Source organism: Populus alba, chromosome 15 (assembly GCF_005239225.2).
Source record: "Populus alba chromosome 15, ASM523922v2, whole genome shotgun sequence".
Taxonomy (NCBI): Eukaryota; Viridiplantae; Streptophyta; class Magnoliopsida; order Malpighiales; family Salicaceae; genus Populus; species Populus alba.
In genome coordinates, this window is record NC_133298.1 from 2,595,470 (window position 1) to 2,735,804 (window position 140,335).

The window sequence follows — 140,335 nt, forward strand, 5'->3', positions numbered from 1 at the left end:
AATTTTGCTCTTATAATGTTTTAATATTTCAAGAAGTTTATCTCTGCTCCCCATCAAATATATATAGAAATAATTTGTGAAATCATCTATAAAATAATATAATAATTTGCTGTCTGTACAGCCTTAAAAATGTACAAACACACTACATTTTAAATTTATGATTACATAATCGAAGTTTCTTTCCCACCTTTTTTTTTTTATGGAGCGCTTTTCTAAGATTCTTTGCTGGAACATGACTTTAGGTGCTGCTACCGCTTTTATCGTCTTTTTTTTCCTCTCATTTTGAATCATCGACATTGGTTGGTCAAACGGTGCTTAGCTGTTAGAATTGAACTACCTGTTAAAACTATCCATGTTTGAGAAAATGAGGAAGAATGCTTGTTTGAGCAAGCTGGAACTTCGTTTTGAGGTCTTGAAGGCTATTATTTAAATTCAATATTGGCTTCTTCATGCATGTATGTGAAAAGAAATTATGAGGGGGCTACCAGCGTATTGCTCCTCTAACCACATAAATATGGGTCTATGGAAAACATGGTATGAAGATGCCAGAACCCTTGTCAGAAACTCATGGTTAAATCTCAATTTTACCCAGGGATGGAAAATTATGGATGAAGGCATCTCTATTAGGTTAGCCATCCTCTACAGCAGGCTATCCATGTTCAGTAATAAAAATTTGAGATCAAGAATTTTTTTTTTTTTTATGGTTTTATATTCGAATCTTGTGATTATTAATATTAATAACTATTAGATGCTTAACTGATTATTAATTTCAAGATTCATGAAAATTAATTGAAATATTTGCAAATTAACATGAACACCTTACATTAATAAAAAAAAAAATCCAGAAGAGCTGTATAATGTCATTAGGGAATTCTCCCCTTCAATGATGAAGAATAATTGGGGAACAAATTGAAAGAAAAGAGCTGTAAGCGCCCTGTTTCATAGGAATGTTGACTTGTGTCTTGTCTTCAATACCGAATGAGTGGAACAATAAAGAATTTCATCTTCTAATATCTATAATCGTTGAAGATAAATTTTCTATATGTTATTAAAATAAATGTTCTAATTTTAATCAATCCCTTTATCTAATTTTAAGAGGTTGGGGTGTGATTAGCATAGGTCCCAAATTAATTTTCTTACAAGAAGAAGGAAAAGGAGAATAGATTGAATTGATAGGCTGGTAAAAGCTGTTTCAACAATCCACTCTTGATGATGAAGTAAGTGTTTTGGCTTCCAGATAATTCCTTGCTACTTGGAGTTTTGTCGTGGGTTCCCCGCAGTTGTCATACGTTTGCTTTAATCTGTGCTGTTCTTCGCTGCTAACTTGCTGTGATTGATTCTGACTGAAGTGGAACTTGAGATTACTGTCATTATGACTACCGTGTTTTGTCTACTCGTGCTTGCATTTGAATTTGCACGCCATTAAAACTTGCAAACGGCAATTAATTAGTTGATCGAATAAATTTTTTTGGTTATAATTTATATTATTTTTTAATATTTTTTTTAAATAAAAGTTTTTAGACTTAAAACTTGCACGAGTGAATATTATTTTATGCTTGATTTTTTTATCAAATAAATAAAGATAATAAAATTTAAATTCATAATTGTTTGGTCATTAAAACTCTGATACCATGTTAAAAAACTATCTCAACTTAATAATAAAAATTATTAGAAAAGATATCAAGATATAATTTATATTATTTTCTAATAAAAAAAAACAGTTATATTTTTCCTTGGCTTGACAATATACTAAAGTCATTCTTTTTATGGTTTGAGATCTATTATTTCGATCATCTATATCCTTCTGATGCTACTTATACTTTGATTTCAATATTATGATTTGAAATTAAGTTGTTATTTTCTTCTCAGTTAAGTTGATTGGAATCTCATGCTCCATCTGAAGATGGAGTTTACACATTAGAGGTAGCTAATTTTTGTTTTTCACTTGATGATCAGGGCAGATTGAAGAAAGAAAAAGGGGGTACTGTTGCGTTCTGTTGTGTCTCATAATTAAAAAAAAAAAAAAAAAAAAAAAAAAAACTTAATGAAAGAAAAACCGAATATACATATGCCCTTACATGGAAGTTATAATCGAGAACTATACCCTCATAAATGCATAATTTTTAGCTAGTTTTAGCCTAGTTTAGTGCAATCATATCGAATAGACATGCGCCCTTACATGTAAGTTAATGTTTTTTAGATGGGATTCTCTAAGTTGATTGTATCCTATATATTATTCCTTCTATTGTTGCATAATATCTATCCTGATAGTGTCGAATCCCTCCGATTCTTTATACACTCTTACGACCACATGGCATTCAAAACGACATGATTTTCCCAAAGGATCATATGCTCTCTCTCTCTCTCAAAAGACGGGTGGTTCTTGCTGGTTAGAGAGAGGTTCAATGCCATCTTGATCCTAGTCAGCATCAACAGGTTTTTTTGGTTGGTTACTTGATGACCCGGAAAACGTTGAGGAAAGTGAAGGAGGTGGCTTCACTTTCAAATAGCATAGATCTGTGAATAAAAATCGAACACATGATTGCTGAAGCCCCGTTCATTTCGAGATACCTTGCTTGTTTCTAATTGCCATGGGCATCATGGAGAGTTGAGATGCGTGCTTTTGGGACTTTATGGAAACCTGCAAGTCGCTATGATGATTAATAATCTAATATTAGGACACACACACACACACACACACACGTGACGTGTAAGGTTATTATAAGGTCACTAAGGGTGTGGAAATGGGTGACTTTGGAGAAGGGAAAGTAGAGCACTTGAGAAAGTGAAAATGAAAAGAAGGGAGAAGGTCCACAAGGTTAAGAGGTGGTTGCTTCTTGAGAAGGAAACAGAGTTCTTGGTTCTCACACACATTACGCTTTTTAAGTTTGTTCTGTTGACTGAAAACTGCGCTAATGCAATTACATATCTTCGCGCCGACTCTCAAGTAACATACCCAGGCTTGTTTGTTTTGGTTGATGAAAATTTATTTTTTCAAATTTTTTTTATTTATTATTAGAAAAATTATTTAATAAAAAACACAGTGAATAAAAGATTTAGAGTGATTTTCATGAATTTTTTTTTTAGACGAAAAACACTTTCCTATAAAAATTTTTATAATATCTTGTTATTTGTTGATTATCTCAAATTGGCTCTTAATCTTTTGATTACTATATATCTTGGTTTTTTTTTTCAATTTAATCCTTTAAAATTTAATTTTTATATAAACCTTGATCCTTATTCTTTTTATTGTTATTTGTTCTTTTCTTATCATTTTTTTAATTTAATTTTTTATTTATCATATTTAGTCTGTATTTTTCTTATTGTTATTTATTTTTATTTGAAATAATTTGTGAAATTATATATTTTTTTTAATCTTCTCATGACTAATTTTTCATTGTAATTATTATCTTTTCCTCGTTAAGAATATAAAACATAACATGTATTAGTCTCAATAACTCTAATTAATATCTAATTTTATTAGAATATCAATTAAGAATATTTAAGAACAATATTTTGATGCAATAAAAATTTCATAATCATAATCAATTTATAATCTTACTTGCAAAATATTTTTATTCTTAAATTTTTTTATTATCAAACATAAATAAATATTAAAAATAAATAATATACTTATTGATAATAAATATATTTTTACATAAATCTCGCACAACCAAATGTTTAGCTGTATTACATATACTCTAATACCATTTACCTAGGACCTTTTTTTTTTTTTTTTTTTTTAAATGAATGTCTCAAAGTCTCAGCAGGAACCAATAGCTAAATTCTGTCTTGTTGGTATCTTAGGCCCCACTATCGCTGAAAGCCTTAGTCACCTCCGTTGAACGATAAAAGAAAACGATGCTAATTTTAATTAAAATGGGAAAATATATGCTCAATATCTCCAGTGGAATCTAAAGACCATTTGCTTGGGTCCACAAAGCGGTGCTTCGATGCACTGAGAGTAGAAAATGGAACCTTAGAGTGAGTTGAATAATTATGTCTCTGTCTCCCCGCAAGTATTCTTCTTTTCTTTCCTGTATTGTGGCCCCTTTCCATATCACGCAATAGAAATTAGAAAGCCTGCCAACAACACTAGAACAAAATAGGAAAAAATAAATAAGAGGAAAATTCAAGAGGATTACAGTGATCACAGAATCCCACAACCTCCACTCTGAGAAATTCTTTGTGGCCTCATTCGGCGTCGCTGCCTGCCTGCCAGGAGGGAAAAAGATTTGATGACGGCGGAGTGCGCTTGCGATGGTGGTAATGGAAAATCTAGGAGAAGTGGTGGCTACTGATATTTACTTTGGAGAGACGTAGGCATACATGCAAGTGATTGATGGGGGAAAGGAGTTCCCATGCTACACAGTACTCACCCCAACTGCACCAGTTTTGAACAATAGTAAAAGCATTGATTACTTTAATGAACTCTCCAACCAATTCCATCCCCTTAGTCAACAAACCATTATCTCCCAGAGAAAAAGAAAAAAAAAAAAAAAGATGGTACCAAAGAAAAGAAAAGGCGATGAACAAGAAAAGGAAGAGAAAAAGAAAGAATTCCCATCAACACTCTTGTCTTTGCTTTCCATGTAAGCCTCTTTCCCTGCTTTTCCAACCTCACTCTTCTGTGGTATCCGAAATTTTAATCACTTGAACTCTCTCTGTGCTTGCTGTTCTGTCTTCTCCTAACCTGGATAATACAACATCAGTTCATAATATCTTGCTCATATGCATCTCATCATCATTAATAAGAAACACTCCAGCCATCCTTTCCAAATACACTTATAAGGTAATCTCTCTTTTATCTTTCATCTTCTTCTTCTTCTTTTCGCAGCAAATCAATATCATTGGTTTTATGAAATTATTTCTTCTTCTTCCACCAAGTTGCGAAGAAGATTTTGTTTTTTTTTTCAGGCTCTCCTGTTTAAAGGTCCAACACAAATATGGCCCAAATGATTTTCTTCTCGCATTTCTAGCATAATTCTAGGTGTTAGAATGTATGCATCATGTCAGAAATGCTAATAGTTTAGGGTCATATAGTTTGTAAAGCTTGCCATGGCATCTCTAGACGCCCCCCAAACTTGGATTCCACACGTGAACATTAAAGACTGTTCTCAAGGATTCTGTAGCTTGTACTGCCCACAATGGTGTTACATCATCTCCCCTCCTCCGCCTCCCTTTGAGTTCCCTGATGACGATTCGAGTCCAATTTTTTCTCCTCTTGTAATTGCCATTATAGGCATACTGGCCAGTGCTTTCCTTCTAGTATGTTACTACACCATCATATCTAAATATTGTGGAAACGATGTTTCGGCAAGGAGAAGGGATCAAAATCATGGACAAAATGAGGAATTTGAGGGCGATCACAACTCATCTCTCCACGAGCCTTGGCATGCAGCAACAACTGGCGTAGATGAGGCTCTTATAAGGTCCATCACAGTATGCAAGTACAAAAAGGGTGATGGTTTGATTGAAGGGACAGATTGCTCAGTTTGTCTAAGTGAGTTTGAAGAAGATGAGAACATAAGGCTTTTGCCAAAGTGTAGCCATGCTTTCCATGTCCCTTGCATTGATACATGGCTTCGCTCTCACTCGAATTGCCCACTATGCCGTGCCAACATAGTCTTCTTTAGTGCTTCCCTGCCTCAATTGCCTCCTCCAGTGACAGAAACTCCTCAAGGCAATGAATCTTTGCAAGAAAGCCAACGAGCTAATGACAATGTGTCTGTTACACAAGACACAGAAAGGGTTGCTAGAGATGAGCAAGCGACACAGAATCTTGCAGGGGCTCCAAAGACTCCGTCACAAGTGTTTAGTGATTCGGGGAACTTGGAAGAGAGAGATATCATAATTGAGATGCGAGATATTGATAGATATCAACGCCTTAGGAGATCATTTTCAATGGATCATCCATGTCAAAGCCACACTTCCATCGCTGAAATTATTCGGATGAATCAGGATGAAGTTGTTCCAGTAGAAGGCTGTTCGGGAGATGTTGGATCATCGAAACATTCAGCAGAAATCAGCAAATGCGTGTCTAGCAGCAGCAGAAGAGTCTTTCATTGTGTACCCAGTCCTGTTACCATGAAGAGATCATTTTCTAGTGGAAGATTCTTTTTCACCGGGCATGGAAGAATGCGTGACACCACAAGTCTTGTTTAAACAGAAACTCTGTTTTTTTTTTTTTTTTTTTTTTTTTTCCCTATTGATGGTTATATTTTCCATTAATCAATGTTATGATAAAGTTCTGTAAGCGTGAGAATTGTGTTCCAATGTATAAAATTGACGAGGGACATATCTATATGTCTTGCAAATCTTGTTTGTTCTCTATGGTTCATTGGTTTGCTAACAGCTACGATGCAACCAGTTCCCATTTTTTCCTGTTTTTAACTCGTTGCTCGAAGCTCAATTATGCTACATCTGCCATTGAAAGTATGGTTTGGATAACGGTGAGTGAGATATCGGCATGCAGTATCAACTAGATCATTGTATTTAGATTAATTAATAGAAATAATGCATAAGCTTTAAATCCATTAATTCAAAAGAAATTTGTCTATAAACTTATGCTCAGAACATCAGTACTTCCACAAATCTATGAACTCCACCTCAAGTCTTGAAGAAAGATAGTTATCGTCACGATGATTTTCTCAAGTTCTCTCAACATAGCCAAATTAACTGAAACACTAACCATCTTTATATGTAAGATCTCGATGTAGATAAACTACTATTAGCCTGGAAAGAAAGAATTAAAATGCCGTGGCATTTTTCTCTCCCAGTTCGGTAAACGATGGTGGAAGAAGAGAGAAGGTAGGGATGGGAGGCTGGCCTCAGCGGATCAAGGCCCGCTAGACATTATTACCTCGGTGCCTTTAATTATAGTGTTGACGAAAGGTGGCTGCAGAAGTCAAAAAACACTTGAACAGTTTCACATGAAACTAGTGAATCATCTTAGCAGTGTGGAATATTTTGACAAAGGATAAAAATAAAATGCCACGCTTTAGAACAAAGGACGCCAGCCTTCTTTTCCCTCTGGTCTTGGTTCCATGTGCCTAATGCATAAACCTAATTAGAATTAGAACAATGAAACTAGATTTCGAAGTGAGATTTGGGAGGAGTTTGGGTTTAGAGTATGTTATCCCTCTACTATAATTGTGATAAAAAAAAAGGCTCCAAAAAAATTTGTGAGCCTTGGATCATGATTTTAATATTTAAACTCGTGTCGTTTAAAGGTTTTTTTTTTTTCCTTAACGTTTAGTGCCATGAATTTAAAATTCAAGTGGGATAAAAAAAAGAAAAAAGAAAAAAAAAGAAAAAAAAGGGGAAACCATGCTCATAAATAGACATGCGAGGCTGGGGTATGGTTCTGAATGGGTCACTGGGAATGAGATGGCATGTCTATCAATAAAACCGCAACTTGCTTATTTTAGTTATTGGGGGCCCAATGGGTTCATTCGGTCCTATATAAATGGGCTGTACTGAATCTGTCTCAAGGGCTTTACCGTCGATGTGGACCTTATATTAGTTAGAACATGTATTCTTTCATTCCCTTTTAGATCAGTGTTATCTAACCGGGCCCATATAATGAGTTGGCTTGCAGCCTCACCTGTGTTAAGTTTAAAAGGATAAATTCAGTTGACCCATCTAACCCAATTTTATAGAGGTAACTAAACTGTGAAAAAAAACTGATTAAATTTTGAAAAAACCGAACCGAACTGAAAAAAATCGAAAACAAAACGGAGTCAAATCGGAAAAAAATGAGCCAAACCGATTTGAATTTTTTCTCTAAAAACAAACTGAACCGAACCGGCCAGTTCGAACCGGTTTTGGTTCGGTTTTGGTTTTTTTTTCTAAAAAAAAAAAATTCGGTTTAGTTACTTTTTTTGATAAAATCCAAACCGAACCGAATTTGCTCACCCCTACAATTTCATATAAATTTAATAGGGTCACACTTTGTTTATATATATGAAAATAACGCTGTTATAGTTTTTCGTTAAAAAAAAAAATGAATTGACTTATGAGTGGATGTCCCATTTATTTAAGCTCTTTATAATTTATATCTCTTATTTGAGTATGATAATTATATTTAAATTTATCAAAAAAATAATAAAAACTATCTAACATCTTAAAATTTTTAAATTAATATAATTTTTTAATATAATATCAAAGATTTTCTAATCAAGTAGGTTAGAAGCTATAATCTCTCTTATTAAATTAATAAATCCATGCGAAACAAAAACATTTTGGATAGAGTTTTTTTTTTTTTTTGACAAGATAATACAGAAAGATAGCTCCATTTTGTTTTTGCTTTCAAAGGACTACTTGATAAGGTAACTTTTCTATTTTTCTATTAATGAAATTAGAGTTATTCAACTGCAATCTACTTCAATAGAAAAAAGAAAAAAGAAGGAAAAAACCTACGAATACTCAATTGTTAGAAAAACTTGCATGTGTAGGTATTCGTGTATGGTGTTAGCGATTGGTTTGATTTGATTGGAATATCAAGTAATTCTGTAAATTAATTTAGAATATATATAAATATCATAATTAACGAGCTAGGGAATAGGAAAACAAACAAAACAAAATTGCTCAGATGGTATATTTACAGAATAAAACTATCAACTTCAAGGGTAATATTTGTTGAAACTAGAGCTGCTAGAAAGCCCAAGGTAATGCAAGAATTAGCAAAACCAATTAAATGCTATCCATATTAGGGCAAACTCCTGATATAAATCTCAACAACTTAACTTATCAGCTATCTAGTAAAGAGTCTTGCGATTCATGAAGATTACACAGAGCATAAAATTGGACCACGTTCGTGACTGTACCTAAGTGATAAGATCCCATTTCTCTCTTTTCTCTATGAATCATACGTTAGGGTCAGCCATGTCTCTGTCTTGCTACACTAGAAGACATGTGTTTTAATTAGAATTCAGATTTATCCTCCACAAAGAACAAAAATGGGAGCTAAGAATCAATGAATAAGGTAAAATGCATCGATCCCACAAAAACTTTTTACTTCTCAGGTCTGAACTACAAAAACTCATCACCTTTTCCAAGACCCACCACCACCTTGTACAATGTCAACCTTCCATTTATCTTTTTACGAAGAAAGAAAAAGCCATAGCGCGTTTGTGGTTATAACGTTCTTAATTAATTATTAAGGGCTTATTTACATGATGAAGCAACTAATTATATATGGATTTAATAAAAAAAAAAATCTATGATGACGTTGATCTGGAATCAACATTTGCAAGATTTAGTTCATTATGAATATCAGCGTAATTATATAATTTATGCTGTCCTGCTTGATAGTTTCCATCTCTAGCAACTGCATAAGAGATCCGTTGCTCTTGAACAAAAGGGTTATCGTTGCGTTGTTACCCCATGAATGCGTACAATTTTCGTCCTCTTGCATGATTTTGCTCACATAGTAAGGCGGAATTGACGCCTATAAATAAATATTAATTATTAGTAATCTAGAGAGCTAACCATTAAACATTTTTTTGCTGCTCTTAATTTCTGCTATCATGTTATGTTTCATTGAGAGAGGATCATGATCTTTTCTTTTTCCCGCTAACATTGAAGCTGATCATTCGATCACCCAAGTATAAGTAGAAGATTAATTAATGAGAATCACAAGATCATGGCAATTCATGATAAGAAGATATAAAAGGAAGGCAGCAAGATGAAACCTATATATATCTAGCTTAACCGATCCTGTAGTGCATGGTTTTCTAAAAGGTGTTGTTGGAGAGGTCACAAATAGGCCTCATAATTACTTGATATTGTCGGACATCCAAAACAATCTTGTGTTTTTCTGTTCTTGGTAAAAGGTAAAAGGTAAAAGCCATGCAAATTCGGTTAATCTAGCGCAATCTAATGGAAGAAGTACCCTGGCCAATCAGGTAGAGATCGAGATCTCACATGCAAATCCAGAGAATCAGGTTAAAAGAAAGAAGTTGTACAAAGAACCAAAAAGGTTAAGAGAAGAAAATGCACTCTTATCCATATAATTCACATTTAATTTTCAGTGCTCTTTGAAACAGATACCTTCGCATGCCAGATCCTTACCATCATGGCCAGGCTGCCCAAATCCCATTATAGCCCCCATCGTCCCATTTCATTTCTGTTTGAAAACACCATTATTACAACTTAGAAATTACAGGTCAACAGCTATGTCCAGGAGGAACCAAACACAACTACACTAAAAACACTTTGAAAGACCTAAGAAAGAAGACCAGAAACTTCATTGCAGTAGGGAAAAGTGGGTGGCATTATGGTGGTTGTGTTCTAAATCAATGGGCATTTTGGATAGATGATGACTAATTGATTAACATATGGCAGCTTCTTGCTCAATTATTCTAAGCATGTGGTGGACTGCTCCTGCTAAGTCATCTACTGATGTGAGTTGGCATCCTTCTTCGAGCTGCATTAAGAATGTTCCAAATTTAGTCGAGAACTGATTCATTTTGTGCAGAACAGGCAAAAGAGACATGCATTTCTAAACTTAGGAAACCCCGAAAATACTAGAAACTATCCTCGCCCTGCCCATTCTACTCCACACGACAATAATTGAAGACCGTAGCTTATGAAATGGCTACAGATTTCCTCGCCATCAATTTCATTACTGCGGGGTCATTTGCTAGTTCATGCTTTCAGAATGAAATACACGACCCATCATTGATCAATGTAACATGTTCAATAATATTTAATCGGTGGAAGTGACTACATTTTTCTGAACATGATATACAATCTCCTTTGAATAAAAATGCTATATACTGATAGAGATGGCACCCAAAGGGACAAAAGGAATATATTGGTAGGATTCGAATTTTCTTATTCCTTTATGCAAGGGCCCAGAAAAAAAGTGAAGAAAGACTTAAATGCGCAAAATTGTGCAAACAATAGTACAAGTTATATTGACTGTACATACCTTGGCACTGATTGAGTAGAGAACCAATGGGTCCATGGTGGTCACATTGATGTGGAGGACAGTGAGGTAAAGCGTGTGAAATCCAGAAACTAACTTTGAAAGCTGTCTAGGGCTTCTTCTTGAGAGAATTCGTAGATTTGCATGAGTTTCAATCAAAGTGGCCTCAATATCGGCTATGGATGCCGCAGTCTTTGACGTAAACTTGCTAGGAATTTGAGACCAAGTGTACTGAGGACACACGAAAAATTGGGAAAAGGGTGGCGGTGGAAACTCTGAGGTTGTAATGGCATTTTCAGTGCTGTAATTAGGTCCTGTTAATCCTTGCTTTAGTTTGAGCTTCTTAGCTTCAAGGGATTGCAGAAGGTGCTCCAACTCCTTCACGAACTCAATGGCACCACCCACTATAGAAGCCTGGTCACCCTGCACTTTAAGAAAGTTTTTAGCAAACGTGATGAGTACATGCAGGCAGGTAGCAAGGAAAATAAAAGAGATAAAATTTTAACCTTGCATATCAAATAAATCCAGATTAATCACCAGCAGCACCACGGATGAACACTTGCTCTAGAGTTTCTATAATATTGCTTTTTCTCAAGTGAAAATAAAAGATTGATGTAAGAAAAAAAGGAGCAAAATGCAGTGGTGGAGCCAGTATTTTCAGATACATGTGACTGGGTTCTGAGTGCTGCTTTACGGTCTCTTTCATCCGACTAGTCTCAAATTTTCAAAAAACAAAATCCAATTGTTCCTAAAATTAACACCGACGTCTAAACTAAAATTCACCTAATTAACAATTGCAACTGTTTTTTCTTAAAATGTATATGCTTGAATATGAGATATCCATAGACCCCAAGCTGCAAAGTTATCCATAGATATTCATGTGCCTAGTACTGTCCACTAAGGTCTAGGGAGAGTTACCAAATTTCTACAACAAAAAGTTGGCAAAAACAATAATATTCAGAACAACTTCTTCATGAATGATCACTAATTAATTAATGTATCTGCATGCCATTATAGAAAAGGAGCAAGAGAACAGATGGGTGGTAGTTGCAGGAAACAATTAGAAACAAACCCTTTGAACATAAGATTCAGGCATGAGAGATCTCAAAACGGCAAGATGCTCATTCATCAGTTTCCTCCTATTCCTCTCCACAGCAATGTGTGTCATCCTTTGTGTCTCAGCATCTTCCCTGTTCTTACAAACTCTTGGCTTTCTCCTTCTTTTCTTCTTTCCTTGCGCAGCTAATAAATTATGCCTCCTATTGACGGCTTCTCGTCCCATCGAGCATCTCTGTCCAGTCATCAGGGAGGAGCTATTTACAGAAACACCATGGTCTTGAGGTTTCAAATTCTCTAACAATAAACTTGTTGTCTCTAGCGAGGCATGGCTGCTACATGGGGTAGCAGAGACAGTGTCATAGAGTATGAAGTTCAAGAACTCATTAGAAGATAGTGCTTGTAGAGCCATTTCCCTTTAACTGCTAGCTAAACTAACTACCTTCACCTCTCTAAATGCAACTTAAGAAATATCACAGTGTTGCGTTCCAATGACAGCCACCACTTATTCTTATAGCTTTTTTTATATAGCAGCATATAGTATGTGTTTTGTACACCGAGGAAGGGGTAAATTGTTGGATTTTTTTGGAGGTGAATTTATGCTGAGAGGGTAATATAGAGAAAGAGAAGGATATGGTGCACGTGAGATGGGCAGGAAAAAAAAAACAAGGAGAGGAGCTCTCTTTTTCATCCTTGTTCCAGTAACCTTCCCAATGCTCATAGGTGCTATCAACACTGCTGGCAAAGTTTCTGCATAGGAGAGAGAAGAGAGGAAGGAGGTGGAGGGGGGACCCAAATCCATATAGAAATATGCATACAGACAACACAAGCAGCTGTGTAAAACCTACTCCTCACGTTCAATTCTGAGTTGGATTTTGCAGTAAATATTGACTGGGCTCACGTACAGTAGATTCTCAAGGGGGAGATTACTATTTTAGACCCAATATAAGCGTTTTAGCTTGTGCTCTTCACAACCCATAGCATACCATACACATTCCACTCAACGTTTATTTCTACCCTGCAAAATGATAATCTCTGTTATCTGGGCCGTTCATCATGCGGCTGATCAATTGCAATGGCTAGCCAGTGGCTGGATATGTGATAATGACGACTGCTGCTATATGTGTGTGAACATATCACGCCTTGATGATGCTGCAGTTAAAATGTTATTACAGCACTAACCTTCATGGTCGGAACACACAACAGGGTGATTAACAGCTTGTTGTAATTAAATCGTCAATACTTGAGCAAGCTCGGTTGCTACATACATGCATCTTGTCATTCAAATTTCCCAAAGCCTTCAAACAATTCGTCCCCTCATCTGGAGTTACAAGGGTACTGTGATTGCTAAAGTCTTCGAGGGTACAGTTATGCAATAGCTTAATTTGAGCATCATCATCCTAATACCATCTACATTCTTAGAATGGAGAATGTTTTTGGCTGTTGATGTGGCCTCATCTCGAGGTGATGCTTGGTGTACGATAAAGCATGTACTAGCTTCTGTACGGTCATTAGAAGGCGGGAAGTTCTTCACATTCAAAGTCAGCCCACTCCCAGGCAGCACCCTTGAATAAACATCCAACAGATATAATTGGTATTTAGCCTTTGGGTAGCAGTTCTTTCATGCAGTAATTAATATTCAGCAGAGGCACGAATGCATCCAAAGACATACATTACTAATTAACCTTACCTATGTATATATCAAATAAAATCTCTTCTCGTAACTAGCTTTATTAGTAGAGTGTAAGAGCTACTTAATTTCTGGAGATTCATTAATTTTTCCTCTTTAGTGTTGTAAAACGGAGGAGTTGACTTTTAATTTATTTTTATACTATTTTTAAAGATTTAATTTCACTTAACATTCAATTCTTGACACTCAAAATAATTTTAAACATGAGATTTTATTAAAAAAAAAATTAATTTAATTTAAAGAGTTCCAGACATGTTGTAGATCTTCAATCACATGTAACTTGTTCGGTCTCAATTATAGTGCACAAATATTGATCCAAGTAGAAAATGTGCATGCAAAGTGAGAAGATATATCATTGATGGAGGTGGTTCTCATCATCAGTAGTGTGGATACCTTTATATTTTTATTGGGATATTTATGAATCTATGAAATAAAATTAAACCCCAAAAAAAGTCTCAATTGTGCGGAGTAATTTATCATGAGCTCGAATCCAAAGCCTCAATTCTATAAAAGGGTTGACTAGCTATAATTGGCTGAGATCTAATTAAAAAGGCCTTCAAATTAAACCAAGAAGGTGTTATCCAGCCTATTTTTGTTATTTCTTTTAATTTTTTAATTTTCTGATGTGTTTAGGATTTTTATTGTTATGTTTCTTCTTTTAATTTCAAGTTTTTTAAGATAATTTGATCAATTTTTTTAGTTTATTTAAAAAGTTATATATCGTTTAGAGTGAGATGCTACACTTGAAGAGATACTCTCACAAAACTTCGAATAAAAAGTTTTATGTAGTAATTTTATTTGGTACTATTATGTTTTTGGTATTGTTTTCTTTTACGTAAATAATACATATTGACATTGGGACAAAAAAATTTGCTTTTTTTTTGTTTTAAATTCAAGTTCTGTAATTATTAATATAATAGTTATTGAAGACTTGTATAATCCTTAACTTCAAGATTCGCGGCATTAGTTAAAATACACACAAGCTGACCCGAACACCCATGTTAATTAAATAATAATAGTAATAATACATGTGAAAGCAATCTATCTATTACAAGCAGTGGGAAATGTAGCCTTACCCAGTTATGAGGACTCGGGTTTGGGTGGTCTGGCCTTGTAACATGGTCTAAGCTGACAGGCTCTGCAGAGAATCCATGTGACCATGAACTTCCAAAGTTGCTGTATTCTAGCAATTGTCCATATTTAACTTTCAGCTTTTTTTTGGAGTCAAAACTATTTAGAAATATAATCATACTTTATTTTTCTAAAAAAATTGAGTCAAAACACGAAAAATTTATATTATTTATGTAAATGTAATATTTCTCTATTTAAAACCTGAAAACTAATTTTCTTAATTTTTAGATTTATATTTACATTGAGTTTGAAAAACACATTTTAAAAATTATCTAAAGTTTTTTTTTTTTTTTTTTTTACAAAATTCTCCTCTTTTTTCAAATAAAAAGAAACAATACAATTTTTTTCTCTTTTATATACAAGAACCTTTTAGCAATGTAGAAAATTAAAATTATTTTTTTATATTTTCATATTTAATTAATGTTATAAATTTAGGTTTTATTATAAATATAATATAATTTTCTAGTCAACAATATAACTTTTTCTTGATAATTTTTAATTTAAATAAAATAAAATAAATATTTTATGATTAGAATGACACTAATAAAAGATATTAATATAACTGTTCGAAATTAAGGTTTAATTTAGTTATAATCTTAACATATTTCTTATTTTCTTTTCAGTGGAAAAATACGTCTTCTTTTTCAACAAGTAAACACTATTTTCAATTTTTCATTGGAAAAGGAAAAGAAAAATGGGAAGGAGAAGGGAAATAGTTTTATGTTACTCACACACCATTAGCTCCATCATCAGTTTCCATTATCTTGATGGAATATGTGATGTTGGTAATGGCATCTTCTAGCAAATGTACTTACAGCATAAAAAAAACACAAACAATAAAAAATAAAATAAAATAAAAAAACCAGAGAGAGAGAGAGAGAGAGAAATAGTGAGAAAGCTTGACAGTATGCATTGCAATTTTGATGAGAATTGGGTCTAGCTGCAACAACCCATGGCCTTCAACCAAATTTTTTTTTCTATACAGAAACCAAAATCTCTACCAAAATTTCAATTTGACACCATAAAAATCAGCAATACCAGTTATGATTGATAAACAATACGCATAAGCAAGCAAGATAACTAGGGCTGAGAGCGATGGGGTAAACAGAGTATCCACATACAAGTTTACCAGTCCAGTAAGCAAGTTTGCCTGCAATGTACGAAAGAAAACTCAGCAAATCATTCATGCAAGCTCGCCTGGGAGGGAGGATTAAATTGAAAGCTTTTCAGAACATCAAATTCAGTTCAGAATCCTTCATTTACCAGAAGAAATGTGCCCAGCAGATTCCGGTTCAACGCTTCTTCAAGTGCTGACATTTTACTTCCAGCAGTGAAATCAGAAAGCATTAGTATCGCTAAAACCTGAAGAATAATAGAAGCTTTCAGCTGGCATAAGAGGGAATAGGAAAGAGCAACACCACTGTAGTACAGACTAAATTGGGTTTTGTGGCATGCGGTATTTGACATTATGTAAGAACCCATGGATTGGGAGGTTGAGGGACTTGGTGGGGGCATACTAAGTTGTTGAGCCGCATCAAATAATAACAACAAACAAACGAATGAATCTCTCTTTTAACCAGGAAAAAAAATCATTTCTGCAAACAATGCTTGAAATTGCATCACGAAACCTAAACTAACAATTACGTGAAATCAGTGTCGCATTGAATCTCAAATACGGTTAAAACAGGAAGAATATGGGAAGCACCTGAAGGTTTTGAGCCAATACCAGAGTAACATAAGCCAGATTGCACTGCAAAATGAGTTTTTATGGGTTTTCATCAGCAATGTTACCAAAACAATTTCACTCATTAGTTAATCAAACAGAGCACCACATCCTACCATCCTACGTGAAACTCTTTCAACATGCCTGTCTAAAAGAACAGTTACTAACCTGCAATACAATCAGCAGAGGGAAATAAGTTGGAGACTTTAGAATAATCAATTTTTATTTGAACGTATGCTGACAATAAAAAAAATATTTTGCCACAGTAGACCATACCAAAACACCAGGGAAATAAATGAGACCCGGACCCTTGCCCACTTAATGGTTCTCAATGCAGTAGTGGGACGATTTCCAAAGAATAGATAATAACCCAATTGGACACCAACAAGGTACAGACCCCAATACCCTGAGAACGATAACAAATTATCATTTTGAAAACTCTAGTCAGAAATAGCAACAAGAAAACTACACTAAAAGCATATGCTGATTGGTAGATAATAAACTATCTTTTAGTCTTTGGATGATACAACAACTTTTTCAATTATTGTAATTGAGTAGTATGGATATCATACAATCAACAGATCAGAGGTAAGACTAAGTTCTTAGCAGTCCCCCCCTCCCTCTCCTCTTTTAGCCCCTATGTTCATATCCAAAAGGCTATCCACAACCTATCATAGTTTTGGTCAATTGTACCCAAAATTTCAAAAATGTGCCTAGATACACCAATTGAAGACAATTCCAATTTAAGATCACATGCAAGACATGTGAATTCAACTTACCATACCGTTTTTTCTCTCTTTTTAACATCATTTATCAGTTGATTTATTTTAGAATTAAAGGCATGTTATCAGTAAGGGGGGTGGACCGACCCAAATTTAAGCAATTCTGGATGCAGTTGACCAAAATCAAAATACAGGGCGTGAATTGACTTTTTGATGCATATAGGGGGGTATTTTCTAATGGTTTAAAAGTAAAGATTTGAGTTGGTGCTGACAAGATCAAAACTCATGGAAGAATTAAGAGGCATAACCGGAGACATAAATGCAGCTTATCATTCCTAAAATGAACAGGTATTAACTACATCATAAAGCTCAATAGAGAAAATTATACATTAGAGAAGAACTGGATAGCATAAGTACAAATTAAAGAATATTACTCTGCTACAAACATTACTTTAAATACCATAAATCATTAAATGATCAGCTCAGATGATATTATCCTTACCTAGTATACTAAATATCCCCTCCTTATTTTTGCTCAAGATATCTGTACCCCTTTCATCAGAAAGGAGGTACACATTTAATCCATGACTCAACCAATATTGAAAACCTGAAGAATCGAAGTTAAAAAGGCTAATAAAAAAATCTTCAGTGAACCCAATTAATGCATATCCAGGAAAAAAATTTACCAATGAGAATTGCTACACCAAAAATTCCTGAATATTGTGGCGGAATGTTAATTATGGATGTAAGGATTGATACAGCTGCTAGAGTGAAAAAGAAATTCCAGTGTACTCCATATTCCCCTGTATGAACCTGCATAAAAAGAAATAAATAAGACATATTTCTTACAATAACAATAATAACATGACAAGACATGAATCTTTTGAAAAGCAATATAAAGCATGACATGCAATAACATATTATGTGAAAAAGAGAACAAAGCTTTGTTACTGCTTAACTGTACTAAAATTCTGTATTTCAGCAAGGAAATTCTACATGAACCCACGTCTATAATTAAAGGTTTACCAACACTGATTTCACCAGTGTCTAATGAGAATTGAAGCAGCATTGAAACACACATAACAACTAGCTTTGATCTATTGTTCCCTTCTAGTGAATAAGGGAAAGGTCAGGGCATAGAAACTTGTACCAGTACAAATAGAAGTCCACTAGATCTCCAATATATCTATGATCCAGGAAGGAATTACATATTTTTGTACAATGGATTAGTTGATATATGAAAGGTTTAAAAATGTAACATGGTAAGCTTGTTCAAGTAGAGATCAATTCATCATTTTTTTCAAAGATAAGACATACCAAAGCAGGGCCAACACATAGAATACTTGTGAGGAGACCATCCCCCCCCAAAAAAAAAAAAAAAAAAACAACTAATTCATCAACCCTCCACCTCTGTCGAAGGATATTTGGAAAGAGTTTTGATAATCAATGTGCTACCTTTTCATTTTCAGTTTGAGCTATAGTTTCAAAGAGCTGAAGTTAATTATATGCACAGTGTTTCTCATTATCAGCAGCAGCTGTGTGCCTGAGCCAGTCCGCCACCATAAAAGCATTTGAGCCATGATTTCTTAGTGAAGGATAGAAGAACAAAAGCAATCAGAATGCCTTATATGAAAAAATGAAAGCATCTTTACACGCAGTTAGAAAACAGCATTCCTAGACCAATAAGATAAGCAAATATAATCCACCTGATAGTCTACACTTCTTGTAGTAAGAAGCCGAGCAAACCCTAGCAGTAGCAGAGGGCTCGTGGATTGGACGGCAGCCTTCCAATTCCTAAATAGCATCAGCAAACAAAAAATAAACCACTGTCACCCCCATTATTAATGTACAGTACATAAGAATGACAGAGAACAAGAAAGAAAAGATGTGATTTTAAAACAAGTTCAAGAATATATCATCAACATAAAAAATGTAATGAATGAAAGAATTCAAAATATAAACAGATTATAAAAAAAGAACTTGTCGCATCACACAAACTGGCCAATAGCAATTTGTTATATTTACTAATTACAGAAATGCCAATCTTGCCATAAATCCATCTATGTCTGGACTGCTTTAAATCAAATAGGGAAACCTAGGATAATAATGTAACTCCCTGGCACAAGTAGAAAACAAAGGGATGAGAGAGAAGAGAATACAACACTCTAGCGTAACATAAAACTTCCAGGGCATTATTCCTTGAAGATGATCCATCAGAAATCATAGTAAGCTTTCAATTGTGGCACACAAGAGCACCATAAGGAGCTAATATGCTTTTCATTCTTCACCACCTTGAAAGCATAAAACCTTGCGGTGGAGTAAACATTGAGACTCAAGCTCACTCTAAATTCAAGCAAGACTTAGGATGGGGCAGCAAGAACCAATGAATTTGATCAAGCCATCAGCTAGACCTAACACACAATTCATTACAAATTACTCGATTAAAAACTTATTAGCATACCATTATAAGGGTGTGTTTGGTTTTGAGTTAGAGGGGGTTAAATGTTAAAGGATTAACATTTATCCCCTTATAACCTTGTTTAAAAGTTTTTATGGGGATAGGGGAAAGGTTTAGGAGGGTTAACACTTAAAGACCTGTTTGGGAGTACGGTAGAAGTTGCTTTTCAAAGTGCTTTCGCTTGAAAATATATTAAAATAATGTTTTTTCATTTTTAAAACTCATTTTTTACATCACCACATCAAAACGATCCAAAAACACAAAAAAAAATAATTTGAAGCTAAAAAAGTATTTCAAAATTTTTTAAAAGCATGGTTGGACCGCAATGCCAAACAGGACTTTAATCTCCAAATAGGGTTTAAATGTTAACCAATAAGGGTGGGGTAACAAAATTTTGGAGAGGGCAAAGAATTTTTAAGTTTGTGCTTTTTTTTCAAATTCAAATTCCGATCTCTTTTTTATACACAACTAACAAATGGGTCCCACCATTTTATAGTATTTTTTATTATATTAATTTTAATTTTGATTTGAAAATGATTGGATCCCACCATTACAAATAATTCTTACACCTACCAGACATCCTTAATACTTTACCCTTTAACCATTTTTTTACACCCTTAACACTTAACCCTTTAACATTTAGAACCAATTTTTAACCCCAAACCAAACACAACCAAATAGTAAGTCTCCAAAACTTGAAAGCAGCTGATTGAATCCCTACTTGAGAGAGCTGATTTTTATCATTTTCTTTTCTCTAAATATTCTCTTCCATTGGCCTTTCAGTATATCTCTATCAATTTGTTATATTGACATCTTTGAAGTTGAGGTGAACTTGTCTCTAAAACTAACAGGCAAACTAAATAAAGTAAACTCCCGCACTATAAACCTATATAAATGCATGTCTCCATCTAACTAATGGCAATTAAGGATCTGTAGCTGTAAAATGCTACCAGCCTAGAGAGCCTTGCTCCTATTCTATGACAACCATCAAAAACTGCTGATGGTTGATCAGTGATCAATCCTTTTTATCTAAATTATTCTTCAATTCCACTATTAGCTCTGCAAGTGATCTTTAAGCTTTCCTTTTTGAGCAATTTATAATTATGTCTCTTGATTGCTACTAGGTAGATAAAATAGATAAGAGGAAAGAAGCACCACTCACTTTTTACAAATTGTTAAAGTGTGGAAAAATACAAAAAACTTTTATATTGTTAAGCCAAAGCCAGCAAGTACAGAACTTCAAAGCAATGAAAGACTCACACTAATGAGACACTCCGTGCTTGCCGTGAAACTAGTGCATTCGCAAGAATAAAGGAGCCCACCCCGAGATCCATCTGATATAATCACAGAAATAAAAATTTGGGTGCTGACCAGAGCAATGAAATTTACAAAGGGAGGAGAGAGTATAGTGCTTCTTGGTATACAGCTAAATCTCAACTGAACACAAAAAATACAACTTAAAAGTTCTAAAGTCAGAGCACAGCTGCTAATCTTGACACCAGAAACTCTTCATAACAACAATTTGACAGGGGACATTATTTGTAAAACCAATTTAGTCTAAAACTAGTGCATCCTTGAATGCTATGAAAATTTTTTGTGTGGTGTTAGTTATGGTTCAGTTTGATGTGGACAAAATTGCAAAGACTGATGAAGTGGTTTCAGTATAAACTGGGGCTAAAATTGAATATTAAATGCCAAGGTTAAGCCACAATTGAGCTATAATAACTAAGAATTCCACCCTCAGCAATTATAGATGATGAATAAAACTCAATTAAGAAATAACTTTTCACATAATTAGAGTGGGTTGAAAAATCAATTCAAAGTTAAATACCATAGGATTCAAGGATATCGATAATTAATTAATTAATTAATTGCCGCGCTAAGGAAACAAGGACATATAAATTGCTCTCTCAAACATCGGTGAGCAGAAGTAGCAAGACAAATAAAGCCAAGAATAGCAATCATAACCCAGCTGAAAACAAGAGCAAGGAAAAGAAGCACTAAATACCCAGACACAGCTTGAAAATCTTACCAAACCAGTACCGTAGGTCTCAGTCTTGGCATGTCTTCTTGGAAAAATTTTGAAGTCAACAGCCAAGATACACAAGAACGTTATGGTCATCTGCAGTAATCAAAATCTCATATGTCCCAAAATTAAAAATAAAACAAAACAAGTGTCCATCCAAAATTAGTGTCTACATAAAAGCAATGGAAATGTAAAGTTAGATTTAGTACCACAAGAACCCTGTACGAGGAAACATTTGTCCTAAGAGAGAGTGACCCTCCTGAATAATTCGAAGCATCAACCCTTCATCAAAGTTCAAATAATTGACAGTCAACATGTTACTAATTAGAGGATTAATAATGCAGCACTTAAAAACGAGCATTCCATAACCCCGGAAAACAAAAGAACATAACAAAAAGTGAAAAAAATAATAATGTGTGTGTGTGTATGACTTACTAGTTCTACCTTTTAGCTGCTACAACAGAGAAAACCAATACCATCATTGGGATCGCAAATATATAAACCCAATCTGCTAGAACCTATCATCAGTAACCAATCTACGATTCAATATAAAGCTCATTGATTTTTTTTTAAAGAAAATAAAAACTAAATATTAAAAGCGAATATAGCAATCTCTTGATTGAGAAAACTTACAGTGAAAATTAAAAGCATAGGAAGAACAGTGAAGAGAAAATCCACGGTCAGAGTAGCCATGTAATTTCCCAGTTTCTTAGAACCCAAAACGGCATTGTCATGGTCGTTTTTCTTCGTTGGTGTCACTGTAGCATCAGAGATAAACGAAATTAGTTTTTGATAAATAAATAAATAAATCGCAAATGTGAGGAGTGAAATGATCACCGCTCTGGTAGCTGGAGAAGATTGAGTGTCGCAAAACAAAGAGAAGCTGCGATGAGAAAAAGAGAAATTAGGAGGGAGGGAGAGAAGAGGAGTGAATGATGGGAGAGTATGTTACATACAGGGACAACAGTGGACATTACGGCGATTTCGAGCATGGAAGATCCACTCAAATTGCTTACGAATCTGATCATTGAGAAAATTGTGAATTTTGAATATCATTAGAGAAAACGAGAAAAGGGATAGAGAAGAGAGAGAGAGAGGTGTTACTGTTCTTTGAGATGCTTGTTGGGATTGAGAGAACCATCCATGATTTGGGAGAATTCAAGTTGTTTGTTAATAATAATAAGATGTGCTTCAGAAAGAGCAAAGTCAAATCTGCAGTGTTTTACGAGAGGGCTTCGGATTTTAGGAGAGCGCGAATGGGTTGCAAATTACAACCTTAAGGGTGCTGATTTCGTTAAGGAATCTTATCAAAATGTGGTTTTCAATTTACGGAGCTGTAATTACGAACTTACAGAACTTTCTATTTATCTCTCCGACATTTTGTTCGCCATTGACGATAATGGTAGGAAGCTTGATTTAAAATTAAAGAAAGAAAAGGAAGGGAAATTAAGATAAAGAAGTTTGTTAAAATTACATATTTTTTCCATAGGGGTTGGTCAGCTTGTACCATCTCTCTTCCTTTTTTTCCCTAAAGAAATTAATTTTTTTAAAAAAAATTAATAGGCTCAGCCTTTAGATCAATAAACATTGCATCGTATATTGGAATAATATAACATTATTTTTCTCTTCTAAAATAAATAATGAACTATTTATTAAAGATAATATGATTTTTTAATGGTTTTTTGGTTATTTTTAGATTAATAGAAAATAAACTAGTCTTTTTCTTTTTTAAAAAAATATAATAAAATAATAAAATTATCTTTATAAGCAAAATTTATTTAACAAGAAACCATGAGTTTTTTTTTTGTTTTTTTTTATTTTTTCAAACATAATAAAATAATTAAATTACTCTTAAAAGTCAAGTTTTTTAAACAAACATTCAAAGCTTTTTCATAGTTTCATCCTTTTTTTTTGTTATAATTAAATTGATTAAAGGGTAATTTGATATTTTAACAAATATAAAATATTATTTAAGAAACAAAAGTAATGCATAAGGCATCTCCGACAACTAAACATTGTTTTTTGCAATGGTATTGATATTTTAAAAAATATAAAATATTATTTAAGAAACAAAAGTGATGCATGAGGCATCTCCGACAACTAAACATTGTATTTTGCAATGGTATTGGAAGCGTCTTAACATCTTTTTTAAAGTGATCAGGTATATATACACAACAAAGCATTTATTAAACTTCGGTGAATTTTTTTTCTTTTCCCCCTCTTTTATCTCTTCTCATCTCGGGTTCGTATCTACCCTTTTAAAAATTAAATATGTTCTATCAATTTGTATTTATATTAATTTTTATTTTTATTTTTTTATTACTATTTGTTTTGCTTTTAATGTTTTTTAAAGTTTATTTTATTTTTTAACTTCATTCATCAACATTTAATTTCATTTAAATTTTTTTCATTCAATTTGATTTTCATTCATTTAATTGTTATTTTATGTTTTTTAAAATCATTTTCTTGATTTATTTTATTCTTCAATTCCATCCCTCGTTGTTTTATTCATTGAACTTTTATATCAAATATGATCATCATTCTTTTAATTGCTATTTATTTTGTATTTTAATTCTTTTTTTATTGATTTTTTTTCTCAATTTCATCTCTTGATATTTGGATAATTGAGATTTTTTCTTCATAATTTTTCATATTTGCTTTCTTTAAGGTAATCTCGGTCTCATGACTTGGGTCACGGGTTTCAAAGATTAGCCAATTTGATTTTGGTTTTTTTAAAATTAATTTTTTTTCCAATTTCAACCTTTTTTTGTATAAGGTTATCATAATCTCGTGTCTAGGATAGTAAATTAATTGAGTTAACCCGAGTTTACTCATGTTTTTTTTAATTTGATTTTTTTCTCAATTTTGTCTTTCATTATTTAGTTTGCTTGAGAGTAGACCATCATTGTTTTATTCAATTATTTTGTATAGGCTTATCTTGATCTCACAACTAGACCATGAATTTAGCATGCTAACTCGAGTTAGGTTTTTTTTTGTTTTTTTCAAAAGGTTTTTTACTGTTTGATTTGCTAGTGATTAAGCGTCATATTTTTTAGTTCTCCACTTTACATGGTTATGTCAATCTCATTTAATTTTTATTTTTATTATCAAATAAAATTGCTAAGACTTTTTAAGTATATTTAGAAAGTATCTATTTATAGTATTTGCAAGCATTTATTTTTATTATTAGTTATTGTTATTTTTTTATTGTTAATTTGTTTTTATAACTTTATTATTAAATTAATCAAATTTATTCAAATTAATAATCCAGATCTCATAGTTTTTTTATTTTAAAAAAAACTTTATCATTGTTTGAATAATTTTTTTATTAAAACAAATTGACCTAAATTACAACTTAGCGTGAATTACCTAAGTTATTAAATAACAAAGACGGGCACGTGATATCTTGTCCTAGTAAAAAAAAAGTTTATATATATAAACAGAGATGGGATGTATTCTAGTGGGACCCGTTTATGAGCCATCTTTTGCTTATTGTTATAAAAATTATTTTCTAGTAAGCTGGAATTATTGTACTTTCGTGACTACGGTAGAAATTATTTTTTAAATTAGTTTTTATTTAAAAATATATTGAAATAATATTTTTTATTTTTAAAATTTTTTTACTGTTCATAAAATAAAAAGACATTTTAATATTTTTATAAAGGCATTTTAATATTTTGACTGTTCATAAAATAAAAAGACTTTATTACCCCCATCTACCGAGCTAAATGTTAACTGTTTAGTAAAGTTACAGTGCACAGTAAAAGGAAAATGATGCTACAGCGAAGACAGTGTTTAGCCCCTCTTTACCTGTAGTATTCTTGTTGTCTTTAGTCCATTCTCTACAGTATCAAGAAAAATCAGTGAAACTTAGCCCAAACTGCTCAAAGCTTTATAAGCTTATTTTAGAGTGTGGTTATGATTGTTTTTTAAATAATTTTTTATATTAAAAATATATATGAATAATAATTTTTTATTTTTTAAAAATTATTTTTATATCAACATATTAAAATAATTTTTAAAATATTAAAAATATATTAATTTAAAATTAATAAAATATAAAAAAAAATTAAATTTTTTTTAAAATAATTTTAAAATATAAAAACAAATAAACCACGATATAAATACAACATAACTAGAAAGCACAGAAAGCATGAACCTGGACAGTACAAGAAGCTACTGTGAAGCTAGACAGGCAACCTCTTTTTTTTTATGGAATGACCTAGACAGACAGTGAACATAGACAGTAAATAAGGAAAGATCCAATGAGCCTTTTGTTGATGACTTAGGAATTGATGGTTAACCATGTTTCAGAAAAGATACACTGCAAAACGGTGCGAAGAACTAAAGAAACAGGCTCCTGGTCCTTGGTAAATCAGAAACTGTTCTTGACATTTTCCATGCAACGAACTCAGTCACTGTTGATATTCTTAGAAAACAAAGTTGCTCATGTATAAATGCAAACTACAACGACCACGCTGTACCTAGAATTGTGCTTTACTTGTTGATCCTATACACATTCTATGAATTCAACCATGGCATCTTTTTTTTTTTTTTTTTTAGTTTAACGTGGGTGTCCGGGTCAGCTTGCACGTACCTCGACTAATCTCACGGGCCCTGGTAAGCCTCCAGTGACCATCATATAAGCAACTTATGACTCGAGCCTAAGACCACATAGAGAGCAAACCCAACCATGACATCTTTACTTGTTTAGAATAGTGCTTGGTATTGTTGTCGATGCTTATTACTCTTCTCTAATTAATGCTCGAATCAATATTATTTCAATCTTCCCCTTTTTTTAATAGAAAAATACCTTTCTAATTACAACTTCCAAATTCTCATTTGTTAAATTAATTCCAAAGTTGGAAAAAAAAAACTAAAAAAAACACAGCTAGCTATTTCTACTTTGACCCTTCAGCCACGGCATCGTTCTTCAACTTGTGTTTTCCTTGGTTAAAATCCAAAGAAAGTCGCAGCGCAGATATGTCCACGCAACCAGACAGTTCTCATGATCATCCTTCCGACACAAAAGATATTCAATGTAAGAGAATATCAGATGAGAACAGCGACAGAATGAGGACAGCTAATTATGAGACATTAATGGTAAGAGCATCACGTGAAAGCACTCATTTGCCGGTTGCTAAAGGAGAGAGGCCTGAAGTAGGGCATACTTTCAGCTGGGCGGAGAAATATCAGCCCAAGGCTTTGAAGGACTTCATCTGTCACAGGGAGAAGGCTGAATCCAATCGGAGTACGGTATGCTCTTATGTACATTTACATGATTTTTTTTTGTTTGGGTGAGAAGTACACAAGGCCATTTTCAATTTAGGTTACTTGGTCCGGTCCCTTGCAGTACGGAAGTGGGTTCTCATGAAAGAAAATTTGTCTTTTTTATGTTTTAAGGCTGTTTGCGACTGTGTGCAACCGTGTTTCATGATTTTTTTAATTGTTTTTTATTTTAAATTAATTTTTTATATATTTTTTGAATTCTTTTTGAAATACGCAAGAAGGCAGCTGAGGCAACCGTTGCTCCTATTACGATAATGCTTCCGCGATAATGGAACTGTGATTTTTGCTAGGGAGTTAATTTGGGTTTTTTGATGACTGTCGTCGACCAACTTTGTAAACGTACATAGTTTTTTTACACTAAATGGGCTTTTTGGTGAATTCTTAGGCATGCAATGGACATTATAATCATTGTTTATTTGAAGGACCTCCAGGGGTAGGAAAGAGAACGATGGCTCTAGCAATGCTTAGAGAGTGTGCTGGAATGGATATAAATGAGGTACTTCAGTGATTTCCTTGTTCTTGTATTAATTTTCCCTTGGTGTTTAAGGCCTTTTAATGGTTGCTTACCTTCTTTTTACAGACAAAGGAGGAAATCAGAGAATTCGATCCGGTAAGCACTGTTAAATGTGCATCTTGGTTGTCTTCAATTCTAGTTTTGTCGTTTATGAGATGCTATTTTCTTACATCTATTTTATAAATCCTAGGTTTAAATGTGGTTGGTTGAACTCTGTTTTAATTTCTGTTCGTGTGGTTTTTTATTTTAAAAATGTTCTTAAAAAATTAAAAACATAATTTTTTTACTATAGATTAATTATTTTTTTATAATTTTTAGATTGTTTTGATCATTTTGATACTCTAATGTTTTTAAAAAATAAAAAAAATATTATTTCAATATATTTCTAAATAAAAAACACTTTAAAAAATAACCGTTACTACAATATCAAAAAATTATAAATGTGCTGTCTTGGTTCATCAATGTTCTAGCTTTAAGAATCTTCCCCCTCGTTTCTTCAAAATGCACCCTCAGCTACCCTGAATTTCGTAATTATGTTATCTCAGAGTGGAAGCGGGCCAATTTCTAACATTCCTGTCAATTGGTTATAGTTTTCATCTATAAAAAAAATAAAACGATATTAACATTCATGTAAAGAACATCAATTATTGTAAACGAGGCAGAGCGTCTCTCTAAGGATTGCCCAACTCAGAATCAAAAGCTTCCTACAGACTTATAGAGGGCACTGCAAAGTCATCTTCTGCTGCTATGATATTTCCAGGCTCCACGATCTCAGTCCCCTCTGCATGGTTATTCCACTCCTTCCACCTTCAGATGAACAGGTAAATGTTTGCTTCAGATTTCCTTGAGATAAAATCTCAATTCTTCAACATTTGATAGTTCCACTGCCTTTTCTCTTTTCGGTCGAGGACTGTGATTTGTTCCTTCTGTTCTTTAGATTGTTGAAGTATTGCATTTCATTGCTAACAAACAAGACATTGAATTACCTGACCAGTTAGCCAACAGCATAGCAGAGAAGTCCAAACGTTGCCTTCAGCAAGCCATTCGTTCATTTGAGGCCACCTGGCATTCGAAGTACGCAAGACTAAGCCCGCAGTTGCCTGCATTTATCCTTAATCAACTAATTATAAACACAACACAAGTCAACAAATGAATATATGCTTGCTCCTTTTGTTTTCTTACTCTGTCTAGCTTTGACATATTTCCTGCGTGTTACAGTTATCCCTTCAAAGAAGACCAACTGGTTTTGACTGGCTGGGACAAAGAAATTGCAGACATTGCTACAAGTATAATTGAAGAGCAAAGCTCTAAACGGTTAGGAGCTTTTGCAGTGATAGGATCATTTAAATCAAAGACTATAGTGACTAGAACTTTTGAGACATGAAGGGAATCTCGGTCAAAGCCAATTTGTCCAATCGAACCTTCTGTTAATACTCATGAAGAGAAAATGTATTTGGAAGATGAGGATATAACTAAGGAAGCATACCTGGCTTCTTGCTTCTACTCATTGATCTTTCTTCTGTATGCAGGTTGTTTCTTTCCAGACAAAAGCTTCAAATTCTGTTGCAGCACAATTTGTGTCCCCAATTTGTTTTTTTTGTAAGGCACTCTCATCAAGATGCGTTCGAATTCAAGCAATTTTCTTGATTGTTTTGCAGACATTAGTGGAAGAACTAAAGAGGCATTTGGATGACCGAATTCAAATGCAAATCGGAGTCTTTTCCCAGACATACAACGATGATGTATGAATGACAGCCGAGTAATTGAGCTAATCTTTTTAGTATGGTGCATGTCAGTGATTTCACTGTCATTTATGTGCTATCTTCATGAAGCAGAATGAAGACCTCTGTATTGGAAGAAAGAAGATGTGAAACCAAGATGAGTTATTTTGTGGGCAAATGAGAACAAGGGTTGCCGGGTTTGTGAGGATAGAAGGTGAGTAATTGAGAGCTTCTTGGTTGCTGCGTATAATTCACACGTGATATGAGTGCAGGCCCCTCACTTTCCTTCCAATATCACCCGCAAGATCATCAAATTGGATGCTAATACCTTACATTTCCAATTATAAAATTGGCTTACTCTAACAAAGTACCTCTTCTTGTCAGAATTTGTAGCTAAGTTCATGAGCTTTTACAAGCACAACGGGATAAAACAAGGTTGAACGTGAGAAAGGTGAGACAGATAGTACCTGCCTATTCAGAAAGCCGGAACATTTAAAATGCTTCTTCAGAATTTCACTCCTGAGTCTGGTGTGTTTGAATCGTACAACAGTACGAGGTCATGTCATCATGGAATAAGACCGCATTGAAACATTGTTAGTATTGACAAATAGGCACAACAAGGCAGTTCCTTTTGATTCTTCTTCTCATCATTTTCTTCTCTTTTCCATCAAGAATATTAAGCAAGGAATTCCGTGCAATTTCCTTTTTCCCATGTTTGTAAATTTGAGCACGTCCCAGTTTCACAACATCAAGCTACTTCGAATCACAATGATATTTGTAGTGTTCGCGAGGTAGCTAGGAATCATCCATCTCATCGCATCGGTTGGTCTGCCATACAAATCTTAAAGCCTTTTTGATAATCTCGGTTTGATAATTGAATGGAATGTGCAATTGATTCAAACTATATGGAGGATTTTAAAAACCTCTGGCTTAGAAGTATGATCAGGGTTAGTTACCATAACAACAAAATAAGGGACTAACCTGGCTACCCCATTCTAATACCATTAATTGGGAATATGTTCCAATCACTTAATGATCTTCAGTGCAGTCTAAAACTTTGTTGTATAGTCTTTCAGCAACGAGGAATTTGCTTCTATAGGAGAAAGCACTCATAAAATCTCAGTTTTAAAAGTTTCAACCATGTCATATTGCATAAGAGGAAATATTTAACTATATACAACAAGAGAGAAAGCTAAGTACTACCTCAATCCAAATTTAACTGGGAATCTATAAGCTCATTTCTATGCATTGTTCCGAGGTCTCGACTAGACAGAAAATGGCAAGCCGATTTTGAATAGGTTCTGTATAGTTTTTAAGACTGATCAAGAAATTTCAAATAAGGTAATCAAAATATAGTGCAAGAAAAGAAAAGAAAAGAAAGAAAGAAAGACGAGCATAATAGAAGCGTTATTCTCTTTTGATGCCCCATGGGACCACCCTGAGAACTCTCCATAGCCATCATTCATAAAGCTTTAGTAGTCCCCAAATGTAATACAACTTCCTGTTGCACAATGTCCCCTAGTAATTTTTACCTTCACATGTTCCATCAATCGCAAAGTATATCTATTCTCTTCTTCTCCAGTTACAACTATCGAGTGCCCTGTCGAGTGTGACCTGGACAATCCCAACATTTTTTTATGCTCCTCGTTTTGTCTGTCCGCATCATGAGTCGATCCTACTTCGTCATTTCCCTCTCTACCTTCCTCGCCACTATCTTCTCCAATATGAATGCTAATGGCATGCTCTAGCAACGCATTTGTTACATTAGCATCATGCACATTAATGTCCGCTCTGTGGTCTCGTATCCGAGTTTTTTCCAATGTTTCCTTGGGCAAGTCAAGATCTCTACGACAAACCGGACATGTCTTGTGAGCTTCAAGCCAAAGATCAATACATTCTTGGTGGAAAACATGGTAGCAAACCGTTAAAAGGCGCAGTAGATCATCATAAGAAAACTCTGCCAAGCAAATAGCACATTCAAGTACATATTGCTCGCGTCGATAATCTTTGACGTTTGAATACGTAAATGTTGGAAAAAATTGTATTTGTGAAGAATCAAGTCCAGGATTTTCTTTTGAACTGGCCAGGTTTACAAGTCCACGTGAATTCTGCCTGAGATGCCAATTGTGCATGATGCCTTCCATGAAACATCTGTAAAAGCATATAGAGAAGAAACCTATAAAAAAGACCACAACAAGAATTACGGTTACAAGTAGGGTTATTAGAGGAGAACCAATAGATAGAGTTGCTGAGGATGATGAAGAATTAGATGACATCGATTAGAAATTTAATTAGCCTAAATGGCTGGCCGGAGCTTGGAATTTTGCAAACCTCAGGTTTTTGCATGGATGAAGGGAAACTTAACCAAAAGAAAACGAATCTAAAAGGTGGGGAAAAAAAGAAAGAAAGAAAAGAGTATTTTTGTTTTGTTTGTTCAATGTGGTTGGGAATATTTAAGAAGGTGGCATAATTTTGAATGGTGATGTAGAGTGATCAGTTTCCTGTCCTTGGTTGTGGAGAGATTGGTTTGTTGCCCTTGACACAGAATAGATCATGGCCACTGAGCGAGTCTTTGTGAGAAGGATGGGGAGTTTTGTCTGAAAAGTAGCGATTTTGGCTCAGCTAATTTCTCTCTTTGTATTGTGACAAAACAAGGACACTTTTCTTTTTTTAGGTCTTTTGTCCTATTTTCATATAATCACCAAACTCAAAAAATCCCACTCAAACCGACCAGATTCAGATCATTTGTGCCTATCACATGAAATCACAATATGGATACACAAAAAAGATTGGATCTTGAGTGATGTTATCGCCAAACTGGTGCTTGCTTTGGTTATGTGGTTGGCAGTTTGGGGTTATGATGCAACACTATTTTGGTAAGTAAAATAAATAAAATACCCTAAAACAAAATACAATCTAGGGTTTTTTAAACACTTTGATTGCATAATGAAATGATTATATTGCTCTTAAAACTAATATCCAAAAGCTTTTTTATATTTTTATCATGATTTTTTAGATATTATCAATTTGAATAAGAGGAAATTAAGTATTTTAACAAATATAAATATAATCACAAAATAAAAGTTGTTGGTGCGTACAGTTTCTCCCGATTGTTAAACACCGCCTTCCACAACAATATTGGAAGTGTCGTGTCTTTTTCTTCATGTTGGTCAGGCGTATGTGCACGACGGAGCAACGTTTGTACTCTAGTTGACATTCTTTCTTTTCTCTCTCATGACCTCATATTTTGCGTCGGCCTTCCAAAAGTTAAATGTGCTCTATCAATTTGTGTTTGTATCGATTTTGGTTTTTTTTTTATTACTATTTGTCTTGCTTTTAACATTTTTTTAAAAAAAATTCTCAATTTTGTCCCTCAGTATTTTATTTCATATATTTTTTTTATATAATTTGATCAGCATTCATTGATTGTTATTTTTTTTTTGTCATTTTCTTGATTTTTTTTTTAATTTTATCTCTTAACATTTTTTTTCATTTAATTTTTATATCATATTTAGTTCTTAATCTTTTAATTGTTATTTTTTCATCCTTTTCTTGATTTATTTTATTTCTCAATTTAATCCTTCATTATTTTTCTTTCATTTAATTTTTATATCAGATTTGGTCTCTATTGTTTTGATTATTATTTGTTTTGTTTTTCAATTTTGGATGATTATGAATTATGCTTCATGATTTTTTTATTATTTGCCTTTTATAAGATAATCTCAGTCTTATGACCCGAGTCATGGATTTCGAAGATTAGCCATACTTTTTTAGGTCTTTTTTTAATTAATTTTTTTTATTAATTTTATCATTCAACATTAAATTTACTAGACCTTGAGTTTCGTGATTCTTTTTTCCGATTCCTTTCAATAGAGTTATCTCGATCGCAAATCTCATGTCACATGTTAGTCAACTACACTTGAGTTTACTCGAGGGTTTGTTTTCAATTTTTTTTTAAAAAACTAGTCTTTCTTGTTAATTTCTTCTTTCATCGTATAATTTGCTTAAGAGTTAGAACTTCATTTTTATATTTAACTTTTTATATTCGGTGTTATCTCAATCTTACGATAAGACCGTGAATTTTACATATTAACTCAAGTCAGGTTTTTTTTGTTCTTTTTTTATTTTTATTTTTATTTTTATTTTTTTCAATTAGTTTTTCAATATTTAGAGCTTCGAATTTCTTTTATTTTTCTCTTTAAATACCTACATGTAATTCTATGTCAGCAAAACAGTCCAAATTATTATTATTATTATAATCATGTTGTCCTACAAATAATAATTTTTTTTGGGATTCTCATGATTTTCCTCATTAAACCATGATGAATCCTTACTTGAGGATTAGTATAGAAAAAAGCTTATTCAGAGACAAAATTAGCTGCCTAGTGCAGGCAGTGGAAAAGCTTCTATTCTCCAACCACAAGGCATCTGCAATTCTGGGTACTTTCGAGTTTCCACTGTGGGGGTGACTAAAAATAATGTCCTCACCCACATATCCAGAACACTTTTGATCAAAAAACCGTACTCCAACAACAAATGGCTAATGGAAAACATATGAATCTCCACCAAAAACAATGGCCACATACAAAAGCATAAATTTTGCACAGCAAAGGTTGAGGGTAATGTCTCACAACATTGGTAGAATTCATGGTCTATGCATTTAAATATAATCTCAAAATCGACCCAGCTAATTCAGTTTCAAATTTCTGTTTACCTAGCAATTACAACCTTGTAGAGCATAAAAAACTGGGCACATCCGGATACCTAATGGATCGTGACTCTCCTTCTAGCATAGTGAGTTAAAAATGAAAACTGCTGCCCATGGTCAAATAAAAGTCGAGGCTATCACCTTTATTTGAGCCCCATTGCAATCAGTTGAGGCAAACAGATGCTTAAGCAGCCAGGGGCAATAGAGAGCAGAGTTAGACTAGAGGAGAGGCAAATTAATACCTGATGAATTTCATTAGAGAAATCAATCTATGAAACAAATACATAAAACAAATGATCCACAAAACAAAAACTAGCACTGACATACCTCAGAATGTGCAAATTCATGAATAATGTTGATGGATCACTTGCTGACCTGCACATTCTAACTAAAACAGCAATGATTTGAGAGAGACAGAGAGAGCTAAATACTAAATTGGAAAATTAATCCAAAGTGGTACGACTACAACGATAGCAGTTTTCCTTGGATGTGATACATCCAGTTGTCATGCTTGATTACAAGGATCTACACTACAAATGTAGTGAAAGCTTCAAATTTCCACCAGAAACTAAAATTCATGCATAAACGCTACAGGCCTGATATTCCATCGAGCAAGGTAACATCCAGAAACTTGAAGCCAGTAAGCATGGACCTCTTCAACCTAAGAGCTGAAGCTTCCCAATATCTTCATGCCTTAAGAAAACAAACTCTGCACTTGGGCATTTAGCCTTCCTGCACAAGTCTTTGAACATTTTCAATTCTATCAGAATGCTACACAGAAAAGAATTCTGATTCTATTCAATGTCATCGATCCAGTCACCATATATCCTACTGATTTTGTCTGGACCCTTCCATTTCTCATGAGTTCTTTGTCCTGGTCTCTGAATCAGAATAGATGATCTCTGTGATGAAACTCCTAGGTGATAAACATCTGAATGAGGCACTGAAGTAACTGATGCGACCACAGTCTCTGGTGGAGTTTTTGAAGGCATTCCTCCCTGCTTTGATTCAACAGGGACAGAAGAAGAATCTTTAGCTTCTGTATCCACAAGCCCCCCACCATATCGGTGCAACTCTGCAACCAGACAATTCAAATCCTAAGTTAACATAAAAAATACTTCAATCACATCAAGAAAAACAGAGAAAGAAAGGGGAGAAAAAAAGGGCAGCTCTATCATCATGTTAGCAATCTGAAACCAACATTAATCTAATACAGAGAGAACATCAACTAGCAATCCTCTTTAAACAAATAGCTCATAGAGTTTCATGTTATTATCCATGCAGAGAGAAATGAAAGGATAAAACCAGCAATCCTCAGATGGTCATAAACTTGACCACAAGACATCTAACATACCTACAACAGAAAACATGAACATCTAAGGTGTTTATAAGAGAAGAATGGCATTTCAACTCTCATTTGAAAAACCAACTTATTTAAAGCAACATACATCAACCACAGCTTACCAGACCAGAAGTAATGGGGGAATGAAATCTAACTGATTTTTCTAATACAAGGAAAGAAAAAATTACTTTTTACCTTAAATTTAATTGGGAAAAAAAGAAAGCTATCTTTTGATAGTTATTTAGAGGAAACAACAGCAATATAGCTCATTTTGAGCATTCATATCAGCACCAACTAATGTAACGAAACTCGAACGAAGTCCCAGGTTAGCTGGAAAATCATCATACACCTTGTGTTATGAAGTAATTGCAGCTAATTACTTTCCAATAGAAGGTTCAAAACTGCCCTCAAAACAGAAGCATTTTCAGGTCATGAACACAGACAAATATCTATTTTATTCAGAAACTGAGACATGTGAACATCTTAAGCCATTAAACTAGAAATATAAGTCCTTCAATGAGTAGCTCAAGCCAGCTAATACTTCTATAAAGATAGGCATATCTATTATATGTGAAGCAGCCACATACCCAAAAAGATCCCAGAAACCACAATTCATCTATTTGTCTACCATTAAAATCAATCAAACATGTTCAACTTTCTTAAACTGGAGCGCTCTCAAATAACATATGCAACCAAACAACTGTTTCTAAATGATCAAAGTCACCATCTTTTACATTTATTCAGTCCCAAATAATCAACAGAAAATGTCTCCAGCTGATAATCCTAGCCCCTACCAAAAACCGAAATCATCAATGGTACAAAATTCACAATTCATAAGGCATACCTCCTACTCCATGAGCAAAATGGCACTTATTCCCAAATGGGCAATATCCAGTAAGTTCCCACTTGTTACAAATTCTAGTCTTCCAATTTGATGGCTTCACATTAACTGCATTGCTACCTGCATTTCCTCCTCCTCCTCCTCCAACTCCAACTCCAACTCCAACTCCAACTCCCACTCCAACTCCAACTTCAACTCCTGCTCCACTGCCACCTCCACTGCCTCCTCCATAACCTCCAGGCCCCAAACTTATTGCCACGCTCTCCCTATTCTTTGACTGCTCATCGTGCAAAAACGTGCAATTATCTCCATAAGGACACCCTTCTTCCGTATAAAACTTCTTACAATGCCTCCCTTTATAAGACCTCTGTGTCTCCGCTCCAAATCCCACTATAGATGGGATTTGAAATTCCTCTCTGACATCCACGGTGTTCCCTTTCTCTTCCTCATGGGCAGCCACTATATCCTGCCAGTTTGGAGGGGGACGCCGAAGCTCCTCTATGCTGTGTGCAAAGTTGCAGTTTGTGATGTAAGGGCACGTGCCGGCACGGAACTTACAGCAAAGTTTGGTCTTGAAAAACATTTTCCCAATCGACTTCTTCGAATTCAATTCCTGGGAATTGTTTTTTGATTTCTTGTTTGGCGGTTCGCTACCGGATCGTGTTGAGGATTGGTAGTTGGAATTGGACGAAGCGTTGTCATTAAGGATATCAGAATTGTTCCAATCACGGTAATCATCTTCTGTAGCCCAAACAGAATTGGAATCAGAGGAATTTAGAATCCAATTCTCTGGACCTGATATTGGAATTACATGGACAACATTTCCACCAGAAAAATCCCTATTGCAATCCATTTTATTACTTCAAACCCACTAACCAAATAATATCAAAGTTCTAAACTTTGAAGATGAAACCCTAACTTGTAAACAAATATGATAAAATCAGCACATAAAACATGAGACCCGTGAACTAAAATTGATTGGAAATCAAGCAAAGATATGAAATTAGCGAAATTTGAGAAACCGGTGTTTTAATTAACACATCAAGGACTGAGGAACGCAGAGCTTGAGCTAAAACAGCATCCAAAGCAGCAAGAACTGATATTAAAGGGTTTCCAATTACCCGGTCAAAAGAGGAAGCACACTCAATTACCTAAATTTATGAAATGGTTTTTTAGTTAACACATCCAAGACTAGATTCAAACGGGTTTTCACTAAAATTTGCAGTGAAAATGAGATGGATGTGGAGATAAGAGTACAGCATCAGCAGCAGGTAAAACCTGAAAATTGAAGGATAAATTAAGTAATGGATGGGGTATTGGATCCATGGCCATGTGATATGGAGCAGAATCTGCAAACTATCAAATGAAAGATGGGTGTGAAAATAGAAATTGAGTGTCTAAGGTGGAAATATGACCAAGTAAACATTTTTAAGGGGGGTAATAAAGACTCGAAATTTAGAGAAGATCTCAATGCACGTTGCTTCGCATCGTAAGGACACAAAGTTTTCATTTTTTATCTATAACAAAAAATAAAATTCATAAAATTTGGTATTCTAACATTGCTCAAGAAAGGATTTTCTTTTCGATTTTTAGTATGTGTATATAAAAGGAACTTTACCAACACTTGTTAAAATGAAAGAGCAATCCTCAAATATTTCCCTTCAACTATTGAGATATAGAATCAATTTTGATTTTAAAAACATTTATGCATCAATATTTTTAAAATAATTTAGACATATTAAATGGGTTTTTGTTGCTAGTCCTTGACATAAAATGTTAGGTTTTCTATAAGATAATGTCCATTGTTATAATAAAAGCTACAATTTGATTGATATCCATGATTGAACAGGGATATAAATATTTAAATAAAAATTCTTCAAATTTAAAAAAAAAATACAAAAAATTGATATTAGAATCAAAATTGATACTATCTATAGAAATAAATGGGGGGGTCATTTCTTAAATTTGCCCAATCCCCTAAAAATCATATACGAGTGATGTGGCTGTACAATGGAGTGTTAGATTTGAACCAATGCAGATAGTGTGCCTTTTAAAGTAAAGAATGAGATCAATATAATTAAAGTCAAATTAATTAAATTATTAATTATTATTTTACTATTAAAAGAACTCTAAAAAATGTGAATATTTCAATACAACAATCCACATTGAAATACTCATTTTGCCATTCACAAACAAAACCTTAAAACTATTATTAGGAGTAGTTTTATATTGGCACAATGATCCATTGTTCATTGTTAAATTCAAATGGGACAATTAAATCTTTTTACTTTTATATTGCACAATAAAATGATTGTTATAGACTTAAATTCAAAAATTCTTAAAGCTGGAGTACAAATACGTTATTGTATTGTCCATTTTTAAGTAAATAAAATAACTTAAGTATCTTTTAAAATAGAATTTTCTTTAACTTATATTTAGAGGTATTTTTGCATTTTCATTTGGGTTTTTTGTTATTATTAGATTGATAAAAGGGTGATTTAATAATTTTAAAAATATAAATATTATTAAAAAAATAATTAATGCATGTGTTGCATACACCAACACATAGTTGGTGGTTGCATTGTTTAGGTGACACAGACAGCATCATTCGATGGCCAAACACCATCTTCAAGGACAGTGATCGAATCATCTATAATTTAATTTTTGTATATATTTAATTTTTGAAGAGGCTATTCTAATTGATCTATGATTTTATTGTTTGATATGAATGAGTTTTATTTTTAAAAATAAAAAAGTATTTATTTTTAAATAATATTTCTAATAATTGAAATCTTGTTGACTTTTTTTTCTTTAATTTTCTTTATTTAATTTCTAGATAGCAGGTTCATAGGGTAAAATTTGATTTTTAAAAAAGTATCATCTTATTATACGAAAAGAAAATGTTAAAATGACACTGTCATGAAATTTTTTTTCTTGAAATTAACTCATTGGTCATCGTGTCTCATCAAGCCAAATCTTATCAGTTTAATTTAAAAAACATAAATTAGATGGTCTCCAGGTTTGCTTACTGGGCTGAGTTCGGTGGCGTCGCCAGAAAAAAATTCCCACAGTAATGTGAAGTGTTCTTATATATTTTGATTTTCTCTAAAAAAACAAAAAAATGTTGGAAAAAAAGGCCAAATCAAAGACGGAGAACAGAAGGAGTTTTGGTTCAATGGATACCTTTCTTACCTTTATTTCAAACCGTCCATTTTTCTTTGTATTTGTTCTGATGGTTTTTTTTTTTATTTTAATTAAATAAAGGACATCGAACAAAAGATTTATATCTCTTCGTAATAAAAAAAAAATGAGGGAATCAGAAATTATACTAAAAAATCATTTTGTCTTGATGGGATTTTAATTATTGTTTTTTCTTATAAAAACTAATTATTATATAATTAAATAAAATAAAATTTAAAGATTTTCCTCAACACAAGATCAAATATTTCACTCTACATCAATCTCTTGGCTTCTTGACTTGCTTTTTACTTAAGAATTAACTATTGTTTTTAATATTTATTGATGTCTTTAATCCTCCTCGTGTTTTATTAAATAGACAGATAATGTTTTTAACTCACAATCTTTTATTTTCTTACTGCTATAAAATATGTTGACAATCATTACACTTTTTTACATTAAAAAATTTAATCTGATATTTGGTGAATCATGAGGCACTGGACTAGTTTGGACCTGAAGCTAGACGACCATGAACTTGGGAGCCCTTGGTGCTCCTTTTATCTTTTGGTGTGTTTGTTTTTATTATTCAAGCCTCTTTTCGTTAGAAAAAGATATCTACTTGATATTTTATGTGTTTTTTTATATATATAATTTTGATGTGCTATGTAAATATATATATATATATATAATATAGTTTTAATTTATTTTTAATAAAAAAATATTTTTATAAAAATATTATACATGACATTAACAAATACACAAATATATAAAAAAAAAAAAAAAAGAAGATTGCTTAGCAGTGAGGATTAATAAATAAATAAATAAAATTACCAGCACCAACCGAGTAAACGCGATCGTAAGTTTTGTCAAACATCTAGGTTTGAAAATTCTAAAATTTTGCTCCTGTGTTCTTTTTATTCGATATTTCTGGGTTTTAGTACGGTTTTTTAAGAGTGAATATATATAAAAAATGAAAGGTTCGAAATCTCTTAAGAAATCTTCAACGGACAGATTAGATGCCTGTGTTAGTGCAATGCACAGTCCTTGCTTTGTTTCCTGTATGTGATGTCAATATTAAGCCCTTACTTTCACAGAAATCATCAGTCCGAACAGTTGAAATGTTTACAACATATATGTTGAGGGCAAAGGGTGTTCTTCTTATCAAGCCCAGAGCAAAGCACGAGGAGATGAACTGCAGAAATCAAATCCATTGCCTTTTATTAACAGCTTGATGGTGTACATCTTCTTCTTATCACAATTGATTTTTAGTTTTACCCACTCCTAGCCATGATCACGTGACTTAAGAATGCATGGTACAGTTACATGATCATGAAGCAAACACGTCAAAACAACATTTAATACATCTGCAACTGTGATGATCAGCTAGCGTGCACAATTTCAGGCAGGTTTCCATCAATTCTCTAGCTGGGGTCTACTCTCAAAATCAACCATCAATTTGGTCAATTTCTTGCTGCTTATCCTCTGCTGTATGATTCTCATATCTTGGTCAAAGCTGTGGTTGAATAACGAAAGAGGAAATTTATTTCATTAGCGAAGTTAAAAAATGTTCTAATGGATAGTTAAAAAATGTTCTAATGAAGTACTAACCTTTGAGGGTTTGAAGGTGCGGAAGGAGTTAGCAAAGAAGCAAGCTTAACAGCGTCTTCATGGTGATTAACAACATGATTGAAGCACAGATAGCGCCCATATGATGACACATCTTCATAGATGCAAATCTGGGCATCCACCAAGAAATTCAAGCCAACGGTCACAAAGACGCCATCTTCATACATTTCTGCTGCTCCTTTCAAATATGGGTTTTTGATGGAGAGATGAGGACTCATCACCAACCCTGCGTTAACAGATACCATATTCACTCCCCTGTCCATTGCCAGTGCCCAAGCTGCCTTCTCTGCTAGAGTTTTTGACAGAGCATGCCACAGCTGCCCAGAAACTCATTTCAGTATATAACAATGCTGATTCATTGGAGGAGATCTTAAATCCAATACATAATTGCATGTAATTGACACTAGAATTGAAGTTCATATAATAAGTAAATAAAAGAATCTGGTACCTTGAATTTACGACAGAAATTGATGTCACTCCAGTGTCTCTCATCGAAGTCCGCTGTTATGGACTTGCGATCATCTCTCCAGATAACAGCAGTCGCTGAGGACGTGAACACAACCTTGTCAATTGTTTCAGTTTGTGCGCACGCTTCTAGCACATTGTGAGCTGCTCTGACCTCCACCTCCGTCATGAATTCCTGCACCGAACCACCGGCCCGAGAGTTAGGCAAAGAAAACGATGATCGGTCGACACCCGTCTCTCTCAAAGGTTTAAAGCATATTAAAACAGATATGGCCTCTTGTTAGTATAATTGGTCGATTGGAATAACGAAGACTTTTCCTTTGCTATTAATGAGATGAGCCCAATTGGCCTAGGAGGTTGACTTACAAGCAATTAATCAAAGCCGTTCAATAACTCTTACGAACTTGACGAATTGAACATATTAAAACTAATTACTGGTTAACAGGTTGTGTGTCCATTAATAGTTGACTAGGCCGCCAGTCCCTTTCAAAGGTTTTCAAAAGGCTGGAGAGCCGTGATATTAATAATTTTATAGGTTATGAGGTTGTATTTTTGTTTTAAAAATATTTTTGAAAACATATAAATTTTTTTAGTTTTTATTTTAAATTAATTTTTTAATTATTTTAATATATTTTCAAGTAAAATAATATTTTAAAAAATAATTAGTACGGTCAAAATGTACAAAACTTATTAGAAACTACTGTAGGGTATAGGACCTCAAATAATATATATGGATAAAAAGTTAGCCTAATTAATTATTAATTTATTCAGCTTCCAATTATAATTAATACACGTCTTTTTTTCGGTGGGCTGTACGTGATGGTAATGCAACCCATGGAAATTAAAGTTTAAATTGACATGCAATTATGCACCTACATTATTAAACGAAGGGCATAACATCAAAGCACATGAATTTAAATCCCTTTTATTAATTTAAACTTCAGAGCTTGTTGATAATTAACTTTGCAATTTGCTGGCATTTCTCTCAATCATTAAATATATTAAGAGTTATATATACTCGGTTTGCTTAACATAAATTCCAGATCTGTTATAAAAATTATTTACAGATTTCTTTTATTATTGGACTAATCAGCTGTTATTAATCATTCTCTCTGTGTGTGTAGAGAGAGAGAGAGAGAGAGAGAGAATAGAATATATTGAAAAAGGTGAATTCGCGGTGCTTGTATTCACCAGGCAGCGCTCGGTAGCTTGTGCTGCTTTTTCTTGATCTACTCTAACTAAGGTGTCGGCCGGAGATCTCATATGCAAAGTGCGGTTGAATGTGCTTTTAGATCATGAAAAGGAAAGATCAACTTACATCATAGGAGGATTGATCTTGAGGAGGCTCAAAGTTGTAGAACACACCACAACAGCCTCTTAATGCATCAATTATGCTCTTGTAATCAAAAGGGTCTGCATACAGAATCTTCAGCTTCTTCTCATCACAAGATAGGCCGCCGAATTGCAACTCGCCTGATTCAAATCGTCCAGACAATTATGAATTAGCCCACGCATGCAAGAACAACGACAGAAAGAAAGACGTCCGGCCAAGTAGGTAGTAAAAGATCAATAAAAAAAAAGAAAAGGAAGAGAGATTGAGCAATATTACAGTCATGGTTTTGAACCGCAGCATGAACAGTGTAGCCTCTCTGGAGGAGCCTTTCAACCAAGCTAAACCCAAGGCTGCCTGAAGCGTCCATCACACAAACTGTGTTTGTGATGTGATGGAAAGAAGCCGGTGCCATTTGAGAGGGAAGAGAGGAGACACTTTTTTATTTAACTCGAAGAGTTGTGTGTTTTGTACGGGAGGGAGAGTGGTTCAGATAGGTGAGTTTGGGGGGTGTGTGTATATATTGAATAAGGGAGGAGAAAACGACAACAAGTTTCGAGGAATTGGGGATTTTTTTTTCCTTAAGTTTTTTTGGGTAGAGGGAGTTAGACTGGTGTGTATATGTATATATAAAGATGAGTTTTTTATATATATAAAAAAAAAAAAGTTGAGCAAAATTATTATTTTTTTGAAAGTTTTAATCAATTAGAAAGATGTGACCGATACACTGTAAGAGAGGCATGAATATCCAAAAATCTAATGGAATATTGGAAATTAATTAAAAAATGCATGATAATATCACATACAATAATAATATTTTTATTATTATTTGGATTAATCTAGCTATCCGGACCAGTTTGCGTGTACTTCGACTAATATTACGGTCTTAAAGTTAACAACCATGTAAGTCTCTAGTGATTCTAAGAGAATTCGAACTCATGATGATTAAGAAGCAAATCTAAGATTTAACCAGTTAAGCTACCTCTCAAGATTTATATTTGTTTATTATTATTATATATGATGTAATGCATGATAATATCGCATACATGAATATTATTATTATTATTATTTGTATTAACGTGGATATCAAAGTCAGCTTGCGTGTATTTCGACTAATTTCACAGATTCTGAAGTTAACGACTATGCATGTAAGTCTTTATTGGCCCTGAGAGAACTCGAACTCATGACCTTTGGGAAGCAAATCCAAAGTCTGACTAGTTAAGCTACCCCTCGAGGTTTATATTTGTTTATTATTATTATGATGTATCATAGTGTAATGTTATTTTTTATATATATTAAGATTAATATTTATTTATTTTTTAAAATGTTATTTTAAAATAAATAGATAAATATGATTCTTATTATAGTTGTGAAAAGGACAGTGTTTATTTATTTTTTAAATTTAAGATTTAAAATAACTTTTAATAAAATTATCTCTACTGCTGTTTTAAAACAAGTTGCCGATGATACTATAAACCAGGCAACTTTAGGCTTGCAGGTAGCATTAACTCTTTATTTTCTTATAAAAAAACAAAAAAATGTGAGAATTTGAAAAAGAAAAAGAAAAGGTTGCTAGCATTCAAAGAGCGTGGCTGTAGGTGGTTGTAGTAGGAAAAAAATGTGGCTAGCATTCAAAGAGCGATGTGTGTGGCCAGTTGCAGTCCTAATAATTAATCACAGGAGGTGCGGGAGCGAAGCTATTCATCGCAGGAAGAAACCCACAAGAAAATAGATAGGATGGCAGAGGCAAATCTTGAAGTTAATTCTTGTTCTGAATCGATCTGCATTTCCGCGTGTCATAAAGGGTCTGACTTCGAACTTTTGTCGACGTCCTTGATTCCAGACAGGTTTTAAAAGAATTAAACTCCAGGGGCAGATCATTTTTACCAATAATAAAAAAAAAATTAATTTTAAAAAATATTCTTAAATTAATTTTCTTGACATGAGTTAGTACATGCATTCCAAATTGATTTCTCAATATATAACACATGTATATATAATTTATAATATTAAGCATTTGTTAGCAATTTGTCTTTTCATTTAAAATTTTCTGGCTCTGTCACTGTAATTACCATGTATTCTAAATTAATTAAATTTTATTTTCTTAATGTGTAGGATCTTTTTCAAGAAATTTTCAAATTTTTTTATCATCCATTTTATTTCTCTCTTTTTATTGTTTCTGCATAATCTCCCATTATTATTTCTTGTCTCCACTCTTCTTAGTTAGATGTTCTTTCTTTCTTTTTATTGCACTTCCTAAACTCTCTATTATTTTATATATATCAAAAAATTGAATTGGATTGAAAATTTAATTTTAAAAAACACATGGAGATATTCGGGGTAAAAAGTAGATTATGGCAACTATCATCATAAGTCTCTTCTATTATTATTATTATTATTATTATTATTATTATTATTATTATTATTATTATATTTCATGTTAGTGAAAAAAAATGAAGAGAAGTTCGTGTTTGTTTCTGATTCAAAATAAATGAGAATAGGATTTATTATATTGAATATTTAAATCTAGACTTGGATGATCTAATATTATATTTAAAAACCATAGACAAATTACATTCTTATTACCCAAAAGTCTTTTCCAAATAAGAGAGTTTTGCAACATTTTAATTTTATTTTGATTTTTGAGCTTATTATTATTATTATTATATATTTTTTTAAAAATTAAAAATTTATTTAGAAAACGCCCTTTTAATAATTTAACAAGAGAAAAGGGAACGTAATCGTGGGCCGATATGGGCCTAATTTAAATTCAATGCAAACAGATCCAAGTAATTTCTTTCAAATAAAATTAAACACAGAAAACATTAAAAATCAAAACAAAAAATATCGGTGATCAGAGAGCCAAATCCAGGAAATGAGCGAGCCGCGAAACCCCCCGTCGGGACTAAGAATTTCCATGACCGAACCTATCCGCTCCTTTCTCCTCTCAGCTTCGAAAGACGGAGATGTACCTCGAGAACTGCAGGATCTCGCTCTCAATCTCTCCTCTAAAAATAACCTACACTACAAGTCCTTCCGAAGTATATGGATCCGATCCCCACCCTCAACCCGACCACCCGACTTGATCCGCCTCTTCTCCGGTTCCAATTTCATCTTATCCAGCCCCAAGCCCAGAGAAAAGGTTATAATAATTAAAGAAAAGCACTCTATCTCTCTATTCACTCATTTGTTTTGACTTTTTTTAAAAAAAAATTGATTGTTGTTGTTGTTGTTGTTACTATAGAGTGAAGAGCTCAAGGCGAGGTTGACGAAACTTGAAGAAATGGCAGAGAGGAAGGCGTATGCAGAGCTAGTTAAGGATATTACGCCGCGGAAGAATACCGATGAGCCCTTCTCTTCTTATAAGGATCAGATTGGCTTTGGTCAGTTTTTCATTCTTTTGCATCTGCTTCTTATTGTTTTTTTACAGGATTCGAATTTGTAGTTACATTTTAATCCAACTCTTGATGAATTGGCCATATGTGGTTAGTCACTTGCTGTTGAATTTGTGGGGTTAGTGATGTTTTATTTTGGAGCAAGTTGGGAGGGATTTGCAAATTTTAATTTTTATGGAATCACAATCTTGCTACATACATGCCTGCTGTCTTCAATTGTATGATAAAAAATTGTTAAGGTAATTAAGAATGACGGTTGAGAATGTATCCCAGCTATCAGTGAATCTATCTTTCATGCTTTTATTTCCCTCCCTCGGAAAAAAGAGTTGCATTATTCAGAAACGGGAAATCTTTGAATTGTAGAATCTTTCTGATTGCGTATCATTCCCAATATTCAGTCAGTGAGCTTAATTTTTACATGGATGATGGTACGGGGTGTGACAAGGTAGGAAAGTGTCAAGTTACATTAACATCTTCAATTAACTTGTCTGGTTCCCCTCTTTTATTCCCTGCAATTCTTTTAGCACTTTTTCCTAGTTGAAGTTTTCCTTTGGTAAGTGTTGTTGCAATACGTCAAAACTATTGACTCCATGGGATTGATGCCCGGCCTTTAATTGCATCCTTTTAGTTATTCACCTGTGGATGAACACAATCTAACACAATCATTGTGTGCACTTCACAACTTGAGTTACTAGTGACTGATTTTTGCTGATTCTCTGTAGATGTATGAAGTTTCTTGTTATTTTGTTATCCCCGACAAAAGCCCCTTTAAAAAGTTCATTGCCCCTGATAATTCGCATTTTTAATGCATCTCCTAGCTTGTGATTGTAGCGTCTCTAGACGTGTTTAATTTCCTCTAAATAAAGGGACAACTTTCCTCCTTTTCAAATCTTCACATTTTTCTATTTTGGTTAGCCTGAAGCTTTTGTCAATCATAACTTTCTGCAGGTTTGCATGTTGTTCTTATCATGTTTACTGGCTATCTGGTTGGATATGCAGCATTTAGAGCTTTGTTTGGCCACAGTCCTGCCATGGTAACATCAGATGCTATTTTCCCTCCATTTAAAGTTGTTTTTACTACTCAAAGCATTTCTAATTATCTGCTATCTTAAGAAATGCCACCCTAGATTTAAAAAAAAAACCATCTGCAATCTTGTTGGTTGGGTTTGTCTTTTATCACATGCTTACATGTGCATTTACGCCATTCACATATTATATTGGTCCCAACCATTCTTTTCTATTTCTCTAGATTGATGTTAATGGCACACTTTTCTAACATTCCAGAGTGCTGCTGGAGGCATTCTTGGATTGGTTTTTGGAATGCTTGTAGAAACTTTTCTTTTCATAATTCGAACTTCCAACCCTGATCCTAGATCATCAACTTCTAACACTTCTAGGCTAAAGAAGAATCAATAGAATTGACACAGACAGGTCAGCTCTTTTAAATCTTGGGTATTACATCCTGATTTGTTGAAATATGTTATTTTCTGAATATGCAAATTAAGAGGCTATATGGCTCTATATGTGCAGATGCATCAGCAGGCTTGAATATAATTTTTCTTTTCAACGATCAGTTTGCATTTGACAACTCTGGATTTTGATGAAGAAGCATGAAGAAGAGATACAAGTGCCTTAATACCTGCACGAATGTTGTTACCATGGCCGTTGACATCAAAACTGTTAGTTCAATGTACCTCTTCTCTATTAGAAATAATAATGTGTTGTTTGTCACATCTAATTTGTGCAATTGCAACAATTTTCATATACCCACGTTTCCCTGAAAAGAAATAAATCGGTGTGCACCTAAGCTAAGTCCTTTCACAAGGTTGATAAAACTCTTTATCCCATATCTTCTGCTGGGGATCTTGAGACATACGCGATGGTCTAATAAGAGGGTAGTCCGAGACTGACATAAAGCGAAATCTCCTCTTTTCTAAATTTGCAATTATATTGAACTCTCACGTGCTAATCCGAATACCTTTTGATACGAGACAACACTGGTGCAGGTATTCCTGAGCCCTTGCTTTGCAGCAACGTTTGCTACCAGTCCGATAGCAAGTATGAGAAATTGATAACTGAAGTAAATTTCAATGATCTTGTCAAATAGTTATTTTGTCCACAGTAAATATTATTAAAAACTCAAATGATCTAAATTTTATGAAAAAGTATATTCTTCTTGCTGAAATTCCTTTTTATTGTTAATGTTTTTGTTATTTTAATGAAGCAATGATATATATGTTTCGAGTATCTTTTCTAGTCTCCAAATCTTTCTTTCATCATATCTCTGGTATCTTTGTTCAAGAACTTAACCAGACAAAAAACATGCTGCCATTCAAAAACCAGGCTTGCAAACAATCCTTGCCGATTCATTTATTTCTTAAACAATTCTCTTCCATCCCATCGAATGTTGTTGGCTTTTAGAAATTTCATTCACACAACATTAAAATATTGAGAATTGAAAAACAAACTATAATGGATATCTGCTGTGTTCTTTGCTTTTTTTAAACAAAGGGAAACATGTTATAAAGCAAACGTAGGACTGCACAAAAAGAAAGAAGTTGGGAAAGTTATCCTTGGCTGTGAGTATTAATTTGTCCATAACAGCAACTGATTTCTAAAAAAAAAACACTATTGGACTAAAATTCAAAAGCAAAAGGAAACTTTGTTGGTTTAACATGTAGACTGAACACCTTGCCTTGAATTGAGAATCGTTGACGCTCTAGTGTTCTCTTCTCAATCACAGACTCCATCGGGTTAGGGTAAGATTGTCATCTCTAATTATGAATGCGTTATTGGGTATCATGAATTTAATTTAGAAACAAAAGGATATTGCTTATGCTTAATAAAATAAAATAAAATGATAAAGTGAGAAGTTAATGTTTTTAATAAAAGCAAAAGTAAATGCTTAAAAAATAAATGAATCATGAGTTGGACAAGGTAAGTTGCTGGTGATAAAGATTAGCACCCGTACTCCCAAATGTGTGTTTGTACTGACAAAGTGCAAAGCGGAGAAATAGATGCTCCTTTTGTAAAACGATCAATGGTCATGGTGGTGCAACCGTGCAAGCATGGGTATGACTATTTTTTTTCTCCGGTTCAATTGGGTTGCACTTTTATGCTAGTTAGGTTATTTTATTCTTTTATTTTCTCTTATCCCTCTTTTCTTGCTTGGGCCTTCATTGGGCTTGGTTGAAATGAAATATAGGACCAAATAGAAACTCCATTGAATAAAATATAAAAAGGTGAGAGTTAGAGGTTAAATTAACAAGTTATAAAAGAATAAACGAGTAAATTGAATAAAGAGGAAAAAAGTGTTTGGCACGTTAACACGTGTGTCATCATATGAGGAAGCTCATTGTATTATGGTGGCGGGTGAGGCTTCCTCCAAGATCCAATAAAAGTCATTTTTGATTTCATTTGATTTATCTTGGAGAACTTCTTTTTAAGACAACACGTGTTGATAGAGTCGCTCTTGCTATAAAATCTCTCTTTTTTTTCCTTTCCTCTCATTGGTTTCCACACTTGATTTCTCCAAAATAGCAAAAGGGCTTCCATGTTTTTGGATATAAAATTTGGTCTTCATTCTTGTAATTATTATTTTTAACAACAATTATAGTTTGGTTTTGAAAAATTGATATATAATAAACTATGGAATGTTTTCCAAAATTATGATTATGTGAGGCAATACAAAATAGATGAAATATCTAAAAAAAATAAGGATAAAACTAAAAATATCAAAACTTTGAAAGCTAAAGAAAGAAAGAAAAAAAGAAAAATTAATAGTGATTTGTATGTGAGTGTAAGAGTAGGGGGCTCAAAGAGAACTTTTTGGGCTAATTTATAATTGGCCAATTGATTTCTTCTTATCTTTGCACCTTGATCCTCCATTTTTAACTTCTCCTTTAACTAATTCCAAGAGATTAGTTATTAATTTGGAGAAATAAATAAATATTTTTTTTTATTTTTTTAAAAAAATATTTTTAACATTAAAACATCAAAATTATTTAAAAATATAAAAAATTATTTAAATACTTTTTAAAAAATATTTTATTTGAAATTACATTCCAAAGCCAAAGCTTTAGGTCAGTGAACAACAAATTCATTATTGTTCGTTCACATGACACGAAATTCAGTGTGTAAGAAAATAATTGGTTCTCCAAACCCCGAAACTAAAATGGAGGGGCTTTTTTTTTTTTTTTTTTAAGCTGGAATAAACCCAAGAAAAGAAGTTCTAATTGTGGGATTTGACTTGATTTCCTAAATTGGAAAACTGATATCGGGCCGTATGTTTAAAATTAGTAACACTTGCACTTTCGACGCCCCACAAAACCTTCCCCATGTTATAACATCCCTTGAATCCCAACTCCGCGTGACAGCCTCCCTCTCCCGCCACTTCCTCTGCCTCCACTCCAAAAAAACAATGGGCAGAAGGAAGCACCAGGAACGGGACACCGCCACCACCCAGAACAACATAGTTTCTACTTCTTCTGACATCTTCAAATTCCTAATCAGCGACGCCAATCATACCGCTGCTACCTTCTCCCTTTTCTCCGATAGCAACCCTTTCAAAAGAAAACCCGATGACCCAAAATCCAACGAAAACCCCAGCGCCAATGCCGATATTCAAGACCTTAATTTCAACGGTACTGCAATGAAACTAAAAAAGGTGAAAACCCAAATTCCAAATTTGGGTCTTGAACCGAAAGAAGAGAAAACGTTAAATGAGAGTGGAAGGAAGAGAAAGAAGAGAAAAAGAGATGATCTTGAGAGCGAATATGAGGCTAAGAAGTACGGTCCAGTGGTAAATAATGAGGAAAATGCGGGCGTTGTTGTTGGCGCGAAGAGGAAAAGGGCTGATGATGCGGCGGATGTGCTGTTTTCAAAGGAGAGTGAAGGTTTTGACGATGATAGTAAGTTATTAAGGACTGTGTTTGTTGGGAATTTGCCTTTGAAGGTGAAGAAGAAGGCACTCATTATGGAATTTAGTAAGTTTGGGGAGGTTGAGTCTGTGAGGATCCGGTCCATGCCAATTACTGAAGTAGGTGTACTTTGATTCTGATGATTATGGTTTTTTTTTTTTTTCTTGTGGATTGGTATTGTATTTTGATGGATTTCTGCTTGGGCAGTCCAAGATACCCAGGAAGGGAGCTTTTTTGTTGAAGAAATTTAATGATAATGCTGACAGGTATGCTGTTGGTTCTCACAGATGTGTGTGTCTGCGTTACATATTCGGATAGTTAGTTTTGATGTCCATTCTTATGTCTTACTTCTGAAATTCTAGAATTGAACCCCGTAATGTTACCCTATTTGCTTATTTTTCATCTGATGAAAAAATCCTAGCAAGTGCTTGTTCCAGTCTACGTGGTTTCTTTCAAATTCCTTATACAATCCACGTTACCTGGCTTTTCCATGTCAGAATCTGGAAAAGAATTAATTAGATGTCCGAGCGCATGAATGATCACTGTGAGAAAGAAAGAAAGAAAGAATATGCCTCGGCAACTAATTAAAGATAAACAAGTGAAAAATGTTTACCATGAGTTATCAGGGCTGGAATCAAATGATGATCCATTTCCAGTTTGTACTTTGTGATATAATTACCATTTCTCGACTTTGAGTTGCATCACTACCAAAAAGCTACTTACTGAACGGGTTCTAAGTTTGTCTACAAGGAGCTTCTGTTTAATTAAACTTTGTATTGTGATTTTGGTTGATCCTTTATATCTGCTTTTATTCATTTTGATTGCAATGTCAATTTTTGATGAAGAATACCGTGTGCTGCAGTGTTCATGCATATATTGTTTTCAACACTGAGCAATCTGCAGAGGCATCTCTCACCCATAATATGGCTGTGGTATGTTTATGTCATGTTGCCTTTCTGACAGTTGGCTAATCAACATGATTTTGAGTAAAAAATTATGTTTTTTTTTATTATTATTATAGGTTGGAGGAAATCACATTCGTGTAGATAGGGCATGCCCACCTCGTAAGAAGTTAAAGGGGGCAGATGCTGCCCTTTATGATAACAAGAGGACAGTTTTTGTAGGTAACCTCCCCTTTGATGTGAAGGTAATCAACTGTCCTGTATTTCTCTATGTGCATTCTGCGTATACTCTGTGGATTTGTTGTTGCCTAATTTTATTAATCTTGTCTTGATATGTCTCTTTCATCTGACTGTAGGACGAAGAAATTTATCAGCTTTTCACTGGTATTAAAGATCTTGCATCCAGCATTGAAGCTGTTCGGGTTATTAGACATCCTCATATAGGTCTGGGAAAGGGCATCGCCTATGTGCTGTTTAAAACGAGGGTATGATGCGTTAAAATTAATGCTCATTTTTTATCAATAATTTTATCCCTGAAACTTATAGTAACGTGCTTCCCTCTGTTTGTTCATGTCTCAACTCAATTTTATCTGATATGCTGTACCCGTTGAAATTGATGTTCCGAAGAGCTGCCACTTGTATTCCAAATTTGGAAATATAAGGTTCCTGTTACACTGTTGTCAATATCTTGGGTTGGGTGTCCATTTAGAATTTAAGTTATATATCATGTCGGATCATTAAATACTTTGATTACATACCATGTTATCAAGAAATAAACCAATTTAAAAAGAATAGAGCATATTTCACATGAGTGCAGAGGTGTGGTCTTCTTTTTTTGTATTTTCTTCTCAGATTTAAGGAGCGGGAAACTATGATTTGCTTAAGCAATGGCTGCAGTGAGTTTTTTGGAAGAGTTTTTAAGTCTAGTCCAGGCATGCATCATTGGAGCTATCAGCCAATACTTGTATGAATGCATAGCTCTGTTGGAGTTCGAAGCTTTGACCTGGAGTTTATTTTTCTTGCTCTGGCAATATGTTTGTGGATGGCATGTTAGACTGAGCAAAGAGCATAGTTGGGCTTGTATTTTCATGTAGCTGTTCTATGATCAGATGCTCGGAAATGAAAGGATTAAATTTACCTGTTTGTGCGGAATTGATTCTTTTGTGCGTGTTGATGTGTTTGGATTCTCTTTTAGCAGTTTAGAATTGTCTTGTTTAAATTAGGGTTGCTGAAAGATTCTCACACTGCTTAAATTTTATATCAATGCTTCATTAGTTTGCATAATGCATCATTGTGCCTCCCCTATAAGGTTAATGAGTTCTGATGCGATGGCATGCAGGAAGCTGCAAATTTGGTGATCAAGAAACGAAATTTGAAGCTTCGTGATCGAGAGCTGAGAGCATCTCATGACAGGCAGGATTCTACCCCATCTAAGAGAAGGAAGTCATTTGCAGGAGAGACAGCTAATTTGTCAAACAAGAAGTTGGCAACAGATTCGAGGACTCCTGATCGCAACAACAAGTCCTATCAGGGCTTGCGTGCTAGCAAATCTGGTATTGAGAAGAAAGTCCATGCAAAACGCCATGGAGCAACAGCTAAGGTGAGATCTAAGACTCAAAGAGAAAAGCGTCAGGGGAAAAGACCGGTTGTTTCTCTAAGAAAGGCAAAAGCTACAGCACTCAAGGATGGTGGTGCTTCAGGACCAGCCAGGCAAAAACGCAAGCTAGATAGCCGGACCCCAGACACTTCCAACAGAAAGAAGAAAGCCAGGAAATTTGGGTAGGAAGACGAAGAAAAAAGCCTTCGTATTATGGGCAATACCTAAAACTAGCAAGGCACCATCTCTTGAAAATGGGATATTTCCCCGCTTTCATTCTGTTTTACTTCATAAATCCCTGTACAATATTAATCTGCAGTGTCTTTGTGACTAAAATATTTTTTTGTGCCCGATTATTTAATTTTTTCTTGAACTTGACTTTTATGCTTGATTTTCATGAATCTTGGAGTCATGGAGTGTTTCGAAGGTCGCTAGACGCAGGTAGGGATAATACATCTCAACGGTATGAACTATGAATGATCCCAGGGAATGATTTGCCTTATTCTATCCTGTCATGTAAAGTTTTAGTGGGAAAAGTGCGATAGAGGGCCCTTGAATGCAGCTTTTTACAGTTTGAGCGATACATTTGTGTTTTTTTAATCAACATTTTAAATTAATATTTTTTTATTATTTTAATACATTATATTAAAAATTAAAAAAATACATTTTAATATATATATATATATATATATATATATATATATATATAAACATTTTAAAAAGTAATTTCTATCTTATTTTTAAATATGCTCTTTAGCTTGAGAGTTGATGGCCAAAACTTAAGCTCTAGCGTTGAACAAGTTCGCTCAAATGTCAGAATAACTAAGTTTAAAGATTGAGGAAAAAAATTAAGAAATATATTATCTCAAAGCAGCCACAATTAATACTTAATTTATAGCATTGTTCACCATGCAAACTTTTTTTCTTGGTCCTGTAATTTTTTTCTCATTTTTAGTTTAGTTCTCAAAGTGTATTTTCATTCAATTTGTCCCTTAAAATTTATTTTTTTCATAGTCATGAAGTTTTTCATTCTCTTTATATTGTATGTTATCACGTAGATGTGAGATGCCGTTCAAGGATTCAATGGCACACCAATTTTGTATAACTTAATTTCTAATTATTCTAAAAACAACATTGAAGGAACAAAGTCCAAAGTTGGCATAAAAAAATTCAAAGTCTTTTTTCTTGTCTACTGTTTAAAAAGTAAGTAAAAATACACTTTAATTCTGGAGTCTTTTTATCTTTAATCTCTTTTTTTTTTGTGGATTTTTCATTTCGGTACCTTTTTTTTTTATATATATTTTAGTCTCTTGAGATCTGAGAGATAGTCATTGAAAAATTATTAGATGAATAAAGCTATTGGGTGATTAGATTCGAAGTACCAACAACTTTGATTTGATGTCTATGGATTCAAGAGAGGAACTCAATAGAGTTGGTTTCCACTTTTAATGATGCTGGAAAAAATAGATTGAAATTCAGAAATTTTTTAAAATCTGATTTGGTTTTTAGTTTTTAGATCTATTATAATGTTTTTTGTTAGAAACTGTAAAAATATAGGTCGATAATAATAGCAATTTTATTGAATAAAAAGAAATTGAGTTGCAAGACCTAATTGAAAACAATAAAAGAAAAACAAAGAAGCTTTTCTAGACAACAAGAAAAGAATAATGAATTATACTTGGAATGAGAAAAAATAAAAGTTCATCGAAGACCTACCATCACTTCTCCGTAGACATCACTTCACCACCAGAAAGAGTTTATCAAGAGAGTTTAAACACTACTAAAAAAGGCTTCATGTCAACATCAATAAAGAAGAAGAGAAGGGGAAAAGAGCACATGCACATCAAACATGAAAGGAGAGGAAACTGAGACAAATCAAACCCTACCATGGAGGCCATCGTATGACCACCTCATGACGTCTCATGAGAGGCCCACGGTTTTTATACAATAAACAACGTAGATAAAACAAGATCTTTTTTTGTTAAAAAAAATATATTAATAAGAAATGAGAATTTATACTATAAAAAATATATTTTGAATTAATTTAATTATTAAATTTTTTAAAAAAAATCTAATTTTATTATCATATAATTAAATAAAAATAATAAAAAAAAACCTCACAACATAATATCAAATATCTTCACTTTATGCGAGTATATTTTTCCTCGTTTTGCTTTAATTTTTATTTAGCATTGATAATTTTTTTATAATTTATTGAATTGTATGATTTTTATTCTATTTCATTAAATACACATATCAACCTTTTCATTTAGTCTATTTCATTAAATGCACATTTCAACTTTTTTAATTTTCAATTAAAATTCTTTGTGATGCCAGAAAACACTTTCATAAAGCCTCCACATTCATAAACAGTATGGTTAAGTTCAGTGTATTCTTAAAAATCTTCTCATGCATTCAGTCATGTAGTTACAGAAATAATATTCCACTGTTAATCTCTCATTTTTTATTCTATAAAAAGCAAACTTACATTTATTGTAATCTAAAAAACCTTCCATACACATTAACTTATTTCAAGAAACTTTTTACATGCAATTACTCTATTAATTTTAATTCTTTGTTGACTTACATCAACATGGACTTGATATATTATTCACATTTTTAATGATCAGAAACAAATATCATTCTATTCATATCCTAAATCTTAAATACAGCTGAAATAAACAGCCATACCATGATATTCTTATTATCCGAGTGAAATATTGATGGATAATCTGAATAGATGATACAAAATTAAGAATCTAATCAGAAGAAAAGATATATCTGTAAGTTACCTTAGTAAACAAAAGCAAATGCACAATTTCATATTTAAGAGGGCATTTTAAAAAATCTTAAAAGAAATCGAAACCTTTTTAGAAAAAGTGAACATATTAGTCAAAATCTACAAAAGCTTCTTTTTTTTCCTTTCCTTTCGTCTTGGCTTTAACCTGAAAACAACATTTGCTGCGTAAAATATTGGTTAGCATCAACTGGCATAAACCCTGCAACAGGAGAGAACTTTTTGTAAAAACTACAACATGTCTCGCAGAAATGATGCACATATGTTTGAGATTGATGACTTTCTTTTCTAGGCATTCAAATTATACAGGTTAACACCAACCCCACACCTCTAATCCAAATAACCCCATCAGGAAAATGAACTTGTGCAAGTCAGGCATCCTCCCAAGATCATCTGTGTCATCTGCAGCATTCACAAAGGAACCCACAAGCAGAGACAGCTGTGTATTGCATTTAGCTGCTATACAGAAACAACGTGGCACCACAATGGCTGGCTAGGTGATTGCAATGGCTGGCTAGGTGATTGAAGACGCATGTACAACAAGAGTTTAGGGAACATTACTACGATTTACTCTTGCTCATTAATGTAGGGGTAATTGAGATGATCCCGATTAGGAACAGAGTGGCAATGGAGTTGAAGTCATAAAGGTCCCCTATCGATTGCAATTCTCCAAGTGCTGTTCCAGCCTGCAAGTTAACCAGGCATCCGATATATTTAGAAAGCAGCAATGGCATATATGTATTTCATTAATGACATTCTACCTTTCAAAATTCATACACTCTTTGCCTGGAAGCTTCACACCAATTCCTACCCAATTACCCTACATTGCATTTGATATTTAAAACTTAAAGACCTCTTAGACTGGGATATGTTTTCATAGAACATCATGAATGCAATCTACATTACATTAAATCCCAAGGAGCGTCGGACCAAAGCTCATTGAACTTCATGTGATCCGAACATGTAAATTATGTTTTACATATTTCAAAACATTATGGCATTCACTCCAGATATTCAATAATGCACAAAAATTTATATATATAAACCTATACTCTGCGAGTAAAATACCTTAACAGTGACATAAGCAGCAGGAATAAGTCCAATCAAGGTTGCCAGGAAGAAAATGTGATAAGGAACATCAACTATTGGTGAAGCAACATTTATAAATGTATTTGGCAAAGTTGGGGTTAGTCGTAAGAAGAGCATGTAGTTCAACAATCCTCCTCTTCTTCTAGCCACCTGATAGTGAAAAGAAACAATTTTATCACAATTTCCATCAAATATAAACAAACGATAAACAGGAGTCGAGGTTCACCTGCTCTTGGAAGAAACTAAGTTTGTCAGGCCACAGACTGAAGACAAGAGGCCGCCCAATTAGTTTTGACAGAAAATAGCAAGAAGAAGCACCAGCAGTGGCTGTGAACACCACCAAAGCTACACCTTTAAGTACTCCAAAAAGTGCCCCAGCAAGCAATGACATAAAAACAGTCCCGGGGATCATAAAGGTCTGCATGGAAATGTAGACCACACAGTACCACACCAGGACTTGTGCGGTGTAGTCAATTGTATAGGTCTCAAGGTGATCCCTGCAAAATAGCATCCACATCATACTATTAACATAAGGCCAGGAAACATGGAATTCCAGTAATTTGAAGAAAAGTAAATGAGATAAGCAAGTCAAAGGAAATATAAATATTATCTTTCAATATGAAAAAATGGCAGAGCCAGTGCAGATTTCCAGTAATATTTTAACCAAGCCTTGGCGCCCTTAGATCGCATGAGATGTACCACAGAGGTTGAGGTTTCAAAGACTCATTTACCCCAAGTGAACAGCTATGTCAAGAACATTAAAAACAAAATCCAACAATACTTCTCACCAGCTCAGGTTCCTATATAATAGATATTATACAAATTCTAAGCTTTGGCCCAACATGCAGAGCAACAGAAGTTCAAAAGTAGACAACCTGCGTATGAAGGTCTGAATGTAATGAACCTTCCACAAATCCTGATTTGAATAATCCAATTGGGTTGTATCCAAATGACGAATTATACCCCCTTTTCATATCAAGCCAAGCAAAGCAAAGCAAAGCAATACCTTGATACAGGCAAGTGGGGAAAAATCCCCATTTCACTTAAAAAGCATGGATCTTGATTTTGCTTTTGTTTTTGTTTTTGTTTTTGTTTTTATGGCAAGAACACGATTGGTAAAACACAGTCAGCTCTGCCTGTAATTTCAGAATTCAGACCCCAAATGCAATGAGTAGAACAAAACAAATGAAATTAAATAATTTAAAATGTAAAACAATTTTCTTTTTAACCCTAAAAAAAAAATGAAAATGTTAAAACAATTCCAGGCAACAGCAAAGGTAGATATCAATTAAAATGAAAAATAAAGAGAAGGAAAACCTGAGGATTTGAAGATCTTCAAGGGTACGAGGAAGCTTGAGGAAACTATAGTCAGATGCAGGCATGGTTTGGTAAACACCCAAAAGACACAAAACGAATCCCAACACAACAGAGGAAGCAGCACCAACTTCCCAAAAGCTCAAAGGAAATCTGGATCCCACATTCCCTCCTTTCCCCTTCATCTCTCACCGACTCCCTTCTTTTCTTTTGCTTTCTCTCTCTTTTGATTTTGATTTTTTTAATTTGAGAGGAAGGGAGGGAGGGAGGAAAGGAAGGGAAGGTTTAAATGAGTTGGAGCTGCTTTGCTTTTAGGACACTCCTTTCCGTTTTGTGTGTTTGAGTTGCGGTTTCTTTCTCTCTGCCTGTAGTTCTTATCTAAAGACATTGAAAGAAGAATATTCGTTGGCGAGAGAAAACAAGGACTGTTTTTGAAAATTATGTTTTTTCATTAAAAAAATTAAAAATTAAAATTTATTTTTTAATATATTTTTTTTATATTCAAATTTTGATATTTTAATGTTAAAAATTAATTTTTTTTAAAAAAATATATATTTTCCAAACCACTAGACAATATATATATACTTTTAAATATATATATATCATATAACTATATATATATATTGTCTGTGGACATTCCACATTTAAAATTAACTTTAAATCCCAAAAGTTACGAGGATCCAGTTAAAAACTGAAAAAATAAAAATAAAAACATTGCACATTTGTTGTTTGTCTGTCGACAGTCATCGCTGGTCCTCGTCCACCGCGGTTTCTTTTTGCGCGTCTATTCGCGCGCGCGCGTGAGAGAGAGGGCGGTGGTAAATGGTAATGCCAATTATCATGGCCTCTCCTCTTTTGTAAGGCGGACACAAAAAAAAATGAAAAAAAAAAATCCAGTCCATACTTTTATAGAAATTTCTTGATAGTCTTGTTAAATTAGTTTCGTCAGTAAATTTTATAACCTCCTAATTCAATTTTTTTAAAAATTTGAATTTAAAATTAAATTATATTAGATTTATTTTGGCATGAATCAATAAACTTGATAACTTTAAAGACAACATGGATAACTGATAAAAATATAATTTGATTTTAAAAAATTCAAAATAATTTTTTTTTTTAAAAAAAAAAATATTAAAGCAATAACATATTGTATCGTTTCAAGATTTATAGCTTAAATCGTCAAACTTACAATTTAGGTCATGGACTCCCTTATATTTGATAATTTTATCTTTAAACTATTTTGATTTAATTATATGACAACAAAAATAGATACTTGTAAAGTCGAGCATAAACCCAATATGATATTTATTTGAAATTAAGATAACTTCATAAAAAAAAAAAAATTATGAAGATCAATTAAAAATCAACCAAATATTATAAAAAAAAATTAAAAAAAAAAATCGATAAAATCCTGAAGGCCTTTACAAGAAAGTTCAAGTGCATAGATCTGTCAACCTTAGCTCATATATCTGGGCCTTTTTTTAAAAAAACTTTTTTAAATGATAAATAACTTGTCATTCAATCCATATTTTATTTTATTTTTTAAAAAGCAACAATGTATCGTCTACTTGCCTGGATTCCGGTTGCAAAAGAATAGTTAGGTAATCAAGGCTAAGTATTTTGGTTTGGAAAATCCATTCTTTCACCTAGTTTGACCCAAAAACATTTAATAAACATCCTTAGCATCTAAATAAATCAATCTCTTAACTCAAATTCCCTTAAAACTACTTTAAAAAAGCAAAAAAAATCTCTTTCTACCATGATCTGCCCTTTCAAACAAGTTGAAGGTCTAAAACCAACATTATATAATTCATCTTGTTGAATGAAAACACATCAACACTAAGATTATGTTTTTCTCTCGTCAAAATGTGACCAACCAGTGACCTTCTATTTTCTTTTTCGTAATCTGATGACTTTCTATCTTTTATATTTGTAATTTTATAACTTTCTTTCTTCTTCCTTAAACCTTGAGATTAAAAAATAAACAAAATAAAATTTTAAATCAAAACAAAAATGATAAAAACCACAAGAAATGAAAAGAAAAATAAAGGAAAATAGGTGGATAAAAAAATATATTTTTTTTATTGGCCATGAAGTCTTAAACTTATAAATAAAAAATCATTATTAAAGTAATTTTATTATTAATTATAAATTAGTTATTTGGTTTATAAAAACATATAAATTTTATTTCTTTATTATGAAAACTAATTTAATAGTACTTTGGTTTTGGTTTTGAAACTGTCAATAAAATAATCCATTGATGTTACTGTTCATTAAATTAGTGATAAGTTATTCTCAATTAGACCTTTTAATGAAAAGAAAATTCCTGAAAAATGAATTATTTTTTTTATATCAAGTAACATTGTGGAAAATGAGTTAGAAAATATATTTTAGTGTCTGGTTATACTATGAAAAATAAGTTAAAAGATAACTTATTAATGTTTTATTTTTTTTTTCAATTTTATTAAAAGAATAGGACCAAACATGAAAGATTTAGAAGCCAAATGAGGATAAAATTGAGAAAAAAAAATCTAATTTGATAAATTATTTCAAACAAAATAAATAGCAATAAAAAGAATGAGGACCAAATCCGTCATATAAAAACTAATAAAATTGAAAAAAAAATCAATTTTATAAATTATTTTAAATAAAATAAATTAAAATTAAAATAATTGGGATCAAATTTGATAGATAAAAAAATTAACTAAGAAAAGGATAAGAAAAAAAAATAATAAAAAGAATAAGAACCAAAGTTGATATAAAAATAAAAATAAATCAAATTCTAAGGAAAATTTAAAAAAAATAAAAAATGATTCAAAACAAAATATATAGCAATCAAAATATTAAAGATAAAATTTAATATAATCAATAAATAACAAGATATTTTTCATAAATTCTGAAAAAGTGTATTCCATAAAATGAAAATATTTTCCTTAAAACCAGACTAATTTGTTTTTATTATAAAATATTTTTTACTGACTAACTTTTCTATAATAAAAAAATATAGAAAAAATAAGAAAAGAATTTTTAAAAACTAATTTTCACAAAACAAATAAAATTTTAAATTATTTTAATTTCAAAAATACCTTTTCTAGGCTCTATAATAGAATGAGAGGACACTTCTTCCTCTCTTAATTATCTCCCGCTCCTCTCTATTTTTTTCCCCTAAAAATCATCAATGAATCTCAGTTTTTGTCCTCCAAAAATACCTCCCTCCCTCCCTCTCAGCCCTAACCTTGATTGAACAATACCTATTTATTAATAATGTCAACTCAATTGATAGTAAAATGAGAGGGTGACCCAATTTTTAAATGTCAATTGCATTAATGGGAAAAGGGAAGCTGAGAGGATTTTTTTTAGTCTGAAAAGAAATAAGAAGAAGTTGTACTATTATTGTGCCGATGAAGTATGTGGCCACCGGCTCCGACGAGGTATCATTGCTTGTGGCGGTGTTGCTATCTATTCTTCTGAGATGAACTCAGCGATAAAGGACTTGGAGTATTTAAAGATGAGAAGTGGCCATTTTTTTAATGCCTTTATGCTTCTCCTTGTTCTTAAGAAATAAAGATTTTATCAACATCTAGAACTTCTTGGATTTTTCTAGTTTTTGTTTAAAAAATATTTTTAATTAATAAAATTTTATAATTTTATAAACAATAATCCACTTATAATATCATCTAGTCATGCAACACAATTATCTTATCATCAATTTTTTTCACTATTATTATGATCATTATTATCATATCATTATTTTTTTTATTAACACAATTAAAAAGTAACACAAGAAAAGTTTTTTTATTTGGAAAATATTTGACGGAAAACAAACCTACCCTGAACCACTCTTGATTGAAAAAGTCTAATGAAAATAACAACGCACCATGTTTCTTAAACCCCCTCCCTTCTACGCGATAACTTAAACTTAATTTTCAAGTAAAATAGAAAAAATAAAATTTTGACCAAGAGAGAAGAAAGTAGCGTCGATAAAACTCATTCATACAGGTCATATTATCACTAATATAATAGTGAGGTAGTAGTTGCTTTTTAAATAGCTTTTCGTATGTCGAAAATACATACTAATAATGTTTTTTTATTTTTTAAAAATTATTTTTGACATCAACATATCAAAACGATCCAAAAAATATAAACCACGCTCAATTTTAGTAAAAAAAAATCAAAATTTTACAAAATACAAATAGAAACGCAGCCCCAAACATTACCTAAATAAATAAATGAAATCGCACGAAAGAAAATAAAAAAGTTAATTAGTGAAGAAGGAGCCGGTCCAGCAACAAATAATAATAGAATAATTAAGAGATTAATAAACACTAGAGCCATGAGAAGCACATGGATGATTGCCGTGCGTCAAAGGAGGCACGTGCTCACCTGTACACCGCACGGCACAGCCTCTCTGCGGTGTCCCACATATACTGTCTCCTCTTTGTAATCACCCTCTTGTCCTTTTCCATTCATTTGGATTTGGAGCCAGCCAACCATCTATCCATGAACTTGGTCTTTTTTAAAATACAAGCAATATCGTCAATTTCTTCTTCCGATTAATTTCACTGTTCGATTTGATTACGATGCTCAGGGACCATTGGAAAACGCAATGTGTTTTTTAAAAAAAAATTAATTTTTTTATTAAAAAATAATTTTTATATATTTTTAAATTATTTAGATATACTGATTTTAAAAATAATTTTTTAAAAAAAAAAAAAATCATTTTAATATATTTCTAAAACAAAAACTATTTAAAACACAATCATAATTTCTAACATGTTTTTAATAACAATTATCTTAAATGCGGTGAGCTGGTACTTATTAATCATTGGAATCTTCAAGTTTAAGGAGCCTTGTAATTTTAATGAGGATTTGTTATCGTTGATCATGCTTTTTTTTATTTTTTATTTTTTTTTAATTAAATTTTATTGTTATTATTAACAGGTTGATATTAAAAATATTTTTTTGAAAACAAAAGTTACTTTGATTTATCTCAATGAACACCGGACACCTACAATCCTTGTTACTTGATGATCGATCTTGTTTCCTCATTTATTTTAATCAATCTTTAATTTATAGACATATTAGATATTATTTCTCAATTGATGTTAGTCTGTTACAATTTTCCATGTTAAACATTTTAGTTTATTAGTTTATCTATATTCTCCGATGTAATTATCTATGAGAATTAACAGATATATGTATAATTTAAATGTGTTTTCAAGAGTGTGTGTATACATAAAACAAATTTGAAACGAAAAAATTATAAAGTTCTTATAATAACCCTAATAAAAAACATTTGAACTACATTTATAATTGAGAACTGTTTATAACTACAGCCATAATTAACACCCACAACCACACCAACATCCATGGTCAAAAGTATTTTTATGGTAAATACCTAAAAAATATGATTTAAAGGATAGTACAAAATAACAAGTAAGTCAAAAGAAAAAACGCATAGTCAAAATCTTGACTTCTGATTAAATAAAAAATTTGACTCAATTTTGTAACAAAAAGTTCTAACCAAACATATTTATAGCTTTTCTATGAGTCAAAAAGTCTTAAAAAATTAAATTAATTTGCAAAAAATATATCTAATGAAAACTAAGAATATATTTGGTATGACTTAGGAAAAACAACTTTTGACTTTGAATGATAATTCAAAATCTTGACTCATTTTTATAATAAATTTTTTATTTAAGTTAAAAAATAAATATATCTATAACTTTTCTGTAAATTAAAAGATCAATAAATTTGTAAAGCCCTCACTTCCTTCTTTCCCTCTGATAATTTTAAAGCCATCACTTCTTTCTTTTCTTTTTTTCTTTTTTTTTTTCCCCGGAAAGGATGGGGAGGGAAGTGGAATCCAACGGGAGTCTAGTAAGCAACGGGGAGCAAAACTTCCAAAGGAATATATGCTTTCAGGCGTGGCCTAGGCATGTGAATTTCTCACCACCTTTCCATTAACCCTTTATTTTTCTGTACTCCTTCTCTGTGAGGAATAACAGATAATATCTGTATTTTTTATTTAAAAATATATTAAAATAATATATTTTTATTTTTTAAAAATTATTTGTAATATGTTAATATAAAAGCACAAAAAAATTGAAATAAATTTTTTTAACAAATATTATTTTTTAAAATAAAAAAACAAATATATTTTTTAATAGCGAGTTTGCAAGAACTGACACATCTCGTATCTAATAATTAAAAACCTAGAAATCGAAAGGACATCTAGGAAATAGTAGAAAGTAAGATGTCCGGATATACATTGAGTCCAGCAAAACTAGACCCATGGGCTTGTTGGTCCGAGCCATAGGAAATTGATCGGTGTCCTCAAACTGGACCTCTACGAATAATAGTTGAGCATGGCTAAGACCATTTCTTACGCCCTCAAGCAAGGGCCGAGAAAGCAACCTGCAAGGACCCACTTGTGAATTGTGATCCAATGACCCATGGGGGAGGAATCCGTCGCAGGAGAGGCTGGCATTTATTTATTTTTATTTTATTCCTCTTGAGAGCGTAATCAATGGGCTTGTTGGTCCGAGTCATAGGACATTTAATGATTGAATTGTATTTCTCTCAATTCTTCCATTCCAAGTAGTAGAAGTTACAAAAAATATGAGTAAATTCTGATTTTACCCCTAAAATTTATAAAATATCTCATTACCATTAAAAAAAGTAAAAAAAAATATAAGATCAAATCACATGGATTTCAAATCTTATGGATTCAGGGGTGTTTAGGCCACCGTTTCAACAAGAGTTCTTAAATTTTTTAATTCTTTTATCTTAAATTAATTCTAAGAATAAATTTTTAAAAACAAAAAATATTTTAATACATTTTAAAATAAAATAAAAATTAAAAGACAATTACCCTCGAGCCCCGAAAAAGTTGTTTCCGACTTTTGTGGAACACCTCTCGAGCAAATGCTATCCAATGGAACAAAGTATTTAACAATGCACGTACGTGTCTACGGCATCTACAGAAAAGGGAGGGAATTAGTACTATGCCTAGCCTACGATTGATAGGTAAAGTGCTCTGTAGAATAGATTCTGCCCTAAAGGCAGCTCGCGAGGGCCTGGACGGACCACGGAGGATCCCATTATCAAATCCTACCTTCGAACGGGATATATATTGCTCTTTAAGAACAATAAAAAGTTGATATATTTTACGCGAAAGCAAAACGAATCGTTTTCGGCTTTACAACTAGCTAGCTAGACAAGGTCAAATGTCCATATATCACCATCATGTATGATTCCATGGCTTTATTGGCTGTTCAATTAGATGATAATAAAAAACAAAAGCATGGGCCTCGTTTTGTTTGTTTGATGTGAAGTGCTTTTTTAAAAATTATTTATTATTATTAACAATTTTAGCAGATGTGATGCGCATTACAAGTTATTTTTTAATTTATTTATCATGATATAATAAAATACTGTAAATTATTTTTTATGATACAATTAAATATAAAAAAACAATTCATAACTATTTTTAACAAACAAACATGATGTAAAAAAAAAAGAATTAAAAAAAGAAAAGAAAAGAATAAAAAAAAGGAAGAAAAAGTTGGCATCTCTTTAATAATGTTTTTTAGTAAAGATAGATATGCTTATCCATTCAGCAACCCATTACGTGGAGTATTTTGAAAACTCTATCACTCGTTCGGGTATTGGGTATTGGTACAACTTTTTCGTCCCATACTTCCTTATATTATCAATTACATATCCTATTCTTTATTTTCATTTTTTTTTATTATGGATAATTAAATCCACTTGATGCTCCCTGTATCCTTGACAACGACACACGGCTGCTGAAAAAATTAAGTAAGAATTTGATAGGCTTTAAATTATTATATTATTTAAGAAGTAAATTGATATTTTATTATTTATAATTTTTTTATATTTTTCTAAAAATAAAATATCATGTCTCTTGTTTTCTATAAAATAAAACTATATTAGTTAGATAAACACTTAAAGCATAAATTTTTTTTTCTAAAACTAAAATATTTTATTATTTATAATTTTTTTATATTTTTCTAAAAATAAAATATCATGTCTCTTGTTTTCTATAAAATGAACTATATTAGTTAGATAAACACTTAAAGCATAAAAAAATAACCGATAATTAATTAATTCTTTTATCCTGAAATGAAATAAAAAATTTCTTACAAGTAGTTCTTATAAATTACTAATAAAAATCAGATATTTATACGATTTATGATTTTCTTTGTTTGGCGTTCTACTCTGGCAGCTGCATCAGAGGATAGCAGCATGTGATCCTGATGGTAACAAGTGGCCCAGCGAGTAAAATCCAACCCCACCCACAAACAACATAAAGTTCACCCTGTCGGTCTAGTCTAGTGTCAGAAGTTTGGTGGACCCACGAGTCTCCTTCTCCGCTAAATTAGGACGATTATGGAGTACGGTGGTTGTGGAAAACGCGCGCCACCGTGAGAGGGATTTCATATTCTATATATAAATCGAGATTGATAACAACAGATCAATTTTTCCACGTCATTTTCTACATGCTGTTAATTTTGACTTCCTGATCGTAAAATATATGCTCAATTCTCACAGGGCTCAGAATAAACAATCCACTTGAAAACAAACTATTTATCAGGCATCCTTCATTTCCTAGAGCCTGCATGCATGGCAGCGCACGCATTTAGGCTTCCAGAATAATTAATTCATGAAACTAATTAAAAAATTATATATTTTATTTTCATTAAATATTCATATTCATGTGCAGTATCTTTAAAAACATCTTGCATATTCGGCCTATTTATAACTATCTATAAAGTGATTGCAAATATTATCATAAAAAAAACTCTACTCTTATTTAAGAATTATGGTATAATCATATAATTTTTTAAATATAATATTAATTATTAATTTGTAGAAGATTTTATTTTAAACATCATTTTTATCATCAACATGTTTTTTAAATAAAAACTTCAGACAGATAAAATAAATACCCATTAAAATTTTCATGATTGAAGTAAAGAAGCGAAAAAAAAAATCATGTTTCTTAATCAAAGCTTTACTCTATTATTCATGTATTTCTTTTTTATTTTGGTGAAAAAACATGTTTTTTTTATTAGGAGTATGATTTTTAAAATAAAAACTTATCATGATCTAGAAGAAAATTTTAATAAAAAAATAAATCATGTGTTTGATAATTCTTATGCAATTGAATAAAAAATAACTAATTTGAGAAAAGAATATAAAGAATTTACAATAAAAAATATTTTTTTTTATTGAATATTCATGGGTAATGTTTTTTAAACTCTGCATTTTAGGTTCATATATAATTATTTATAAAATTGTTTTGCTAATGTTATCATAAAAAGGTCTAATTTTATTTGAAAACTATGGAATAAAACATTTGAATAATTTTATTTTAAAAAATCTATTCTTAAATATAAAATAAAAAATGAAAGAAAGATGGATGGTCAATAAAAATGGTTTTATATCCTTTGATTGTGATCTTCAATGGATTTTGATTATCTATTTAATTAATTATTTGCTTATAAATACCAACTCCAACATATTCTCTAAAATGCCTCTCATATTCACTGAGATTTGAACTAAAATTTATATGGATTTGATTTAAGCATTAGACATTTTGATATTGAGGGGATTTATAGAAAGATGCCGTCATTAATCGTTGAATTTGTGAGAATAAGAATTGAAACAAGCCTCTCAAGGCCAATAAACAATCATTTCGGCCTCCACCTCCTTGGATGAACACACGCCTCTTGAGCTAGTAATCCTCAAGCAATTTTTTTCATCTTTACATTCTTGTATTACAATCTACAATGGATATTTAACATTCAAGAAACAAGAATTAATAAATATGAATATTTGAGTATATTATTTATTGTTGTGAATGTGCCAATAATATATTAAGAAAATGAGCTAATTAAGTGGCCGTTTGGCGCTGCGGTTGCGGCAGCGGTTGAAAACAAAAGCTGAAGTAAAGTGTTTGGTTAATCCAAACTTCTCATTTTTTTACATGGGCCCCACCTAATAACTGAGGTCGAACCTCAGCTCATGAGAAGTAGATTTTATCTGCTTCTCCTGCGTTCTTCTCCTGCGATCCTACCTGCGTCTTCTCATGTTGGAGAATGAACTCTCCACTGTGCACTTAAGTGAACAGTGGAGAGTGAAATTAATTCACTCTCCACTGTTCACTTAAGTGCACAGTGGAGAGTGAAATTAATTCACTCTCCACTGTTCACTTAAGTGCACAGTGGAGAGTTCCTTCACTGTTCATATGAACAGTGGAGAATTCTTCCACTGTTCACATGAACAGTGAATACCGGACCTGGTTCTGATCCAGTAAAAAAAAATATTTTTTATTTTTAATTGTGTTTTATTTTAAAAAATTAGTGTTTTACATTATCCAATAACACTATATAAATTAGAAGAAGATCGTTTGATGACGTAATATTTGTAGAATTTGATCACAATCCTAATTTTATTTCTGATGATATTTTACCTGATGTTGTTGCGCGCTTACAAAACCAATAAAACTATAGTCCTTATCGGATGTATTTTATACGTGATGGAATTGTAAATGGTTTAATGAAACAATAAAAAATATTTTATATAAAATATTATTTATTTCATGATGTAATAACAATAATTAAATCTACAATATTTAAATTAAAAACAATATATATATATATATATATATATATATATATATTTTATAACCTCAATTTGAAAAGCATTTTTTTAACCAAACACATTAAACTACTTTTTACTCAACCTCAGTTTCAACCACAGTTTTAACCAAACACCTATTTTTTCAAACCAACCTCAACTAAAAGTACTTTTTATAAAACAACTTTTTTCAAACCACAACCACAAAAGCTACCGCAATACCAAACACACTCTAAGAACCATCCGCACCATTCCTAAAAGTGCGTGCCAGCGGCCCGCATAAACCCACGTGGCAATTAAATTTAATGAAAACAAGTTACGTCACCAAATATTGGCATAGGCACAAGGAGGAGAGGGGTGGGTTGAAGAGCATCATAGCATATACTTTTGAGAATTTTTAAAACTTTCAATTTTTTTATTAATTTTTTTTTTTCTTATGTTTTTAGATTTTTAAATATATATATATATATTTTAAATCTAGACAAGGAAATGCAAGTACAGGAAGAGAAGGCAACTAACCCCACGGCCTAATGGCCCTCCAAACCCCAATAAACTACCACAATCATCGTGACTCCTGGTCTTAGCTTATAGAAATGGTCAGACAAGGGTCGTCCAAAATTAAATCAAATTCAACCCTCACCTACCTCACTACTTTCCTTAAACCGCAATCGAAAGTCGAAACCGTCTCCTCTTCTTCTACACGCGTTTCCTTTTATCCTGCGGCGCGGGTCAAAGAATATGCCACGTGCACTAATTTCCACTAACCCTGATTACTTTATCAAAGCATACTAACCCTAGTACAATATCTATAAATATAGTATATACCACCCCGCTCATCACTTCCACGCTCTCTCGCCCTTCCATTCTTGTTACAAAGTCTCTAAAATTTAAAATTAAAACCCCACACTTTAAACAAATCACGTTTCCACATTGAATGCAATCAAGATCTTTCAGTTTCATCCTCCCGATAGCCAATCAATTCCAATGGCGGACGATATGAGAGGCGTTGTTGGCTACGCGCTGTTACCCAAGAAACAACAAAGCTTCATCCAAGACTCGCTACTCTCTCTCTGCAAATCAAGGGGCATCGATCTGGTGAGAATCGATCAAGACCGTCGATTAATCGATCAAGGACCGTTCGATTGCGTTCTCCACAAGATGTACGGTGATGATTGGAGGAAACAACTCGAGGAGTTCCAAATTCAAAACCCTAACTCCACAATAATTGACTCTCCCGTCTCAATCCAACGACTCCACAACCGAATCTCGATGCTGCAAGCGGTTTCGGAGTTAAAGATCGAGTCGGGAGCCGACACTTTCGGCATTCCGAAACAGATTGTGATTTACGATAAGGAAACGCTTTTCGACCGGCAATCTTGGGAGTTTCTAAAATATCCGGTCATTGCGAAACCATTGATTGCTGATGGTAGCGCAAAATCTCATAAAATGGCTTTGGTTTTTAACCATGAGGGTTTAAATAAACTGAAACCCCCAATTGTCTTACAAGAGTTTGTTAATCACGGCGGCGTTATCTTTAAAGTTTATGTGGTGGGGGAATTTGTGAAGTGTGTGAAACGGAAGTCTTTGCCAGATGTTTCTGAAGAGAAACTGAAGAGTTTGGAAGGGTCATTGCCGTTTTCTCAGATCTCCAATTTGACTAGTGACGAGAGAAATGATGATAAGTACTATAAGTTGATGGATTTGGAGGAAACTGAGTTGCCACCGCAGAGTTTTATTACGGATATTGCTAGAGGGTTGAGGAGGGGATTGAAGTTGAATTTGTTTAATTTTGATGTCATTAGGGATGCTAGAATTGGTAATAGATATCTTGTGATTGACATTAATTACTTTCCTGGGTATGCCAAAATGCCCGGTTACGAGACTGTTTTGACTGATTTCTTTTGTGATGTGGTGGGGAAGAAGAGTTTGGGTGAGGAGAAAGAGAAAGGTGGGGTTGAGAAGCTGCAGGTGGTGCGTAATTGTGACGTGGACTTGACCAAGATTGCTAGTAAGACTTGTTGTAGTGATGGGGAAGAGAAAGAGAAATCACCCGTTCTTTAAGTTTGAAACGTGGGAAGCAAAAAACTAAAGTAGGGTATAACGGTGGGTGTGGCTCATTGGGTGGAATCGGGTTAGGTAGGAGGGAGGAGCAGAGGAGGTACAGTGGTGGAATAAATAGGTTTGTTGCCTCTTTGGTGGTAGTTTTAGCCTCTTGACAACATTTACATCGTGTTTTGGAGTTGAACATGTATATTCTGTCAACAACTGCTCTGGTGTTAGGTAATTTCCAAATACTCTTCTTCAAGTTTTTAGGAAAGTTTAAACTGTACTTTGAGGCGTTCCAAGTGTTTCCTTTGTAGAAGTTGTTTTTGTTTAGCGCAATTTGGCACTTTTGGTGAATGGAATTTCCTTATTTTTTTTGTCAGTTAAATGAAATTTTTAATCTTACTTTCCATGCCTTTCGTCTCGGTTGATTGAAGGGATGTTTTATTCCATGCTTGAACTATTTAATCTATGGAAGTTTTCCTGCACAATAAAAACTGTTGCTGGAGATCTACAAGGTCACTAACTTGGTAGATTTGACAGAATATGGCTCAACAGATTAGAGAAATGAATGCTTTTAGCATTTATTTAAAATTTTTCCATTGCATGTTTGTAGCAGAGGAATGAATATGAAATAATGCCAAACGTTTGAGAAAAACCGGTTTCCAAATCACTGGTTCTATGAGAAAAGACGCAGGTGGTAAAGTGCTAATGCACATCCTTGACTCTCGGATTTGATTGCCATGAAACCCTCACATGAGTTTCTATTTAGTTGCATAAGCGTTTGGGCAGGTGTTTTTATTGATGGACTTTAGAAATTCTATTATAAGCACACTGAATTGAAATGCAAACTAAGGCTATGAATTCAAATAAAGCACTCATTATCTTTTTCTGCAGTCTTTTATTGATGGACCATCCGTGACCCGGTATTAGTGATCAAATTGGACTACAGTCTTTTATTTCAGTTTTGTATGATGCATAGGTGTTATGAGTATTGCTTTGGTTGCTGTTATACATGTTGAAGGGAGTTTGATTACAAAAATCTGTATTGACATAGAAGAGAATGTTGGCTTGTTATGTTAAGGGTATGTTAAGTATTTAGCACAGGATTATCCTTTTACTTTCTCAGATGCTACTTTCAAGCAATTTACCTATTTATACTAGTTTTATTTTAACACTTAAGATCAAGCTGAACTTTACTGGTGTTATCACCCAATAATGTGTATGTGTCGGATTCCAAGCCATTGTGCTCTGGTCTGATTCTGTCACTATGAATCAGTCTAATTGGTTTCATATTAGATTCGAGCAGTGTCTGCCTATGCGAATGAAACAAGTTACGTTCTTTGCTTGTGGTTTGAATATTCTGTCCAAAGAATGTTAAATGCACACTGCTTTTCAAACACTTCGGACTTTGTTTAATTAATAGGAGCTAATTTTTCCTCTTTCTGGCAATGTTTGCTAAAGAAACATATTTTTCTGGACCCATGTTATAATGGGTAATGCTAAAACAAAATAGATAAATGTTTGGACTGGTATATGACCAAGAGTTCTGTTTATTTTACTACGATGCATGGACTTAACATCTCTTGTTCTAAAATCTATCTATATTTAAGAATTGTTTGTTGTCTACTGATCTTTAACTTGTCATTTTAGGGGGTGTATTGAGGGTAGTTCCTTTCTATGTCATAACATCTGTTTTAAGATAAGGTTTCCAACTTATAACAAATCACCAGTCTAAAATCTCATACTATGTTGGGAGTGTAATATGTTGTGGTAGTGTCTGATCCCAAAATTTTGAATCAGTCTAATTTATTCATCGTCAAATTTTGACCATATTTTCTCATGCACATTATATACTTGGGCGGCTATTTATGCCACCATATATATTTTCCAGTTTTAGATACGCACTAGGCACATCTGCACCTGCTCTATGCACATCTGCACCTGCTCTATGCGTGTTTACTATTGATGCACACAGTGGCTGTGTTATGATTAGCTGCCTTAACTTTGGAAATATAGTTTAAATTTCCCAGTCCTAAGGAAGTGGTGATGCTTGTCCACTGTTTGGAAGTGGAGTTATACCCTCTACATAGAAACATGAATGCAGTTGTTTCGTAGTGGTTTAAGTTGCTGTTAGGAAAGGTATCTTGCACATGGTTCTTGATAATGTATGCTGTTAATTCCCCATGCTTTCCTCCCTCCATTGGATTTATATAGCAGGGAGATGTTGTCAGTAAAGATGTAAAAATGAAGATTTCTCCTGAAATTAGATGAGATTTTAAAGATACCACTACATAAATTGTCATGGTCATGGTTGTGTACTTATTATAGCCAGCACTGATTGTTTGAAGCTGTTGAAAGGAGGTGTTGACATCAAGAAAAACAGTAAGCTGTTTTTGCAATTCTATTAGAATTGCTGTCGTGGCCAATGATATCTAAGTGATGTCAAGAAATTGCTGATTATGGTTCATGGTCCATTGTGGTTCATCTCAACAGCTTTCAGTTGGTATTGTTCTTGAAATTAATGTATTAGGCTCGTCCATGCATACTTGATTTCAAGGTAGCTTAATGATCAGAACCGAGGAGTCAAAATTTAGATGGGTAAAGCTAAGCTAGTATGATGGTGCTTAATATGGTTCTGTCATAATATGTTTTCAGCTACCGACTCTGCTGGCTACCAGTGCCACCTTAATTATTGTGATTAGCATGTATATTGCACTAATTGCAGCTGGCGGGCTTTAGTTTTACCAAGAAGCAAAATACAGCTGCTTTTAGTCAGGGCACAAAACCAGCTCTTCACTGTAGGAGCTTGAGCAGTGCAGGATAGATGGTTGCCATACGTTCTTGAATCAATTCTAGCAGGTCCACCGCATTTAGCGTTTTTATTTCCTTGATGATTTATCAGTTTATATGAGGTAGATCTCCAAAGTGCTTGTCTTTTGCCTATTTTGGCTTAGCTATATCTCCCACATTTAATTGTTCTATGGGTAGCATCTCTATAAAAATACTGTTCTGGGATAACCGATAAAGTTAGAACAGATTTATGCTGCTGATCCTGTATATTTTGATTATTGGTGAACAAGCTTGCAGACAAGCAGCATATTTGTCTCCTTAAAAGTTATTTTGGATGTGGAATGAATGTAGCATCTTGGAGACAATTGGAGGTTGCAGCTGGATCTTGATCTTCAATTTATCTGCACTGGTGTCAGGTTCTTTAGCGACTTTGAATTAGTTGGAACGTTAATGCTTTTAATTTAAGGTTGCCTCGCTTTAATCAAATGATTTTCCTCCTTAGTATTTGTTTAAGTTTTCGCATTCAACGACGATTTTGAGAAAATTGAGATTTTTATTTGGAAATTTTCTTATTTTAAATTATTAATTTTTTAGAATATTTTTATGATTGTTAAAAAATTTTTTTTAAAAATAAAAAAAATATTATTTTAATAAATTTTCCAGTAAAAAAATATTTTATAAATTCTAAATTACTGTTAAAAATATTTAATTACTTAAAAAAAATATATCATTAATGATTTTAAATATATTATTTTAATTATTTTATTTTATTTTTTATCTTATAATATTAAAAAAAATAGAGCTAGCCTAGACACGCTGCCTGTCTAAACAATCAGCATGTCATCTAATACAATAAATTACAGCCACTGGAAGTTGTTGTCCTAGTAATTCCAACTCCAAAACTCAAATTCCAATATATTTTTTTACATAAAAACACACAAAAAAAAGCTTTACAGTAACCTCATTAATTTTATTTCCAACCCCAAGATATCCATCTCCAAAAAATGCAATCCTAATTAAATTAATTTACTTGAAATGATCAAATTATCCTTATCAAACTTCTTTATTTAATATGAATTTATTGATATCAAGATTTTTTTTTTTTTTTGTGATTGATTGAAATTTTTTTTTATTCTTTTTGATGAGTTTTTTTTTTATTTAAAAACTAAAACTTGAAAAAAATAAAGTTTTTTTTTTATTGAAATATGAAAACTGAAAACTATAAAGATCAAATATAACAAATTGAAAATTTGTTGGACTAAATCGAACTTTTCCACATTTAATGAACAATTAAAAATGATACTATGGATTCTACAATACAAATGTTAGTGGATATACAGTGAAAGAAAGGTGAAAATCTTTTTTATTATCATTATTTTGTAATATGTACAGCTAAGTGTGTTGTTTATGGTCTCGCTAGATCCTTTGCTTGCTCACATCTTTACTGGAAGTTTAGCTTTGCTCCGTCTCTCGACAGAGAGATCTGTTTGATAACAAGGAATGATAATGACAATGATTATTGAAATTAAAAGTAATTCGATTCCACGATAGGAGAGGAGGTGGGCGTCCTTTGAAAAAAAAAAAATACTTGATATTATTTTACCACTACACTTTTTTAATTGCCACCTCATATGATAGTGGCATTAATATTTTTAAAATATATTATTATGTATTGTTATTTTATAAACTATTATTATTACTACTATCATCCATTCCACTAGAAGTTGTTTCCATATCCATAAAGACGTAATTTTTCAACTTTTTTTTTTTTTTTTTATTTCCTTCTGATAAAAGATGGAAGTCTGAACTCTATTATATAGTTCTTATTTAATGATACTAGAAGTTTTTATGTTATCCATTCTTGACAAAGATATTCTTATGATTTCAATTTGGAACATTGAATATCTATAATTTGGTTCGTCAGGCAGTAGAGGTCCCTTCGTTTAAAATCAACATCAATTTTCTGTTAATTATATATACCTTTTAAATCTGTGAAGAGACATGGGTTAGATTTTTTTGTTCATAATTTTAAAAAACTAAAGCGTTGATGAAATTGTAAAAAAAGTTAAATTTTAAAAATCATAAAAAATAAAAAAATAGCAATTAAAAAATGAAACAAATATGGCAAATAAAAAAATTGAAGGAGAATGAAACTAATAAATAAATAAATATTAAAAAGATGAAACATAAAAAACATTAGCTTAAAAAAATACAAAAAACCAAACAAACCCATGTAAATATTCTAAACTTGGGTGGTTAACTTTCTAAATTCACAAATCATGAAATCCCAGACCCGATTTTAATTAAGAATCTCAAAACAAATTGAAAAAAAAAAAAAAAAAAAAAAGAATGAAAATCAAATCATATAGGAAAAAAAAAATTAAAGGGGTTGAAATCATGAAAAAAAAAATTCAATTCAAAAAATTATCTAAAACAAAATAATTACATATCAAAAGATAAGGACTAAATATGACATAAAAAATAAAGGAGGATGAAATTGAAAAATAATTTTAAATTTATAAACAATTTCAAATAAAAAAATAGTAATGAAAAAAAAATGGATCAAATGTGATGAAAAACAAATTGAAGGGTTGATTTTAAATTCTAATGTGCCAAGTGTGAAAATTAAGATAGAGAAAGAGAAAAAAAAAAAATCGTTAGAATCATCTACACTTGCTGCTTAAAGATGGTGGAGCCTCTAACATGTATGCATTAACAACTTCTTTTTTTTTTTTTTAACATTTTGTATTCAGTAAAAGATCAAAATGCCCCTAAGTCAACATAAATAAAACAAAAAAAACTAGAGTGAAAAGACAAAATAGCCCACATGCAATAATTTATCAATATTTGCTCTCTAATGTACAATAGCCTTTTCAATATTCAAGTAAAAGGAAAAGAGCGAAAATGACCTAGTTTAACAACTTATTTTTTTCCTTCTAAGGGTAATTCAAGAATTTAAATATGCAAAAAAAGATCAAATTACCTTTAAAGAAAAATTCATTGATGCAATGAATAGTAAATTGAGTCTATAATCATAGTGTTTTTCTCTTTCATTTTAGTTTTTTTTCTAATGGCCGAATAGTAGTTTGCATTGCAAATTGGTTAATAAAGATTAAATATATGTTATAAATGGGGAACATAATTTTTTATGAACTATCAAAGCGGGCTTAGATTGATGAATAGTTAAAACATTTGTTAGAAATAGTAGGATAACGTTTGGTTACTGTCATGAGATAGAAGAAACAAAGACAGTGGAGATATAAATGTATTTAGTTGAAAAAACAAGACATAAAAAATAAATCATCTTTGAAATAATTTTGGAGTGGATTTTTGTATTTTCATAACAGGAGGTACAAATAGGACATGTCTTCAAAAATAATATTTATTATTATTTATTTCTAAAATATCCTTATAAAAAACTATAAATTCTAAAATTATCAAACTAAAACGCGTGAGGATAAAAATAGTTATTATTATAGTTTTAAAACCCAACACGGGGGTCGATCTCGGGTAAATCCTGGGTCACGAGTCGAGTTGACTTGAGTCAGTGTAAGAATAAAAGTGATTATTATTATAGTTTTAAAACTCAAATCCAAAGTTGACCCTGGAGACAAGGCTGGGTCACGTGTCTGGAGGGTTAGTTCAGGTTGACTCAGGTCAACATAAAAATAAAAATAGTTATTATCGTAGTTTTAAATCCTAATTAAGAGGCCAATCAGGGGCAAGTTCCAGAGTTATGAATCGAGAGGGTCAACCCAAGTTAATATAATGATAAATATTGTTATTATCATAAGTTTTAAAATCAATTTCGAGGTTCAACAAAGGCAACTAGGTCATGAGTTGAGAAGGTCAACTTGGATTGACTCGAGTCAATATATGGATAAAGATAATTATTATTATAATTTTAAAACTTGACTAGGGAGTCGACGTGGTAAGGGTTCAAGTCATGGGTCAGGAAGTCAATTTGGTTGACCAAATGTTTTATATTCGGGCCAAATTGATGTTTTGAACGGGTCAGGTTGAGTCATTTCTTTCTTTATTTTTTTATTAAACTCAACACTAGTCTAGGCCTTCGAATCAACCTGGTACGTGGTTAACTCGCTAGGTCAGTCTTGGTTTTATAACTAGAGTTATTATAATATTATTAATTTCAATACTTGGTATAAATTAAAGTAAAAAAAAAAATAATACCTAATTATTTAGAAAAAAAAATTATAAGTTTGACAATAATATTTATTAAGGATAAAATAAATTTGTTCATATTTTTTTTCCTTTTTTGTCTACCATTACCAAAAATATATAGAGACAATCAATTTATCTTATACACCATTATCAAACACAATTTTGTGCTCGTCTCGTTTTGTATCTTGTTCTCCTTTACATCTATTGACTCTATCTCTTCTGTCTTAAAACAATAACCAAACACTATCTAGGGGCTAAAATAGTCAAATATTAACAAGAATTAATTGCGGAGGGGAAATTACTATTCCTCTCCTTAAAAGTAATATTCATTGGAACAATACTTGTTTTTTTTTAAAAATTTTATCCTTTTAATATTAGATTCATTAAAGATTGAGCTTCATAATTTGTTTTGATTTACTTTCTATGAGGTTATCATAGTCTTATAACCCGATTCATGAGTTTTATTGGTTAACCCGATTGACTCAAGTTTTTTTTTTTTTTTAATTGATTTTTGTTTTAATTTTATCCTTCACCATTTGGATTGATTGAAAATTAAGCTTTATAATTTTTTTTGATTCGTCTTTTTGGCTTTTTTTTAATTGATTAATTTTTTTCCAATTTCATCGTTTAATTTTAGATTGGTTGAGATTTGAGCTTCATAATTTATTTTGATTTGTTTTTTTTTATCAAATTATCTCATTCTAATAATTTGGATTTGGTAGAATTATCCCGGGTTGATTTGAGTTTTTTTTTGTCCTTCTTTAGATATATATTTTTATTTTTTTTAACATTGGATTGATTGATAATTAGACTTCATTATATTTTTTCATTTGCTTTTCATTATGTTATCATGGTCTCGTAAACCGAATCATAAATTTTACTTGTTAATCTAGATTAACTCGGGTTGATTCCAATATGTTGTAGTTTTAATTTTTTTTTAAAACATTTTCGTATTGAAACTTTTTTTTTGTCAAACTTTGTTTTTTTTTTTGTCATTCAAGTTGTCATTGTACTTGCTAAGTTGACTGTGTTATATTGAATCAATATCTACATGGTTTATATTTGTTCTTCTTGGAAACATGTTTGTAATAAATTACCTAATTGCCCTCGATATAAAAAATAAAATAAAAGTTTCCTTACTAGTGCTTTTTCATCTTTTAATGATCTTATCTTTTTTTGTTATTATCTGGAGGACTAAAGATCATTTTGGTCTCGTATAAAATATTATTAAAAATAAAAAGTAGTTGACACATGTCATGGGTAGACTTTGGTTTTTTTTAGATATTTTTATAAAATTGATTTATTTTTAATTTCATCTTTTAATATTTTTTTTTTATTAATTCTCATGCATTTTGTCCCCCATTTTTCTTTATAAAGGGTTATCCTAATATTGGTTTGATTTGAGTTTTGTTTTCATTAATTTTTTTAATTGTTCTTTTTTTTGTTTCATTGCTAAGTATTTTTTTTATTGAAAATTTTTCTTTGTCGTGTTCTCGGTTTACCTTTTATATGGTAGTCTTGCCCTCATGACCACAATCACCTTCTTTTTATGTTTTTTTTTTTTTAAATTGCTCTCTTGTTATTTTACTAGGAATTTTAAAAATGAGAAATTGCAGAGTTTTCTTTATTATAACTCCTTGGTCTATCCTATATCATAACTTCATTGTAAGCTTTCTTCGATTCTCTGCAATTTATCTTTTTTTACAATTTATTTTTGTAAATTTAATTACAGTAGTTTTATACTTTTTATCTTTTTTTTTTTTTTTTTAACAGTTTTCTTTACCATTTATTAAGATTCTATTTTTTTCTCTCTTAATGGGAAGGAATAAATTTCCAGTAGAGAAACCATTTTCCACAAATAAGATTTTCTTATAAGAAATAAAAAATATACCATCTTTTTTGGACTTTTCCTTCTCGGTAATCTTTTCATAAATTGTTAGACAAAGATGTTAATGCAATTGAGAAATCAAACTGTAATAATTCTAGAACTTTTTCGTGACAATTATGTAATGCGAATTTCTAAATTTACCTAATTCATTATCTCCAGGCTTCATCATCTGCTCAAGCAAAATGGAACTCAACTTTGGGCGGCTAGGTTGGTAATTGTATTTTGCTACAGTCAATTACTTGTATTGGACGTAAATAATCTCACCTAAAAAGTAACAAGGCAACGAAAACCTGACTTTTAGAGACGATACATACACTACCATCCAGTTGTAGATCTTTTATATTAGCAAGGATGATGATTTTTCTCATTTAATTAATCATTTGATTTTACACAGGAAGACCACAAGAAACAACATTAATGTCCTCAAATAATTTTGAAATGGGAGTGACATTATCGACTGACATGGCATGCAAATTATATATGCGTAGGTCAAAAACTTATCTCACTTGGACCCATTTTTAGGGTTTTAAGAATAACGTTGATGTTTGTCCCCACAGATGTAAAAAGAAAAATATCAGTTAGTTTCATCCACTCAATCTTTCTGAGGGACGTCAGTCATTTAATGTTCAGAAACCTGTTAGTACAAGAGTTCGCTACAGCAGAATTATGATGAAAATATTATATATTCATGCTTCAGATTCTTTTAAGGAAAAATATTTCTCTAAAAGGAACTGCAGCTACAGGTGAAAATAGGCAGTTTCATATATATGGAAAAATGTGGTTGTATCCAATTTGTACGTACAGAAGTATAGTTCAATCTTTCCCAAAAGGACTCCACACGTAAAACAAGAAAAATTGATCGTGTTACATAAGATTTTAAATGAACGAATTGTGTTTGCTGCACCAAGATCTAGCGTGTATTTTATGGCCTTTTCAATATAGTAGTCTCACTGATTATCCAAAAAAAGAGAGCTAGCATGTGTCGATGCTTGTCGAAAGAGTGTTTCACTAGGAGTTATGTGATCATGACGATGCCAAACTGCGAACAACAGAAAAAAGACGTTAATTTCGTGCAAATAGTGATGATGAACATAAAAAGCCAATGAAGGATGTAACTTTGAAAAATTTAAATGCAATGGAAACCTGATGGCAGTAAGAAGAAGGAATGATGTCGAAATGAATAAATGCAACGAAAAACTAAGTATAAACCTACTCCAGAATATCATTCCAGTAGGAGCTATAGTTGTCGTCATCGAGCAGCTTCTCCCAGGCCTCAAAGATAGTGGAGGTAGGCGTGCCAGTGGAGTAGTTTGATGGGTCACCCTTGCGTTCTGTTTGGTAATCGATGGAAGTAACAGGGGAAGTTGATGAGGCTGAAACCAATTCAGGAAGTGGATTTTGTTCTGTCTGAATACCATAGGAACTACTCAAGGTGTCGCAGTTGATGTTGAGACCTTCAGGGCCGAATCCACCTTCACAGCTTGCCCACAAATTTGAGATAGCTTGGAAGTCATTGTGAACTTGAGGAGTTAAAGGTGGGTCAACAAGATCCTGAGATACTGGGGTAGGTTCATTGGTATTGGAGATGGTTGTCCCCTTGACTAGTCCTCTAAACTGGTGAGGATTTTGGGATCCTAACAGACTGTTGCTCTCACTATTTGTAAGTGTTTTTGTATTCATCATCTGTAATAGATTCCGCAACAACTGGATATTGGCTAATTGAGTGGCTTCTGCCTGTAACTTTAGAAAATTGTTCCATGGACTTGCAATGTTGCCAAATTGTGCTGCACCAAGCAACTGAGAGAGATTCAAAAAATGACTTGGATCAGTCCTTGGCTTGTGAGTATTTGGGTCAATCCCCATTTGAAGAAGCTTCTTTCTTATGTGAGTATTCCAAAAGTTTTTTATTTCATTGTCGGTGCGTCCGGGAAGATGGTTAGCAATCCTTGACCACCTGCAAGTTCAAGTAAATCGAATTAAGGACAACTACTGACAGCACAAAAACGTATGCTAGCTGAAAAGGAAAAAGAAGAACTGCGTACTTGTTTCCAAGAGCAGAATGGAGGTTGACGATGACTCGTTCTTCTTCCTCAGAGAATTTCCCTCTCTTGATATCAGGCCTCAGATAATTTGTCCACCTCAATCGACAGCTCTTCCCACATCTATTCAACCCTGCAAGCATAGGAAGTGCTTTCCAATTTTCATGACCATTTCTCTTAATATAATCAATTAGCTTCTCATCCTCGTCCGGCGTCCACGGCCCTTTCCTCAAGGCACTGGCGTGGCTGCATGGAGATCTAACCATCCTGTCAAGACAAGTTTAATAGAAAAAGACCAAAACAAGATTAATTGGAGTAGTTATGGATTGAAAGGTCTGAAACTTAAGGTGCTATGACTTCTGTTTTAAGGAGACATACCGGTGCCTATATAGATGCATGAGAGACGTGCTTGAAACGATAAAGGTCATTTTCATTTTTTTATTAGTATGGTATTAATTCTTATAAAATCAAGGAAAATAGGGGGAGGTCGATATGATCTCATAATGAACATCTAGGTATTATTCAACAAGGAGAAACCGATAAGCAACTATAAAGGTAATAAAATCATCAAAGATTAGGTACTGCAAATGTCATGTGAAAATATTTATATGAATTTTCAGAAAGTGGACCCATAAAATTTCTCCTCCATTTATATTGATCCTTTTATGATAATTAGGTGATCAGTTAAGTCCCTAATGCTAGAGAGACAAGATCATTGAAGAGAGACAAAACTTTAGTAGTTTAAGTACTCTTTTTTTAGCTATAAAAATCGTTGTTCTTGATGCCTTTGCATTTGGGTTGACGAAGAAATTGAAATTTGAAAAATATAATTATTTCTTTGCTTTTCTTTATATATAATTTGGACTGTCCATAAAATGGCAAAGCAAGTCCTCAAGCACAAGGTTTTTCCTGGAAATGTTGATGTACTTTTGGGTGCATTCCAGCATTGATTTTAGGAGATTTCTTCTTGGAATAAAATGTCTATGCACAAGGGAAAATTTTAATTTTGTGGAAAATGCTTCATTTTTCTTACCTTGCATTTTACTTTTATTTTAGCAAAACCTTTACCTAACATGCTGACTCTTTGTTGAAGTTAACAGCTAATAATAAACTCGGAAAATCTTCAAACCAAAAGAAAAAAAAAATCGATCTTATTGAGTTGATGAATCTAGAATTCTCGTCCAAACAAAACTTCCTACTGATTCAAATAGTTTTTTAATTTTCTTTCAATCATTCATTCATTTATCTTTAAATATTCTAAATTAAAAGTTTCTTATAAAATCAAATGATTAAAATAAGATTAGAGTTTTTTTTTTGTAGTAATATAAATAATTGGATTCTGAATAATAATATATAAAACTGATTTTAATAACTTGAATAAAATTTGATGAATATTAAAAAATTATCAACCAATTATTTTTTTATTCTCTATTCTTTACACAGTTTTTGAAATACAATCATCTTCTTCTATATATATATATATATATGCTTTATCATTATAATATCCAAATTATTAATTTACTCATATGGTAAGTGTTTACTGGGTGGCTGCGGGCATCAAATTAATAACCAGTTAATATTCCAGTAAAGCTGCTACCCAGGATTCTGGAGGTATTTAATTAATAATTTGCTTATAATAATCTTGATGCATCATCGTGTTGGTCAGCATATTTGGCAGTTCTTACATCCATAGATTGAAGGTTGAGGTCCCCTGTCTCGAAATATCAAAAGTATAATTAGCCTCCAACTGCCCCTGTAATGCTGCCAACGCATGGCTATCATTTCACCCAAATAAAGAGAAGAAGAAGAAGAAGAGTGCATGGTGTTGAACAGCCGACATCCAATTTGTGAAGCTGCCTCACGCACGTTGCCTTTCACTTGGCCGCCATTAGGTATTTTGGTCAGCATCGAGAAATCCCAATATCAGGGATTCATTCAAATCAGTTGAATGAAATTATATAATACATAGATTCGATTTGCTACATATTTCTTAATTCCAATACGTAGAAACAAGAGTGGGTTTTAATTTTCTGGAAGGTTATAAACACAGTAGTAGCGTCATATATATAATAATTTAATGTATCCGCTGACATGTCTAATTATATAAACACTGATCAAGGCTCTCTCTCATATATATATATATATATAGTCCCTCCCATTTGAAAAATATTTTTTTTAAAAAATGAATTTTTTTTATATTTTAAGATTATTTTGTTGTTTTGATATCAAAAATAAATTTTAAAAAAAATATTATTTTCAAATAAAAAACACTTTAAAAAAATTATTACCACAAAATTAAATACTCTTAATGACCCACCATTTAAATCATCTCAATTTTTGAAATTTATTTCTTTTTGTAAATTTTATTGTTTTCTAAAACTCAAATATATAATCTTGTAGTCTAATCCAATTTAGCTTAATCTTTAGTTTACTTTTTTTTATTGTATATTACACCTCAACTTTGCATCTTAGTTTTTTTTTTCTCACCTTCATTGTTTTTACACCTCGAAAAAATATAGCTAGTTATGTGTATCAATTAAAACGGGACTCGAAAGCCCAGGTGAGCTTTGAAAGATGCCCTCCTAATCCTATAATTAATTTAGATCAGTAATATCCTTAGTTGGATAAAATAAATGCTAAACTTGCGGGAAATCCTAGGACGATTGCTTGGTTTTTACTTGTTTAGAAGCTCAACATGTTTCTTCTTCTACTTCTTCCGTTAACAGTTTGGAAAAACAAATAAATTAAGATGAACTTCTTTTAATAGGAAAGTTGAAGATCTTTTAAATATTTCTTTATACTGAATCATCTCAAAGACTTTGACATTAACAATGTTGAGAAACTGACATGTGCTGACAATTTTCCATCTCTATTGCATCATTGCCCTCGAAGACAAGCAAAGTAGAGGAAAAAAATTAATGACTGCTAGACGAAAATAATTGAAAAGGAAGTAAACACTTGAAAAAAAAAAAAAAAAAAAAAAAAAAACCTGGCTCGTAGTTTCCTTTCGATATCCACCAAAACGTAGGAAAAGAAAAGGGGAAAAAAAACAAGCTTCTAGGAAACGTCTTTCATAACCTAGTTGTTGAAAACGAGGATGTGTTTAGTACAAGGTCAATTCGAATATTTATAAATTATATACAGGAGCCATCATCATCGTTATTAACGGGACAATTTAAAATATTGAGATTGAGCAACGATCAGCAGAGACCTTTCCCATTTGAAATCTCTGACCAGATACACAACATTTCTTTTATTATATAAAATTGTTAAAAAATAATATAAAATTTTATTTTATAATTTACATTTCTAAATGAAGACGATTCTTTTATATATATATATATAAAAAACAAATCTTTAAAGTAATCAGCGAATAAGCAAGGAGATGGGATTGTTTTTTGTTTATTAACTTAATTCCATTATATTTATTATATAATTCATTCACAAATATTCAGTTCATCAACTTGATTAATTGATAGCATGCCGCCACCGTTCTTCTTCCAGAGATTTCTCACATCTTGAAGGCCTAAGAGAGTGAGTGTATATACATTTGGGGACGTGGCTGGGATTTTTGCTAAAAACGTTCCTCATGAGGAAGACACATTTCAAAGACAAAATTGAAGCAATGTATTATTAATAATTGATATTGTGATTTTCTTCTCATCAGTAATTTGTATTATTTTCGTAATTAAATTTCTTGAATGAAAAAGATTCATAAAATAGATTCGTTGTCAATATTATTTGTAATTTTTAGAATGTTAATCATACAAATTGCAGTGAAAAGTTAATTTAATTACGGGACGGTTGTTTATTTTTATGTTAAGTATTAATTAATTTTTCTATATTCATCCCATGAGTGTATGATCTTAAAATGCGACAAAAGCAAGCTAGCTAGGTTGCTATCGGGGGCTAATTAGGTAGAGTAACTCCTTAGCTTTGGTAGTTAACGGTTGGTGATCCTTTTGTCTGCACAGTCAATGGCTTGTAACAGGAGTAAATAACTAACCTAATAAAATATAATGTACCAAATAATTGGACTCTTCTTACAAAAAAAATAAAAAAAATAAAAAGAAATCTGACTTCAAAACATTATCATGATGTTATATAGTGGGAGACCAAAAATCCTCAAGGTAATTTGAACGAAGCAGGAGTGCAGGTGCATGATGTTTGGAAGTTTTAGAGGTCAAATCCTTGCCCATATTTAATTTATGGTTTGCCGTTCCACGTTAGAAATGTTGTCTTTGTAAAATAATTTCCATGCATATTAAGCATATAATAAAATATTCAAAATTATTATTAAATCAAACAAGATTCTAGCATGTATAACAACAAATATCAAAAACGTCATATTATACTTAAAATATTAAACTAAGACTAGAGCTAATATAATGTACTTGTTGAAGATATTTGAACGAATCAAGAAAGAAAAATATTGGTAAGGATTGGCCCTTTGTCCTTTCAAGATTAAAATGCTTGTCATTTAGTATAAATGATTTTCTAATAAATAGTCTTCTAAAATTTCAACAACTTAACTTTAAAAGATGCATTTTTTTTAAGTCCACGAATTAAGAGAATAATTAGACTTAATATCTCTTTACAAAATATTATAACCTAAGTTCTTGAATAAAAAAAAAAAAGAAGCAAAACCAGAGACAAAGAAGCTGAAAAAAGGCAGAGAAGACAAAAAAAGGCATTCTAAGTTGCCCAGAACACCCTTTCTCCAGTTCCTATATATACTTGGATCTTGAACAAAACCGATACAAAATTAATTTTAGTAATTATTAAAATAATCCAACAGTTTTTTACATTTAAGAAACAGACATTTTTTCATTGAAAATAAAATTGTTCAATAGAGGATTACAACTGTTCAAATTATAGGGTTCTGTATTTGCTTCCTTTACACACTCACGCAAAAAGCTGTGGTACATGTATCAGTTACACAACTACAAGAGCAGAACACATTCAGAAGAAGTATATAAACAATAGGAAAGCTAAGGCTGGCAACTAATTAACCTCTACTTAGTTGCCTAAGGTCTGCAGGTTTCCTTCTTCTTCTTTTTGATAACCAGTGAAATGTATTAAAAACGCCAAGAGATGGCGGGAAGCAGGACTTACAGATCTGCAAAACACACAGATTTAGCAAAAGAAACAAAACGAAGACGAAGAAGCCAAAAAACCACAAGAACAGAGCAACAGCCTAAGTATGCAGCTTTGCCTCCACACAAAACAGAACTGCCAAGCTAAACAACCATCTATCATCGACTATTCCAAATCAATAGAGGTCTTCAGACCAATCACCTGTTCTGCGCTCAAACTGTCTAGTTCTGAGCAAACAGAAGTAGACAAAGGAAGACCCAGAAAACATCTGGCTGACTCAAATCCAAGCAACAAATTCACTTGTTCTACGCTCTCCTTGTTTAGCCAGGTGACCTGCCATGTGATTAGTCTCACGGCGAGAATGGGTGAAAGTGATTGAGCCAAAACATATATAGAGCCAACCTCTTGGCTGAAGAAAAGAGCTTATGGTGCAGGTTTCTAGGTCTCGGCTGAGTGCTAGAACTGGTGGAACTACTGCTAGTTTGGCTCCCTTGACATATCACATAATATATATCATCTGATGTAAATAATATGCCACCTTTTCAAAAAGCAATAGTCTGGATACTCGAACACGAGACTTAAACTGAATAACTCTTATTCTTACCCTGAACCAATCTCTTGAACTTTGAAGGCAGCTCTAATTCTTCTTTATCATCAACATTTTACACATCTATGTATATTCAAACCTGCAAGTTTTTGCAAGAGTTCCAATTTGCTTGGCCACATCTGTTTATAAAATCAACTACCAAAGTTCCAAAGAAATACCCTTTTCTCGCTAATCACCCAAGAAACACTAGTTATTTATTTTGTAAGGTAACTTAAGTTTTCAAAAACAAAGCAGTGATGATGAAATCTCGTAGCTATCTGGGCATTATTCAGCAAAATAGAAAGCGCTAAGAAAAAAAATAGCTATCTGGGCATTTTGTAAGGTAACTAGAATCTCTTTCTATGGATGATAGAATGATTTTTTTTTTTTTTTAATTTGAACCTGAATATCAGTATGTTACAATATGATGCAGTATTATTTTCCAAGAATTGTTTGGGCTGCTTTCCTATGATTTTCAAAAACTCTACTGTATCCTCGTGCTCTCATCATATGATCACAATTTCGCAAATCCTCATTAATATTGTTTTCTCATCCTCTGAAGTTCTTAGTTCCGTACTTAAAGAATTATTCAACTGCAACTATTATATATTCAGCTCTCCAACAAACTCTAGCAATGTGTTCATTGCATGGTTGACCACCCACACACCAAATAAAACAACTCCTTTTAACTTTTTGAATACCAACTTGCCTCGTTCCTACAACCATCAAGTTTGAATGAATTGAGACTTAACATGCATATAATATAAGAAAACAACAGCACAGGTGATTGTATTATGCAAGCCAAAATCCATCGGTGTCGGCCGTGAGGACTGGACCAAGCTTTAATAGTATTAATTTTCAATCATATGAAAATTCTTTGGGACAAGAAACTATTGACTGGCTTTGTTTTGTAGCTATGAAGTTGTTAGTGATTCTATTTCTTTACCTGCACTTCATTTGAGAACAAGTTATTTATTCTCCCTAAAATACTCAACAAAATATTATTTAATTTTTTTCAAATGCTTTTAGCTGATAAATACTTCAAATTAATATATATAGTTTATTTTTTAAAAAAATATTTTTGATATTAGCATATCAAAAAATCCAAAAACATTAAAAAAAAATTAATTTTTATAAAATACAAATTTGGATTGTGTTTGCAGTCGGCACCTACATGTTTTGCTTATATTTTAAGGTACAACCCAATGCTCATTAACTTCGGAAAGGTGATGTGATGAATAGACAGGCAGCCATAATTATGTTGTAACAGGGGCTTGAATCGAGGCCCACCAGCTCCAAGGAGGTTAAACGTCTACTATTCCTGATTTTTCAGAGAAACCATCATCAGATCAATAGTGATTCTTGGCCAGGGCTTCAACAACTTTTCTATCAGAGAGGGGAAAAACACTGGCAGCTCTATAATGTGCATTTCCTAAAGCTGTGGTTCCACTAAAGCTTTTAGAATTTCAAATTCAAGACTAACACCTCATCATTCACTTGGCACAAAAGAGGGATGACAGTGATAATAAGCAAGATTCTACGGGGTCAAGGAAGCTAAAAGCAGATAGGAAAAGCCTCCACTGATCCATTGACAGCCAACCGGATTGTAGAGTTCTGCGAAAACGTAGAAGCACTCTTCATGCAACATTTTCTACACTACCACTTCACAGCTCTTGGAGTTTTTCTTTTGAGACCTTGCAACCTTTCAAAGCATCCCAATTACATGCACAGATGAACTCTAAAATTTTTGTTTCAATTACCATCAAGCTTGAATTTATTTTGGTTACAGATATACGAGTCCATTGTTTAAGCTCCCAATTATATGCGTGCCAATACTAGTATGCTAGTTTTTGTGTACAAGTGTTACCTATCATGTCTTGCACATTAACCATGGCCCTCTTATTAAACTTAAACTGTGTCGAGCCCATCATCCCCACTTACCAAGGAAAACACAAGTTTAAAAGGCACATCAATGGCAGACAACCGACTTAGAGAAATGAAAGTGAACCCTAATAGGAGCGTCCATATCCTCTCAACAACATTTAGAGAGGCTAATTTATGGCAAAGCTTGCAACTTCCTGCGACAATGGTTTGGTGATCTGGGATGGGCCTCCTCAAGGCTTGCAACAGCTTCTTCTAGCAGATATCATGGGAATTAGCTTCCCTAGAGTTGTTTAGTCTTTTTTTCTTTGTTTCCACTGTAACAAAAAAAAATATCCTCTCAACTACAGGTCTACAGAATATAAAATGGGGTATCACACTAGGGCCTCTATTTTTTTTTAATGGCTTCCACTATTTTGCCTTTCCAAACCGCCTTTTGAAGCATGAACGTAAATATTAGGCAATCCATACCCCGATGGATCATCAACACTGTCAGTAACAATCATGCTATCCACACCCAACAATTATACAAGTTACTAGCAATAAAAATCCGTTGGTATTCCCTTTTCTCTGTACCATGAGAATCAAAGCAATATAAGAGAAACAGTAGAACAATGGCATCAAGCAGTCTGCTCCCGTTTATCAAAAAAATCGAAGAACAAGCAGGGTGGGTCTGGGTGATGAATATAAAAGGAAAAGGAATTTCAAGCCCACCGCCCTATAATATACTCGCTCCATCTACTTTTCCATCCCAAGTATTATCAACAATCTCATGTAACCCATCGAAACCATTCTAGCACCGAAAGATTTGCCAATATCAATAGACCCATGAAATGGCACAAACAAAAGAGATAATATTGATCATGCAAGTGACTAGAGTGTCAACTTTCACTGCACACCAAAATTTCAGAAAATGATTGAACTAAAAAGTGACAGAATAACCAGGAAGAAAAAAAAAGACAAGTAAAATCAGCACTACAATGATACAATCTATGCACCAGGTTCAAGTACCATAAAGTCATGCATTTGCGCACTTGTAACATGACCAAAACACTTACTTCGCATCAATTCAGAAATCCTTAGCTCTCCTACAGAGAATTGAATAGTGCTTATGCATTCACTTCCAATTAGGTGCAAAAGAATGTATCAAGTGGAGAAAAATCATGGAAAATGGAGAACAACAAGACTCAGGTGCATGGATATGAATTATAAGAAATCATATGAGCAGGACCAACTGCAACAGAAAAAGCACTGCGGAATTAGTTCTTTGTGTTCATTTACATCCTCATCTAAGTTGTTAGCTTGATCATAGATGGAAAAAATAATAGGCAAACCCAGATACTCCAGAATTTGGGCATCTTGAAATATGGAAATGCATAGCAAGGTGATAAAATCTCATCTTTTTACAACATAATTTGGAGTCCCATTCCAACAATCATAAACTGACTAACTTATTCTGTCAAATGAAACATTATTGCTCTTAAGAAATTGTTACCCGCAGACTTGTGACCTAAGCAGCACTGCCTTGTACGAGAAAATGCATGCTAGATCAACTTGTAGTACACATTAAATAAATGGCCCTTTTATATAAAACTATCCCTCACCCTTTCCTGATCTTTTCAGTTTTTTGTTATGAACTGACACTAGCAGATGACTGCAACTTCTTTGGTGGTGGGTTTCCTCCAGATATCATTACATATGAATAAAAGCACAGCATTGCAGCACTGTAATAAATAAAGGGGGGAAATGCATAAGTTTGAAGTGTCAAAAAGGAGACCTGATAATTTAATAAATAAAACGGTTTAGTAACCAATTATGAAGTACCTAATGACGGCAAAAAATCCTGTTGGAATTAGCTTCTTTGTCTGCATCTCACAAAATAATTAAGTTAGAAAAGAAAAAAAGGGAAGAAGAAAAAAACTAATCAATCACGAGAACTTAATACTGATTTGGCTACTAACCAATGAGTAAGCCCGGAAGTTGTTCCAGCAAAGGGCTGCTGCGAGTACTGCAAAGATAGAAAGAAACAAAATACGATAAACCTCTTAATCTTCTGTAAAATCCAATAAGGCAATAAATTTATCAACTTTTAGGACCTTCAGGTGGTTAACACCACTAAGGTTTCACAATTCACATTTGTTTGCAGGGTGAGCTTATTGACCTTCCTAAGGTGCTAATGAGCTGCAAACTGAAGTTTTTTAGATCATCACCATTTGTCTTTTACTAAACATTGATGGCAGGATAAGAGTTGAAGAACATGGGGGGGAGGGGGGGGGGGGGTAAACATATTGAGGAATAGTTGAATTCAATCCTATCAAAGCATCATTCATTTGTGATGCAAACTTGCTTCCTCGCCAAGCCTAGGCATGAAATTCATCACCTAATTTGGTTGATCATCAAATGGATTGGCCTAAAAAGCAGCCCTGTATTCTAAGTTGTACTGCTAATTTATTCATCACGCAAGATATGAGTTCAAAATCTCCACCAATCCTATAATGGCTATAAACCAAATACTATCTTCATTAAGTGAACACAGTCTCCCACAAATGCATGTTAATGCCCTCTAGCAAGGGCCAGAGCAACACCAATCCTATAGTGGCTATAAACCAAATACTATCTTCATTAAGTGAACAGAGTCTCCCACAAATGCATGTTAATGCCCTCTAGCAAGGGCCAGAGCAACCATCTAAGGATTTTTTTGAGCTTCCTTTTATTCTATTGGCATGAATTCCTGTGCATTTGAAAGTTCTCAAATACTCTAAGAAATCAAAAGGAGCAGCATGAGATAAAAAAACCAATCAGGTACAAGCCACTAGTTTCTAGCTTTAAGCTTCTATATATGTTTTCTCCTACTAAAATTTTTGCTTCAATAAAAAGGCCAGCTAGCTGAAACTAAAAACAACCCACTGCAGAAATTCAAAGAAACAGCATGATAATATTGTAAAGTGTATGCATCAATTACCAGCTTGTCCAAGTACAAATGGAAAGCTTGATTTCCCTTGCCTCCAAATCTTCAAACTGAAGGTACTGAGTGCTAGCAAAGCACCTCCATACAGCACACCAGTACCTAAAGATACAGCATTTTTTGAGAGCACAAAACCAATGAGCCCCCCACTTAAAACAATCCCACCTAGAAAAAAAAAACACATTTGCCAAAAGCTGCATCAGTATCTTCCCAAAAACAAACCAAACACTTAAAATTCAAAATTTTCAAATCCCAAATGGAAAAAAGAAAGTAAAAACAAAAACTCACCAAAAGGAATCCCAAAACAAAAGTCATGAATTTTCGCTGACCCATATACTCCCTTTACTGGATCACTAATTCCCTTATCTTCCTCGGGAGCTGTATAGTTATGATCGGTACTACTTGTGTTGATATTTGAAGTCAAAGAGTGTGCTCCATTATTATGTCCTTCGTTACTCACAACCATCCATGACTGTAATTATGAAAATCTATCAGTTTATTGGATCAAAAGAAAGTAAAAAAGATTGGGTTTTTTTCGGTACCTTGTAGCGAGGAGACTGCGGAAGAGAGAGAATGGATCGACGGTGTAGATGATTTAATCTGCGGTTGAGAGAAGAGAAACATGAAAGCTGACATATTGCTGTTGTTGCCATGGTGGGATTGATGTTAGACTGATGAGATGAAGAGGAAATTGAGATGTTTGAAGCTGTAAATAGAAGGTGGTCTCCGCCCCCACCTTTGTTTTCTTTGACCAAAGTGTTAAGACTTTCGGTTGGGTTTTAGACCGTTTGGACCTTTGATTCCGACTAGAGTTCACTCGTAAACCCGGTTCCTTTATTTGATAAGCTTTCATACGGATCAATATTAGTTTTTTTTTTTTTTTTTTTTAAAAAAAATATAAAAAAATATTAAAAATTTAGAGTATATTTTAAATGCTTTAAATCTTATAATCATGTCAGATTATTGTATCTTTTCTTTTAAAAAAAAAATGTTTATGTAGGTATTGAAGAGTCTTTATCTCCACTAAAAAAAACCTTTTAAAAGTATTAACCATAAATTATCTTTATCTACCAAGTATCAAATATAAATTATTAATCATCTTAATTAATAAAAATAAATAAAATTATTAGAATCAATTGATTAATTAACTATCTAGCTTGAAGGTTAGCTATTTGGATTTTTAAAACTTTATCACCAGTTATTAGTAGAAAAAAGAAAACATTGCTAGTCGATGACAGAGATATGCTTAGGATGTTTTTTTTTTATGTAGTTCATAGGATTAATTTTTGTAGAGTTTAAAGGAAGTAATGTGAGAAACAAAATGAATAATAACATAATATAAGTACATATTAAAAAAAAAAGGGTAAAAGTATTGAGTTACAAATTAAGTTAAAAAAAATTTACTCGTTGCTTTTTAATTCTCCTAAATGAACCTCTTCATTATGGCCCGAATGTAGTGTTGAAAATGGTCGCACAATAGCGCCACTCACTCCACTACTGCAAAAAGGAACAGACAATAATAATAATAATAATGAAAGCTCCACCTGGTTATCTGGGAGCAAGAACCTGAATTCTTACATACAACTTGGTCTCATCATCTCTACATTTTCCAATTATTAAAGTTAATGACTTGAAAAATTCAAGTAGATTTCTTGTTTCTTCTCACCCGCTTTCTCAGAAAAAAGAACAGAGGAAAGATGATTAAAAAAAATAAATGGGGAATACCATTTTCTAGTATACAGCATTCTCTTACATGTGTGATTATTATATACTGCTATTTTCACATAGGAAAAAAAATGATCAATACATAAAACCCAAAAATACATATCCTGATGGCCCGGAAGGAGAAAAAGAAAGACCGCACATCATTTAGCAGAGAAGAAAGCTCCTGTAGAGATGGTCGTAGTGATCCGTGTTCTTGTTGTCAATTGTTAATGATTCTGTTCATCTCCTTCTTGTTGCTGAAGACGAACCAGTTTGAAATATGCTCCGTCTTTGTTTTCAATAAGACTAGAATGAGTCCCTTGCTCTAGTATTTTTCCTTCTTGTATAACCGATATTTGATCCGCATTCTTTATAGTCGATAACCTATGTGCCACGATCACTGTTGTTCGGTTCCTCATCAATCTGTCCAGAGCTTGCTGCACAATACGCTCGGACTCCACATCTAGAGCACTGGTGGCTTCATCAAGTAGCAAGATTTCTGGATTTTTTAGGACGGCTCGGGCAATGGCCACTCTTTGCTTTTGGCCACCTGATAATTGCACCCCTCGTTCACCAACTTTGGTTGAGTAACCCTCAGGAAGGGAGCTAATGAAACTATGAGCATTAGCAAGCTTAGCCGCTTCAATTACTTCTGCTTCGGAGGCTCCTTCTTTTCCATATAAAATGTTTTCATAGATTGATGCGGCAAAGAGAGCTGGCTCTTGTTGGACCAGGCCTATGTGCTTTCGAAGAGATTTCACCTTGAGTTTCTTGATATCTATGCCTGTGGGAATTCCGACAAGATGTCAATCAGACAGACAGCTTTAAGAAATTGTGTGTAGACAATTAACCGGAAGGCAGCAGCATATGGAAAAATGTGGAGGACTGGTGTTTGGTACAAGATGTCAATTATAGAAATGATTTATTAGCTAGGAAAAGATCTTGCAAGAAGAACTTAAACCAAAATTGTGAATACTGGTGGCAGTTTTAACCCATTGAAAGAATTTTAAAAAAAAAAGGCCGTTTGGAAAAATTTTAATCACAGTTATAGCAAGTGGAGTCCAAAGAAACTCACCATCAATCATCACTTTTCCTGCTGTTGGATCGTAGAAACGAAGTATCAGAGAAAGGACAGAGCTTTTACCGGAACCACTTTGTCCCACTAAAGCCATACTCTTGCCTGAACGCACTCTTAGATCAAAGTCTTTGAAAATCAATGCATCAAGTCTTGAAGGATAGCTAAATTGGACACCTCTTAACTCTATTGTAACCTCCACATTTTTCAACTCTTCTCCTACATCCCCCATTACCTGTGTCTTGCGATCCAGTATCTCAAAGACAGATGCTGCCATATGGTTCCCTTTCAGAAGATCTGGCGCCAATGCTAGAGTTTCACCCATGGCTAATGCAGTTACAATCAAAACCATAAATGACTTCATGATAGATTTAAAGCCAGCAAGCTCCTTCTCCATCAGAACAGAACCATACCTGCAAAACATTAAACAACAACAGGCATTGCAATTTGCTTCAAACATCGAGGCAATAGCCGCTTTAGAGTAACATCATTTTCCTGGTTCAAAGTACCAAAATGAAGACCTTTAAGTTAATCTGTCTTCACCACATGCCTCTGCCATTAACACTTTCCTTAAATGGACTTTCTAAAGTTTGACTCTTGCATAGAGTTGCTAGTACCTAGCTGCTCGTTATAGTTGAGATATATATAGATATGCATGTTGTAGTTGCAATGCATAGAAATACATTTTATATGAACAAGACAGAAGAACGTCCGTGCTTTGTTCACCAAATTGGTCCGTAATTCATGATTTGTATGTGATGTAGAACAAATTGAATAGAACTCGACTTGGATATAAATTTCAATATAATTAGAAAAACAAATTTTGTCCTGCTCCCTGGAAAGAGCGGATGTGTTTATAAATGGGATTTTGATTTTTTTTCCTTTCTTAAAGAAGAACATCAAACATTTCTGATTCCATTTGGTCATTCACTATCTGATGACCTGCATTTTAAAAGAATAAAGGTTCAAATGATGAAGATAAAACAACATACCATAAAGCAAGCCCATAAGATGAGAAAATGAAGAACTGGCATATGCCATAGAATATGCCGGCGATCTGACCACGAGTGAACGAGTTCTTGGAAGGTTCCACAAGCTCACGGGCATAAAGGTCAAGTATCTTTTCTTCGGCACAGAATGCAGCAACAGTGCGGATGTTACTCACAGCCTCGCCAGCTAGCATGTTAGCCTTTAGATATGCTTTACTCAAGTTGCCACCATAGCCTTTCATAAAGAGTTTCTGAACATAGATAGGGAAAAAAAATATTCTTAGATTTTGAATAGAAAGTTGGCGTCTCTAGACAAGTACAGAAAAGCAGGGAAACCTCGCTTATGTGACCACTAATGATCAGTGGATATGTGGCTATGACAACAAGTGTGATCCTCCAGTTCAATGTAAAGGCGATGATAAATGAGGTGACAACCAAACCAACATTTTGCAAGAGAATGGTTGAGCGATCAACAACTATAGTTCGTAACAAAGTTGCATCACTCTCTAGACGTGATGTGAGCATGGAACTTGAATTGTTCAAATCATCAAACCATCCAATCTCGTTCTTCAAAATGGCTGTAATCAGAGCCAGCAGAACAGTCAAAATGAGTACAAGAGTTCAAAATCTAAACTAGTTAGCGCTTCAGCATTTCATGTGCTATATTTTACCAGTGCATGGAACACAACAGTGAGTCACTGATGCATCACGTTTGTGATGAAAACATTGATTAATGCAAGAAAAAGCAAACTCTCTCAAACAATGTTCATTCTAACTGCCCTCTCTCGAACACTTTCTGAGTTTTTTATGCATTTATTAGAGCAGCTGCTCTCCAAATATTAGCTAAGAAAATAAATTATGGGAAAAGATACATGTAAAAATAAGGTTTTCTTCACATGATGTAATGAAAGCTATCAGTGAGGAAAAACTGGTGAAAATAAGATCAAGTATTTACCAGAGAACATCATTTCTCTGACACGAAGAGTGAGTCGCTCTCCCATGATTCCAAAAGAGAGATGTTCAATGGAATAGACGATAACACTAATTGCTGCACCACAACAAAACAGGATTGAAATCTTCTTGACTTCATGGCGAGTTGTGTCCCAGTCCATGTAGTAGGCTACAAGAGCTTGAGAGACTCCAAGAGCAAAAAGTGGCATTGCGGATCCGGCAATAAATGCACTCATGGTTCCGAGTACACCATAAATCCAGTCAGGGCCGACCATTGAATACAATCTTTTCAGTGAAACATTCTTTGTCCTCATGGACTCCAAAGCATCACCACCAACCCAGCTAACTGAATCCTTGTCAGAATGAAAACTTGTTCCAAAGCTTGATCTTGTGTGGGATAATTCTCGAGAATACTTCATGCTATTAAAGTAATCAAGAGAAAAGTTACTAAATACAGCTTCTTAACAAATGACATAGATAAAATCAGGATACTTCGTGCACATATTCTATTTTAAGCTCCCTCTGTGCTATCACAGAAACAGCGCAATCATTTTCAATACAATATACCACTTCAGTAACTCATGGTTTCCACCACCAAGTCTCGTTTGGCAGAAACAAGTAATTTTGGGTCAGATACTATCGAAAACTTTAGCAGCCTGTTTGAAGTATTAAACTGGTAAAGACTTTTCACTTACCCATAGTGAAATGGTTGTCATTTCTCAGCAACAACTTAAAATTTCAAAGGGGCATGGTTTAATTACTTGTATCCTCATTAACATTTTAGTCAGCATAAATTTTCCTTTCAATCCACCCCAAAAAAGAATAGCACTTTAAAAAGTCAGTTTGTGCAACTTAATTATTGGAACCACTTTCTAAGTTGTTGCTTGATGATGCATAAATATTCATCACAAAATAAATAGACTTAAATTAAACAGTTTTAGAATTTCATCTTTAATGAAATATTTTCAGAACATAAACAAATACCTGAGTGGTCGTCCTAAGGTAGGACCATGTGAGGGATAGCGCTGCAAGGAAGCTGCCTCCTGGAGATGGACGAGGGAAGCATAGGTACTTTGAGGGTTTGAAATGAGCTCCCCATGGCTCCCGATTTCTACTATCTTCCCTTCCTGAACCACAGCAATGACATCTGCATTCCTGATTGTAGAAAGCCGATGAGCCACAGCTACAGTGGTTCGTCCAACAATGGCACGATCAATAGCCTCTTGCACGCTTTTCTCAGATTCAGTATCCAGTGCACTTGTAGCTTCATCTAGCAAGAGAATGGATGGATTTTTCACGATAGCACGTGATAATGCAATCCTTTGCTTTTGCCCGCCTGATAATTGAATTCCTCTTTCCCCAACCTGGAGGTACATATTAATATTTCTCCACGTGAAAATCATTCCTCAAATCCTATTTCTTATATATAGTTTGTGATTGAAGCGATTTTCAAAAAGTTCCCTAGAATGTCCTGGACTTCAACAAGCAATTTGTTTCTTGTGTACCGCAATTGATGTGAATTGTTAAGAGAGTAAATTGTTGAAATAGTACCTGTGTTTCAAATTTATCTGGGAGGTTATTGATAAAAGACATGGCTCCTGAAAGTTTAGCAGCACGTGTAATTTCCTCAAGGGTGGCATCATCTTTCCCATAGAGAATGTTCTCTCTGATGCTTGTTGCAAAAAGAGCAGGCTCCTGGTTAACTAGCCCAATTTGTTGCCTAAGCCACTTGAGGTCAAGGTCCCGAATATCATTCCCGTCTAACAGTATCTTTCCAAACAAAGGATCATAGAATCTTTCGATCAAAGATATTACCGTGCTCTTTCCAGACCCACTTCCTCCGACAAGGGCTACAATCTTCCCAGAAGGGATATCTAAGCAGAATTTATCGAAGATTGTTACATCAGGACGAGAAGGGTACCGAAAACACACATCTTTGAATTCAATGTGGCCAGCAACTCTATCTACCTTCCGACCAGATTCTGAGCTGATTTTACTCATCGTGTTCTTCTCTATCATCTCAAAAATAGGGTAGGCTGCTGCTGTGGCGTGGAGAAATGAAGAAATATCTGGTGCAGCCATTCCTAGTGACCTGAAAAGAAATGAGCCTGAGTAATTAGTGTCCTCAATCACGATTTTGGCTGGACAAGGATAAGGATAGACGGGGCAAAAATGTTCAAGAACTACTTTGTTTTCTATCATCTCCAGTTGCTATTACAATTTCTGCAGTGTTCAAATCAATTCTCTTAGACATAAAAACAAAAAAAAAGTAAGGGCATTCCCCTGGAGAAAAACCCTATTTAATCCCATTAAAAATGGCAAAGGTCATACAAAAAAAATGTGATGGCTAAATGTCATGTCAACCACACTAGAAAGAAATTTGTTTTCTTCAAGAATCTGCATCAGTGAAGAGGTTCGAGGTCTTCATGGAATATTAATTATGATGTTAATCCACAACAGCAAAAATAAACATATTATAATGATTCGATTTCTCTGAAATATGATAGAAAGCCACAAAGATAGATCAGAAAGAATTCTTACAGGCCAGAAATAACAACATTGAGCATAGTGGTGAAAGATTCGCCGCCATTAGCAATATTCTTGTGGACAACTATGCTAGTGTACCATACAAGCAAAGCCCATGATAGGAAAAGGACACAATGCAAGGTTCCTAATCCAAGACCCTTGGCCAGGCCTGCTTTCCTCCCATACTTGTACGTTTTCCTGAGAGCTTCTATATATGACCTCACTGCTTTCTCTTCCCCTGTAAATGCTTGTACTGTTCTAACATTTCCAATCACCTGAATCAATATCATAAACAATGAGAAGATGATGACTTAGTATTTTGTCAGTCGAGTTCGATGCAGATGGCTTAATTTTAAATCAGTTTGTTAACGTTGTTTGGCTTAGCATGACAAGAGATACCTCCTCAGCGACTTGGCTTGCTTTGACATAAGATTTACGAACTTTAGCAATAAGGCCGATTGATACATAAGCATAGATACCACCAGCAAGTGCAATTAAAGGGACTATAGACAGCGTCACCAGACTGATTTGCCATATCCTAACAAACCCGATTATAAATCCACCGAGAAATCGGCTTATATAGTGCATGAAGTTCCCAACCTGCATCATTCACCACAATTCAAATTAAAAAAAAAAAAAACGAAGGAGAATTACCTACTAATTTGTTTCGCACGCCAGCATAATCTGTGTAGAATACACTCAGAGGCATTAAAGCAGTTCACTATGAGAGACAGGGACAACAAAATCACGTTCTCTTGAAAATTAGCCAGCAAACAATGAAAGTCAACTTTCAAAATATGGAATTCCCATCAAAATTACTCTTGTGGATCATGTGGTTTGTGCATTCTGCAATGGTTCAAACTTCAGTTATTATTGGTTTTTTAGCACCTCTTCAAGCTAGTTCCATCCCTAAAAGCACAACCTCTAATTTACACGAGGAGGTCTCGAACCCTGAGAGGGTAGAGATGAGAATTGAGGGGCTCGGAAGGGGGTGTGCCTGATTGAGTAAACCATGGTCAATTAGGCCTCCTATGGAAAAACAAAAGATGAAGATTTAGTTTCAAGCCTTCAATTGATTTTGTTGTTTAAAATCTAAATCCATTTCCTTGTTGATTTAAATATGTATGATTGTCAAATTCTAAAATTTGAGCGTCTAAGAGAGTTTATGACGAAGTTTCTACTCCATGTCCTGATATGAACACACACTGCTGCGCTTTAATTTTTCCATCTCTTACTTGACAGGACTACAGATCTAGATGGGAAAGAGCCAGGTAAAAGCCAAGACCAAACACATCCAACAACCAACCGGCTTATAAATGCCATTTGTCTAAATTTATTCTCTCTTCTTCTTCACATCACAAGAAATTAATAAATGCAACTACTGGGCATTATATTTATAACTCCGGTTCTGAGACAAATACTAAAAACCATGCCGGGACCAAACTTGGAAATCAGATCACAGGAGATTACGGACCGATTCTATTGCCCCGCCATTTTGACACTTTAACAGTTGAATCCCAGTTATTAAACTCATCCTTAGTAAATTCTATTATTATTTTTTGTGTCGACAGTGGATTTTCTTCTTCTTCTTTCTCAAGAATGGATATTGCTAGCTGTCTTGTAAAAACCTTGTCGTTTACATGTATATTTTTCTTCTCTTTTTTTTGTCAAAATTAGTTTGCTATATAGAGACATCATTTGCAAAATCCCTTTTCATCTGAGCCACGGAAACCCATCCAAATGAACTTGTGGGGGTGATTAAAAGGAAGGCAAAACAAAATCTCTTAAATTTTAAACTTCCACGTCGCCGAGGAAATTCAGGACAAGGAGATAAGATTGTCCTTGCATGCAAGATATAGACCATTTCACAATTCACATGATCCCCGCAAAAAGAAAACCTAGGAAGATATATATACAAGGATAGGAAACCAAAAAAGTTATGGGTTTCAACGACCGTGGTGGCAGAACTTATTGACAACTGCAAAAAGAATTGAAAAAAAAAAAAAAACTATTTTTAACAAATACTAGTGAAGTCGTGATCAAGCATGGTCAAATTAAATCACCATAACACACCCTTTACAAACAGATCGAAGAAAAAAATAAAGAAAGTTAGGTGAGAAGACTGAGAATTCTTAGAATGGCTAAGAGCCAAGTTAGAAAGAAAAAAAAATACCTTTTCAGAAATAGCATCTTGCACAACAATTATATCACTTGTAATGGCAGCTATGACCTCTCCGGTTGATGCTTCAGTATCGAATAAACTTATATCTTGACTTAACATTGATTTTAGATAGGCCATTCTCATCTTCGCTGCCTGTCTTTCTCCAGTATGCATCCAACATGCCACCTCTATTCATATTGATATATACATAATCAAAGTTATAATTACCTTGATAGAATATTAAGAACTTTAAGATTTTAACTAACCACCTTCACAAATTACAGTCACTGAGATGAAAAGGATTAGAGGAATTGACAGACGAATTAATCACACATTGTTTTATACCATCACATGCAACAAATGATTAATCAAAGAAACTAAAAAACTTGTGATTACCTATCCACGATGCGAATAATATAACCACACTGAGATATACAAAATCCAACGAGTACTGCAGGAAAATAAATAGATAAAAAAATAAGTACGTATAAACCAGAAGTTAAAATATTAGTAATTAATTAATCGATGTCAGAAATCATATTTTAGAATATCTGAACACACCATCATATAATTAATTTGAGGAAAACCCAAAGGCAGCCTTCGTTTGAAACATGAACAAGAAGAGCATACGTGCAATGAGTAAAGTGTGTTTCAGGAAGAAATTAGGAACCAAGAGAAGGAGAGGAAGAGGATGGGAGGCGCCAGGAAATCGATGCGTGTTTACATGCATTAAAATGGACAATTTTTAGCTAACCTTGGCTACTCTATGAGAAGCTTCTTTGGGAAAGAGATAAGCCAATCCAATGATATTTATCAACTTCCCAAAGAAAATGAAGAAGACAGGGACCGAAGCTCCATGAACACAAGCTCCAAGAGATCCCAACCCCATTAACACATAGTCGTAAAAATCAGCAAAAGCAAATAGTTTCCAGAATGGAACTTTGCGTTGCTTCTTTTTCTCTTCCTTCTTCTTTTCCACATCATCAGTGTCTTCAATGTTGCCTGAAAGTGAACTCATTTTGGGCTGAAACGAAAGAAAAGATGAGTAATGATGGTTTCTGTATGTGTCTATATATATATATATATATATATATATATATATATAAGGAGAGTCTGTTCCTGATAAATTAGGTGTTACATTAAGTGCAGTTTTGGCTTAGAGGTGTAGATTAAATCTGTGGATGTGAAGGAGACTAATAATGAAGGGAGGTGATAGTGTGAGAAGTTAGATGGCTCATTTATTAGCGCAAGTTTAACAAGGAAGGTTGACTATATACTGGGGAATGAGGACGGCCACTCTTCTCTGAACGACTGTTGTAGATATGATGTGCACCACAATACCGCAGAGAAGACAGTCTGTCCTTAAAGATTCTGGAGATTAATTATTTCGAGGAATTAGCTAAACATATTATTTATCTCAAACTACTTTTATCACCTGTGCTTCGCTAATAATAGAATTTTCAATACAATAAAAATAATTGATAGTAGTGTGTGTGTATATAAAATATCATGATTATTTTTTATCAAGGACGTTTTCTACGCTTCTGGTAGAATTTTTAAGTATATTTTTAATGTACTATGTTCATGTTCGAATGTTTTTTATTGTATTTTATTTTTTGTTAATTATATTATTTATATTTAATAAAATAATTTAAAAAATATATAAATAGATAAACTATGAAAATTTTGTTAATGCTAATTAAATACTTAAATGAAAAACTAATTTTTCTTCTAAAAAAAATGATAAATGAATATAAAAATATTTAACTCCAGTTTTTTCTTTTTTTAATTTATATGTTTTTACTTTTTTATCTTAGAGGTTGTTTTTTCTTACAAGAATAAATTATTTTTATTTTTTTTTATTTTTATAGATACATACATCATGCAAATATATTTTTTATATCAAATTTAAAAGATAAATTAAAATAATCTCTTTGAAATATTATAAAAATACAAAATAATTATAAAGAAAATAACTACTATTTCAAAAAGATGAACAAAAAAGTTTAAAATATCAGAAAGAGGGTATTAATTTAGATTTAAATATAAAAAAGTAATACAAAATAAAAAATACATAAAAATAGGGAGGGCATTAGTTAAGAATTTAATTAAAACTCTGTTAGAAATAATAATAAAAAAGAAGTCAGGTGTTAATGCCATCCCCACACACCTAGCCTTAAAAAAACACCGAGAGCCTCGCGTGATTTTTATTTTTTAGGAGCCAAAAATGTGTTGTCCATTTTTATTTTATTTTTTTTAACTAAGTAGTGACAATTCATAGAAGTGACAAGCGACTTGTCGCAGGGTGCTGTCGAAAATCTGTCCACAAGATACAATTTTTGTGTGTGTCTATATTATATAGATAGCTTCTATAAACCAAACTGAATTCCTTTAATTCAATCTCTACCATGTAATCAAATCTGATAGGAAGAATTAACAAAAATAAAATAAAAAAAAATGACTAGGATTGTCTGCAGAAGGGTGGCGCTAGCTCAACAATTCATAGTGATCGATCAGTTAGATTTGGTCCCTACATATCAAAAACTTACAACAATTTCTTTGGCTTGCAGTTTGCGCGCAGATGTGCCAAAGAACTTGAAATGCAAAGAGACAAAAACCCAGGTGACTCGGAAAAGGGACAGAAAACGACGTCGTCCTTTTAACTAATAATTGAAGGCTGTCTTTTTTTCACGCGATAGCATGTAGATGCTTCAATTTCCTGCGAATGATCGATTGTCCGCCACACCAAGTAATATTTCATGATCAAGCTACATCTAATGTGACAATTTGAACAAATTCTTTGGTCGTATAAAAAACCTATTTTGTAAGCATTCCTCCCTTGGCTGTGATATTACTCCAGTCATGACAAATTTCAGCAACACGGTCCAGGATTTATTGCTTTGATCTATATGTTAGAAAATAATATAAATTATATTTTAATATTTTATTTAACAGCTTAAGTTATTAGATTGAGTTGATTTTTTATCATGATATCATAACCTTAATAATCAAGTGGTTATGAGTTTGAATTTTACCATTCCTATTTATTTGATAAAAATTAAATATAATGTAATGTAAGTCTGTGCAAATTTCAAGTGTAAAAGGCTTTCATTTGAGGGCGTGTGTTAGAGAATAATATAAATTATATCTTGAAATCTCACCTAACAACTCAAGCTATTAATTAGGTTGAATTTGTTCTTTGACACAACTCATATTTGTGTGATTACTTGTTCCAAGAGAAAGTAATTAAGAAACATGAGGAATGTAGCTCAACTGGTCAGGCACTGAATTTGCTCACTAGAGGTCACTAGTTCGAGTCCCACAAACCTCAGGGCTACTGGAGATTTACATGGTCATTAACTTCAAGGTTCCGTATGATTAATCGAAATGCACGCAAGCTGGCCCGAATACTCACATTAAATAAATTTTTTAAAAAAAAGTTAATTAAGTAATTAACATCACATTGTTATTTTACACAGTAGCACCCTTTTTTATATTTTTTAAAAAATATTTTAAATTATATTTTTTGGTTTTCAAAATGTTTTAATATATTAATGTAAAAAAAAAAGTTGTTCAATATATTTTTAATTAAAAAATATTTTAAAAAACAATCATTACCGCATTATCAAATAATCTCTTAACTTCAAAATTAAAACATTTAAATATTTTCTTTTCATACTTTGAGGTTCACAATTCGAATTACGGTCTAACTTGCAAATCAAAACATAGAATTATCAAATGCGACTTTTTTTGTGCACTTTAGGTTAACTTGAACCAAAATAATAGCTTTTCATCAAATCTGAGGCATTTTTATTTTGGGCCCACTCTACAGCTAAGCATTCTATTTTGACTCCGAATGGATTATCTAACAACCAATCAAACCTTTTATATATAAATATTCAAGATAATGTTGAGACAGCTCATGTCCCGTAAGATATATAATTTTATATACACACGTGTTCTCTAACAAATAAGTCTAAATTATCCATGAAGTAATTTCTATGTTAGGAGTTATGACTAGAAAATATTTAGTCCGCATGGGCAATTTTAGGGTTAGAGACTTAATTATGATTTAGACTTGACCTTCTCTTTCTAGCAAACAAGTGCAAATAAATAAATAAATAAATAATCACTAATAGGCTGGAAATTCCTTCATCTAGCACAATATACAATAGTTGAAATCGAATGTTCTTCTCAGTGAAAAGGTTTGAGATATAACACTTCTTCTTTTTGGTATTATAGAACAGATGCAGATTGAACACTCCATCGCATATAAACAAGTTATAACTTTCAATGTGCTGTCAAGCTATATTATAGAAAAAAAGAAAATGAAATTATTTATGGAAGTAATTATTTTACGCGTATCTTTTTCTCACCATAAATTGGTAGGTGTAGCTTTAAAATTAATTGATGACTGAGCACTAGTGAATTCTTTCATGAAGTCTATCAATCCTCCAAGCCATGTAAATTTAAATTCTGAAAATTAATTATTTGCAGTAAAGTTATCATTCCATAAAAATACAAGTATTAGAATTTAATTACTTAATCAAGTTATTTAAATTTAAATTAAAACAAGCCGGGTAAAAATATAAATTTTAAATCAAAAACACATTAATTTTAAAAGTAATTAAAATTGAGGTTTTGTTAATGATCTAAATTAACTAAAACAACTTTGAAAGTTGAGAAAAAAAACAAATTATAACAAATAAAAGGCAAATTAACATAATATAAAATGTGGGGGGGGGGGGGGAGAAGGTTTTAACATCAATTCTAAGAAAGTGTTCTTCAATTATAATTAATCATTTTACTATATATATTTTCTAATATGGTTTAAGATAATAATAAAAAAAATCAACCATGAAAAATAACAAGTTTATACCTATCCTTATTCTCTAGCTAACTTAGAATTCATGCATTACTTAACTTTAATCGCATAGTAACCTTTCAATGAGCATGTAAGATTTAATTATGTCACAACATTGAAATCAAGATGAGTGTGATTGATTCATGATAATTAAACATGCATGAAAACTTAATATAATTAAGGTTTTTATTTTCCAAGTATCAAATAATCAAAAATGAATTTGAAAATTAGATACTCCTGCTACTCAAGTTAATTATTCATAAGTCCATCATAAACTAGCAACTAGCAATGGATTTAAAATAAAAAAATATGTGTTGCACGTCATAGAGAATTTCAATCATCAAATTTAATCATATAAAAACATAAGATATTCACATATTACAATCAAATATAGAATAATTTTAAGCACAAATCCTCATGATAATTTTAAATCAAAGAGTATTAACCTCTTAAAATTGATAATTGATCTTGTCGCAAATTTAGTAAAGGGATTGAGTTAAAAAAAAATAATAAAACCCCTCCTTTTATTCTCCTATGTTCTAAACACGATCCCCTCTTTTTTTAGAGATTAAGATTGGTTATATATGGAGTTAAGGAAGTGGAGAAGTTTTCTAATTAGTAATTAATTTCTAATTAGATTATTTTGAGGTTTCTTTATAGTAATTTGATTCTAATAACTCGTGTATTGACTTTAACCTTCTAGAGAGATTTTATGATCATGTGAGACACTTTCCACATCATTAATAAATTGTTATATCATCATCCCAAAATGGAAATATTGGGCTGGACGTGCTAGTCTACTGATTAGATGTTAGACCTAACATTAAACATGTCGCTCTCTATCATCTGGATAATTTATCAGGCCTATTATATATCGATAGAAAGCTTAAAATGTTTAGTTTTCAGTTATTTGAATAGAAAAAAAAAATCATCTATAGTTCTAGATATGATCTAAAAAGTATATAAGGTTCAGTTTAATAAATTTGCTCTTATCCAATTCTAATATCTTACTAGGATTATTTTTTTTAAGTTGGATTTATAATGCAATTAAAATTTGCAATTCTCAACTTCAATACTCTTCCAAATGCAAATTTTCTAGTCTTTAGCTAGAGATTGTGCTAAAATATCTTGTTTAACTTCTTTTTATATTTTGTGTCTTCTTAACATGTAATAGATTAATGAAAGGCAGAGGAGTGAGAGCAGTCCACAGTAGTCTTACTTCTTACTTTTATTGTGGCAATGATCATCAAGGAATTTTGCAGGAAAAATCATGTAGAATTATGAATTAAGTATCATGTCTGCGCGAACAAGGAAACTGAAAGAGCTTCGAGTTAGTAAGATTAATGACTTTGCAATTAAAAGGAAAGTGGAAACTCCCTCGAAGGCATAGATATTAATGAATTCCGGTGCGAAGCAGTTGAGAGCTGGAGAGTTGGCCATGAGTAGCTGGCAGGGCTTGGCTTTCATGGATGACAGGCTCATGTCATTTATTGCTCGGCCCTCCGGCTGATTCGTCTCTCTTCTTCTTTTTTGACTTTTTTTTTTAGGGTTAGGGTTCGTCCAGGACCGAACTAAAAACGGTCCGTGATTGGTTACAAAAACGGGGACCAGCAAAGCTCAACCACCGCCGGGAGGCAAGACAGTTATTTGAACAGCTAATTTTTTTGGCGGACGGCGCACTTGAGTTGCTAATTGATTTGATCATTATACCAGCCACGTGCTCCTCCCTATCAAGGTTCTATATATGTTTACATCATTTAAATAAAATAAAATAAAAACATGAAAATTAAAAGTTGGGACAAAAAAATTCTTCACAGCATGGGTGAACCATATAATTTTTCAAATCAAGCATGGAAGCAAATCTCCTGCTATCATATATCAATTGGAGAGTTGGTCGCTCTATCATTTCTCATTCATTGAAGATCTAAACCATAAATGTAAATCTTTTCCGAACAATAAGATGTAATCTTCAACCCTATATTTACAGGACCTCGTTAATAAGAAAAGAAATTGTGTTTAAATCCTAAATATACGTGATCAAATAAATAATAATAATAAACCATTTAGTCATGTTGGGGAATTTTATTGTGCTCAAAGTAATTAACGTATTTTATTAGTTAGTTCTTCAACCTATTATGAAGAACAAAGAGGATAAAAAAAAATTCATTATTTATAAAAAATGATAAAAATATTTTAATCTAGGATTTATCTTTCATACTTGTATATATATTTTTTTTAAAAAAAATAGATTTCAGAAAATAACTAATAGAATACCACTAATTATTTTCTTAGCATTATAAAATTTCTCAGGGTTTTTTTTCTTTATTTTAAGTTAAATTTAATCTAGGTTGCCATTGAAATCACTTTTATTTACTTTTATGTTAAATAAATAAATAAAAAGAAATCAAATTTACTTTTATCTCATAAACAGAGCATTTTTTTCATCCAGGATAAAGATTTGGAAGGAATGTTATGTACAGAGAAACAAACAGGGGGCCGTGAATAAGAATGTTTGTTTTACATGTAATTGGATTCAACACATAACTCATGATTCCAAATATATTAGATTTAACATCTTACTAAATTTACATATATTTGGATTTAATATATAGTTGGACCTAGAGTGTTAGATGTAGAAATAAATCAAACTCATACCATCTGAATGTCAATTCTAGGTAAATTGTTTACGGTATGATACTTGAAAGGATTCAAAAGTCTAAGCGTTCGAGGAGTCGGAAACGGAAAGAAAATAAACTTCTTCACCATAAAAATAATTACACGACATCTTACACGAAGCCTGCATGGCAAAAGAGAGTTTGGATGCTTTTCGTCATAAAATAATATTTTTTTTTTTTTTATTTTTTTATTCAAAATGGCTCTGGTCAAAAAACAGGTTGAACTCAGCCCTAATCGGGCACGTAACTGCTTCAATGATGTCGCGTTCACAAAAATGGACAAGCAAACGATCTGAGCGATTTCACTGTAACACTCCTACTTGACGTCATTCCAAGCAATTGATTAAGAGAATTCACACTTTTGAGGGGAGGTGGGGCTAATTTCAAACATAACTAGCCTTGCTTAGAGGTTAAGATTGGTGCTTATAGGGCTAAGCTAAGCTGTACATGGGTATCAACCAAAACCATCCCTCTCACTCACCTTGAAATGGGACAAGAGGGGAATAAAAGAAGGCTTCAAAGTCAAAATGATCAGAAAGAATTAATAATAATAAATTTTTTATTTTTTTATTAATTTTAAATTAATATGTTTTTAGTCTTTTCAAATTATTTTTAATGTATTGATATTAAAAATAATTTTTAAAAAATAAAAAAAATTTCATTGACATATATTTTACACGAAAAATTATTTGAAAAGTAATTACAATCATACTGTTAAATAAATACGCCTCACAAGACTTTAGAATTTTTTAAAAAAAAAAGTTATGCACTCGTTGAATATATATAGTTAAATTTAGAGACGACTTGTTTTTTTAAAAAAAAAATGAAAAAATTGAGATATTTTTTAATTTTTTTGTTTTAAATTAATTTTAATACATTGATATAAAAAATAAAAATATTATTTTGATATATTTTCAATTAAAAAATATTTTAAAAAATTACTAACATCCTAATACCAAGCACATTAAATCTCAAGCAACTATCATGTTTTTAACATATTATATTCGACTTGATTAATATTTCCCCTTGCTTATAATGGTAATGACATAAACTCTATGATTAGAAAGTTGATGCATCTCGAATGCTTATATAGGAATAAACGAATGGTAGCTCCAGTAGATAGATAGGATCTTCCCGGATATCTTTCGGTTCGGAAAGAACATGCAATTAATTAATGTGCTGTACATTTTGTTTTTCGTGTTTGGGATTTGGGATCTGTCAATCCCTTCGGAGAAGTTCATCGAAGATTTCTGGTGTTAGTCTAAGAACATCAACCAGTTCTCAAAATATATATAAACCAGACCATAAGATAGCTGACAGTATTTATATATTTGCCAACCAGACAACCTTGGCAAACATGATCCATGATCTTCCAAAACTCTCTGCAGATTTCAACCAAGGTTCTCCTGGATTGATCCAAGACTTTTATCACTAGCATGCCAACGATACTACAGAACTAAACACATGCAGATGATACTGCTGTTCCAATGAAGATAGACCTGCTACCCACCGGGCCCTAGCAAGCATGTGAGCAGCCGGGACGAGAATGCTCTGGAGCCTATGAGCTTGGAAGTTTCAGCTCGTAGATCTGCTACCCACATGGATCATCGCAGGCCTTTTTTCCCATTAAGAGCAATTTCAGGACTCTCAATCGACAGGAGTCGTCGTCCCCAACACATAGTCTCTTGATATATATATATATATATCCTTTGTCCCAGATTAAAAAAAAATAGAAACTCTTCTTCCTTTTCAAAGCCTATATATAGAGGCTTTTATTTGAAAATCAAGAGAAGACTGTTCTTTTTGAATTATTTTCATTTACTCTTGTCTTCCATGGTTATTTCAGTTTTTGTGTAGAAAAAAAGTAATTTCGTTTTTTTTTACATTGGCTTAGGCTTAGTATTAAAGTACATCAACACTAAGTAGTGTTTTTGTTGATTCTTTGAAGCCAATTTACATATATCTCTTGCAGCAACTGACAGACAAAATACGTTTTAAATACAAATGGTACATCTCTTGTGACAATATATAATCATCTTCGGTTATATCATTTAATCTACGCTTCAACAAGTGTGATTTAATTTATTTATTTATTTAATAACTTCTTGTTGGCATGTTGGTTTAATTTTTTATGTTAATTTATATGCATGTCCATTTTATTCTTTGTAGTTCGGTTCTTTGTTGTTTGATTTAATTTATTTGCTTTTTTTAATTCTCTTTCACTGGGACTGGGTTTCCTGGGTATATACTATATAGGTGCTCTTGCTTGTAGAATTTTTTTACCCAGATCAGTTTACAGCTTAAGACAGAAGGTTGACACGTTGACATGCAGTACTATCTTAAATTTTAGCATACCTTGAGAAGCTTCTCTGGGGAGAGACGTTTTAATGGTATTTATCATCTTTTCAAAGAAAAGGAATACAAAAAAAAAAAAAAAAAAAAAGCATTGAAGCTCCATGAACAACGGCACCGACAGATCATTACCCCATTATAAAAGTGTGGAAATATGATAATGATTTTTTTTAAAATATTATTTTTTTAGAAATATATTAAAATAATATTTTTAAAAAAAAAAATAATATTAGCATATCAAAACAATTAAAAATATAAAAATAATAATTTTAAACAAACAAAAATAAATTTTAATTAATCTCTATTCGGCTACAATCTCAAACGGGGCTAAGACACTGTCTTTAAAATCAGCAAATGAAAATAGTTTAAAAAATGGAATCTTCTGTTGCTTCTTTTCTTCTAACTATTAGTGTTTTTGTCACTAGAAACTGTAGTCATTTCATCTGAAAACGAGAAACGAAAATGTCCATATGAAAGAAAATGTTAAGGCAAAGAAATTTGCATTGATTGTCATAAAAAGGGTTTACCAATCAATAAATAATGCTTGTTTTGAATCAACCACTTCACATGGGAGGGCTTCCCTCCTCTTTTTTCCTTTTCTTTTATGGATAGTTGACCAAGTTATGATAAAGAAAATTGCCTGATGTTATAACTTCTTGATGTGTATATACACGGATTGAAGTAATCAATAAAGTTGACCTAAAGATGAATTAACTATATATATATATATATATATATATATATATATATATATATATATATATATATATTGCTTGATGGAACACGCGAATCCATTTGAAAAACAGGAAAGAAAAAAGATGAGAACCAAAAATAGAGTTTCTGAGGTTTTTCAAGCTTTTTTTTAAAGTGAAATCTTCCAAGTTCTGAAGGCATTCATACATACATACACGAGGACAGGATGGATATGGAAGCCAACCTAGCTGTCACGTGATATGACATGAATGACCGATCTGCCAAAGGATTGGATGCAAACGCAAGTTGAAAAGCAATAAAGATTTCAAGTGCAACAACACATTAACCTACAGAATTTGTTTTACAACAACTGAATACTTTTTTTTTTCTCAGTTCATGTCCTCATCCCGACGAAGGGAATATTCCCATTAATGGAGACTGAATTTTGCCAGGAGTTCAACCGCAAACTATCCACCTTACAGGACTGGTCACTTTTATACTCGTAGGAAGAGCTTTGCTGCAATTGCGACAGGCACTAGCTCATGCATGACCAAGGATGGTCTAGGATTGATAATCAACCATCAGATGAGACGATTACATAACCCAACATCTAAGACTAAGAAAGGAAAAGAAAAGAGCTTAACACATAGCATAATCTATCCGCTCACCATAGAAACTACAATTACAGTGCAGCAAAAGTTGAAGCTATCCATGTAATGGACAGGCACGCAAGACCTAAAACTCCATTCTGAACACCACATAAAGCTCTCTGAAGGGATTGAGGAAATCGTGAAGCATGGAACATTTCAATATACACTTGGACAAGACCCAATACAAAGAGATAAAGGGGTGATTACTCTCTGTCAATAATCACTTGCTGAGAGGATTGGGGAGCACTTCTAGCAACCTGCTCCGAAGCACTGGCAAGACCTTGCAGCATTCTCAAAATCTCGGATGTGTCTTCCAAATAGTACTTGGCCTTGCTGGGTTTTCGGCCAACAGTGCATGCAAACACTTCAGCAACTGGGGAAAGAGAGGGGCCAGATCTTGCACTCATTATCACCTCAAACATGTCCTCATCAGACCGGTCATCCCCAATGCAGAGAACAAAATCAGGAAGCATTCCCTTATGTTTCATTATTTCTAGGAGGCGTTCGGCCACCAGACCTTTGTTGACCCCCTGCCAAGTGGTAACAAACATGAGATACAACTGCAAAGCCGAAACATACATATATATATTGTTGGCACAGCATTTTAGAAGATTCTTCCTCGAAAAGAGTAGAAGAAAGAATATACAAAATCTCCATAGCTAATAAGCATTCAAAAAGAATAACTGGTAAAAATATTTCAAGATCCAATAAAGAAAATTAATTGAGGAACTGCGGATGACAATATTCTGCAGCACTAGTTTTCATAACAAGCCTATTTGAGTCAATTAATTGTCCATGATCCAAAAGAAATGGAGACAATACAGCCTTTCCATTACAAGAGGCAACCATTCTCAGGATATGAGCATGCGGTTTTATGGAGGCATGGTTGAACAAGTTGCCTAAATGCTAGAAACTCTTTTATTCAAAGGTCTAACAATCTGGAACAAAGAAAAGAAAAAAGAAACAAAAATTAATATGGTCATTTGACAGACTGAAATGGATGACTCTCATCAACATTTTATTCTTTCTCCAGTGCATTTAGAAAACCATCATTCAAAGTTCAAGTGATTGTTGTAATAAGGTAAGATATGTTTTACAGTCAAAATCTTATCATTTAGCATGAACTTGCTAATGAGTTCAATAGATCAACTGTCTGCATGAAGGGAAAGAACAGAAATGTGAAAGAACTTTGGATTTCTTGTAATTAGGCAAGAATGGTTTGAGGGCAAGTCATCTTTTCAGTTTAGCACAAGTGGTTAAGACTTGCTTTTGGCTTTCATCAAAATGCATGTGATTTCACCACATTTGTCAGATGATGTTGTGACAGTTAACAGTACTTGTAAGCATGCGCAAAAGAAGATGTGCCTCATTAACCCACTTGTGTATGTAATACCTTAACATGGTATATTTACGAGTAATGAGGGCAAAGCACCTAAATCTGCAGTAGGTTTTCCAGGCACAAAGGAACACAACTTCTCATTAAAAACCAAATACTAACAGAATCTAACCATCATAAGGATAGATACAGGAATGAAATGGCACTAACCTGAGGTTTAACCTCTACAATGTGTTGACCGCTCTTGACAGTAACTGGTTCATTGGCAAGAACACTTTCCAGATGATCTAGAAGCTCCTTAGCCTGGCACGAACCAAAATCTGGATCTGCATACTGGTAATTCCAAACAAGTGCACTCTCTTTTGTTTCAATGGAAGAACCATCAGTTGTTTCAGTGTATAGTTTCATTACTGGATCAGCAATACATTTCCAATCAAAATCTGGTACAGACACACATGTTTCCCATTCCACATCATGATTGGTCCTGTAAACAAACACTGAACTCAAATTGAAAGGTGCAGAATGAAATAGGCTTGTTTTGTATGGATTGGTCTAAATTAGAATGATCATAGTAGATACCTCAAAATTACACTGTTGACCTCAAGGGGAAATAATCAAACAGAGGAGGGTGCTTTCAAATTGTGGCAAGATTTTCTTATATGCTAACATTAGTTGCCCTTGCTTTGTATGTTACCCAATTCAGATAACCAGTCCATGTCTAAATTCTTACATAAATAAAATTAGTTTTCTTTCAGGTTTATAATAAATTCAGACTGTAACAAAGGGAATGTGCCCTAGTCACCCCTCAAAAAAATTACGCGTACGCATCATCTCCTGCCAGTTAATATACTTTGTCTTCCTCTCATGTGGTCAGAGATGCCTAATTCTTAGGCTGAGGGAAACACTATATACCCGTCCCTTAGATGTTTCTAACACCATACCATGAGTCTATCACAATCCCAGAATGGTGGTTGCTAATGGAAGCTCACTTATGATGGCAAGGATAGCCAGAGTGGTTTGGATGCCTAAGCCAAATAAATATGATGCATTCCATCATCTATATCTCATTCATTACCCTTGGATCGAAACCTCCTATATGAGGGTTTCTAGAAGTTAGATAAGTTATAAATATGCATTGCATTTAAGCCATGCGGAAAGTCACCGCCAACAACTCTCAAGTGACATTCAGTAATGTCAAAGGAACCATCAAGATGTTCCGTAATGCCAGATGTAGCATTTGAATCCAAACATTAACAGCACAATATTGAGATATCACCCTTTTCACCAAAACAAGGACCAGCACTGGTTGAACATGTGGAAAATCTAAGCCACATTATCCATTATTTTCTTCTCTACATAACTAAGCATCAATAAGAAAAACAAGGGTCTAAGTCAAATATCATATTTTTAAGTGGGAAGATCAAGATCAAATTGAAATGAAGTTAGCAAAGGCAATTCGTACCTCATAAAATAACCATGCTCTGCAGCAATTCCAAGCTTTTCACAAGAAGAAAACCATTCAGTAAGAGTTTCCCTGTCTTTCCCACTAACAAGGAAAACAACATTCTTAGGGTCTGTACACAAGCTGTTCAAGACTCCAACAGCCTCCATGTTTGGAGTCCTACTAATTGAACTTGGCAGTATCATAGTACCATCATAATCCAATAGAATAGCCCGGTTTTTGGTCCTCTTATAGGCAGAAACAATATGTTCAACTGAAAGTTTTCTGAAATTTGGATCCAAGGCAATGACTCGAAAACCTAAACCAAAACCAATTCCCCAGCACCTCCTCCTCACATGATCCCTACATGCCCTTTCAAGATCCTGCAAAAAACTATGAGCCCAATATGCAACATCATGCGTACTCACATACCTATGGTGCTTCTCGTGTCGCATCTGTTTTTCAGGCTCCGGGACTATCAGGGCAGAATTCATGGCTTCAGTTACAGCATCAATATTCCATGGATTTACTCGAATTGCCCCACTTAGTGATGGGGAGCATCCAATAAACTCTGAAACAACCAGCATGCTCTTTCTTGGGGCTGATGGGTTTAGTCCTAATGTCTCATCCAGCTTCTCATTTCCTTGTCGACATATAATATATTCATAGGGTATCAGATTCATCCCATCCCTCACAGCTGTAACAAGACAACACTCTGCAATTGTGTAATAAGCAATGCGCTCATAAAACTGAAGCGGGCTGTCAATCAAAACCACTGGAGTATATCCTGGACTTCCAAATGTCTCATTAATCCTCCTCACTGCAGCCTTGGTTTCAGATTGGACCTCCTGCACATCCCTTCCTCGGCCCCTTGCTGGGTTTGCAATTTGAACCAAAACAACTTCACCCCTCTTATTAGGATGTTGGGTGAGCAACTGTTCCATGGCCAAAAGTTTCAGGCTGATTCCTTTGAAGATGTCCATGTCATCAACCCCTAGCATAACAGTTTGACCCCTAAACCGATCATGTAGCTCTGTAACCTTAGATTCTGTCTCGGGAAGATTAAGCACAGATTGAAGCTGACCAATGTGAATCCCAACAGGGAGAATCTTGATGCTGACTGTCCGACCATAATACTCAAGCCCTATGTAACCTCGCTTAGATTGATAAGAAAGACCGAGCATTCTACTGCAACAAGAGAGGAAGTGCCTTGCATAATCAAAGGTATGAAAACCAATGAGGTCAGAGTTGAGAAGTGCTCTCAAAAGTTCATCCCTTACAGGAAGTGTCCTATATATTTCAGAAGAAGGGAATGGACTGTGGAGGAAGAAACCAAGCTTCACCCTATTAAATCTCTTCCTCAAAAATGTTGGCAAAACCATCAAATGGTAGTCATGAACCCACACATAATCATCGTCAGGACTAATCACTTCCATAACTTTGTCTGCAAATATTTTGTTAACAGAAACATAGGCTTGCCAAAGGGACCTGTCAAACCGGCCACCAAGATCTGGTGATAAAGGGAGCATGTAGTGAAATAAAGGCCACAGATGTTGTTTACAGAATCCATGATAGAATTTAGAAAAAAGGTCAGGAGGGATAAATGCCGGGACACATTTAAAAGTTTCAAGCAATGTTTGGGCTACATCATCTTGCTCACTAGGTGCAATCTCTTCTTTAAGAGAACCAACATAGATAACTTCAACATCTTCTCCAAGGCCATCTTTGAGTTGTAAGAGAAGTGAGTCCTCATCCCAGCTAAAGCACCACCCTCCACTGCCATCTGGACTTCGATGTGCCCGAAGGGGAAGCTGGTTTCCCACAATAATCATCCGTTCTTGAGAGACAGAAGAGGGGGCATCAGAGCTGACACTGTTTTCATCATCTAGATCAGTCAGTATCCCAGCAACAGTTGCCACTCGAGGAAGCCTCTTCCTCTCACGACCAAAATTTGGAGCATCACCAGAAGCAAGATCTAAGAGGTTGGAATATGATCGTGAAACCATAGCGAGGACAGATAAAGAAGTATTGTTCTACTCAAAGTTATGCAGAATCAAACTCTACAAAAAAAGAAACCTCTATTAACAAATAGAATCAGCAATAAAAATGCACGGAAAAAAAAATCTTTGAAATGTAATGCAAAAAAATTTTCTACTTTTTGCAATTACCAGTTATTTCAGAAAATGCAATTTTCTGCCTTCTTTACAACTTCTTACTGAAGCATGTTCTTCCACATAAAGTTCAGGAATTTAATAGATTAAGCGATCATACACCCATTACAATCCCAAATATTCTGCACCAGAATAAGAAATTAAGAATCACACTTAGCATTGTTTTCGTTGTCCTCTTGAAGACAGATTCCATGCTTTGCAAAAACTTAAAACAATTCCAACAAAATGAAGACAGACATACTGATATGCACAGATATCTAATTTAAGAAGAGAAAAAGAATAACTCAACACTGATTGAGCCAACTGAGAAAATATATATAAGAAAAATAATTTCACTATAAATTTAAGTACCCGGATGCTAAAATCTGATAAAATTAACACCCTATATTGACACGATTACCTCTTATCTCCAAAAAAAAAAAAAAAAAAACCAACAAAATCAAGACAACAAGACTGATCAAAGTTACTGAACACTCCAAATGCATAAACCACTTCATCAATTGAAGAACACAACTTCTAAGGGAGATAGAGAAAACCTCCTTGAGCCCATAAAGAAGTAGCTGGCATGCAACTTGTAAAAGCAGAAAAGCACTAGAAAAGACAGTAACTCTAGTGACAGGGAAGAAGATAAAATGAACTTACCTTTCAAGCTCAGATAAACATAGGCAACCAAAGAGATTCTTCTTCTATTGTCCTTCCCCCCCACTATATTGAGAGAGAGAGTGTGGCATTAACACCCTTTTTGGCTTTGCTTTTGCAGTTTGAACATAAAGATTTTGTTTTGATATTTTTGGTCTTCCTCTTTTCAGGTAGGAGACAACAAATGGGATGTCTTTGTAAAAAGCATTTGATTCTCTCGAGCTGACTTCCTCTGTGTGAGAGACGGAGTAGAGATGAGTGATCACGTGAGGACCAGAGAACAGTGGACTCCACCTCCTTGATTATTATTTTTATTTTATTTTTACCTATGCTTAGTTTTTAGTTTTTACCTATGCCAATTTGAGATGCAAGTCGCCGCGTGTTAATCACTGACTAATAGGAGTTTATCGATATTATTAATAAGATGTTTAACGCAATTTTTATCTTTTAATTAGGAAAAATTTTACTCGTAGACGGCATGAGGAACAAATAGCCTGTTTGTTTCTTTATTTTAAAAATATTTTTGAAAAAAAATTGAAATTTTTTTAATTTTTTATTAATTTTAAATTAATATATTTTTAATACTTTCAAATCATTTTAATGTGCTGATATTAAAAATAATTTTTAAAAAATTAAAAAATATTATTAATACATATTTTAATAAAAAATTTATTTAAAAAATAACTATAATTACACTTTCAAACAAACTCAAAGCAATGCCAAAAGGCCCTGCTGCGCCATTTGGGAACATATTCATGGAGAGTGCTAAAAACGCAGTACGTAATGAGAGTAGGCAGTGCACTAAATTCAACCTTGTAATTATATTCCGAACTTTATTTTTATTATTTAAGAAATTCCCGTAGAAATTAGCATAATTTTTCCGTTCATAGTAATAATAAGGTTAATCGACATATCTGCATGGTGACAGGCAAAGGAGAGGGGAGTGGATCTTGGCCGCAGTGGACCACGTCTTGGTCTGTTCCGGAAAATTTATTAAATTTTACCATTTACCATAGCAAATAGGCATTAGGCATTGCATTATTATACCTACTTTGTACATATATGGACACCATCATGGGTTCCATGATGGTCTGCCTATGGACCCTCGACCACATCTTTGCTTGTACCCTTCAATTATTGAACCAACTAAATATCTGTTTTTGTTTTTTCGAGTTTGAGTTGGAAGACAGAAACCTAAGTTTTGTTTTTATATTTAAAAAAAAAATTGTTCTAAACTAATATTATTTTAATGTTTTTAAATTATTTTGATACAAATATCAAAAAAAATTTATAAAAAATTTTTTATTATATTTTTAAATAAAAATTATTTTAAAAAATAACAGCAACTACACTTTAAAACAAAACCAATAAAACTGCCTCTAATGGCTGCATAGGAAGTAGGCATTAGGCATTGCATTATTAGACCGACTTTGTACATATTTGGACACCATCATGGGCTCCATGTTGGTCAGCCTAAGGCACTCGACCACCTCTTTGCTTGTAGCCCTTAATTATTGAACCAACTAAATATTTTTATTTTTATTTTTTTTAGTTTAAAAATATTCTTGTTTTTTTTTTTTATTTCAAATTAATATTTTTTTTCATGTTTTTAAATTATTTTAATGTACTGATATTAAAAATAATTTTTAAAAAATAAAAAATATATATTATTTTAATATATTTCTAAATAAAAAATATTTAAAAAAAATAATTATAACTCTAATATGAAAAATGCCCCAGAAAACTACGTATGATGGCTGCACATTGCCTTGGCCCAGTGCAATGAATGAATGGCGGATGCCTTCCGTTTGGAATTATTGATGCTTCGTGTAGTGACCCGGAGGTTTAAACGTGTTTTATAAATAATTGGGTTTTTTAATTTAAAATTATTTTTTTATATTTTTAGATTATATTAATATTAAAAATATTTTTTTTAAATTAAAAAAATATATATTATTTTGATATATTTTTAAATCAAAAATACTTTAAAAAATAATTGTTATTATAATACCAAACTCTACTTGAATTCTCATTAAATTTCAGTTAAATTTTTGTAATTGATACTCTTTTTATAATTACTAAAATCTCTTTATAAAATAATTTTTTTATTAAAAGGGCTCATCAAATTTTATTGTATTTATAAAACTATTGAGAAAAAAATTTCATGCCAAGATGAGCCCAAAATCTAAATTGTTAATCCACTGGAGTTATTTTATACAAATATTTTATTTTACAGTTTTACAAATAAAAAAATGAATTTTAATTATTTGCGTGAAAATTATTATGCAAGTTCTCATATTCAATATTATATCGATACTTATAATATTTACACTATATTAACATACAGTCATTTTTCCCTTCAAATCGCAAGGAGTTTTCTATATAAAATCTTTTAAATAGAGTTTTACACATGAGAGAACCCAAATGATTTGGTGTTAAATAAAATCTTGATATGTGAGTTTTTTTAACACAGAGAATAGTTTGGGACATGTCATATAAATAATAAATTTAAAAAAAAAAACTTTCCTTAAGAATTTTTCAAAATTCCCATCTCTATCCCCATGTAACATTGATTCTACAACATTCAATTTCCACCATTAAATTTGAAAATCTCGAAAATATAAAAATAAAACCATAAAAATAAGAAGAAATATTAAGAAAAGAGAGAAAGCACGTAGAGAGATGAATTTCTGGTCGGGCGTAATGCGATCACAAAAAGGGCCAATTCTACGTACCATTAAATAAAAACTCTCATCACAAGGAACTAATAAACACAAAAACTACACAATCTAGTCGTGGGATTTGAGAGGTATAGAGATTTAATGTTTTAAATCTAAAAACTTTAAAGTTTGAATTTTTGTGTTGATTTGCTGGTTAGAATTACCTGTTAATATTATATTTGTGTTTAGACGGTTTAGGATAGAATTTTTATGTTTTTTTCAGTTAAAACTAGCCGGGATAATTTTTTTATGATAGTTAGCAGACATGTTAGGCCCTGTTTTATTTTATGTTTTAAAAAATTTTAATTTTTTTATTTAAATTAATATTTTTTAGTGTTTTCAGATTATTTTGATGTACTAATATAAAAAATAATGTTTAAAAAATATTATTTTAATATATTTTTAAATAAAAAACACTTTAAAAAATAATTATAACTACACTCCTTAACTTAACTTGCTAAATTCCTACAATCTTCGTAGAAATTGTTGAGACAAGATGAAGATAAATAGTGTATTGTTTGTTTTTTTTTTTTTTCAGTTAGGTTTCATTCTTTTTCTTCTTCTTTTTTTTTTTGGCCATTTCAAGAATTTTACATGTATTTATTTTTGTAATATTTCTTGCTTATATATCTATATTATGAGATATTATTTATCATCACATCAAATAAAAGTCGAAGAAAATTAATCAACTAAAATACATTATAATCTTTTTATGATTTAATTAAAAAAATTAAATAAAGTAAATTACAGTTTATTAGTTCTTGTCAATCCATATGCAACCGATGAATTTGTAAGATTTTTTTTTAATCGGTATCCTAGCTATACATGAGGCAATAAGGTCTAAACTTTGATTTTCAAGCTTTCCCTGTTTAAGAAGCCAGTCTACCAGAGAGGCCTAAATAACCTACCAACCAAGAAGAAAAACAAAGAAAACAGCATTTAAATTAAGTAATTAATTAATTTAATTGTTTTTTCAATTAATGTAATTAAGTGCATGGAGTTCCACCAAGCGAAGACCAGTTCGACTATTATTGTCATGAAATTAACCTTGATCCCTTTCAGCTAACATGAATAATTACATTTACTATGCGCCTTATGAACCGCCTCATCAACTAGTTTCGAAGCAATGGCAACTAATAATAATAATTGTGTCAATTCTAGGTAAATTTATCAGTTTTTTTTTTTAGATATTATTAATTTAAGTTTTATAAACCTTAAAATTAATGAAAATTTACCAACATTAATTTCAGAGTTCATAAAATTAATAGAAAAACACGTAAATTGACCTGAGTATCAATATTAATATAAATAATAATAATAATAATATTAATAATAATTGTGTCTACCATGATAACCCACCCACGCCAAATAATGATTAGTTCATTGTGGCATTTGCATCTTCATTTAAAACAACTTGGTTCGCATGGCTGATAGCTAGCTGAAGAAAGCAGTGCGAAAAGGGGATGTTTGCAATGATGACATTCATAACCCCTGGTGTCTCTAGAATCACATCGTTGTCTCGTTCTTTTATAATGTGTTTAACTAGCGAGCATGGCTTGATTTTTATTTTGTTTATGATGGTGGCTCAAATTCATTGAATGACTTCGTTATTAAACACGGTTTGAATGTTAATTTAGTTAAGAAAATGGGTCTTTAATTACACCGGTTTATCTAAATCAAACCGAAAAAAAATATAAAAAAATTAAAATTTTAATATATCTTATAAAAATATTTAAAAATATTTCATGTGGATGTAAAATATATATAACTATCTTATATATAAAAATTAATAAATATTTCATGTGTTATTGTCTGTGTTTATTATCTCATAAAAAAAAATTAATTAATGTGTTTATTATCTCATATATATATCACATGTAAAAAAGGTTAAAAACACATTTCATATAGACTAAAAAAATATGTGATGCCCAGTATTTATAAATTAATTTTATATTTTTTTAAATTTATTTAAAAAATAAAAAAAATAAAGATTAAATCTCACTCGAATTACATTGGGCTAATAACAAACTTGGGTTTTAACTAATAAAAACCTGCCCAAAACTCCGAGTAGCTCGGCTCTCGGGTGAACCTGCTTGGTCGAACCAGTTATCTATTGTATAACCAGCTTCTTAAAAGCATCGCCCTAGGTTCGAGCATGTAGCTTCATGGTGGGGGGTTTTGTTTTTTCTCAAGAGAGATGCGATACCTTGTACCTTATAAGCTACCTAGACCCCCCTAGCTCCAGGCTGGTATGGAACGGTATCATGAAGCCAAGAGCACAAAGCACACATTATCACATATACACACATTATTGTATATAGCACCAATGATATGTTGGTCCAAACCCACTACGTGGCTAGCTTCTCGAGAGATACCGTTTCATATTTAAGGCTAATGACTCGTTCCTCGTGGTGTGTTTTGTCATCTTCTTGAGCAGATAGGTGGTACTTTCAGTTTATAAAGCGCATAGGCCCTCAAACTAGCGTGTCTATAATATTTGTATAATCATAGCCTCCTACTCGAGAGCGAGAGCTCATAGCTCAAGTTTCTATAAACAATTTATGTTGATCCAAATCCACTACACGGCTGACCCTTTAAAAAATGTTGTTTCCTGCTCGGACTTATAGTGAATTTTGTCTGGAAAAAAACGACCTAAAAAACTTACATAGTATATGTGATAATAAGATAAGAGTTGTTTTTTAAATAATTTTTTATATTAAAATATATGTTAATGATATTTTTTTTATTTTTAAAAATTATTTTTAACATCAGTATATTAAAACAATCCAAAATATAAAAATCATAATAAATTTTACAATAAAAAAATTTAAATTTTTTAAGAACGCGTCTCAAACGGTATCTACATTTCTAGACCCTTTTGTTTTTTAACTAAAGTAAAATATTGTTTTGTGTAGTCCATTGTAAGCTATAATCATGCTTGTTGGTGCGCATCTAGAACTTGTGTTTTTCTTTTTCAAATATTATATAGATTAATCCTTTTTAATATAGACCATGAACTTTATTTCCGTGCTCAATCATCTTCTTCCAGAACCACCGATGGTAATACTATTCTATAAAAATTAGACAGAAAAGAAAATTAGTCCGATAGAAGTTTGTGGTTGATTATACCAATTAATCGACAACTGCTGTCAACCAATTTTATTTTTTTTTAAATACATTAAATTAATTTTAGATATGTGATATTTATGTTTAATTTAATTTATTTTAAAAATACTATAGGCTTTGACTCGATTTATTATAAATGCGTTAGAATATCTTTAAATCTCCAAGAATATGTAATTAATATTAATTGTGGAATATAAGATCCATGTTGAGACGTCTTTAAATATAAAAAGGGATAATTGATTGATGATGTTTTATTAATTACAATCATATTTAGGTGGCTAATATTCACACCGAGAGAATAGTGCACCGTTTACAAATTGATAAATGAAGTTCCAACGCTGTTCTTCTCTCAACTGGGCTCCGTTAGCACATGGAAGTGCGGGACCAATAATATATATTTTATTTTTTTTATTTTTTTAAATTATTTTAATATAATGATATTAAAAATAATTTTAAAAAATAAAAAAATATATTATTTTAAATATATTATAAATTATACACCATTCAACTCCAAACCCACATGGACCGATACTGTCAAATCAATAGGCGGGCCACTTCGTTCGTAGTCCACCGTACATTCATTTCTTTTGTCTTTGCGGCAACGTTTCCCTCATTGACTCACCGTTGCCGTTCTTTGTGGGAGGGAAAATGCCTTGATGCACAATATTAGTGGACTTTTAATCAAATCATGACGCGACGTGACGTCACTGCCTAAAAGAAAAGAACGTTCATCGCTGGAAAGTTGTGCCCAAGTTTCTAACAGAAGAAGTGACACCCGGGGTGTTTTTACGAGGGAATTCCCTGTTATTTTTTAAAATATTTTTTTATTTTAAAATATTATTTTTATATTAATATATTAAAATAATTTTCAAAATTATAAAAAATAATTTGAAATAAAAAAAATTAAACAAGATCGACGCCCCTTATAACATAAGAATATAACTGCGTTGACGCATTACTTATTTAAGAATTAATGACATAAGATGTTCCCTTTTTTCATGAAAATAGACTAGAGAGATACATTACTGCCTCCGCCAAAATATCTATACCAGGAATAAAAAGATGATGAGAAAAATATATAGGAGTGGCCAACATAGACGATAAATAATGGAACAAATCACCACCCATGCTAGCTTTATTGTTGTAAAATGTATTTTATAAATAACTCAGCTTGGATTTAACCATCTTATAAATGCATTATTAAACTTGATTAAATTCTTTTTTTATTTTTTACAAGGAATTTTCAAAAAATAAACTACTAATTTTATTTGAATAAATTTTCCTTATTATCAGAAATCAAGATAGGTTGATGTTCTTGTTCATAATCTCATCTTAATTAATCTTGAATAAATTACAAGAGTTTATATAGTGTATAAAAGTAATAAGATTCGAGTTTTATAAATTTCAGGATTATTAAAGATTTATGTGATTGATAATTTTAAAACGTGCTGAATTAATTAAGGTATTCATAAATTGATCTAAATAATCACGTTAATTATATATATATAAAAAATGGTCCCATAATAGTTGACTTGAAGCCGACAAAGATTAAACCTCCGAGAGAATCCCAAAACCATGCTTTTAAAAATGACTTTAATGGGGCAAAATTGTTGAAAAAGAAGCCATCATAGATGAAAAGGATAACAGTACTGTTTCATTATTGGAAGAGAAAGCAGTTAACCAGAAGCCTTACTTTACGCATGTAAGCTAGAAGCAACATGTTTACGAAGTTATGAAAGAACTTTAGATATAAATTGGACTTTTCATGGCTATGTTCTACGCCTGTGGGGGTGGTTGTTCTTGAAAAAACAGTTCTTCGTTAGAATACGAGATTTTCAAATGTTTAAATTAATAAATATAAGAAGAAAAAATATATAATATATAGAAAAAAAAAGTTACAAAGAGTGCATATCTAAATGTAGTGGCCTAGAAAAATTTACAGTTTCTAGTTTAAATTATTTTTTTTAGTATTTTAAATTATTTTAATTTATTGATATTAAAAATAATTTTTAAAAAAAAAAAAAATTATTTAAATATATTTTCAAATAAAAAATTACTTTAAAAATATAACATCCACTGCATTCTAACCTCTTTTATATATTAAATGCTTAAGGCAGCGGTAGGCAGTGTTCTGTAAATATTAAATTGTAAAAAAATCAAGAAAAGAAAAACAGAAAGTTTGTTGGCCGCATGCTTACAAAGGGAGCGTGTAGAGTAAAGAAACGAAAGAAGAATTGTTGTTTTTTTTTATTGTTATTATTTTTTGCTAGTTGGTTGGTTGAAACCAAGAAGATATGTTTGACCGTGAGCTGACCCGACCTGACCTCAACTTGTCTTATCTTGTCGAGGGTATTGAGTGCAGGGTTAACAAAAATAAAATAAAATTGGATGCATCTGCATCCTGCATGTGCTCGGGTTTATTATCAGTGGAGGTTGTCCCTCACACCAGAAATAATTATTAGATAGATTATAGTTACACATTATTTATAAATTAAATTAATGAATATAAGATATATAAATAAAATTTAATAATTTTCACCTAATAATATTTGTATTTTATATAATTTTATCCATATATTTTGTATTTATTGATCTAAAATCCATGCATATTAAGTTTACATATCTACACGCTTTGCCATGAACAGCAATTTCTAGTTTTGCTTTTTAGTCTCCAACTAGATAGGTTATACGTGTTATGCTGCATGTATGTTATCTTTTTAATATAAAAAAATATTGAGGTGACAATAACTAGAATTAATTTAGATCTAATATATGAAGTAGATCATGAGATCAAAATTATCTTGTAAAAAAATATAAATGAAAAAATCATGATGTAAACTTTTTAATTATAAAGAATTAAAAAAAAAACAAATAGCAATCAAAACAATGAAAATTAAGTTTTATATAAAAACTAAATGAAAGAAAATAGTTAGGGAATAAATTAATAAAAAAAATAGCAATAAAAAATTAATAAAATAAAATATGGAGAGACAAAATAAAAAAAAAATCAAGAAAATAATAATCAAAAGAATGATGACCAAGATTGGATAAAAAAAATTAAATGAAATAAAATGATAAAGGATAAAATTAAAAAATAAAATAAGAAAAGGGTAAAACACAAAAAATACCAATAGAAAGAATTAGGATCAGATTGGATAGAAAAATTAAATGAAATAAAATGTTTAGGAATAATTTTTAAATTTTTTTTTTAAAACCATTAAAAATAATAATAATAATAATAAAAATAATAGTTAAAATTGATAAAAATAAAAACTTGATGACACAATTAATTTTTAGAAGGGTTGACATGAATGTTTAGACTATACGAAAGGAGATAAAGAGGAAAAGAAACAAAAATTATTGGAGCCTTATCGCACCCTCACCATCCATATGCGCATTATCAATGCGAAAAGGATGACACGCCACTCCCATTATTTCGTGGATGACATTATTGAGAATTTTTATTTTATGCTGACTCGTATAACTTTATTTTTAATATTATTTAAAGTTTTAAAATTAATTTAAAAAAAACCGTAATAAAATTACAAAAACATCTTTGAAACCAACCTTCTTTTTTTTTTTTTAAAAAAAAGGCAATTCCATCACTTCATTATACGAAAAACAAAAATGCCGTTGATTCTTGTTGTGATTGGGATATTAATGCTTCTTGTTGTGAATGTGAAGCAAGAGCGAAGTGGCCATGGCATGATGGCAGTCATTTGCAAGATCCCGAGGGGCCCAGCACGAAGACAAAAGAAACAGCTGCCGATTGTGATCCAACTAGAAAGTCAAACCAGGCCCCGAAGGCCTTGGTGTACATAATAAGCCTTAAAGTCCATATTCAGGATCCAGCCCACAGCACATCCATCGCAGGAAGGCCTCCGTACCACCACCCGATACACAAGCCTTTTCCGTCCAAGCACACCGGCGATACGCGGAGGCAAAAATCATAACTACAGTTTTCAGTTACAACACAGCAAGGATCTGCTTGAAAGACAGCTGTTTAAACACTGTAATGGGACTTTATTCTTTATAGCAAGGAATACCTTTATTTAGAAAATAAGACTGAATGAAAAGGTTTATTTGAGGAGAGAAAGATCTCCCATGGCAGCTGCTATACAAAGGTGCCCTAAGAACTGGACCAAATGAAAAAGAAGATCTATTTAAGCATCTCGGCACTCATGTCTCCATCTACATTATTGCATGTTACAAGTGAAAAGCCATGATTAACGACCCACATCCATTGAGTGTGATATCAAGGGCTCACCGGAGCTAAGCGATGGTGTAGGCACATGATACAGGGGAACAGGCATCTTTGTGGGAAGATTTGGCAATGGTGCTTCAAAGTTAAGAACATGAATTGCCTGCCTTATCGAGGGTCTTATATTGCGATCAGGGTGAGCACACCACAACCCAACAATCATCAAGCACTCCATTTGATTCTCATCAAATTCAGACTGAAGTTTCTCATCAACAGCCAAGTTGAGTTTTCCAGTTCCACAAAGATCCCAAATCCACTCTACCAAGCTCATTTCTGATTTCTGTTCAATGGCATCAACTGCTTTTCTTCCGGTAGCAATCTCTAGAGAAACCACGCCAAAACTATATACATCAGACTCCTTGCTAGCTCGACCTGTGCTTATATATTCTGGAGCCAGATAACCTAGAGTTCCTGCCAAACCTGTAGTCTGCGGACCTAGCTCATGGTCCATGAGTCGAGCTAGCCCAAAATCACCGAGCTTGACATTAAAACTTGAATCGAGCATTATGTTGCTTGATTTTACATCGCGATGCACCACACACTGCTCCCACTCTTCATGAAGATAAAGCAAAGCAGAGGCCAATCCAAGAGCTATTCTGTATCTTGCTGTCCATGTGAGAGGAATCTTCTTGCCAAAAAGGTGAGAATCAAGGCTACCATTTGACATGAATTCATAGACAAGGAGGAACTCACCTCTATCATGACACCAACCTATGAGTTGCACTAGATTCCGATGCCTCAACTGGCTAATGACCTTCACCTCAGTTACGTATTCCTTTTTCCCCTGTTTCGAACCTCTTGAGATTTTTTTCACAGCAACTGCCGTATCTATACCAGTCAATTGCCCTCGGTAAACAGCTCCAAACCCTCCTTCCCCTAACTTCCTCTCAGGAGAGAAGTTGTTGGTAGCTGAAACAAGATCTTTATAGGAAAATCTTCTCGGACCAGCACGCCTTTCAAGGTCATCGTTGATTGATGTTAAGTTCACCGTCTCCGCTGTTTTCTTCCTTACCAACTTCCGTCTCCACAAAATTCCAGATACTACAGCAATCACAATAATCAAAACAGCTCCTGAAACTGTCAGACTCACCACGAGTTTTATATTTTTGGCACTCTTTCCGCTTGTTTCACTCATCTCCAGGGTAGAACTGAAGTCCCATGACTGAAGCACATGCCGCTCTATAAGGTTACTAGTAGCAGCTGTAAACCCAATCGTGACCCACTCAGGAAGAACCTCCCTGAGATCAATAATGTAGGAAAGACTTGTATTCTCTTGAGGAGTTGAAGTTGCCCGATACTTCCAAGAAACCGTCAGATTCTTTGCAGTGGAGTTATAAGTGATCCGCACATCAGCAGTATCGCCGCTGTGCAATGAGGTATTCCAATAGGTGTATGTGGCCGAGGAAACTGAGTTGTTATTGATCCCAACATGTTGAATTGGAGGATCCCATTCAGGATTCGCAAAAGAATCAAATTCAATGTGGACAATATGGTTCTGTTGAGAGTCACTGGTGGTGATGTTATATAAGCCCAGAAAACCTCCAGCTGAATTCGGGGGTATGTGAAACTCAACAGGAGCGATGAAGAAAGCAAATCCGGCTGCATAAGAAGTACGACCTTCAATGTCGATGTAAAAAGAGAATTGGGTACTGAAGTCGGTCAGCCTTGTAGTGGAAGAGTCCCAGAGTGGCACCTTCTCGGCGTAAGTGGCTCGACCAACTTGACAGATATAAGTGTCACTGTTGAATTCAATGCTTCCAACATGAGCTGATGCACCTCCCTCAAAGATAATGCTGGTGTCACTAGGGTCAAATCGTGTTCTTTGAAAGGAAACTGAATTGGCAGAGGGTGGAAGAAGCAGCAGCAGGAAGGAAATGACATAGAGATTCAAAGTTTGGAAACTGTAGAAAGAGGTGGTCATGGTGAGAGAGATAATGGGAGGACACAAGTAATAAGCAGTTGATGAGCAAAACCTGATGTGTAACATCTTTATGCCCAAGTTTCAATCCCAGATACAATTTATTTGGCAAAGCAAAGTCAACGGAGGGATTCATAACCCCTGAAAATGTAAAGAAAGATCAAGTTTGGAAATTTATTGCCGGCTAACCGGCGCAGGGTTGAATTGCGAGTACAAGAAAATGACGCAAAACATTATTAAAAGGGCACATCACTCTCATCCCAGGTGTCTTCGGGCAACAAATTGTGCACAAACAACCTTAAACATCACTCCCACAACCATTTCCACCGCCTGATTGAGCGAGTCAAACTTAGTGTCATACATTACATGACAAGTAATGCTTAAACACCAGTTGGGAACAAGTCATCTAATCTCGTCTTTAAATATCACAATAAGTTTTTGAACCTTGTGGCTTTAACAAGGAAAGGTGTCAAGGTCAGAAATTCAACTAGAAAATTTACGATAATCCTTTTAAAACAACTTTAGAAAATAATTTATAATTGACTACTAATTTATTAAGTGTTAACTTTTAACTTCTTTTAAAATGTCTTGTATATTGTATTTGAGAATAATTGTAAGAATAGCGAAATTAAGATGAAGATTACTTTTAAAAATTCAAGAATTAAATTAAAAAACTAAATGACACAAAAGTCCTTCAGTGGAATCTCACCTACTCAAATCATGACCATTATTTTATTATCAATTAGAAAAAACTATAGTTTTTTTTATTAAAACACATATATATCTAGTGTTATTTATTGCGTTAATCTCATGTATCCACAGCGACTTGTATTTGCAGCAGACCCTCAAACAGTACACCATTTTTTTCTATACCAACTAGTGATGTTTTTAAGTAGGGCTAATCTAGAGCTTTTATTCTTATTTAGTACATCATATATTTGAAGACAATATTTACTACATTGTCATCGACTCATCATCCATCAACACCCTCGAGCCTAAATAACAGACCTTGTGGCATATTAGGACATCGAGCTGTCCTTGCACCTATGTCGATGGTGTGTGCCCTTGAGGGTATTATGAAATATTTACAGAAATGAAATAGAAGTTGACAGAAGATTAAGAAAACTATATTCTCTGCATACTTTTATTATTTACAGTGTGTGTATATATATATGCGTACAATCTTAAAAATGGGATAAGTGCAAGTATTTCAATTTTAAAACTGTAACAGATTATCTTTATTCATTTTTCTTCTGATCTTTCTTTCATGCTCTGATCTTTCTTTTTCAATTCAATTTTTTTTTTTGCTTGATTTCGGTTTGTACTTTTTGGATCGTTTTGAGGATATTTGTTAAGTTATTCAATACTCTTAACATATTAGACCACCAAGGGTACTCCTAGACCCAAGTCGAGCTTTTGATTATACAGGCTCAATATGGAGTGTTTGCACTAATTCGAGCTTCAAGGCCCACATCTATTTTTGCCCAGATCCAATGCGTATAAAGGATCATGAGCTGTCCAAAAACTGTAAATCTCAAGCCCAATTGCATTTGAAAAGTAAAAGTTCTTGTTAAGAACTTTGGCATCGTTATGGTCTCATTTATATGATCAGCGGACAATAATACTACTTATAAAGGGATTTATGAGCGAAAAATGATTTTTAGGAAAAAATTTGGTGTGATTCTATCCACTGTAACTCTTTTTCAAAATTTTCTATCAATCCTGGTACGTGTAAGTACATGTATAAAATTCCCAAAAGTCTTGCATTATGTGAAATATAACGATTCAGGCCTTGCTGGAGGAATCAAGATTCTTCTTTTTTTGATAAATCATGAATCAAGATTCCATGAATAAACTTGTCTAATCATCTCTTTGATTTGTGGTATTTTGATTTTCTATCATCTCCAGGTTCCAAAGAAAATTAATAGATATTCCAATCTCAAACAGTGTAGGTGCTCGAATAGAAAAGTTTGTGACTTGATTAAGCTATGGATATATAGCCCAATTGATATAGAAAAGTTCTGGAACAATAACGCAGCTTTAAGTTCGAGAAAAAAAAAAAAAAACAAGCACAAAACATGGCCTGCAGTATTCATATGGTTTAAGAGACTCCCAAGTCCCAACCGTGTTACAGGAACCGAACGACATAGCATCCTATAATTAGTAAATGACCACACACCTTAAATTAACTAAACGTCACATATAAAATTCAGATGATACGTAAATGGGAAATGCAGGACTAAGTTGGTACTCCAGAATTGGCATTGGGCTCCTCTCTGGTAAGGGAATAGTCAAGCTTACATGGAATTAAACAGAGGTATTTTAAAGGAAACATCAAGATATGAGCAAAAAGGTTTCTCCAAAGACTATCGAAGATACAATGTAGTTTTTTCATGCGAACTGCTGCAATAGGTTGCCAGCATGCTAGAGATCGAAATTAAGAGTTGATCATGAGACTAATTCAAGTTACAACCTGAGTTGCACGTACCAGGTATATTGTATTGATCTCAGAAAGCAGCTTTTCAAGGGCATCCACAGCAAGCAGGATGCGAAATACATTTACAAACTTAGTCAGAACTATTGATTGATCTCAGAAAGCAACTTTTCAAGGGCATCCGCTGCAAGCGGGATGTGCAAGCAATCTTGGCCATCACTGTGTCGTCTAGTCTTTACTAACTCATGATCTTTGAATTCTGTCAAATGAGAGTTTAATGTGACCTGGCTGCTCACAAGGAAGCGCTCTCGAGCAGTTGTATACAGAGCATCAACTGGCATGCCTGAAAATGACAAATCAAAGGGAGCATATAAGATTTCAACCATGAAACATAATGCTCCACATCATGCGTAGTCACTTGCCTTCTTCATCAGGATGAGACAACTGATATTCTGCAAGAATTTTGAACACACTTTGGGCATTGGGTGTCAGACTCTGTAAGACTATTGCAGCTGTTTTGGCACTTTGAGCTGTACTGCTGTGAGCGAGAATCAAAGGAAAAAAGATTCCTTCAACATTATAAGGTGCAAAGGTAGGAACATGATACCAGAACCAATTAAACTGGGTGTGAACCATCTTCTTATCCCACACTGCCAAAAAAAACCCAGTACAGTTATTAGGGTCCTAGACAATTGGAATAGGACGGTAAATGATAAATGTATAAGATGAACCAAGGAAAAAAAATTACTAAAGGGTTCCAAAAAGATTTCTGTTCTTTAATCATAGGAAAGACAGAAAAATGAAAATTTACATCTTATCCACGGCATAGAAACAAAATGAAAGTGAAACTGAGGCAAGAATTGAGGGTTCATCATCATTCAGAAGACACTTGGAACAATTTTCACACCTTAATGTTAACCCTATATGCCAATGGGGACCATCCTATTTAGACCTTCATCTCCCAACAAAGCAGTTGCAAACAAGTCTAAATGTTAACATAAAACATGGATCATTTTTTGAGGCACCCAGAGAAATCATGACATGAAATGTTTCACCATTTAGGAAATATGTTTAACCTGATTCTGAGAACCATAGGATGGAGCCACAGAAATAAAATTTAAAACAATTTAACTTGGCAGATTGCCCCAACTAGCCATTGTGTTTGCACATAACTAGTTATAATAAGATATACTCACAAAGAGGTGCATTAACATTGTCAATAGAGGCAACAATGCGGATATGTGAACAAGAAGCAAGTCGCGCAAGATACTGTTGACTTTCAGAGTCTCTCAATCCAGGCCCGTCAATATTGTGAACAACAATGCACACAAAAGAATCATTTTCCTCCACGTCTGATTCATGCAAAAATGCAAGAAGGTCATCCATAGATTGAGAATTAAAAGGCTGTTGAAATTTAGATGAAACCCCTGAAGAAGTCCTTCGTTTGGTTTTCAACTCTTCCCACCAAATTTCAGCTAAAGCAATGACCACCTACAGTCATGATGTTACAGTAGTTAGCATAGCACAAAGAAAATGGTGGCCGGTGTATCATGCATAAACTCCACTGTATTATGCCTGGCTTGAATTTCTAAGCCAAGGAATCATTTTAATGTTATATCAGCATTTAAGAACCTGGCAATATCAATGTGTAAATCGATAAATAAGTTCAAGTACCAACAAAAGGCACCCAGGTAGATTACCTGTTTTAGATTAATTGACTGAAGATACCCATTGATGACTACTACAGAATACTCGGTTAATGCTGTAGAAGCAAAATCTTCAATCAGTACCTTCTTCGATCCAAAACCATACATTAGAAGGCCAAATCCACACCTAAATTCATAGTAAAGAATCATAAATTAGTGCAAATAATCCTCAAGAAGAAAATTCATAACAAAGAATCAAGGGGATGTTGCCCATTATTTTCATAAAATTATCTAAAATGTATATGAAAAATTAAGTACATAAAACTAACCAATACCCACTAAAAAAAATCAACTAAACTCTCAAATCCAAACTTGAGGCCATATCGTTTCTTCTTTTTCTTTTTTCTCGAAATGGGTTTCAATTTGCTATCTGCGCCTAACTTACTACTCTTCGTGCCAGTTTATTCCATCAAATAAATCGTGCCCACTTCATCGAATACTACAATTTCACAAATACTTGCAATAACTTAACTAATTACCTGAGTTCAAAAACCCATTTAGGATACAAGCTCTTATAACTATTAACAAGAGAATTAATCTCTTTCTCATGTTTTAGCTCAATATTAGCTGCTGCCGCTCTTAGCTCCTGCAATATTAAAAAAACAAAACTTTTTAAACCAATTAATATTTAATCAAAAAAATTAATAATAAAAGGGAACTAAAGAAAATGATGATAAAGAGAGTGGTGAGCGACCTGTTCATCGACGACATTGATATCAGAAATCTTGCGGGTTGATTTCTTACCCGACCCAGCTAATTCTTTTGCTAGAAAGTAGTTCCTTGAGAACTCAAAATCCTCTTCTTCTCCATCATTGATATCCATAGTAGAGGGTAATTGACTGATAGAATGAATTCCTGGTTGGTTGCTGGAATTGAGGAATTAGGGATTTTCCTTTTCTTTTGTTATTTAGGGATTTTCCCGCCAATACAGAGTTGGCGTGGCCTCTTTTACCCGCGTCAGTTCTCTTTCGGAGCGAAAACAATTTCGTCCCCTGAGTGGATCTCATATCTCAATTAGCTCTTACATAAATGTTTTCACAATTAGGTCCTTATACGATCCAAGTTTTCTGTTTCCAATCTATATATTAATTCAACGTATCTGTGATTGGTTCAAGAAAATCCATCAATTAACTCTAAAGCTCAATAAAGAGACTCAACTCAAAATAAAATGAAATGGGCCAATAAGCCCAATTTTCCCACCTTGCTAATTTTGGGATACAAATGCTCAAAATAAAATAAAATGCGATTAATTAATACCTCAAATTAATTCTAAATTCACATAAAAGACCCGACTTAAAATAAAATTTATGAAATAACATGCCATGCAAGAATTGAACTTAAAAATAAAAACATGAAAGGTAATTTTTTTTAAAGAACATTTTTACATGATTTTTGTTTCTCTTTAAATATAGTTAACACCGATCATTGTATTTTTCTTAGGATTATTAGTCTCTTTCAAGAACTAAATTACAATTTTTGTTAATGCCTTTTAATTTCAAGAACAACTCCAACTCCATTGAGAATAGAAATAAGCATGATACATATTTTTTTCCTTTTAATTATGATTCTTTAATTACTTGCCTCTTTTTATTTCAGGCAAATTATTTTATATATTTATTTTAAAGTCATCTAAATTCAAGTTGTTATTCTTAGTTCATTTAAATTCAAGATCTCCTTCATGAATGTCAAAGTGAAAAGCAAACATTGACCCCTCTTTCTGTGATGAAGGTAGCAGGCTCTCAGACCCTCTGGTTGTTAAATATAAACATTTTTCAATTTTCACGCAAAATAATTTACATTATAGACTCTGCAGATAAGACCTTCCTATCGAGGTATCTTGGCAAAAGCTGGCTTGCCGCTTCGACAGTTTTTTCTCAAACAAAAAAAGAATCTGGAATGGGATCACTTCATACGTTTCAAAGATATATATATAACTTTATACTACCATTCTACATCAACGGGATCCGTGGCGCAATGGTAGCGCGTCTGACTCCAGATCAGAAGGTTGCGTGTTCGATTCACGTCGGGTTCAATTCCCTTCAAACATTCCCAATTCTTTTTTAGTTGCTTTGTACTAAGTTATATAAAAGAGATAGAGATCCCTTATATATTTGTTTTTTTTTTATTTCTCGTTTCCCCTAATTCATGGGAGAGAATTTCTTGGTATTTTTTGCCGACAAATTATATAAGGGGGGTAGATATACTTTATTTTTTATTTATTTTTGCTCTTTACTTGACAGATTGACCTAGGATTATCAATCTCATTTTGCAAGAAAAATCAATTCCACCGGGCAATTATACAGAATAAATGCTTGTTTGATAATGTAGTGGTTCTCCCACCGCAATACTAAAAGTATTTGGTAGAAAATACCAAATCTCCAGACAATTAGTGAAATAAATAAGCTATCAGGTAAAAGAAGCATGCTTGATGCAAGCAAATTTTGCCACATCTTTCTGTTTTCCATGGTAAATCTGGGATTCTAGTCTTGATTCTCGCATAGATGCAGCCATCTAGTCACTCTGCAGGTCTGTGATGTAGATAGAGATATAGGTTACAGCAGAATCTCGGCTGATACTAAATCCAGATGCACAAATTACTTGGATCACTGCGTAAATTGACAGCTTATGATAACTGTTACCAAATAAACAGGAGAGCCTCTTGTGTGTTAGGGACTTTAAATTCACAGTGAAAAACCCTCCAACCTAACAAAACATGTTCTTGCTTTTGATGACTGGAGTTATTTTTTCAACCATGAAAAAATTGTGAAAGGAAGATCTCAGGTTTCATGGGATCACAATCCATGACTCTTCAATCTCCTTCACCTGCATTTCACCCATAATATCTAAAAGTAATTCATAATTTGTTTGGTTGTTAAGAAGTAATTGAAAACAAAAATCAGGATAATCCCCCAAATATTCTAGGAACTTTGACATCCAGAAACTTCAATTCTCTTCTCCATCCCAAGATTCTCCACAACAACAAATTATTAGTCAGGGCTAGACATCAAGTTAATTCGAGGACTCATTTAGTCAAAGTAGGATACTATCCCAGATAATCACTGCTACTAGATTATTTCCTTCAAGTCCCCTATGAACCCAGCAACCAAACAGAGCGAGTTAGAAATCAGTTGTGAGTTAGAAATCATGATCAACGCCTTTTGAAGATAAACTTTGGCTTGGAGATAGCAGGTTTCTTCAACGATCAAAACGATGCCGTGTTCCGATAAATTAACTACCGTGTCCTGATCGTGATAACAGTGTGGTAAATTGAAAAGGAATGGGTCGGACTGTGACGTGTTGGAGTGTGGTACTGGTTACATTACACCCTAGAGTTTTTTTATGAAAATAAAATCAAAAGAGAAAGAGAAGTGTTGTAGTGGACCTGATAACGATTCCATCGGACGGTGAGAGAGAGCCTCGACAATGCTTGGACGCAGTTGAGTTAGCAAAGCATCTGCCTCTATCGCCGAGGAGCTCATTTTTCTCTTCTTTCCCGCCAATTAGAAAAAGGTTTTTTCAGTGTACCTTTTCAGTTTTCAGTTATGAAACCATGGATTGCAAAAGCCCGTATGCTACTACAGATATGGACTTCCAGCTTAGGCCTTGGCCCATTCATAATAGCCTTGTGGATACAGCGGGATTCCAGTCCCACTTTTCGACAATTTATCAAAAATAAATGGGATAATTTTAAAAACAAAAACCTCTCGTAACTTATTTATTTTTTCATTTTATTTTTATTTTAAAAAACATTATAGTTTATATATCCTGGATCAATATAATTTTTTAATTCAGACAAAAAAAATCTAAACCACCTTTATATAAATAAAATATAAGAAATTCTCTATCGATTTTATGGCTAACGCAATTTAGATAATAAAAGTATTACTATTTATCATGCAAAAACTCGGCAACACCAGGAAAAAAAAAAAAAAAAAAAAAACCTTTATTCCTAGCATGGTTCTATCTCTAAAGGCATAAACAATCAAATGTCACGTCAGAATCCGGCATCGAACCACCACCACCGCACCTCCAATCACGGCATCTTTCTTTCTCTGCTCTCTCTCCACCATGAAAAGAACTAGCCACCAACATTGTCGAACGACTCTAACCTGCCACCATCGTATCTTGCAATTCCAACCCCTTCACTAATTTTTCTTTAATTGATTTCTCTCTTTTTTCTAATCTGGATTCTGGAAACAACCAAATACCTGCATTTTTTTTCTAGTACTCTCATAAGATGCTATGCTCTGCACTCATTCCTGATTTTTAAATCCAAATAAAAACCCTAAATTCTCAAATTTTATGTTAAAAAACAAAGCGTATTCAATCTTTGCAAATAGAGAAAACAAATGGACATGTAGAGTGATTGTGAATTAAAATATAGAAGAGTTTACAGCCGAAGAAAGATTCAGCTTTTTCTCGTAAAATCTCAATATCTGGGTAGATCCATCAATGTCGTGATCTTCTCTGCAGATATGCCCATAAACATTGGAAACATTACAAATGTTGTGAGGATTTCTTCTTGAGACAAAACCCATCTCCTATACACTTCGAGCTTCTTTTCCCTGCTGGATCTGCTTGTGGACCTCAGCACCATGACTCCTGGAAGGATGAAATCCTACGAGAGTCACTTTCTGTATAAGCTTTTTTAAATTCTCCACATGTGAAATCATAATAGAAGGCCGGGAAAGAATTAACAGAGCAATTTTCTCTCTAAACTACACTTCAAACTCCATAGGTAGGATGATATGATTTTGACAGCGTCAGGGCTTGAAAAACCTTTAGATTGGACAGAAGTGTTTTGTGAAGTTTAGACAAAAGCACCGTAGACATCTCCTCGCAAAGTTTAAAATACGGGCTCTGGAGAAGCCATGGTTCTTAAAAATGCCAAGAACAGAATCAGTCTTATTTGGGGTTTCAAAATGGAGGAGCAATTGGCGGATGTAGAGTTTCATGAAGTGTAATTTCTGAAAGAATAAAAGCAACATGAAAAAACAAATAAACTAATAGAAATATAATAGGAGGACTAATTAAGA

The 140,335-nt window shown here is 33.0% G+C and overlaps 17 protein-coding genes and 1 non-coding gene across 27 annotated transcripts; 6 read left to right on the plus strand and 12 right to left on the minus strand.

Annotated features, from left to right (window-relative positions):
• The first annotated feature begins 4,102 nt into the window (after positions 1–4,102).
• Positions 4,103–6,317, plus strand: LOC118028359 (putative RING-H2 finger protein ATL53). The gene is made up of 2 exons (XM_035031925.2): positions 4,103–4,792; positions 4,888–6,317. Exon 2 carries the CDS (start codon positions 5,059–5,061, stop codon positions 6,163–6,165), a length of 1,107 nt encoding a protein of 368 aa, XP_034887816.1. The 5' UTR covers positions 4,103–4,792; positions 4,888–5,058; the 3' UTR covers positions 6,166–6,317.
• Positions 6,318–9,909: 3,592 nt separating this feature from the next.
• Positions 9,910–12,723, minus strand: LOC118028358 (transcription factor bHLH71). Its single transcript, XM_035031924.2, has 3 exons — positions 12,006–12,723; positions 10,937–11,356; positions 9,910–10,429 (listed from the first exon to the last, which is right to left on the minus strand). The coding sequence occupies exons 1-3, from the start codon at positions 12,399–12,401 to the stop codon at positions 10,334–10,336; spliced, it is 912 nt and encodes a 303-aa protein (XP_034887815.1). The 5' UTR covers positions 12,402–12,723; the 3' UTR covers positions 9,910–10,333.
• Positions 12,724–15,697: 2,974 nt separating this feature from the next.
• On the minus strand, positions 15,698–23,156 carry LOC118028357 (uncharacterized protein At4g17910). Of its 2 annotated transcripts, none has more exons than XM_073404744.1 (16): positions 22,844–23,156; positions 22,717–22,759; positions 22,577–22,622; positions 22,373–22,497; positions 22,184–22,257; positions 21,949–22,021; positions 21,746–21,835; positions 20,974–21,047; positions 18,962–19,049; positions 17,942–18,068; positions 17,758–17,862; positions 16,810–16,939; positions 16,650–16,701; positions 16,516–16,560; positions 16,074–16,172; positions 15,698–15,960 (listed from the first exon to the last, which is right to left on the minus strand). In XM_073404744.1, exons 1-16 carry the CDS (start codon positions 22,882–22,884, stop codon positions 15,808–15,810), a joined length of 1,365 nt encoding a protein of 454 aa, XP_073260845.1. In that variant the 5' UTR covers positions 22,885–23,156; the 3' UTR covers positions 15,698–15,807. The 2 variants fall into 2 exon arrangements, with proteins under 2 accessions (XP_073260845.1, XP_034887814.1); XM_035031923.2 differs by having other exon boundaries at positions 22,696–22,759.
• A 3,608-nt stretch (positions 23,157–26,764) lies between these two features.
• Positions 26,765–30,214, plus strand: LOC118028356 (replication factor C subunit 3). Of its 5 annotated transcripts, none has more exons than XR_012168050.1 (8): positions 26,765–26,995; positions 27,414–27,524; positions 27,609–27,638; positions 28,253–28,363; positions 28,480–28,616; positions 28,761–29,284; positions 29,375–29,477; positions 29,648–30,214. XR_012168050.1 is itself a non-coding variant. In XM_073404861.1 (6 exons), the coding sequence occupies exons 1-6, from the start codon at positions 26,813–26,815 to the stop codon at positions 28,924–28,926; spliced, it is 738 nt and encodes a 245-aa protein (XP_073260962.1). In that variant the 5' UTR covers positions 26,765–26,812; the 3' UTR covers positions 28,927–29,486. The 5 variants fall into 5 exon arrangements, 1 of the variants encoding a protein (XP_073260962.1); XR_012168049.1 differs by having other exon boundaries at positions 29,378–29,477; XR_012168048.1 differs by having other exon boundaries at positions 28,761–29,477.
• Positions 30,215–30,543: 329 nt separating this feature from the next.
• On the minus strand, positions 30,544–31,898 carry LOC118028355 (RING-H2 finger protein ATL29). The gene has a single exon (XM_035031920.2). It carries the CDS (start codon positions 31,537–31,539, stop codon positions 30,736–30,738), a length of 804 nt encoding a protein of 267 aa, XP_034887811.1. The 5' UTR covers positions 31,540–31,898; the 3' UTR covers positions 30,544–30,735.
• Positions 31,899–34,390: 2,492 nt separating this feature from the next.
• Positions 34,391–37,678, minus strand: LOC118028354 (zinc finger CCCH domain-containing protein 12). The gene is made up of 2 exons (XM_035031919.2): positions 36,158–37,678; positions 34,391–35,046 (listed from the first exon to the last, which is right to left on the minus strand). Exons 1-2 carry the CDS (start codon positions 37,005–37,007, stop codon positions 34,766–34,768), a joined length of 1,131 nt encoding a protein of 376 aa, XP_034887810.1. The 5' UTR covers positions 37,008–37,678; the 3' UTR covers positions 34,391–34,765.
• Positions 37,679–40,519: 2,841 nt separating this feature from the next.
• LOC118028353 (cinnamoyl-CoA reductase-like SNL6) lies at positions 40,520–43,336 on the minus strand. Its single transcript, XM_035031918.2, has 5 exons — positions 43,032–43,336; positions 42,741–42,895; positions 41,406–41,597; positions 40,940–41,274; positions 40,520–40,844 (listed from the first exon to the last, which is right to left on the minus strand). Exons 1-5 carry the CDS (start codon positions 43,165–43,167, stop codon positions 40,745–40,747), a joined length of 918 nt encoding a protein of 305 aa, XP_034887809.1. The 5' UTR covers positions 43,168–43,336; the 3' UTR covers positions 40,520–40,744.
• A 2,239-nt stretch (positions 43,337–45,575) lies between these two features.
• On the plus strand, positions 45,576–48,426 carry LOC118028352 (uncharacterized). 2 transcript variants are annotated; one of them, XR_004684006.2, is made up of 6 exons: positions 45,576–45,894; positions 45,997–46,135; positions 47,096–47,181; positions 47,432–47,578; positions 47,678–47,826; positions 48,154–48,426. XR_004684006.2 is itself a non-coding variant. In XM_035031917.2 (5 exons), exons 1-4 carry the CDS (start codon positions 45,628–45,630, stop codon positions 47,561–47,563), a joined length of 624 nt encoding a protein of 207 aa, XP_034887808.1. In that variant the 5' UTR covers positions 45,576–45,627; the 3' UTR covers positions 47,564–47,578; positions 47,678–47,911. The 2 variants fall into 2 exon arrangements, 1 of the variants encoding a protein (XP_034887808.1); XM_035031917.2 differs by lacking the exon at positions 48,154–48,426 and having other exon boundaries at positions 47,678–47,911.
• A 2,018-nt stretch (positions 48,427–50,444) lies between these two features.
• On the plus strand, positions 50,445–53,947 carry LOC118028351 (uncharacterized). Its single transcript, XM_035031916.2, has 6 exons — positions 50,445–51,185; positions 51,274–51,332; positions 51,929–51,998; positions 52,088–52,213; positions 52,325–52,453; positions 53,308–53,947. Exons 1-6 carry the CDS (start codon positions 50,568–50,570, stop codon positions 53,749–53,751), a joined length of 1,446 nt encoding a protein of 481 aa, XP_034887807.1. The 5' UTR covers positions 50,445–50,567; the 3' UTR covers positions 53,752–53,947.
• Positions 53,948–56,553: 2,606 nt separating this feature from the next.
• LOC118028350 (uncharacterized membrane protein At4g09580) lies at positions 56,554–59,129 on the minus strand. Its single transcript, XM_035031915.2, has 4 exons — positions 58,769–59,129; positions 57,678–57,948; positions 57,431–57,601; positions 56,554–57,048 (listed from the first exon to the last, which is right to left on the minus strand). The coding sequence occupies exons 1-4, from the start codon at positions 58,948–58,950 to the stop codon at positions 56,923–56,925; spliced, it is 750 nt and encodes a 249-aa protein (XP_034887806.1). The 5' UTR covers positions 58,951–59,129; the 3' UTR covers positions 56,554–56,922.
• An 11,134-nt stretch (positions 59,130–70,263) lies between these two features.
• Positions 70,264–71,858, plus strand: LOC118028349 (inositol-tetrakisphosphate 1-kinase 1). The gene has a single exon (XM_035031914.2). The coding sequence runs from the start codon at positions 70,418–70,420 to the stop codon at positions 71,492–71,494; it is 1,077 nt and encodes a 358-aa protein (XP_034887805.1). The 5' UTR covers positions 70,264–70,417; the 3' UTR covers positions 71,495–71,858.
• A 9,230-nt stretch (positions 71,859–81,088) lies between these two features.
• Positions 81,089–82,714, minus strand: LOC118028348 (transcription factor MYB39). The gene is made up of 3 exons (XM_035031913.2): positions 82,382–82,714; positions 81,553–82,293; positions 81,089–81,378 (listed from the first exon to the last, which is right to left on the minus strand). The coding sequence occupies exons 1-3, from the start codon at positions 82,642–82,644 to the stop codon at positions 81,363–81,365; spliced, it is 1,020 nt and encodes a 339-aa protein (XP_034887804.1). The 5' UTR covers positions 82,645–82,714; the 3' UTR covers positions 81,089–81,362.
• An 8,550-nt stretch (positions 82,715–91,264) lies between these two features.
• LOC118028347 (protein FATTY ACID EXPORT 1, chloroplastic) lies at positions 91,265–93,669 on the minus strand. The gene is made up of 6 exons (XM_035031912.2): positions 93,450–93,669; positions 93,196–93,379; positions 92,905–93,072; positions 91,904–91,950; positions 91,767–91,807; positions 91,265–91,666 (listed from the first exon to the last, which is right to left on the minus strand). Exons 1-6 carry the CDS (start codon positions 93,558–93,560, stop codon positions 91,573–91,575), a joined length of 645 nt encoding a protein of 214 aa, XP_034887803.1. The 5' UTR covers positions 93,561–93,669; the 3' UTR covers positions 91,265–91,572.
• A 934-nt stretch (positions 93,670–94,603) lies between these two features.
• LOC118028346 (ABC transporter B family member 2) lies at positions 94,604–103,523 on the minus strand. The gene is made up of 12 exons (XM_035031910.2): positions 103,068–103,523; positions 102,710–102,764; positions 102,326–102,501; positions 100,552–100,752; positions 100,168–100,427; positions 99,178–99,718; positions 98,611–98,990; positions 97,631–98,046; positions 97,012–97,253; positions 96,679–96,926; positions 95,687–96,099; positions 94,604–95,395 (listed from the first exon to the last, which is right to left on the minus strand). Exons 1-12 carry the CDS (start codon positions 103,329–103,331, stop codon positions 94,839–94,841), a joined length of 3,753 nt encoding a protein of 1,250 aa, XP_034887801.1. The 5' UTR covers positions 103,332–103,523; the 3' UTR covers positions 94,604–94,838.
• A 9,973-nt stretch (positions 103,524–113,496) lies between these two features.
• LOC118028345 (alpha,alpha-trehalose-phosphate synthase [UDP-forming] 5) lies at positions 113,497–119,360 on the minus strand. Of its 4 annotated transcripts, none has more exons than XM_035031907.2 (5): positions 119,138–119,354; positions 118,493–118,617; positions 116,346–118,384; positions 115,094–115,367; positions 113,497–114,077 (listed from the first exon to the last, which is right to left on the minus strand). In XM_035031907.2, the coding sequence occupies exons 3-5, from the start codon at positions 118,328–118,330 to the stop codon at positions 113,751–113,753; spliced, it is 2,586 nt and encodes an 861-aa protein (XP_034887798.1). In that variant the 5' UTR covers positions 118,331–118,384; positions 118,493–118,617; positions 119,138–119,354; the 3' UTR covers positions 113,497–113,750. The 4 variants fall into 4 exon arrangements, with proteins under 4 accessions (XP_034887798.1, XP_034887799.1, XP_034887800.1 ...); XM_035031908.2 differs by lacking the exon at positions 119,138–119,354 and adding an exon at positions 119,032–119,050; XM_035031909.2 differs by lacking the exon at positions 118,493–118,617.
• Positions 119,361–129,117: 9,757 nt separating this feature from the next.
• LOC118028344 (L-type lectin-domain containing receptor kinase IX.1) lies at positions 129,118–131,364 on the minus strand. Its single transcript, XM_035031905.2, has one exon. It carries the CDS (start codon positions 131,226–131,228, stop codon positions 129,207–129,209), a length of 2,022 nt encoding a protein of 673 aa, XP_034887796.1. The 5' UTR covers positions 131,229–131,364; the 3' UTR covers positions 129,118–129,206.
• A 1,845-nt stretch (positions 131,365–133,209) lies between these two features.
• LOC118028343 (origin of replication complex subunit 2) lies at positions 133,210–136,270 on the minus strand. The gene is made up of 6 exons (XM_035031904.2): positions 135,994–136,270; positions 135,779–135,885; positions 135,294–135,426; positions 134,790–135,084; positions 134,016–134,243; positions 133,210–133,936 (listed from the first exon to the last, which is right to left on the minus strand). The coding sequence occupies exons 1-6, from the start codon at positions 136,120–136,122 to the stop codon at positions 133,737–133,739; spliced, it is 1,092 nt and encodes a 363-aa protein (XP_034887795.1). The 5' UTR covers positions 136,123–136,270; the 3' UTR covers positions 133,210–133,736.
• Positions 136,271–137,259: 989 nt separating this feature from the next.
• TRNAW-CCA (transfer RNA tryptophan (anticodon CCA)) lies at positions 137,260–137,331 on the plus strand. Its single transcript has one exon. It is a non-coding gene; the product is annotated as a tRNA-Trp (tRNA).
• Positions 137,332–140,335: the final 3,004 nt, after the last annotated feature.

Excerpts from the sequence above, each read along its gene's own strand:
- LOC118028357 (XM_035031923.2), bottom strand. The coding sequence starts at position 22,884 with ATGGATGGTTCTCTCAATCCCAACAAGCATCTCAAAGAACA. Across the intron at positions 21,048-21,745 it reads AGACCTACGGTACTGGTTTG|ATGGATCTCGGGGTGGGCTC; the intron begins GTAAGATTTTCA and ends TGATTATATCAG. Across the intron at positions 16,173-16,515 it reads TATTGGCTCAAAACCTTCAG|GTTTTAGCGATACTAATGCT; the intron begins GTGCTTCCCATA and ends ATTATTCTTCAG.
- LOC118028356 (XM_073404861.1), top strand. The coding sequence starts at position 26,813 with ATGAGGACAGCTAATTATGAGACATTAATGGTAAGAGCATCACGTGAA. Across the intron at positions 27,639-28,252 it reads AAATCAGAGAATTCGATCCG|ACTTATAGAGGGCACTGCAA; the intron begins GTAAGCACTGTT and ends AGCTTCCTACAG. Across the intron at positions 28,617-28,760 it reads GAGGCCACCTGGCATTCGAA|TTATCCCTTCAAAGAAGACC; the intron begins GTACGCAAGACT and ends TGCGTGTTACAG.
- LOC118028350 (XM_035031915.2), bottom strand. The coding sequence starts at position 58,950 with ATGAAGGGGAAAGGAGGGAATGTGGGATCCAGATTTCCTTTGAGCTTT. Across the intron at positions 57,949-58,768 it reads GAAGATCTTCAAATCCTCAG|GGATCACCTTGAGACCTATA; the intron begins GTTTTCCTTCTC and ends GCTATTTTGCAG. Across the intron at positions 57,049-57,430 it reads CTGCTTATGTCACTGTTAAG|GCTGGAACAGCACTTGGAGA; the intron begins GTATTTTACTCG and ends GTTAACTTGCAG.
- LOC118028358 (XM_035031924.2), bottom strand. The coding sequence starts at position 12,401 with ATGGCTCTACAAGCACTATCTTCTAATGAGTTCTTGAACTTCATACTC. Across the intron at positions 11,357-12,005 it reads CTGAATCTTATGTTCAAAGG|GGTGACCAGGCTTCTATAGT; the intron begins GTTTGTTTCTAA and ends CTTAAAGTGCAG. Across the intron at positions 10,430-10,936 it reads TCTACTCAATCAGTGCCAAG|CTCGAAGAAGGATGCCAACT; the intron begins GTATGTACAGTC and ends TTCTTAATGCAG.
- LOC118028348 (XM_035031913.2), bottom strand. The coding sequence starts at position 82,644 with ATGGTTAGATCTCCATGCAGCCACGCCAGTGCCTTGAGGAAAGGGCCG. Across the intron at positions 82,294-82,381 it reads CATTCTGCTCTTGGAAACAA|GTGGTCAAGGATTGCTAACC; the intron begins GTACGCAGTTCT and ends TTGAACTTGCAG.
- LOC118028351 (XM_035031916.2), top strand. The coding sequence starts at position 50,568 with ATGGGCAGAAGGAAGCACCAGGAACGGGACACCGCCACCACCCAGAAC. Across the intron at positions 51,333-51,928 it reads TTTAATGATAATGCTGACAG|TGTTCATGCATATATTGTTT; the intron begins GTATGCTGTTGG and ends CGTGTGCTGCAG. Across the intron at positions 51,999-52,087 it reads TCACCCATAATATGGCTGTG|GTTGGAGGAAATCACATTCG; the intron begins GTATGTTTATGT and ends TTATTATTATAG.
- LOC118028353 (XM_035031918.2), bottom strand. The coding sequence starts at position 43,167 with ATGGCACCGGCTTCTTTCCATCACATCACAAACACAGTTTGTGTGATG. Across the intron at positions 42,896-43,031 it reads TGCGGTTCAAAACCATGACT|GCGAGTTGCAATTCGGCGGC; the intron begins GTAATATTGCTC and ends GATTTGAATCAG. Across the intron at positions 41,275-41,405 it reads ATTTCTGTCGTAAATTCAAG|CTGTGGCATGCTCTGTCAAA; the intron begins GTACCAGATTCT and ends GTTTCTGGGCAG.
- LOC118028349 (XM_035031914.2), top strand. The coding sequence starts at position 70,418 with ATGGCGGACGATATGAGAGGCGTTGTTGGCTACGCGCTGTTACCCAAG.
- LOC118028345 (XM_035031909.2), bottom strand. The coding sequence starts at position 118,330 with ATGGTTTCACGATCATATTCCAACCTCTTAGATCTTGCTTCTGGTGAT. Across the intron at positions 115,368-116,345 it reads GAGCATGGTTATTTTATGAG|GACCAATCATGATGTGGAAT; the intron begins GTACGAATTGCC and ends GTTTGTTTACAG. Across the intron at positions 114,078-115,093 it reads TTGTAGAGGTTAAACCTCAG|GGGGTCAACAAAGGTCTGGT; the intron begins GTTAGTGCCATT and ends ACCACTTGGCAG.
- LOC118028354 (XM_035031919.2), bottom strand. The coding sequence starts at position 37,007 with ATGGATTGCAATAGGGATTTTTCTGGTGGAAATGTTGTCCATGTAATT. Across the intron at positions 35,047-36,157 it reads TTTTGCTCATGGAGTAGGAG|AGTTGCACCGATATGGTGGG; the intron begins GTATGCCTTATG and ends GTCTGGTTGCAG.
- LOC118028347 (XM_035031912.2), bottom strand. The coding sequence starts at position 93,560 with ATGGCAACAACAGCAATATGTCAGCTTTCATGTTTCTCTTCTCTCAAC. Across the intron at positions 91,951-92,904 it reads ATTTGTACTTGGACAAGCTG|TACTCGCAGCAGCCCTTTGC; the intron begins GTAATTGATGCA and ends CTATCTTTGCAG. Across the intron at positions 91,667-91,766 it reads GGATTTTTTGCCGTCATTAG|TGCTGCAATGCTGTGCTTTT; the intron begins GTACTTCATAAT and ends TATTTATTACAG.
- LOC118028343 (XM_035031904.2), bottom strand. The coding sequence starts at position 136,122 with ATGGATATCAATGATGGAGAAGAAGAGGATTTTGAGTTCTCAAGGAAC. Across the intron at positions 135,427-135,778 it reads AAATGGGTTTTTGAACTCAG|GTGTGGATTTGGCCTTCTAA; the intron begins GTAATTAGTTAA and ends CTATGAATTTAG. Across the intron at positions 135,085-135,293 it reads AGTCAATTAATCTAAAACAG|GTGGTCATTGCTTTAGCTGA; the intron begins GTAATCTACCTG and ends TCATGACTGTAG.
- LOC118028359 (XM_035031925.2), top strand. The coding sequence starts at position 5,059 with ATGGCATCTCTAGACGCCCCCCAAACTTGGATTCCACACGTGAACATT.
- LOC118028355 (XM_035031920.2), bottom strand. The coding sequence starts at position 31,539 with ATGTCATCTAATTCTTCATCATCCTCAGCAACTCTATCTATTGGTTCT.
- LOC118028344 (XM_035031905.2), bottom strand. The coding sequence starts at position 131,228 with ATGTTACACATCAGGTTTTGCTCATCAACTGCTTATTACTTGTGTCCT.
- LOC118028346 (XM_035031910.2), bottom strand. The coding sequence starts at position 103,331 with ATGAGTTCACTTTCAGGCAACATTGAAGACACTGATGATGTGGAAAAG. Across the intron at positions 102,765-103,067 it reads CTTCTCATAGAGTAGCCAAG|TACTCGTTGGATTTTGTATA; the intron begins GTTAGCTAAAAA and ends ATTTTCCTGCAG. Across the intron at positions 96,927-97,011 it reads TTAGTGGTCACATAAGCGAG|AAACTCTTTATGAAAGGCTA; the intron begins GTTTCCCTGCTT and ends ATCTATGTTCAG.
- LOC118028352 (XM_035031917.2), top strand. The coding sequence starts at position 45,628 with ATGAGCGAGCCGCGAAACCCCCCGTCGGGACTAAGAATTTCCATGACC. Across the intron at positions 46,136-47,095 it reads TAAGGATCAGATTGGCTTTG|GTTTGCATGTTGTTCTTATC; the intron begins GTCAGTTTTTCA and ends AACTTTCTGCAG. Across the intron at positions 47,182-47,431 it reads TTGGCCACAGTCCTGCCATG|AGTGCTGCTGGAGGCATTCT; the intron begins GTAACATCAGAT and ends CTAACATTCCAG.